Source organism: Oncorhynchus keta, chromosome 32 (genome assembly GCF_023373465.1).
Source record: "Oncorhynchus keta strain PuntledgeMale-10-30-2019 chromosome 32, Oket_V2, whole genome shotgun sequence".
Classification (NCBI taxonomy): Eukaryota; Metazoa; Chordata; class Actinopteri; order Salmoniformes; family Salmonidae; genus Oncorhynchus; species Oncorhynchus keta.
Genome location: NC_068452.1, coordinates 4,153,059 through 4,297,237, shown reverse-complemented (window position 1 = coordinate 4,297,237; position 144,179 = coordinate 4,153,059). Strand labels below are relative to the sequence as shown.

At 45.1% G+C, this 144,179-nt stretch overlaps 4 protein-coding genes and 1 non-coding gene across 17 annotated transcripts in view; 4 read left to right on the top strand and 1 right to left on the bottom strand.

Moving 5' to 3' along the window:
• Nucleotides 1-20,571, top strand: part of LOC118364842 (rhomboid-related protein 3-like) — a 53,124-nt gene extending 32,553 nt beyond the window's left edge. For all 3 annotated transcript variants that reach the window (XM_035746603.2, XM_035746600.2, XM_035746601.2), the window contains 7 exons: nt 4,971-5,129; nt 7,295-7,522; nt 7,960-8,108; nt 12,671-12,783; nt 17,302-17,402; nt 18,275-18,335; nt 18,865-20,571. In XM_035746603.2, the coding sequence (XP_035602496.1) occupies nt 7,295-7,522; nt 7,960-8,108; nt 12,671-12,783; nt 17,302-17,402; nt 18,275-18,335; nt 18,865-19,136 (924 nt within the window). In that variant the 5' untranslated portion in view covers nt 4,971-5,129 and the 3' untranslated portion in view covers nt 19,137-20,571. The remainder of the gene's footprint in view (nt 1-4,970; nt 5,130-7,294; nt 7,523-7,959; nt 8,109-12,670; nt 12,784-17,301; nt 17,403-18,274; nt 18,336-18,864) is intronic.
• Nucleotides 20,572-31,503: 10,932 nt separating this feature from the next.
• LOC118364837 (BUB3-interacting and GLEBS motif-containing protein ZNF207-like) lies at nt 31,504-37,839 on the top strand. 2 transcript variants are annotated; one of them, XM_035746590.2, is made up of 11 exons: nt 31,504-31,689; nt 32,221-32,347; nt 32,452-32,587; nt 32,708-32,899; nt 33,135-33,216; nt 33,413-33,477; nt 34,059-34,192; nt 35,403-35,501; nt 36,246-36,470; nt 36,693-36,849; nt 36,998-37,839. In XM_035746590.2, exons 1-11 carry the CDS (start codon nt 31,649-31,651, stop codon nt 37,141-37,143), a joined length of 1,404 nt encoding a protein of 467 aa, XP_035602483.1. In that variant the 5' UTR covers nt 31,504-31,648; the 3' UTR covers nt 37,144-37,839. The 2 variants fall into 2 exon arrangements, with proteins under 2 accessions (XP_035602483.1, XP_035602484.1); XM_035746591.2 differs by lacking the exon at nt 35,403-35,501 and having other exon boundaries at nt 31,505-31,689.
• Nucleotides 33,505-33,637, top strand: LOC118365823 (small nucleolar RNA SNORA49). The gene has a single exon (XR_004821819.1). It is a non-coding gene; the product is annotated as a small nucleolar RNA SNORA49 (small nucleolar RNA).
• A 4,092-nt stretch (nt 37,840-41,931) lies between the features above and the next one.
• LOC118364836 (uncharacterized) lies at nt 41,932-45,426 on the top strand. 6 transcript variants are annotated; one of them, XM_035746587.2, is made up of 5 exons: nt 41,932-42,083; nt 42,846-43,202; nt 43,472-43,834; nt 44,277-44,380; nt 44,903-45,426. In XM_035746587.2, exons 1-5 carry the CDS (start codon nt 42,029-42,031, stop codon nt 45,149-45,151), a joined length of 1,128 nt encoding a protein of 375 aa, XP_035602480.1. In that variant the 5' UTR covers nt 41,932-42,028; the 3' UTR covers nt 45,152-45,426. The 6 variants fall into 6 exon arrangements, with proteins under 6 accessions (XP_035602480.1, XP_035602479.1, XP_035602481.1 ...); XM_035746586.2 differs by having other exon boundaries at nt 43,469-43,834; XM_035746585.2 differs by lacking the exon at nt 41,932-42,083 and adding an exon at nt 42,233-42,726.
• Nucleotides 45,427-46,635: 1,209 nt separating this feature from the next.
• LOC118364834 (trinucleotide repeat-containing gene 6C protein) lies at nt 46,636-113,922 on the bottom strand. Of its 5 annotated transcripts, none has more exons than XM_035746578.2 (21): nt 113,117-113,922; nt 102,381-102,470; nt 100,388-100,409; nt 91,271-91,633; nt 77,053-79,764; nt 75,136-75,345; nt 74,360-74,637; nt 74,008-74,065; nt 73,765-73,910; nt 73,324-73,467; nt 72,200-72,340; nt 71,892-72,011; nt 71,068-71,151; nt 67,290-67,521; nt 66,931-67,095; nt 56,844-57,041; nt 56,501-56,650; nt 56,061-56,177; nt 55,207-55,428; nt 54,296-54,509; nt 46,636-53,898 (listed from the first exon to the last, which is right to left on the bottom strand). In XM_035746578.2, exons 2-21 carry the CDS (start codon nt 102,432-102,434, stop codon nt 53,523-53,525), a joined length of 6,006 nt encoding a protein of 2,001 aa, XP_035602471.2. In that variant the 5' UTR covers nt 102,435-102,470; nt 113,117-113,922; the 3' UTR covers nt 46,636-53,522. The 5 variants fall into 5 exon arrangements, with proteins under 5 accessions (XP_035602471.2, XP_035602472.2, XP_035602474.2 ...); XM_035746579.2 differs by having other exon boundaries at nt 74,360-74,607; XM_035746581.2 differs by lacking the exon at nt 91,271-91,633.
• Nucleotides 113,923-144,179: the final 30,257 nt, after the last annotated feature.

Below are 144,179 nucleotides of genomic sequence, written 5' to 3'. Positions count from 1 at the left end.
GTCTATTTCATCATCAGTGCTGTTACCGTATTCTAATGTGTCTATTTCATCATCAGTGCTGTTACCGTATTCTAATGTGTCTATTTCATCATCAGTGCTGTTACCGTATTCTAATGTGTCTATTTCATCATCAGTGCTGTTACCGTATTCTAATGTGTCTATTTCATCATCAGTGCTGTTACCGTATTCTAATGTGTCTTTCCTATGTCTTATGTGAAGCCCTCAGAAGGACGAGGGGAAACAGGGTCTTCTTGGGGGAAAGGGATTGGGTAAACCGTGCATGAAATTTCCGTTAGGCCCCCATTGTTAAGGAGGGGTTCCCCACATCACACTCGTTCCTTCATGCCAGTGAGCCTGTTGACTGCAGAGTGTGAACTGGAGTATGAAGGGCTGGATGTGGAGCTGGTGTGTGGGAATGTGTATGTGTGGGTCTTAGTGACAGTGTGTAGGCATGTGAGAGAGGGTGTGTGTTAGTATCAGTTTGAGAGAGAGTTGTAGGAGTGTGTGTCTTAGAGAGGTGGGGGTCTGAGATCTGAATGTAGGCTAAAATGGGGTATGGGGCTGGGTTGTATTGTAGGGGGTGAGAACAGGGGGGTTTAGGGGGTGGGGGTTCAGTATGGGACTGTAATCCGTCAGAGGGGTAAACAAGCTCCCATTCTGGACCAGACAGTTTGGTAGATACAGACAGAGAGCAGTAGGACTAGACACACAGACCGTAGTCTCTTATGACACTATTAACTGGCAAACACACGTGAGATATGGTTCTGGGTTCTGGGATTACACAAACCAGAGACATGACAAGATGTCCCCGGCAGAAACTGGAAGACATCCTGCAGGAGAAGGTCAGTTTGGTTCACTTTCCCTCTCAGGGAGGTTGTGTGTGTGTGTGTGTGTGTGTGTGTGTGTGTGTGTGTGTGAGAAACTTGGAGGTTGAGGTTGTATCACCTAATCCTGATGCCTGACCCCGTTTTCCCAGTATATGGATATTTTATCAAGAAAGAGTCAACGTGGTCGATTTCAATGTATTTCTTTAGCACCGACGCAGTCTTTTCTAGTTATCAATGATCATTTCACCAAAATGCTCCAAACGCATTGCTGCATCTTTTAAACGATGACTTTTGGAATCTGAGAGTCAACTGTCATCGCTGTTGTTTTACTGAAGAGCAGAATGGAACATCCCTTTACCCCCTTTACCCCCACCTGTCATTCTATTGCCATAGGAATATAATCCAATCAAATCCCTTTGTATGTATCACTTGCCCTCCGAGTACAGCTGGTATACGGTGAATTGCTTGCTTACGAAACCTTTCCCAACGATGCAGAGTTTAAACATGTAATTGTCAAATAAAATGAAGTACACAGGAATGTAGCTATATACAGGGAGTGCCAGTACCAGATCAATGTGCAGAGGTACGAGGTATTTTTAGTTAGATGTGTACATGAAGGCAGGGTAAAGTGACTGGGCATCAGGATAGATAATAATAAGGTATTTGAGGTAGATATGTACATGAAGGCAGGGTAAAGTGACTGGGCATCAGGATAGATAATAATAAGGTATTTGAGGTAGATATGTACATGAAGGCAGGGTAAAGTGACTGGGCATCAGGATAGATAATAATAAGGTATTTGAGGTAGATATGTACACGAAGGCAGGGTAAAGTGACTAGGCATCAGGATAGATAATAATAAGGTATTTGAGGTAGATATGTACATGAAGGCAGGGTAAAGTGACTGGGCATCAGGATAGATAATAATAAGGTATTTGAGGTAGATATGTACACGAAGGCAGGGTAAAGTGACTAGGCATCAGGATAGATAATAATAAGGTATTTGAGGTAGATATGTACACAAAGGCAGGGTAAAGTGACTGGGCATCAGGATAGATAATAATAAGAGTAAAACAAAGAACAGAGTGGCAGAAGCAAATTATGAGTGTAACAGTGTGTGTTAGTGTATGTACAGCATGTGTGTCGATATGGATGTGTGTGTGTGCGTATGTTGTGTTTGAATGTGTGAGGGATTTATGCGGGAGTGACAGTGTAGTGTGAGTGAGTGTGTATATAAAGTCTAGTGAGTGTGTGTATATAAAGTCTAGTGAGTGTGTATATGGCGTGTGTGTATATAAAGTCTAGTGAGTGTGTATATGGCGTGTGTATATAAAGTCTAGTGAGTGTGTATATAAAGTCTAGTGAGTGTGTATATGGCGTGTGTATATAGTCTAGTGAGTGTGTGTATATATAGTCTAGTGAGTGTGTGTATATAGTCTAGTGAGTGTGTGTATATAGTCTAGTGAGTGTGTGTATATAAAGTCTAGTGAGTGTGTGTATATAAAGTCTAGTGAGTGTGTATATGGCGTGTGTATATAAAGTCTAGTGAGTGTGTATATAAAGTCTGGTGAGTGTGTATATGGTGTGTGTATATAAAGTCTAGTGCGTGTGTATATGGTGTGTGTATATAAAGTCTAGTGAGTGTGTATATAAAGTCTAGTGCGTGTGTATATAAAGTCTAGTGCGTGTGTATATAAAGTCTAGTGCGTGTGTGTGTATATAAAGTCTAGTGAGTATGTGTGTATATGGCGCGTGTATATAAAGTCTCGTGAGTGTGTGTGTGTATATGGCGTGTGTGTATATGGCGTGTGTGTATATAAAGTCTAGTGAGTGTGTGTGTATATGGCGTGTGTGTATATAAAGTCTAGTGAGTGTGTGTATATAAAGTCTCGTGAGTGTGTGTGTATATGGCGTGTGTGTATATAAAGTCTAGTGAGTGTGTGTGTGTGTGTGTATATGGCGTGTGTATATAAAGTCTAGTGAGTGTGTGTGTGTGTATATGGCGTGTGTGTATATAAAGTCTAGTGAGTGTGTGTGTATATGGCGTGTGTGTATATAAAGTCTAGTGAGTGTGTGTGTATATGGCGTGTGTATATAAAGTCTAGTGAGTGTGTGTATATGGCGTGTGTATATAAAGTCTCGTGAGTGTGTGTATATGGCGTGTGTATATAAAGTCTAGTGAGTGTGTGTGTATATGGCGTGTGTATATAAAGTCTAGTGAGTGTGTGTGTGTATATGGCGTGTGTGTATATAAAGTCTAGTGAGTGTGTGTGTATATGGCGTGTGTGTATATAAAGTCTAGTGAGTGTGTGTGTATATGGCGTGTGTATATAAAGTCTAGTGAGTGTGTGTGTATATGGCGTGTGTGTATATAAAGTCTAGTGAGTGTGTGTGTATATGGCGTGTGTATATAAAGTCTAGTGAGTGTGTGTGTATATGGCGCGTGTGTATATAAAGTCTAGTGAGTGTGTGTGTATATGGCGTGTGTGTATATAAAGTCTAGTGAGTGTGTGTGTATATGGCGCGTGTGTATATAAAGTCTAGTGAGTGTGTGTGTATATGGCGCGTGTGTATATAAAATCTAGTGAGTGTGCGTAGGGTCAGTGCAGATAGTTCAGGTACCATTAATTGACTATCAGTCTAATGGCTTGGGGGTAGAAGCTGTCTCTTGGTCCAAGAGCCGATGTTTGCCGGACGGTAGCAGAGGGAACAGTCTATGACTTGGGTGGCTGGAGTCTCTGGCAATATGTTGAGCCTTCCTCTGACTTCGGCTGGTATAGAGGTCCTGGATGGCAGGGAGCTCGGCCTCAGTGACGTACTGGGTTGTCTAATAACTAGAAGGAGAATCCTCATTCAAGTCAATGGCCTGTGATGTTATTTCTATGTCCTCTGCCTGTCTTCCGTTGTGCTGCCTGCCAAACATGGCACATGGAGAAGGCAAACAAATTGAGGCTTTGCTCAGGGCGACGGAATTAGATTCACTGCTCATTTAGTCTGTCTGTCTCACACACACACACTATACGTGTGACAGCTGTATTCTGACCCTATTCACAAACAACCTGACATTCAAATCAAACACAAGCGCATCCAGGAATAGAAAGAGGACTCCAATCTAGGCCATTTTACAGTCCGTTGAACAGACGCGTCTGAAGTCTAAAGTGGCTCCATTCAATTCTGTTTGCGTTCCGTTGGAATCGCTGTCACTCAAAGCAGAGAGGACGGAGGTCACGCGTAAGAACGTTTGCTCAAAGAACATTTTGGCGTGAGAAAAAGCGAACACCTATTTTGAAGGAGAAGATGGAGTCTTTGACTCCGGTGTCTCTGTATTTTGACGTTATAGCTTCTATTGCGACCGTTCTCTTTGATTCACTGATGCAGACACTGTGCTGTAAACGCGCGTCGTTGGTGAGAGAAGAAAAAGCACCGAGGAGTGAGTGTGAAGAATTCCTGGTGTGGGATGTCTGGCACTTGCTTCTGCTGAATGTGGGAGACTGTCGTGTGGGTGGAGCCAAGGACTTGTGACCCTTGGAAGTGCTTCGTGGGTAGTAGGAGAAAGGCCGTGATTTAGACGACCAGGATGTAATTGGTCAAATAGTCAGACTTTATATCAAGTGCATCGAAACGTTTCAGTACACTTGACATTTAAAATGAAACGCACAACGCTAGCTGACTTCTTTAAAGTGTGGATATTGGCTCTTTCCTCAGCTACTGAACGTGATTCATGAAAATGATAATAAACGAAACAAAATGGCCGTTGGTTAGATGAGCTTTTCAGGCTCATTTAAATTCTTTACAAAGTAGCTCAAAATATGAATAAAATGTTATTTTATATATTTTTGGCTTGTTTTTTGTTGTTGTCAGTGTTGAATGTTCAGTACAAGGCTGTACTGTGAGATTATATACTGAATTAATTTATAATTCACTTGTGATAACAACCTTTGTGTGTCTCTATGCGATAAGGCTTGTGTGTATGTGCATTGTGTCTTTGTAAATGTGCTTTTTGTTTGACTACATCTGTCAAGTCTCGTGTGTGTGTGTGTGTGGTGTGTGTGTGTGTGTGACTCTGCCTGCATGTGTCTATGTCCTTGTCTCTGTGTTTATCGACAGAGCTTCTAACCATACGCCTCTCCCTGTGTGCTCCAGTTCGACTCAGAGAGTTCAGGCTTCATCAGTACAGAGCGGTTCAGAGACCTGCTGGCGGCCCACGGCTCGGAGCTGGACCCTCACAAGCTGGAGGTTCTATTGGCCCTCGCCGACGGCAACGCGGACGGAAAGATCTGCTACCAGGACTTTGTCAACCTGGTGAGAGTCCCGAGTCACTTCCGGTTACCATAGTAACTGATAATAGTGATTTGTATAAGCATAACATTGATTATACTGTACACCGATTGGTCATGTTGAGACGTACAGTGGAGAGGAAGTGGTCTTATGACCACCATCATCCTTCTACTCACCCAGGTCTCCATGGATATTCCACACTATTAGTCAAGACAACACAGCTTGTTTTAAAAGTTGCACTTTCACGCGCCGTCTAGCTCCTGTTGTGTTTCACGTGAACTCTTGACCACGGGCGGTGAAGTCATCTGGGGAAATAATCAGTTGCTTGGAAATGTGTAAAGTTGTGGTCGGTGGGTTTGTGAAGGTTCCCCAACTCTCCCCTCTCACTTTCCCGTTCTCCTATTCTCTCTTTTGTCTTCTCCGCTTCCTTCAAAGCTGTCCATTGTCTTGTACAGTGGGCTGAGAATGGGCCTGTGGGAACTTGTGAAAGGGGATCTTTGATTGGTCGGTCCAGGTCATGTGACAGGCCAAAGGTCAGGGCGAGGAACTGGAAGTGGGACAGAGAGGAATGAGGAGCATGTACTCAAGTTGTGTGTGTGTGTGTGTTAGGGGGGGCGTGGCTGCTATTGTTACCCACAAAAACCGCTCCTCACCCCCCATTGCTTTCACATTCATTGGAAACAGAGGCCAAGCAGGGTGAGGGAAGGAAGGATAGGTTGGAGAGGAGGAGTGAGAAACAGAGACAGGCTTGCTGGGGTTTATTTGCAGGTCCAACTTTACTTTGCTCAGCTGCCTCTTCCATAAAGCTGTCAGCGTGATTGGGAGGTATTGCCTAGCTCTCTCTTTTCTCTCTTTCTACTTTTCCTTCTCTCTCTCTTATCTCTCTCGACTCTTTATCTCCCTGCCCCTTCTGTCCCTCTCCCTACCCCTCTCCACTCTCTCTCTCTCTCTCTCTCCCTCTCGCTCCTCTCCCTGACAGCATCTCCCAGTACAGCAGTAGATTGTCCCTGGTCCCAGATTCATTGTTGGATGAATCCCAATCTCTCTCTACCCTGCTCTCTTCTTCGCTGTGGGTGAATAGATAGAACGTCACACCCTTTTTCTCTCTTTTGATTGAAAAGAAGAGAAATGAGGAGAAGAATCACCCTTGCACTGCAGGAAGAAAAAAGACTGTCTTTATGAGTTTGGCCATGTGGGGTAACCTAGAGAGGTGTGTGTGTGTGTGTGTGTGTGTGTGTGGCATAATGTGTGTGTTTGGTACCGTTTGATCCCACTCGCTGTTTGGCTTTGGGCTGGGAGTGGCCATGGTAACCTACAGTCATCAAGAATCCCACATGGTCTCTTGACTGCAATCAAGACTCACATAATTGGAGATCTGTTCAATTCGAATGCTCATTATAAATTGAAGAATGGTGCGATTGTCAACTACTTTTAGAATCGGAGAGACAGAGAGAGATGTGGGAATGAGAGAGAGGGGAATGAGAGGGAGAGGAATAAGAGAATGCGAGAAAGAGAGAGTGGGTGAAAGGGACAAGAATGAGGGGAAGAGAAAGAGAGAGGGGGACTTGTCCACATTCCATGTTCCATAGGAGGACTATGACAATTGCTAATCTCGGTAGAAGGGCCACGTTGTCAGGCAGCTGCCGCCAGTACTTGGGACAAGGAGAAGAGCTCAGCGGTTGCTAGGTGATAAAGGAGGCATTCTGTTGCTGGGGCGAGGTGGGAGGATATGGCAGCGTGGTTGCTGTCACAGTGAAGGATGGGGGGGCTCACGACTTAGGGGATCTATGACGACATACTGAGGTGTTGTAGGGAATCCAGCAATAGTTACAAGACCTGTAAGGTTGGAATTTCAGCTAATTGAAAATAAACACTTATTTTATGGCCGTGTTTCTATGAAATTTGTATCGCTCACATAAGATAACTAAATCACTTATTGCAATGAAAGTCTCACTGAATGGACTGACTGTCCCTGAATCTTGACCTGCTCATGGACATTGGGTAGCTGATGATGTATTTTGACTGACATCTGCACTCTCTCGCTCTCACTCTCTCTATCTCTCTCTTCCTCTCTCATCCCTCCCTCTCCATCTCTCTCTATCTCTCTCTTCCTCTCTCATCCCTCCCTCTCCATAAATCTCTCTGTACTTCTCTCTCTCTCTCCCTCCCCCCTCCCCTCTCCCTGCTAGATGTCCAACAAGCGCAGCAACAGCTTCCGGCAGGCCATCCTCCAGGGGGGTCGTCAGTTGAAGGGAGCCGGGGCCCTGGGGGAGGAGGTGGGTCTGGGTCTGTCCCAGAGGCTGGTGAGGCACATCGCCTATGAGACCCTGCCCCGGGAGATCGACAGGAAGTGGTACTTCGACAGCTACACCTGCTGCCCACCACCCTGGCTCATCCTGGCGATCACCATCGCTGAGGTAAGGTTCTGCTCATGGAGGAATAAATCCTAAATTCTACTTCAGTCAAATTTCCCTTTGTCATGCATGAATGTCAATCGGAGACTAAGTGAATATTCAAATGAAGTGTAAAGTTAGGATGTGCTTAGGTTCTTCAAACATCTCTGATGAGGGTTTGAGGCTGTAAAGCATTGGTTTTGATAACAAAGAGAACCTTATCGTTCAACTTTAGTTTGTCTTTCTTTTCTTCTAACGTGGTAGAACTGGGAGATGGCAACAGTATCGTTTATCTTTTGCCCTTGGCGTCAACTCTCCATCGAGATAAGCCTTTGAAATCAGTCTAGACTACTGTGAAACTCTACATTCTTCATGGAGACGTAAAACGTATCTCTTAGGCTCGTACCCAGGCTTGATCGTATATTCCTCTACAATAACTTCAAACCCCTCCCGTCATCTAGGTGGCAGTGTTCATGTACTATGGCCTGCAGTTGGACCGCTGGGTGCTGCAGGTGTCCAGTCCCCACTTCCTGAGGGGCCCACTGCCCTACCACCCCCAGCTACGGATTCAGGCCTGGAGATACCTCAGCTATGCCTTCATGCACGCAGGGTGGGTACCTAGCCAGATGGCCAGTCCGCCCCTGGGGAGGGCTGATCCGACTGTCCCAATATACACATTTGCATACTACTTAGTATATGGTCATGTATTGACCATGCATGCTAATGCTAAGTATGAATATTGGGACAGTCTGATCAGCCCTCCCCAGGGGCAGACTGGCCATCTGGCATTTTGGGCGAATGTCAGATGGGCTTGTCCGTTTTTAGCCCAGTGTGCCTGTCTCACTTTGGTTTTTTGCACAAAATGATCATTATCTGGACAATGATGAGGGGCCTCAAGCGAAAATAAATGTGTCCAGTGTGTTTGAAATGCTAGGGCTGATTTCTAGTCTCAGTCTGCCCCTGGCCCACCTCAAATCCTAAACTCTGTAACGTGTGTCCATAAAGTCCTGGATGTGCGTGTCACAGTCATACAGTCCTACATAGCATTCAGAAAGTATTCAGACCTCTTGACTTTTTTTGCAAATGTATTAAGCATTTAAAAAACTATCACATTTACATAAGTATTCAGACCCTTTACTCAGTACTTTGTTGAAGCATCTTTGGCAGCGATGACAGCCTCGAGTCTTCTTGGGTATGATGCTGAAAGCTTGGCACACCTGTATTTGGGGAGTTTCTCCCATTCTTCTCTGCAGATCCTCTCAAGCTCTGTCAGGTTGGATGGGGAGTGTCGCTGCCCAGCTATTTTCAGGTCTCCCCAGAAATGTTAGATCGGGTTCAAATCCGGGCTCTGGCTGGGCCACTCAAGGACATTCAGAGACTTGTCCCGAAGCCACTGCGGCGTTGTCTTGGCTGTGTGCTTAGAGCTGTTCTCCTGTTGGAAGGTGAACCTTCACCCCAGTCTGAGGTCCTGAGCTCTCTGGAGCAGGTTTTCATCAAGGGATCTCTCTGTACTTTACTCTGTTCATCTTTCCCTCGACCCTGCTCATGAAGGGGTACATCGTAAATTCTACTTCAGTCAAATTTCCCTTTGTCATGCATGAATGTCAATCGGAGACTAAGTGAATATTCAACTGAAGTGTAAAGTTAGGATGTGCTTAGGTTCTTCAAACATCTCTGAGGGTTTGAGGCTGTAAAGCATTTGGTTTTGATAACAAAGAGAACCTTATCGTTCAACTTTAGTTTGTCTTTCTTTTCTTCTAACGTGGTAGAACTGGGAGATGGCAACAGTATCGTTTATCTTTTGCCCTTGGCGTCAACTCTCCATCGAGATAAGCCTTTTAAATCAGTCTAGACTACTGTGAAACTCTACATTCTTCATTGAGACAGCCTAAATATCTCTGTGAAAACGAAAACATATCTTTTAGGCTAGTACCCAGGCTAGATCTTATATAACTCTACAATAACTTCCCCTCCCGTCTCCCAGTTTGTGCCTCTGAAAAACATTGCAGCATGATTCTGCCACCACCATGCTTCACAGTAGGGATGGTGCCAGGTTTCCTCCAGATGTGACGCTTGGCATTCAGGCCAAAAAGTTCAATCTTGGATTGATCAGACCAGAGTCTTTTTTTCCCATGGTCCGAGAGTCCTTTAGGTGCCTTTTTGGCAAACGCCTATAGGGCTGTTATGTGCCATTTACTGAGGAGTGGCTTCTGTCTGGCCACTATACCATAAAGGCCTGCTTCGTGGAGTGCTACAGAGATGGTTGTCCTTCTGGAAGGTTCTCCCATCTCCACAGAGGAACTCTGGAACTCTGTCAGTGACCATCGGGTTCTTTGTCACCTTCCTGACCAAGGCACTTCTACCCTGATTGCTCAGTTTGGCCAGGTGGCCAGCTCTAGGAAGAGTCTTGGTTTTTCCAAACTTCTTCCATTTAAGAATGCTGGAGACCACTGTGTTCTTGGGGACATCCAATGCTGCAGAAATGTTTTGGTACCCTTCCCCAGATCTGTGCCTTGACACAATCCTGTCTCAGAGCTCTATGGACAATTCCTTTGACCTCATGGCTTGGGTTTTGCTCTGACATCCACTGTCAACTGTGAGACCTTATATAGACAAGTGTGTGCCTTTCCATATCATGTCCAATCAATTGAATTTACCACAGGTGGTCTCCAATCAAATTGTAGAAACATTTCAAGGATGATCAATGGAAACAGGACACATCAGAGTTCAATTTTGAGTCTCACAGCAAATGGTCTGAATACTTTTACCTAACTTTACTTTCATTATGCGGTATTGTGTGTAGATTAACGAGGGAGGAAAAACAATTGAATCCATTTTAGAATCGGGCTGTAACGTAACAAAATGGGGAAAAAGCCAAGGGGTCTGAATACTTTCCAAACGCACTGTATACTGTATATACATTGTCATATCTACTCTATGGCTCTATAGAGCAGTGTTTCTCAATCTATTCCTGGATGTGTGTGTGTGTGTATCAGCTGTCACCTTTCCAAATGATTGTGCTCCCACACACACCACATCTGCTTCCTCGTGAGAGCACATGGTCGAGGCAAGTCATTCATCACTAAACACACACACCTCTGAGAGAGGCGGAGGCTGCTGGGAATTTAACCAACTATCTAATGTCCCAAAGCTCTTGCTCTCTATCAGCAGTGTGTGCAGGAGAGATTGTTCAGTGTTGTGACTGCTACACACACACACACAATCCACGCATGTGTCCTTCATGCCCACAGGGCCTGTACTCAGCACTGACACGTGTGGGTGCCACAGCAGAATCCAAAACACAGGAGTTCTCTGAGTTCTCTCTCTCTCTCCCAGCTTAGTGGACATACTTTAACCATCCCATTTATCCCATAGCAACGATAGCATGACAAAACCAGGCCAAAAACCCCCAGTGTGTTTCAGCCTCAGATATTATGAACACATTGGTTTACAATCCCTACAGTGGAGGTATCCCTAGACAAAAACACCCAAACCGAATCAAATCTACGAGTTGTTTTGTTGAAGCGTACAAGTGCCCTCTTGGTTTAGTGAGAGAACGAGAGAATCATTCTAGTTGACAATGAGACAAGGGCGATATTGATTGGCTTGTCCAAATTCACAAGGACTTTCCACTGGAGATTAAAAGGACTATTCATTTTCCAGTGCTAACCAGTCCCAGAGGGATGCTTCTACACACACACACACACACACACACACACACACACACACACACACACACACACACACACACACACACACACACACACAAGTTCCTATGAGAAGACATCCCGTTGTCTCTTAACAATGGCACAGACAAATACATGGATCACTGTCATTGTCTCGACGACCACAAAGGAAAACAAAGAATGCAATGCTGTTTTCACTGAGCTGCTGCACTGTACACTCGATGCCAGCTTAAAGGCGGGAAAGTAAGTCAATTCCTGCTTTTACGTTAATGAAAACATAAGGAGTTAAGCAGCCAAGACGTGATAAAACAGAGATTCGTTTCAAGTGGCTGGGAAATGTCTTTGTCTTTGGTCAAGGGTAATCTACTAAAGTTGTCCTAGACCGCCTAAAAACATAGCTGTAGGTTTAGTGGAATGTTGTCCTGTGCTGTTTGTGGGCTGATATGTGCATTCTGTTTGTGGTGTTGTCAATTGGAAGGGATCAGCAGTGTTGTTGACCCAGTGAAGGGATTACATTGTGGAGGGGTGTAATATGCCGGACTTATCACAGTCAGACAGATCACTACACAGCCGGTCAGATAGATAGATGGATAGATAGAGAGAGGGGGGACACTGTAAAAGCCTGGTAGGGATCCAGCACCATCGTTGGACTGAGAGGACAAAGCTAAAATCTCAGCCAATGATGACTCATCAAATGTGTCTACTGCCAGCACATGGCAGCAGGAGCCAAGCAAAATGCTGGATCAATACTGAGACATTGGTGTGTTCCCAGAATGTTGATGCACTAGACCCAATACCACTGCTGTAATACAGTTGGCCTAGTTCTGATGTTGTAGTAAAGCCTAGATGCTAACTCCTTTCCCTCCAGAAGCTTATTATCCACAGTCACCATTGGCCCTTAGTCATGTGTTGTTGTGGATAATGGCGGTATGAGCTGCTTCCTAGAGCTACTGTAAGTGCCCCCCCCAGGGGAGACTATTACAGTATGTTCACTGGATTATCAATATATGTTAAATGTCTTATATGCTCTGTGGGCACGATTATCTTTCAGCAACACATTGCCATCCCTCCATCCATCTTTCCATCCATCACTTTCTTACGACCATCCGGTTGGCCTAATTTAATAATGAATTTAGACTGGTGTTTAGACTGGTGTTCATTGAGAGAGAGGTTACAGGAGGTTAGAGAGTATTCTGACATAGATTCAATTACTGTATGTCACTTACTCCCCTACAAACAGATTCTGAGAGCTATGCAGGCATCCAACATATAGAGGCTTTAAAAAAGTATTCATGGAACGTCTCAGAGTAGGAGTGCTCATCTTGGATCAGGAGATTACATGAACGGGGGGCTGATCCTAGATCAGGCCTCCTACTTCCAGGTTAGAAACATTGCTCCACGGATCAAATAGATAATATGACCATGAACTGTATATGACGGTGGATGTGTCCTGTCGAACTGACGGCTGTGTGCCGTGTCCCAGCAGGATAGAACACCTGGGTCTGAACATGGCCATGCAGCTGCTGGTGGGAGTCCCTCTAGAGATGGTCCATGGAGCGCTGAGGATAGGACTGGTCTACGTGTGTGGCGTACTGGCAGGTGAGTACTGGACTAGGGTACACACACAGACTGACGGATGGACACACACACACACAGGGCGCAGGTGCACGCACTCATGCACACACGCATATTCAACCCCCTGCTGTCAGGTTTCACCCCATTGTGTTTGGAGAACAGTCATTCAGAAAACACATATGTCTGGGACAGATGGGCTTGTGTTCTGACAGGCTTTCTTGTTGTTCCCCCACCGGTCCGGAACAACAGAGAGAAGTGGAAGGGGATCATCTCAAAACACACTCCAGAGAGAGATAGAATGGGGGGTAAAGGAGAGAACGGAGGGGTAGAGGTAAAGGAGAGAACGCGAGGGAGAGGTAAAGGAGAGAACGCGAGGGAGAGGGAAAGGAGAGAACGCGAGGGAGAGGTAAAGGAGAGAACGCGAGGGAGAGGTAAAGGAGAGAACGCGAGGGAGAGGTAAAGGAGAGAACGCGAGGGAGAGGTAAAGGAGAGAACGCGAGGGAGAGGTAAAGGAGAGAACGCGAGGGAGAGGGAGAGATGGAGAGAGACTTGTTCAAGTTCAATAGGAGGCCCATGAATATTGAGAGAGCGAGCAAAGGGACCAAGCCTACTGGGATGCTATGCATCAGAGAGAGGAAGAGGACCAAGCCTACTGGGATGCTATGCATCAGAGAGAGGAAGAGGACCAAGCCTACTGGGATGCTATGCATCAGAGAGAGGAAGAGGACCAAGCCTACTAGGATGCTATGCATCAGAGAGGAAGAGGCTTTGAAGGCAAATGTCATTGCTAGCTTCCTTGTGACATTAGCTGCTAATGTCATTTGAGCGCCCAGGGCTCCCCTCTCTCCCTCTGCCTCCTCTCTCCCCTCTCTCCCCTGGCCCAGCACGACTTGGCTCAGTATAGCTCAGTGCTCACTAGATTACCATATGACCATGGGGTATGTTCTACACTGCGTGTTCATCATGCAGTGTACATGAGGAGTGGAGCGATAATCCAGCTTTAGTTTAAACTACCTCTAGAGCCAAACAAACATTATCAGGGATTTCTGCCTGCTGCCCTCTGGAAACTAAATGCTCAGGAAACGTTCGGAGTGGAAATACTTGGATGAAGATTGTTGATGTTTGGGAGACGTGTGGGGATATTTAGCAAGGACATAACAGCCCTGTGGGTGGGTGGGAAGAAGCTGTAGAAGGGCAAGTTAAGGGATTGCCAGCAGAGTGTGTAATTGTGTATCTTTTTTTAACTAGGCAAGTCAATTAAGAACAAATGGTTATTTACAATGACAGCCGGATGACGCTGGGACAATTGTGCGCCGCCCTCTGGGACTCCCGATCACGGCCGGTCGTGATACAGCCCGGGATCGAATCAGGGTCTGCAGTGACGTCTCTAGCACTGTGATGCACTGCCTTAGACCCATTCCGTGTGTGTGTGTGTTTGTTTTACATAGGCATGTGTGTTTGTGGAGATAAATACTGTATATATGTATGAGGCTTTATATCTGGTTGTGTATGGAGACTGGTGTGTACACAGAATACTTTTGGTCCCCCCCTCCCAGATAACACAGATAATGGTGGTACTGAGAGGGCCACTGTCCCCACGGGAACCTGCTGGTTCATTAGATATCGACCCACTAGAAGGAGGTGTGTGTGTGTGGGAGTTTGTCTTCTGTGTTGTTTTGTCTGGATAAATGTTGTTATGGTGGAGAGGAGTGCTCAGCTGTACCAACAGGGTCAGAGGTCAAAAGAGACTCAGGTGTCCAGTGAGAGGTCAATACTCAATATGGATTTTTAAGACTGTAATACAAATCAAATGTTATTTGTCACATGCGCCGAATACAACCGGTGTAGTAGACCTTACCGTGAAATACTTACTTACAAGCCCTTAACCAACAATGCAGTTTTAAGAAAAATACCTACAAAAATAATAAATTAAAGTAACAAATAATTAAAGAGCAGCAGTAAAATAACGATAGCGAGACAGGGGGTATACAGGGGGTGCCGGTACAGAGTCGATGTGCGGGGACACCGGTTAGTCGAGGTAATTGAGGTAATATGTATATATATGTAGGTAGAGTTATTAAAGTGACTATGCATAGATAATAACAGAGTAGCAGCAGTGTAGAAGAGGGGGGGGGGGCAATGCAAATAGTCACATAGACTCTTATTTGAACGCAGGCACAAACAACAAAAACACACACGTTTTAATATCCTTGTGGGGGCCTAAAATTGACTTCCATTCAAAATCCTATTTTCCTTAACCCCTAACCCTAGCTCCTAAACGTTACCCTAATTCCTACCCTACCCTATTTGTAATCCTAAACCTAACCCCTAAGCCTAAAATAGTTTTTGTCCCCGTGGGGCCGTCCAAATGTCCTCTTGTTTTACTACTTTTGGGGATTACACACACACACACACACACACACACACACACACACACACACACACACGAAAAGAAAGAAACACTCAATTACTACTTTCAGTATCTGTGATAATTATAAGATGACTCTGAAGTTTTAAAGGACAGTCAGTGTCTTTGAACTCTCTACCGGTCTCTGATGATGAGTAGCACTGATGCTGTGTAGTTAATGTGGCCAAACTTAGTATTCCCTCATTGGCAGCAGGATTCCTAGTTTGGTGACCTAGTTTGGAAGTTTAACCAACAAACAAGATAGATGACACGTCAGTTTCTCACCCAACAACTGACCCAGAGGGCCCCCAGAGAGACTACAAAGGGAAGGAAGTCCTTTAGTGGGTGTGGGGGTTGTCACGGTGATAAAACAATATTATCAGAGATAATAGTGGTAATAGTGGTCTTCCCATCTGTCGACACACGCACACCTTGAGCAGAGGAACCAGGGCGGTGTGTGTTGTCTAACAGGTGCGTGTGTGTGTTTCTATATTTCATGCTATGTGTGTGTGTGTGTGTGTGTGTGTGTGTGTGTGTGTCAGGAAACATGTAATCATCTGCTTAGATCTCCATTCAGTGATTGATGCTTAAATACATTTTAATTTCACACACACACCTCCTCTGCTTTGATCTAAATGACACCTGGTAACAGCCTACTTCAGGAAGAGCACTAACTACTACAGCTAGTTCAGGTATTTCAGATAATACAGTACATTCATACTTTTCTAGTTGGGCTCACCCCTGGCTGTTTTCCTTCCAGTAATAGCAGCCTGATTGTGATGACTTGTTATCGTATGGTGATTTAACCTTTTACTGCAGTGGGCTACATCGGGGTCACACAGAGTGATTCTTGGTAGTCTTAAATAAATCTACTTTGAAACAAAAGTATACACCTCACACACATAGTTATGGGTTTAAAAAACGAGGACACCTGTACCATGTCAGATATAGAGTTGATTGTATTTCATTTTGAGTTTACATCCCAGTATTACACTTTATATACATCCCAGTATTACACTTTATATACATCCCAGTATTACACTTTATATACATCCCAGTATTACACTTTATATACATCCCAGTATTACACTTTATATACATCCCAGTATTACACTTTATATACATCCCAGTATTACACTTTATATACATCCCAGTATTACACTTTATATACATCCCAGTATTACACTTTATATACATCCCAGTATTACACTTTATATACATCCCAGTATTACACTTTATATACATCCCAGTATTACACTTTATATACATCCCAGAAGACTGAAATATAACGAAACCGTTTGAAATAGAAACACCGGATGTTCGACGTGATTTTTGAAATAACGTTGATTAATTCTGAAAAATATGAATAACATTCCACCTATGAGGCCGCGAGGTAATTTGACTGCAGGAAAGGGGTCTACTATAATGAAGCTCCCACAGAGCAGACTCTTCATGACGAGCAGCCATACCTACACACGCACACACACAGTGGAGATCACAAGCAGTTCTCTGTTGCTCTGGGCGTGTCTGTTGCTCTGGGCGTGTCTGTTGCTCTGGGCGTGTCTGTTGCTCTGGGCGTGTCTGTTGCTCTGGGCGTGTCTGTTGCTCTGGGCGTGTCTGTTGCTCTGGGCGTGTCTGTTGCTCTGGGCGTGTCTGTTGCTCTGGGCGTGTCTGTTGCTCTGGGCGTGTCTGTTGCTCTGGGCGTGTCTGTTGCTCTGGGCGTGTCTGTTGCTCTGGTTGTAATTACACCAATCAATGCCTGGTTGACTCTCCTGTGAATGCGGGTGAATAGGTGCCACCATGGTACCAGTGGTAAGCTCCATTCAGTGTAACACCAAGAATCTCCTAACAGACTGTGTTGATACGTATTATTCTTAAAATGGTCAATGGGGACTCATTGACCAATGTAAGCCTCTGTTTGTGCTTCAATACAGCGACAAAAAACATCAGGAGTGACTGCGCTCATATACAGTATCTACTGTTTCTACCTGGGAATGCTATTTATTTGAAGCTGCTCTGAGATACATTATAGCGATGGATATGAATTTACATATTCAATATGAATTTGCTCTATTGATCCAGTGAATATGAAGTTGATTGATTATTTGATTGATTCTAACCTCTGACCCTGGCAGGCTCCCTGGCCGTGTCTGTCACTGATATGACTGCTCCGGTGGTGGGGTCGTCTGGAGGAGTCTACGCCCTGGTCTCAGCACACCTGGCCAACGTCGTCATGGTGTGTGTGTGTGTGTGTGTGTCAGTCAGAGCAGGAGCAGCCCTCTTGTCATGAGATGACTATCATGTTCAGACATACATCATGTGGCATCAAAGCAGGGCATTCTGGGGCCCAGCAGGTGCTCTGTCAGTCTATGGATTCCATACATTCCTGCCTTTTCATCTTTCCCATTTACAAAGAGTGGAAAGGTGTGTCGACTATCTAGTGTTGAAAGTGTGGAATGTGTGTGTGCGTGTGTATGTTGCACGTGAGTGTGTGTGCACTGTGTAGTGTTAGAGTGTAATTAGATAATTGTCATAACTTGATTTTCTCCCATTCTGAGGCTGCATGTAAATTCACCTTTGACCTTAGCTGTGCTCTGATTGATTCGATCCATGCATACTACCCGACAAAGTCATAACCTTAGAAGTAGGGGCCGATAAGGCCATACTGCTGTCTATATGATTGGATGGTCCCTGTCATCAAATATTTACACCGGTGGGCACTTTTACAATCCTCAGTGGTCCTTCCTCCTCTCAGACAAATTTGATTTACTACAACAGCAAGAAAGGGGAGAAGATCAAGGGTCATCACATGATATCTGTGTTGACTCTGAAAGCTATCATGGAAGGGGAAAGATATGTTATTGTTGTAATCTATGTGTCACTCTGAATGTTGACAGTTCTGTAAGTCGCTTTGGATGTAGGTGTCTTTGGATGTAGGTGTCTGTTACATTACTATCTTATGAAGGTAATGAAAGAGGCTTAGTGGTCAGGGACAAACCCAGGTCCATCTAACATGGGAAAACTCCTGGCCTGAATCATAAACCCTTTATCTTGCTCTCTCTCTCTCACTCCTTTTCTCATCAACTCACTCTGCTCCTCTCTCCCCAGAACTGGTCGGGTATGAAATGTCAGTTTAAGCTGTTCCGGATGGCCATGGCTCTGGTCTGCAGTAAGTCTGTCTGAACTCTGAAGTTTCTCTATATTCAAATCCTATCTGAGATACCCCAGTCAGTCCCTACACCACTGTGTGACTAGCCACAGCCTGCAGGTAACCAAAAGCAGCACACGGTTTATTTTGATCATTAAAAAACAGTCGCTAGAGGGACCTCCGGTCTTGCGTACTGTTACAATAACCTTGCTCTTGACCTAGTTAGTACCGTGGTGGATGTAGGTTAGGAGACAGGAAGGGCCCTGTGGCTAGCAATAGAAGCTTAGAAAGAACATAACGCTCACATTAATCTTACATGAGTGGGTGAGGACGGGTTTGTTGTGGTCTCAACCTTTTATAGTACATATCCAACTTCTTATTTTTCACTTTAGTATAAGCATACGCATACAATTTGGCAAGTTACCGTGATTTGTAAGAGATAAACACAGCAGTATTTACAATAAACTAAAAATAACAATATCACTTGTTCACTATGGAAACAGGACTATTGCCAGCATTTTGGTAACCCTTCTCTCTCCACCCCCGTCAGTGAGTGTGGAGTTCGGCCGTGCCGTGTGGCTGCGGTTCTACCCGCCGGCCTTCCCGCCCTGCCCCAACCCCAGCTTTGTGGCCCACCTGGGGGGTGTGATGGTGGGGCTCACCCTGGGGGTTGTAGTCCTCCAGAACTACGAGCAGCGTCTCCAAGAGCAGTCTCTATTCTGGATCTTCTTCTCCGTCTACTTCCTCTTTGTCCTCTGTGCTGTCTTCTGGAACGTCTTCGCCTACAGCCTGCTGGACGTCCGGCTCCCCCCCACGCCGTGACCTCTCCCAGCCTGTGAGGGCAAACTGAGCGGGCCAACTACGTACCTCAGATCCAATGGAACATAACTATCTAGGTCCAAGACTTCAGAATTTGTGTCTTCATTTTAGAGTACCGTATGGAACAGACTATGGCAGCATCTCCTCTTAAACCCAATGGTGCCTGTAACTGTAAGAAAGAGGTTATTATGACAGCTAGCTTCAATGAAGGACAATTTCATAGGGTTGGAGATTGTGATGATACCCATGTCTTCGATCTGTCATACTATAGTACTGTAATCTGTAAGTCTGGACTGAAGCTATGAAATGTTCCACTGTTGACATGTTACACTGTACTGAGTGCATCTGACGTGATATGGTTTTGTTCCAACTTCCTGATCTTTCTTTGGTTACCTGACTGTTTATACATTCAACGATGCTACATTGTTGCCTTTCACAATATGTCTGGCAGGACAAATGGCTAAAGCAGAAAGACATCGGTACTCAAGCTAGATATTTGCAGGGAGAATTGGCTTACGTTTTTGTTGTTGCCTTTGGTATGTGTGTGTGTGTGCGCCGTTTGCAGGAGTGGACAGTATTGGAGGAGTGCACAGTGTCATCCGGGTTACACTGACTTACATTATTTTGTCATATGGAAATGGAGGTTGAAAAAAAGATGTATGTGATGTTCAAGCCCTCTGTGTTCATGACTGTTGCCAAAACCGTCCCTTAACCAATAGCATACAAAAGACAGAGCACTACAGAGAACATGTACTGTTTTATTAATAGGGGAATATGTTGCCTTCTGCGATGAGTACTGGTTGAGTTGAACGTCAGCATTCTCCCTCTAGCACAGACTTATTGATAGGTATTCAATATTTAACTCTGTTACAGACTGTGGAAATGGTGCTACATGTGAATAGGTTCCTCCCTCCAGAGTTAGCCTTCAGTTGGTACTCTACTGTCAATGCCCTTATTAAGGAGAAAGCAAAGTCATGTTGTATTGGATGCTGTGTTTGCTTCAACAGGAGAACACGTCGCATCTCAACCAGCCATGGCTCAAATTAGCCTGGTCCCAGATCTGTTTGTGCTCTTACCAACTCCATTGCTGTCATTGTCAAGCCACAGATGTTTGGCCTGACAATGAGTGACATGGAGTTGACATGGTACCAGGAACAGACTGGTACCAAGGCTAGCTCAAGCGTGTACTTTAAATTAACCTCACGTTAATGAACAAATTAATATTAACAAATGAATATTTTAACATACAATAGCCGGTTGTTGATTCTTGAATTGGTCTACAATGTGATGTGTATTTAACATTTGTTGATTGTATATTATAAGGTCTGATACGGAACATAGTGGTAACTGACAATATTTTAACAATGCATATTTTGTAGATTTGATATGTAAATACTGAATACTGGAATAAAATCAACTGTTTTTATAATGAAACGTATTCTGACCTCTTGGCGTTATTTATGATTCAACCTGCACATGTGTTTTGAAAGACCATTATCATTCAATGCCTTTTGTTGAACTGCCCCCCCACCACCACCACCACACACACAAACACATACACACATACAATAACCCTATTGCACAACTACCCCAGCCAGACAGTTTTTTTAGCAACACATTTTAGCTGAGATGACTGTTCAGTAAACTGATTGTCTAGAGTAGACTAAGGCCTCTTTCACATAGGCAAACCATGGAGACAACAAGGGACCAATTGAGAAAAGGCCTCAGCGTTGTGAAGATATCTAAACAAACCCAATTGTGTTTTGCCTCGCTCCAAACATCATAGTGTCCAGACACACCAGTCTTTCTCTGTGGTCAGGGCTGTTGTGCGAAAAGACCTCCTTGTCAGTCACAAAACCGGATTAACTTTCCAAATAGTGGAAAAGGCTGTTGACCGACCGTCTTGAGTGGTGTTTTCTATTCAAAACTTTGTAAACATTCAACTTTCCAACGGAAATAATAAGTTTCATAAAAATATGATATAAATACCCTAAAGCAAGAATATACACAAATAATACATTATCTGAAGAAATTGCTTTAGAAAAGGTCACAAGACACGGATGTCCTCTCTCCCCCCTCCTGTTTGCACTGGCAAATGATCCGCTTGCAGAAATAATTGGACAGGACCCAAACGTAACAGGTATTGGTACACATGAATATATACTAAACTTATTTGCCGACGATCTCCTGATATACCTGAATAATATTGAGTTTGTCTCCTTTGTTAAAAATATTTTTGGGAAATACTCTTAACTGAAATAATGGCAATAGGAAAAATAAAAAGAACAACTCATGATCTACAGAAATCTGTTAAGAAAAATATGAAAAACTCAGGATGCATAGTAGGTTAAAACAAAGAAAAAATACATAAAGATAACTATCTCATTACTTAACAAGTTGAAAGCGGATCTAATTAAAATGATCAATCTCCCCATGAATGTTAAAGGTAGAATAAACCTCTAGAATGGCAAGGCTCTCAAAGTTTTTTGTTTTCGGTAACACTAATTACCCCACAGGAGACATTCTTTGTGTACTTGGCCATAACAGACTTTATATGGGCGAATAAAACTCAGAGAATAAATAGGAAAGGTTTATATTTCCCTAAGTCTAAGGGTGGTTAGAGACAAAGTAGAGTCGCAATTCAACAGCTCAAACGTGAGACGTATGTGGCAGGGTCTACTGTCAATCATGGATTACAAAAAGAAAACCAGCCCCATCGCGGACATCAACGTCCTGCTCCCAGACAAATTAAATAACTTCTTTGCTCGCTTTGAGGACAATACAGTGCCACTGATACGGCCCGCTACCAAAGCCTGTGAGCTCTCCTTCACCATGGCCAACATGAGTAAAACATTTAAACGTGTAAACCCTCGCAAGGCTGCCGGCCCAGACGGCATCCCATGCTGCGCCCTCAGGGCATGCGCAGACCAGCGCAGCCCATGTTCAATCAATCCATATCCCAGTCTGCTGTGCCCACATGTTTCAAGATGGCCACCATTGTTCCTGTTCCCAAAAAATCTAAGGTAACTGAACTAAATGACTCACTTATGTCATTATGAAGTGCTTTGAGAGATGAGTCAAGGATCATATCACCTCCACCCTACCTGATACCCTAGACCCACTCCAATTTGCTTACCGCCCCAATAGGTCCACAGACTATGCAATTGCCATCACACTGCACACTGCCCTATCCCATCTGGACAAGAGGAATACCTATGTAAGAATGCTGTTCATCGACTACAGCTCAGCATTTAACACCACAGTTCCCTCCAAACTCGACCGCGCCCTGTGCAATTGGGTCCTGGACTTTCTGACGTGCCGCCCCCAGGTGGTGAGGATAGGAAACAACATCTCCACCCGCTGATCATCAACACTGGGGCCCCACAAGGGTGCATTCTCAGCCCTCTCCAGGGAGGAGGTGAGGTCCCTCGGAGTGTGGTGTCAGGAGAATAACCTCTCACTCAACATCATTGACGGGACAGTAGTGGAGAAGGTGGAAAGTTTTAAGTTCCTCGGCGTACACATCACGGACAAACTGAAATGGTCCACCCACGCAGACAGCATGGTGAAGAAGGCGCAACAGTGCCTTTTCAACCTCAGGAGGCTGAAGAAATTTGGCTTGTCACCTAAAACACTCACAAACTTTTACAGATGCACAATCGAGAGCATCCTCTTGGGCTGTATCACCACCTGGTAGGCAACTGCTCCACCCACAACCGCAAGACTCTCCAGAGGATAGTGCGGTCTGCACAACACATCACCGGGGGCAAACTTCCTGCCCTCCAGGACACCTACACCACAGGAATGCCAAAAAGATCATCAAGAACAACAACCAACTGTCTGTTCACCCCGCCATCATCCAGAAGGCGAGGTCAGTACAGGTGCATTAAAGCTGGGATCGAGAGACTGAAAAACAGCTCCTATTTCAAGGCCAGCCGCCTGTTAAACAGCCAATACTAACATAGAGTGGCTGCTGCCAAAATACAGACTCAAATCTCTGGCCACTTTAAGAAATGTAATAAATGTATTTAATAAAGGTATCACTAGTTACTTTAAATAACGCCACTTTAATCATGTTTACATATCCTACATTACTCATCTCTTATGTATATACTGTATTCTATACCATGCACTGACTCTTGCCTATGCCGCAAGGCCATTGCTCATCCATATAATTATATGTACATATTCTTATTCGTCCCTTTACATTTATGTGTAGTCGTTGTAATTTTGTTACATTACTTTTTAGATATTACTGTCGGAACTAGAAGCACAAGCATTTCGCTGCATTCGCATTAACATCTGCTAAACATGTGTAGGTGGCCAGTAACATTTGATTTGATTTGAACTTCCAGATTTGGAATTGTATCAACTCGCCACCCGAGGCTTTTACCTGCGACATATTGCTAAATGCACTAAATGTTTATCCCCAGAATCTTTTCACGTGTCTGTTTTCAAAGGATTACGCTAAAAACGTGAACAACGTCACAGTTAAGAACACTATAACAACATGGAAGAAAATTAAACACATTCTACAAGAACCACTATCACTTCCTGAAAACACACCCGTATGGACCAATCCGTGGACAGCTTTTCAGAATTGACCGATAAATTGGCTCACATGGAAAACTGGAGACATAGAAATTGTAAATGACATGCTAATAGAAAGTGCAACTTTTTCATGGCAGAATTAGAAAGTCATTTTGGACAGAACATTGTAGACATTTTCAAATATATGCAACAAAATTTTGACCTAAGAGCTTTTGGACATCAGAGCAACGTTGAGGGAATTCTACTTGAGTCAGAAACAGATACTCATATGATAGATAGGTCCAGTAGCAATTTTAGAATGTCAATCTTGGTGGGGCAAAACAAAGCCTCTACACAACCCTAACCAATACATTAATTGCACTATAAAGGTGACAAATGGTGCCCACAAACTGTTATGGCCTACATACAGTGCATCCGGGAAGTATTCAAGCTTGGCGCACCTGTATTTGGGGAGTTTCTCCTATTCTTCTCTGCAGATCCTCTCAAGCTCTGTCAGGTTGGATGGGGAGCATCACTGCACAGCTATTTTCAGGTCTCTCCAGAGATGTTCGATCGAGTTCAAGTCCGGTCTCTGGCTGGGCCACTCAAGGACATTCAGAGACTTGCCCCAAAGCCACTCCTGCGTTGTCTTGGCTGGTTGCTTAGGGTCGTTGTCCTGTTGGAAGGTGAACCTGACTAATCTCCCAGCCCCTGCCACTGAAAAACATCCCCACAGCATGATGCTGCCACCACCATGCTTCACCCTAGGGATGGTGCCAGGTTTCTTCCAGATGTAACGCTTGGCATTCAGGCCAAAGAGTTCAATCTTGGTTTCATCACACCAGAGAATCTTGTTTCTCATGGTCTGAGAGTCTTTAGGTGCCTTTTTGCAAACTCCAAGCGGGCTGTCATGTGTCATTTACTGAGGAGTGGCTTCTGTCTGGCCACTCTACCATAAAGGTCTGATTGGTGGAGTGCTGCAGAGATGGTTGTCCTTCTGGAAGATTCTCCCATCTCTACAGAGGAACTCTGGAGCTCTGTCAGAGTGACCATTGGGTTCTTTATCACCTTCCTGACCAAGGCCCTTCTCCCCCGATTGCTAAGCTTGGCCAGGTGGCCAGATCTAGGAAGAGTCTTGGTGGTTCCAAACTTCTTCCATTTAAGAATGGTGGAGGCCACTGTGTTCTTGGCTTTTGCTCTGACATGCACTGTCAACTGTGGGACCTTAGACAGGTTTGTGCTTCTCCAAATCATGTCCAATCAATTGAATTTACCACAGGTGGACTCCAATCAATTTATTGAAACATCTCAAGGATGATCAATGGAAACATGATTGACCTAAGCCCAATTTTGAGTCTCATAGCAAAGAGTCTGAATACTTATGTAAATAAGGAATTTCAGTTGATATTTTTTAATACATTTGCAACAATTTATAAAAAACGTTTTTCACTTTGTCATTATGGGGAATTGTGTGTAGATTGATGAGGGGAAAAAATAATTTGATTAATTTTAGAGTAAGGCTGTAACGTAACAAAATGTGGAAAAAGTCAAAAGGTCTGAATACTTTCCGAATGCACTGTAAAACTGTCCCAAATGTAACAGCGTTCTTTGTTTGTAGAATGAGAGTCGGACCGAAATGCAGCGTGGTAGTTACTCATGACTTTAATGAATGAAGAGCGTAACATGAAATAACTATAACATATACAAAAACAACAAACGGAACGAGAAATCTAATTACAGCCTATCTGGTGAAACTACACAGAGACAGGAACAATCACCCACAAAATACAAAGCGAAACCAGGCTACCTAAATACGGTTCCCAATCAGAGACAACGAGAATCACCTGACTCTGATTGAGAAGCGCCTCAGGCAGCCAAGCCTATACAACACCCCTAATCAGCCGCGATCCCAAATACTACAAACCCCAATACGAAAAACAACATATAAACCCATGTCACACCCTGGCCTAACCAAACATATAACAAAAACACAAAATACAATGACCAAGGCGTGACAGAACCCCCCCCCCCCCTAAGGTGCGGACTCCCGGACGCACCTCAAAACTATAGGGAGGGTCTGGGTGGGCGTCTGTCCATGGTGGTGGCTCCGGCTCGGGACGTGGACCCCACTCCCTTAATGTCCTAGTTCCTCCCCTTCGCGTCCTGGGATAATCCACCCTCGCCGCCGACCATGGTCTAATAGTCCTCACCCAGAACCCCACAGAACTGAGGAGCAGCTCGTGACTGAGGGGCAGCTCGGGACTGAGGGGCAGCTCGGGACTGAGGGGCAGCTCGGGACTGAGGGGCAGCCCGGGACTGAGGGGCAGCTCGGGACTGAGGGGCAGCTCGGGACTGAGGGGCAGCTCGGAACTGAGGGGCAGCCCGGAACTGAGGGGAAGCCCAGTACTGAGAGAAAGCCCAGTACTGAGAGAAAGCCCAGTACTGAGAGGAAGCCCAGTACTGAGATGAAGCTCAGGTAGGTAGTAGGCTCCGGTAGATCCTGGCTGGCTGGCGGAACTGGAAGATTCTGGTTGACTAGCAGATCTGGAAGAGACTGGTTGACTGGCAGATCTGGAAGAATCTGGTTGACTGGCAGATCTAGAAGATCATGGCTGACTGGCGGATCTAGAAGATCATGGCTGACTGGCGGATCTAGCTGCTCTATGCAGACTGACAGCTCCTTGCAGACTGACAGCTCTGGCTGCTTCATGCAGACCGACAGTTCTGGCTGCTTCATGCAGGCTGACAGCTCCCTGCAGACTGACAGCTCCTTGCAGACTGACAGCTCTTTGCAGACTGACAGCTCTAGCTGCTTTATGCAGACTGACAGCTCTGACTGCTCCATGCAGGCTGACAGCACTCTGCAGACTGGCAGATCCTGGCTGACTGGCACTTCTGGCGGATCCTGGCTGACTGGCACTTCTGGCGGATCCTGGCTGACTGGCACTTCTGGTGGATCCTGGCAGACTGGTGGATCTAACTGATCCTGACAGACTGGCGACGCTGGGCAGACTGGCGGCGCTGGGCAGACTGGCGGCGCTGGGCATACTGGCGGCGCTGGGCATACTGACGGTGCTGGGCAGACTGGCGACGCTGGGCAGAAAGGCGGTGCTGGGCAGACTGGCGACGCTGGGCAGACTGGCGGCGCTGGGCAGACTGGAGACTCCGGCAGCGCAGGAGAGGAGACAGGCTCTGGCTGCCCTGAACAGGCGAGGCGCACTGGAGGCCTGGTGCGTGGTGCTGGAACTGGTGCTACAGGATCGAGGACACGCACAGGAAGCCTGGTGCGGGGAGCTGCCAACGGAGGACTGGAGTGTGGAGGTGGCACAGGATGGGCTAGACCGTGAAGGCGTACTGGAGATCTTGAGAGCAGTGTTGGCACAGGACGTGCAAGGCTAGGGATGTGCACAGGAGGCCTGGTGCGTGAGGCTGGCACCAACTTCACCAGCCGACTAACACGCACCTCAGGTTGAGTATGGAGCGCTAACTCAGGTGCTATCAAATCCCCGACACGATCAGTTGGACGAATATCGTATCTATAGCACCAAGCTAGCAACTCCCTCATTACTCTCCACTCCACTTTCCCCATTAACTCCTTCACAGTCTCTGCTTCGCTCACCTCTAACACCGGCTCTCCCGTGAGTGGTGGGTGATTCTGTAACGGCGTTCTTCGTTTGTGGAAAGAGAGTCGGACCGAAATGCAGTCGTAGTTGTTACTCATGACTTTAATAGAAAAAAGTGACGATACATGAAATTACTAAACAAATACAAAAACAACAAACGGAACGTGAAACCTAATTACAGCCTATCTGGTGAAACTACACAGAGACAGGAACAATCACCCACAAAATACAAAACGAAACCAGGCTACCTAAATACGGTTCCCAATCAGAGACAACGAGAATCACCTGACTCTGATTGAGAAGCGCCTCAGGCAGCCAAGCCTATACAACACCCCTAATCAGCCGCGATCCCAAATACTACAAACCCCAATACGAAAAACAACATATAAACCCATGTCACACCCTGGCCTAACCAAACATATAACAAAAACACAAAATACAATGACCAAGGCGTGACACCAAAAGCAAAGTCACAACAGCAGTCCCAACACTTTACCACTGCTACACCTGGCTATCAGCGGAGCCTTGTCTGGCATCCAAACCGTTAATTCAGCCTCATTTACTGTCTTTAAAAAAACATAGCTGATAGAGCTGACTTGCTTAAACAAATGTGGTTTCTACTGACAATTGAGATGTAGAAATTATGGCATAAGGGGACGACAAGCGGATAAGAGGCAATCCGTAATGTCGATTAAGACATTAATGAGCGAGCTAGGACAGACTTAGTCAATATAACTATTTGTTCAGCGCTTTTGAAATATACAAGCGACAGAATTCAGAACATGGGCCGTTCTTACAATGTTCTCCCTGTACACCAAGTCAAAACAGTAACGTTAGGTGAAATTAATTGAGGGAAAAATAGACCAAATTATTAGGGTGCGGCACATGGGCTACTAACAGCTTATTACACAACATACACTTAATATTACTTTCTTAGCTACAGTATACATATCTCCCTGGAATATTACATAATTTATGCAGCAGCATACAAGACATTTTTTGGACTCACCTTGTTGTGCTGTGCTCACTTGAACAGGAAGGTGGGGCGGCGGTCCTTTGTGGGCAGATTTTGTCATCAAAGTTAGTCATCAAAGTCTGGCATTCTCTGGATTTATGGTGCTTTCAATACAAGGTTGAATGGTTGAATGATGATGACGTCTGTGATCTTCAGGTCGTAGCTCTAGAAAAAGGCCAGAGTTTCCGATTTACAATTCCGAGTTGGATGACCGTTCAAAAAGTATATTCCCAGTCGGAGCTCGTTTTTTCCTGTTTTCCCAGTTGACTTGAACTCACTGGTGAGATTTCCCAATTACGAGTTAACAGTTGTTTTGAGCGCGACAGAAATTATGCTGGATTGACAGCATGTTGAATGTTTATAATTTTAAACTTGGAAAAAAGATCCGTAAACCCAGACTTGGGACAACACAGCCACCACTGAATAGCAGGCTAGTGATTTCTTTGCAATGCTTGCAGTTAGCCACTGATTCCTTCCAAACCACTCATTGCTGAATTTGCGATTTCCAGCTTGTTGTGTAATGTTTAGGTCCAATGGCCGATGTGCACCGATACGTTTTATCTATACTTTCTCTTCATTATTTATCTTCATATGAGAAGGATTAAAAAGGATTTGCCAGTAGATTGTGATCTTGATTCATGATGATGAAGATTATGAAGATTATGAAAGTATGATGTTGACATGATCAGTCCAATCAAATCTACTGTAGATATAACAAGTAGACAATGGACCTGATCGGACAGCTCAGAGCCTCTGCTCTTTTCTGTCCATAATAAACAAACATAAGAAACAATTGGATTAGTGGAAGAGGCAGGGCAGGCCAGGAACAAGGAAGAAGGGTGTGGTCAGCAGGGCATCCCCCGAGGCTGAATGCCCTTTTCCAGACATGAGTTCGTGGTGTTTTGTTTTAATAATAGAGGTAAAAAAAGAAAATAAAAAAAGAGGAATAAAAGAGGGATAAACGGACTTCATTAAAATTGTAGCTCACAGCTGTGCATAACGGGATTTGAGGTCATTTTATCTGTGGCCAAAGACCTTGAGTCTTCTTGGATGGGCACTTCTAATGTAACTCTATGGCAGCACCCCAAGGGGTTTGAGTTTTCGAGCTCCCCATGAGTGACAGAACACTGAGCCAATCACTGCGCAACTAGAGAACATTACAAACTCTTACGCTCTGTATTTTCCGCTGGCTGCCCCACCACCACAGAAAGTACTGAGTTAGGCGGAAACACCTGCATTTTGGAGCTGCCTTACTCAAGAAAGCAAAAAAAAGTTTGTATGTGGCTTCATTAACTCAATTATTTATTTCATTTTATTTACATTGTTTGCAAACTAATATGTGACACGTATTAATGCAAAAATAATATTAGCTGAAAATGATGGGTCGCCATTGGATAGGCCAGATGTACAAAACCTTGCAGAAAGCCTATTCAACTGACAATCTATTAAAAACATATAGAAACTATTGGAACCAAGACTTAAAAATGACTGATATTGATGGAGGGAGTGATGGAACATAATGAACGAAATTACATGCCTTATTATTTAAATATATATTTTAAAATCTGGCTACAGACAGAAACAACATAAAACAATTTGAAGTATTACAAGCATTAGAAACAACATTGGGTGTGGATATGGTGGGAACATGTGGTTCTGAGCAAGTGGGATATCATTCATATTTGTGGAAATGTATGTAGAAAGTTAAGTTGCCTATTGTTTTCGTTAATGTGTGTTTTTGTTTATTGTAAAAAATAAAATAAAAGTAAAATGAAATATATACAAATAAAATAAATGCTTGAGTACAAGAGTCGGCCCTAATTCATTCAGAGAAGGGAGGCCTGCCACTGTGGTCTCTCTTCAGTCTAGTCACTGCCTATGGGAATCAACAGCAGCTCCCAATTTATACAATTTAACATTCATTATGAGCCCTGAAATTGGCTTCTGTTGTGTTTACTCACTTGCATGAATATCCCATTTTCCAAATTAATCATTTACCTAGGAGAGAGAATGGGAGGGAGGGGAGAGAAAGAGAGAAAGGGAAGGAGGGAGGGAGGGAGGGAGGGAGGGAGGGAGGGAAGGAAGGAAGGAAGGAGGGAGGGAGGGAGGGAGGGAGGGAGGGAGGGGGAGGGAGAGAAGGGGGAGGGAGAGAAAGAGAAGGGAGGGAGGGTGAAGATGGACATTGCCTGAAGTAGATTTATTGTTTCCTTTCTGCTCAGACTGCTGAGCACAGCTTTGGGTATAGTTATTTTCAGTTATTCAAATTAGTCTGGCTTATATGCAAGGCACTGGGCTGGGGGACTCACAATATAGGCCCTATTGAGTCTATGTACTGATCTAATACATTTTTATAGAACATTTTATTTAATCAAATGAAATTGAACATCCATATCATAATGCATGGCATGCATTGCAAGTTGGTGCTGTTCAGTATTACAAACTGGGTGATTCGAGCCTGAATGCTGATTGTCTGATAGCCGTGGTATATCAGACTGTATACCACGGGTATGACAAAACATGTATTTTTACTTATCTAATTACGCTAGTAACCAGTTTATAATAGCAATAAGGCACATCGGGGGGTTGTGCTATATGGCCAACATACCACGCCAAATCGGCTGTATCAGGCACTCCGCGTAAGAAAAGTCCTTAGCGCTGGTATATTGGCCATATACCACACAAAACAAATCAAATTAATTTATATAGCCCTTCGTACATCAGCTGATATCGCAAAGTGCTGTACAGAAACCCAGCCTAAAACCCCAAACAGCACACCCCCCATGTCTTATTGCTTAATTGTTGTTGTTGTTGTTGTTGTTGTTCTATTATAAGGAGGGATAGGTCCGCAACTCAATATGTTCGTATTTATTCAAGTCACGATATCAGCCAGCAGGTCTCCGTCAATGACTACATAGATCTACATTTGAATTGATTTCAGCATTGACGCCTTTATCACCACACAATAGTGGTAGTGCAATGTCGCGCCCATGTGGACATTACAGTTATTACACCAGCACAGAATAAATTGAAATAACGCGAAATGAGCAGAAAAACATAAAATAATATGAAAATGTGGTGTGATTATTAAATTCCGATTATATCGGATCAAATCCCCCAAAATGTACAACTTCGTCAAAATGCTGGAAAGACGTATTTAAATCACTTTTGTTTAGTGCACGTGTTCCATCAGCACAGCATTGTGGGTGCAAATCATAATCCATTTCCTCCAATTGAAGAAGCGCCATTTTCGGCGTTGTCACACAGCATGTCGCTAATGTTTATGACATAATAAGAACGAATTTCAGTGTTTGTTATTCTACGTTAGCTTTCCAAGTACTATCTGAAAGATGGGGCGAAAGAAGAAGAAGCAGATGAAGCCATGGTGCTGGTATCCTTTGGTTTGGGGAATAGACCAAACGCAAATCATGAAAGGAAAGTGAGGGCTCGAGTGCTTAGCAAGGTAGCTACTAAGATACTGTAGGCCTCACCAGACCCGTTCGGACTTTTGATACTTTGTCGTATGTTTGTAATAATGTTGTGGCAATTTAAGTTTACAACATTCTCTTTTAGTTTTATATCAACAAAGTTAACCTAAATGGTGTATATTGTCGAACATTTATACCGGAAATCTAGGTATGTTCGCTAACTAGCCAGCGGGTTTATTAGTTAGCAAAGTAACTTATTGTATTCATTATGTAGCTATCTACAACTACCCAGTTTGACGCTTACTCGGAATTCTTTGTCTGTCATAGATGGTGGTCAGAAGTTGTGTTCAAAGAGTAACTAACTATACCTTACGTTCAAATAAAGGAGTAACGTTAATAGCAGGGAGCACCATCGATTGAATTAACTGAAACCAACTAGCTAGCTTGCTGACGTTAGTTTATACTCTGACATTTCCTTAGTTCACAACTTGAAGGTATTGTAATCGAGATTTCGATGATGAAAAGATCCTCATCCAACATCAAAAGGCCAAACATTTTAAGTGCCATATATGTCACAAGAAGTTGTACACTGGTCCGGGGCTGGCAATCCACTGTATGCAGGTTGGTATTCACATTAACAACATGTTGGTTATTCATTCATCTGTGTTGTCATACCTTTTATTTGTGATATGAATCATTGATGGTGTGGGTTGTGTGTGTTTCAGGTTCACAAAGAGACCATCGACGGGGTCCCCAACGCTATACCTGGAAGGGTAGACATAGAGTTGGAAATCTATGGCATGGAAGGAATTCCAGAGAAGGATATGCAGGAGAGGAGACGGACATTGGAACAAAAGCAGGGTTAGTTAGTGTTAACATTTCCTGCATCTGTAAATGGGGGGTTTAGACCATAGAAATCTACAGCCAGAACAAATCATGTTAAACAAATATTGTGTGGCTAAAATACCCCCTTGTGTTCAGAGAGCCAGAAGAAGAAGCAGAATCAGGACGACTCTGACGAGGATGACGACGATGATGATGCTCCAGGCCCTTCGTTCGTTCAGCAGCAGATGCCTGTTGCCCAGCCCCAGGCTAGCTACGTCCCTCCCATGGCCCAGCCCAGCATCCCCCCCGGGGCCAGGGCTCCAGGCATGCCACCAGGAGCTTACTCAGGTAGAACATGGGCTGAATGGCCATACGATTGCTCTGTTCTGCCAGTAAGACATTTGCATCAAGTAATGATGATTGGCAAAAATGTTCAACTGCTCTGAATTGTGAATGAATCATGCCCATTCTGAACAAACCACAAACTGGAAAAAAATACATTCCCTTCATCACCATATAATGGATGATAAGCTATACCTGGTGTGTTTAAAATCTAGTTCTTTCCCTTTTCTCCCCAATGCAGGAATGCCCCCTATGATGCCAGGTCACGGTGTCCCGCCCATGATGCATGGGATGCCCCCTGGTATGCACGGAATGCCACCAGGGTGAGTACTAACTCGTACTACTCAATGGGCGACATTTTCATCTCTCAATGTGTTTGCTCACTCTTTGCAGGAGTTAAATGTCGCCCAGAACTGGTCCATCGTTGCAGAATCTGACTTATTATTAAAGCTTCAGACAGTTAGATTTGATCATTCAGATTGTAACTCACACCTACCTGTTGGTTTGATCTCCATACAGCATGATGCACGGGATGGGAGGGATGATGCCTCCAATGATGCAAGGGATGCCCGGTATGCCGCCAGGTAAGCACTGTCCTAGGAGGTACTCCTCTTCCCCTCCCTTACTCCAGTCACTCTGTACTCGTGGGGTGGTCTGGCATTGACAGGGGATACAGCACCGCGGCCCTCTCCCCTCTGTTCTAGGACTGTTCTCCTATATGAGGCTTGTGAGTGAGCGAGTTGACAATTTCACAAGAATAGAATGGTGCATAGAGCTGGGCGACATGGACAAAAGTATTTAATGATAAGCTTGAAACATGAATGTGCACCACCGCTGTTTTAATATTACCTGTAAAAAATACTACTACTTTGAATGTTCTCGCTATCGATTGTTCGGTTATCAATCGCCTGTATGAAACAAAACAAGTTTGCTGAAACATCACATTTCTCTAGTAGGGCCCTATAGGTTATTTATTGTAATGAATGATATCAGCAAAATACCCACGATAAGTGGTCGATGTCGATCATTTTCGGTTTATCGTCCTGGCTCTAGTAGCACAAAATCATGTTCACTACATTCTATCATGACCTAGAAACCATCTGCTCCCCTAACTCCTTGAGAAAGAACTGTGATTTGATATTGAGACCTGATGTCTTGTCTATAGGAATGCCACCTCACATGGGTCACCGTCCTGGTATTCCCCACATGGCCCAGGCCCCCACCCCGGCAGGGATGCCCAGGCCCGCCGCAGCAGCCCCTGCTGCCGTCAGCAAGCCCCTGTTCCCCAGCGCAGTACAGGTGGGTCACCTTGCCTAGAGGTGAGGTGGGATGGAGCTGTAGCTTGTCATACGTGTCTCATTGGTTTACCTTCTTCATTTTAAATGGTGTCCATTGAATAATTCACCAAGAGGATTTCCTCTGTAGTAAGATGGTTATACTGGTGCGCTCATCTCAGGCACATGCATACTATCAGAGTATCATCATCATCATTAATGATGGGGAGTAGGCTTGGGCGGTATCCAGATTGTCATACCGAACATGTGCCATATCGGTATATTTGGTAATACTGGCACTGAACACAAGGGGCACTATTTTCAAACCCCAGCTGAGCTTTTGTAATTCAAAGGTTAGCAATGCTAACAAGTACATGTGCTTTTTAGCATTCTATGGGATTTTACATCGTGAACATTTAGACAGCCTCTGACCTAATCTGTTTTCAGGAGAGACATCCCAGTTCACAAAGTTATAAAAGTAACTTAGATATGCTACAGTTTGGTGCATGCACAGCACAATTATTAGACGGCAAGGCTCTTGATCCAGGAGGGGGTTTTCTGCTGTTACCGGCAGTATAATTAATTTTGTAAGAAGCTAACCACCTAGTTGGATAGCTAACTAGCTACTAAATTAGCAAACCAAATGTACAGCTACAGAGCATTTAGCACATTTTACTTAAACGTTTACTTGTGTTATGAAACATCTAGCTGGTGAACATTTAGTTGTGAATTCCATACTGTAACCTGATCACCTGGCGTGTGCTGCACAACAATGAGTGACTCACAAGGCTCTGATCCCGTTATTGTGTGCTTGCAAACAAACACCATGTGACTGGGTACTAGCGGTAAGCTTCATAATAAAAAATTCTGACAAGTGAAATTAAATACTCAATCATTGTCTCTTAATACATTGCACAAGTTGACTGTAGATATTTACTTGGAATGTAGCAACAAATATTCACATTTATGCAGTCTCCAAATAAATCATTTCAATGATATTGAAAAACCATCCTGTGGCTATTTCCAAATACCCCGGTATATGGTATACCGTCCAAGCCTAATATGGCGCCGCAATAGCAAAGTTGTATCGGTAATGCATCCATAGTACGGAACAATAGTCAACTATCAGTCATTATCAAACTGCCCTCTTCTCGATTTCTTCTCTAGAGCTGCTGGTATTCACTCTAGGTTCTGCTAGTGTTGTTCACACTCTGCCTCTCTTCTTTATGCTGCAGATGGGCTCTCATGTTCCAAACACCATCACAGCCTCTCCCAGTAGCACTGCAGACTCTCAGTCTGCTGCCTCTAAGCCTCTGTTCTCTAACACTCCACAAGTAGGCAGGACTCTTTCACTCCCATGTCCCATAGACGCTTGTGGCATGCAGCATATCCGCTTGATTTGGTTGGGAATGCTACAAAATGTCTGTATTCTGACATACACATAAGTTAACATATTCAGCTGGCTTTTTGTCATTCCTTATGCATTTTTATGAATCGCTCCACCAAAAGGATGAGCTGCCGGTCGGCTTTCCCTTAGGAGGACTTGCTGCATGCCTGTGTGTGGCCTGCCTTAGTATTCTTAGCCCTGGATTGGTGATTTAAATATGTGTTTTGTTTAGGCACAGCTTGCATTTTAGTATTTTTTTCCCTTCCCCTGACTTGTTAGCATGATTTCCTCAGATGGTATTTCGCACAATGCAATGCTCATCAGCAATATGTGATATGACAAGTTTTTCTTGCGTGTTTCAGCTGAACTGACGTTTCAATCACTTTTTCAAACTGCGATTTTATATGAATATTACCACCTGTGGAATCCTGATATTTTCCAGTCATTTAAAGTGCTAATTGGTTCAGCGTTAGATGTACAGTGCACTCTGCTTATAAAAATCTGAGGAAACAACCAATCTTGTTGTGATCAAAAATCATGGGACAAATTCTGTTTAGAACGCACTTCTAAGGAATCAATAGGTCAAATGTCTAAATAACTGATTCCTATGAGAGGAGAGCATTGTCATCTGTGTGTGATTATGAGGAGTCGCTCACCCATCTGACGGTGCCTCTTCTTTCCTGTCTCCCAGGCCCAGCAGAGTGCCTCTGGAGCTGTGCCCCACAACGCGCCCTCCACCTCCTCTGACCCTCCCAAAGCAACATTCCCCGCCTACACCCAGTCCTCTGCCTCCTCCTCCAACCCCCCTAGTAACACTGTGGCCAAGCCCCCCGCCACAGTGACCAGTAAGCCAGCCACCCTCACCACCATGAGTGCAACCAGTAAGTTGATCCACCCTGATGAGGATATCTCACTGGTAAGTTGCTCCTGCTTTGCGTTTTGCCCTTAAACAGTAAGTAATGAATGAGAAAGTACATTTATCTGTTTTGATACTTGTAATATTAGTTTAAAGCAAATTAGTTAAATCTAATATAATTGAGTTAGTTGTGTGATTTGTCCTTGCCGTTGCACTGAAAGGGATAGGCTAGTGTTGTGTCCTATCTAAGAATCCTCTCTGTGTTTGTCTGCCCGGTAACAGGAGGAGCGACGGGCTCAGTTGCCCCGGTACCAGCGTAACGTGCCCAGGCAGGGGCAGGTCCACATGTCTGCCCCTCCTGTGGCGGCCGTGGGCGGCATGATGCCCCCACAGCAGGGCATGCCCCCCCAGCAGCCTGGCATGAGGCACCCCATGCACGGTAGGAGACATTGTGGCATCACTAGACCAGAAACTTGTAGCCTTTGATGGCATGAAAGACCCAAGTATCATACCGGTCAAAACATGTTTTTTTTGCATTTGCTTGCATTGTGACTGTGATGTTTCAATATACTTCCTCCTCCCTCCAGGTCAGTATGGTGGTCCCCCCCAGGGCATGCCTGGCTACATGCAGGGCGGGATGCCTCCGTATGGGCAGGGCCCTCCGATGGGATACCAAGGAGGGCCTCCCATGGGCATGAGGCCCCCCGTCATGTCTCCTGCGGGACGATACTGAAGAAGTCGCAACGACCTGGCCCCTCACTAGGTTTGGTGGTTAAACCTTTTCTCACCTTGTGCTTTTTAAAACTAGCCCAAGCCAATGAGCTGTAAGACCAACCAGTGATGGTGAAGAAAAGTATTGATGAAAAAAAATATATATACGCAGCACATGGACATTTAACATGACATCTTTAATGGGGGAAAAAACATAGAAACAACAAAACACACAAAACAACTGGTTGATAATGACAACTTTGTCATTGTGCAGATTTGATACACGTATGGTGTTTTTCTTCTCATGTTTCACTCAGGTTTGTAGAAGTGAAGTGTGTTAAATATGGTTCATATTATTTTGACTGCTCGCTGCTGGAGTAACATGATCGTACCGCCCCCCCCCCTTACAAAAAGGCAAGTTTCCTGTAAATATATGATTTTCTGTTGTGTAGAGTAAGTCGGTGACGAGGCCCTCACAGCACACTTTGTGTTGTTGGACGCCCTGTCCCCAACCATATGGTTGGTGAGGGTCCTCCTTTATGATGATGATTCCAACTGTTTAGGAGTTTACCACCAGATCTATGGATTATTATCTATCAGTCTCTAGCTTCATTCTTATTTCAGGTTTATTCCATGATCAAAAGGGTAACTTGTGTGGATTTATTCTCTGTACTGTTTTAAACAATCTATGTTGTAATAAAACTCACTTAAAATCCAACACTGTTTTCTTCCTGACCCGTGGATGGGGATGAGGCTTCATGAAGGTTTGTACCATGAAGGTTAGTACCTTCATCATGAAGGTTTGTACATAAATGTTGTATTTATGAAATATTGCTCAAATAATTAGGATATCAACTTCCTAGGTCTCTGGTATTTTTTAAAAACTGGTTTTAATATACACATTGTATTGATGCAGATAAGTTTATAGCCTAGACCTTCTTTACCAGTAATCCAGTCATTTAATACCTGCACCCTGAATTAGTTTACCTTCCTCACTTTAGGTTCACTAACATTTGCATGCAAGTGCTCTATGCTGTGTTTGTGTGTGTGAGTAGTTGATGATAAATATACAGTTTACTTGATGTCAGGTGTATTTTTCCTAAACCACCTGCTCATGTCCTCCGGTTGTCTAGTTTTTCAAGTCAGAGGTCCTTATTTGGTGTTCGTTCACTGTGGTGCATCAGTGTTTCCCCTATATGCATTTAGCAGCAGCACAACGCCGCTGCTAAACAGTGGCCACCACTGCAAAAATATATGTTTAAATGACTAAAACCAGGAATATAGAAACAATAATGGAGCGATATGTTTTTGAACTAAAAATCGCCAAAATAACTAGACAGTATCTAAAATTCTAAAATGTCATGACATAGGTCCCCGTTTGATTTTGTTTGAGTCGTTTAGATGAATTAAGAACAATGCATAAGCCATGGCAAAATGTGTAGAATTGCAGGAAATATCTTTAAAACTGTAAAATATTCATGGCAAAATGTGTAGAATTGCAGGAAATATCTTTAAAACTGTAAAATATTCATGGCAAAATTTGTAGAATTGCAGTAAACTTGCTTTAGAACAGCTACAGTTTCTCTGGCTGAGAAGAGGGCCTCTAAAATGTGCCATTTGCCATGCCCACTACCCCCACATGCTAACTTTGCCACCGCTGTTGGAAAAAAATACTAGGGGAAACACTGCATAGCATATTAAAATCGAAAAACCATTACTTTTATACTTTTTTTTTTTTTTAAGCCCATGTCTATTTTGATGGTAATGTCCTTATCTGCTTTTCAGCCTAAAACACAGATTTCTTGCGAAACAGGTCAGTTATCTGTAAGTACCCATTCCCTTACCATAGTGTGGCTGTATCTTGCACCGGATGTACAGTTTTAGTAGTAACTAGTTATTGAATCTGAAATCATGCATTTTGGGTGTTTTCCAAGATTTGTATGTATTGTAGAGTTATCCTAAAGTACTTGCTCAAGATTTGTGACACCATTTGGTTGCATACAAATGTAATGAATGTTGAATGCTGTGGTGTGCCATTGTTGCCTCTTTCTGTCTGGTGGTGAAGGGGGCTGTTCGGTGGAAACTGGACACATTTTTATCCCACTCATTTGGTAAGTAGGATTTCACATCCGCTTTGAAAGTATTCATACCCCTTGTTACAGCCTGAATTCAAAATGGATTAAATAGATTCTCACAGATCTACCCACAATACCCCATAATGACAAAGTGAAATCACGTTTGAAAATGAAATGCATATCTCATACATAAATATTCAACCCTTGAGTCAATATGTTAGAATCACCTTTGGAAGCTATTACAACTGAGTCTTTCTGGGTAAGTCTCAGCTTTGCACAAATATAATACAATCCAGGTGTGCAATCTATAATTCTTCAAGCTCTGTCAATTTGGTTGTTGATCATTGCTAGACAGCCATTTTCAAGTCTTGCCATAGATTTTCAAACCGATTTGTAAGTCAACTCTTAACTAGGCCATTCAGGAACTTTCTATGTCTTCTTGGTAAGCAACTCCTGTGTATATTTGACCTGTGTTTTAGGTTATTGTCTTGCTGAACGGTACATTTGTCTCCCAGTGTCTTGGAAAGCAGGCTGAACCAGATTTTCCTTTAGGTGTTTTCATGTGCTTAGCTCTATTCTGTTTCTTTTTTATCCTAAACTGCCTAGCCCTTGCCGACGACTAGCATACCCATAACATGATGCAGCCACCACCACCATGCTTGAAAATATGACGAGGGGTAGTCATTGACGTGTTGTGTTGATTTGCCCCAAACATAATGCTTTGTATTCAGGACATAAAGTTGATTTCTTTGCCACATAAAAAAAAAATGCTTTACAGGCTTCCTGTTCACGCTGTCATTTAGGTAAGTATTATGGAGTAACAATGTTGATCAATCATCAGTTTTCTATCACAACCATTAAACTCAAATGTTTTATTGGCCTCGTGAAATACCTGAACGGTTTCCTCTCTGGCAACTGAGTAAGGAAGGATGCCTGTATCTTTGTAGTAATATAATAATAATAATAATAATATATGCCATTTAGCTGACGCTTTTATCCAAAGCGACTTACAGTCATGTGTGCATACATTTTACGTATGGGTGGTCCCGGGAATCGAACCCACTACCCTGGCGTTACAAGCGCCATGCTCTACCAACTGAGCCACAGAAGTGACTGGGTGTATTGATACACCATCCAAAGTATTATAACTTCACCACGCTCAAAGGGATATTCAATGTCTACTTTTGATTTTAATTTTACCCACCTACCGATAGATACCCTTTGCGAGGCATTTGAAAACCTTCACTGCTCGGCTCAGGAACCTTTTATCTGTATGTGTGGGGTACATGAATGAGGTAGTTATTCAAATCATGTTAAGCACTATTAATGCACACAGTGAGTCTATACAATTTATATTGTGACTTAAGCAAAATGTTTACTCCAGAATTTATTTAGGCTTGCCATAACAAAGGGGTTGAATACTTTGATTCAAGACGTCTCAGCTTTCCATTGAATTAATTAGTATAAAGTAAAAAAAAAAATTAAACTTTGACATTGTGCGGTATTGTGCAAGCCAGTGACAATCTCAATTGAATCCATTTTTAAATTCAAGCTGGAACACAAAGTACAGAAAGTCAAGGGGGTGAATACTTTTGGAAGGCACTTGCTGACGAAGGCAGTTATAAAATAATGATTGACAAGTTCATTTGAAAACACTCCCAAACAATATTACGGTAAAAAAAAAGTTTTCCCCAAGTTATGATGATTGTTTACAGATTAATAGATTATTAATAATTATGGATTATAGTATTTGACCTGTTAGATGTCGTTCTCAACAAGAGTCCGAACTCGTCTTCCAACTTTCGTAAACAATGCTCAACTATCTTGGATATGCTGCTGTCATTAATACTGTTACTCCACAATACTCCATAAAGCTGTTACTAGGATTAGCTTCACCATTATAATTAATCTCCCCATTTATAAAAAAAATTGTCAACATACATCCCTTTTAAAGGGAACTTTTGTTCAACCTTTGTGCCTGTTTGTTCATTAACTATACATTTCACATAAAGCAAATGGACATGTTATTTCACAAGACCATGTAGGTAGTATCACAGTTGCTCTCCCCTTGCTGATGTGCATTACATGTATCCTAATATAGGAATCCAAATGCTTTGTATCAACACTCGCTGTATAATAAATCATGTGTATATACTGTACAATTTTCAGTGTTTTTTTTTTTCAAGCCTATTGTTTTAAAAACCCATTTTATATCAGGAACAGGACACATCTGAAGCATCTTTGTAAGAGTACCACTAGATGGTCTTGTTGGGTCGTGAACTTGACTTTCTCATAACTGTTTCCAATATCTCCCACGACATTACAGTGAACAGTTAGTCTTGTAGTATGTTGTAACTTTTTAAAACATTTTAGAAACCTTCAACACATTTAGTTACTTTGAAGTTGTTTGGTTGATACCTAAATATATTCTCTTAGTAGCAGTATTTGGCCGAAATTGACTGATTTTGCAGCTTTACCAATGGCTAAGAACTCAGTATTTTTATACAGGTATAGGTCAACACACTTTGTCTGGCTTCAGTATTTTGCAGAACCATCTCATCTTTGCAGATCTATGTTGTAGTAATGGTGGGCGTGGCTATTTGCTGTGACACTAGTGATAGTCATTTAGAAACCTCTCTTCCTCTTTTGCGTTACGTTTTGGGGTGGAACATATTAGAACTTCCTGTAACTAGTCACCAATTTCCCCTCATCTGGCTGAGACCCCCCAGTCAGTGAACCACACTCAATAATTCTAGTTTACTACTCCACTTATGTCTGAGGCTCACTGCATGCTGCTCAGTGTGATAGCATCATATAAGAACAAGGGAAGTCATGACTTTTCATCTGACAGGTGTTTGGCTGCTGCTCATGACATGTACTGTGTTGGGTAAGTTGTGTTTTTGTAACTTTCGGTGTGGGTTTAGTTTATTGGGAACTGTTGGCCACAGGAGGCTGCTGAAGGGAGGACGGCTCATAACGGCTGGCGTGGATGGAATGGCATCAAACACTTGGAAACCACAGGTTTGATTTATTTGATACCATTCCACTCATTAACACGTGCCTGTCCTCCAATTAAGGTGCCATCAACCTGTGGTGTTAATTATTTTTCTGCCATTGCATGTTTTTGATGACTTTATTAGGGAGTAGTCTTAATGCCCATCAAAACAGCACTTGTTTGGTGTAGTCTAACCAGAGCCCTGCAACTGTTCCAGAATCATTACGTTGATCATTATGCAGGTGCTTTCTTGACCAGGCTAGGGAGAGCTAAACTATGCTGTCAGTACAATGGGATGATTCCCTTATGATCACCAACAAGCCATTAAAAAAAACGACCAATGACACTAACGGGGCTCCCGAGTGGCGCAGTGGTCTAAGTAAGGCACTGCATCTCAGTGGTAGAGGCGTCACTACCGACAGCATGGTTCCATTACAGGCTGTATCACAATCGGCCCTGATTGGAAGTCTCATAAGGCAGAGCACAATTGATTCTGCGTCGCCCGGGTTTGGGTTTGGCCGGGGAGGCCATCATTGTAAATAAGAATTTGTTCTTAAATACGAATTTGTTCTTAACGGACTTACCTAGTTAAATAAAAGTAAAATAAAAACGCGGAGCTAACGTTGTATTACTTTCCTATATGTTGCCTCCTAGTGTTCTGTGAAATGGAATTCCTGGAGAGAACGCAGGGTGACTCTATAGAGTTCTACTGTATCTCTGAGTTCAGTGCCTCCAAGCCCATTGGGTTCTACCTGAAACGAAAGTGGCTGCAGCCCAACAGAGAGGTCCTGTTCATATATACTGAACAAAACCCTGTGTTTCACCCTGACGTCAAAGAGCGCATCCATGTCATGGGAGACCCGAGTACTCACCGGGTCAACGTGACCCTCAGCCAGCTGAAGGGAACAGACACAGACCTCTACTACTGTGAGTTTGTCTTCCCCGATTCCTCCAGCTTAGATCAAAAGATTCCAAGCAAGATGGAGTTCTTTCTGTACGTTGTCGATGCTGGTGAGTATTCTTTATGGATTCCTCCATTGATTTAATTAATGTTTCTTGCTGCGATTGGAGTTGTTGACATCATGATGTGTCAGTCACAGTAGCCTGGCAGTTTCCCCCTTTTTTTGTTAATTACTCCAGATGCCATAGCTGAGCCACACTGTTCATGTTATGCATCCTGCCACTGCTTCCTCCTTTAGAATAGCCCTGGCTATAGCAATAGACTCTCATCTCCCACAACCTCATAGACAGTTATAGTGTTTGTTTCCCATGTGGAGAAGATGCCCCAGACAGCAAGATGGATGTAGGCCTAATAGAGACGTGCGCCGGGGGGTCAGCTGTTCTCCCCTGCCTCGCCCCCTACGGTTCCCCCTCGGCCATGGAAGGGGTATGCCTGAAGAGGCGGTGGGGCCGGGCTCCAGTGGAGGTGCTGTTCCACTCAAAGCGCCCCTTTTCCTCCGCCTCGTTCCCCCCAGAAGAAAGGCTTCACCTGGGCACGGGGCTGGGCGGCCTGGCCTACAACCTCACCCTGCTAAAGATGCAGCCGGAAGAGAGCGCCTTTTACAGCTGTGAGCTGCTGCTCCCCGGCAGGCCCGACAACAGTGCCAGGCTAGGGAGACACGTATACTTTGTATCTGTGCAAGGTGGGTCTTTATCTACTTCCCCAGAGTCAGATAAACTCATGGATATTTTTGTCTGCGTCTAGTATGAAGGGGAAGGCGGCGGTAGTTTCGCGAGACAATACTAGCTAGAGTTAGCGCAATGATTCAAACTGCACACAGACATATTAATTAATCTGCCAAAATCCCAAACTCTCCCTTTTAAACTGTAAATTCATGCCAGAAAATGTCCAGTTTATCTGTGGAAGCTGTTTCTATGACGCTGTATTGTTTAACTCTAGTAGCCAATTCAGTAACCCAGATAACAATTATCAAACAGTCAATGTTCTATTAGTAATTCATGTAATGTTCACCATACACAGTATCTGAAGGGTTGTCAATGTATTTTTAATTCCTGTAGTGAGCTGACATTCTGTGAAAGGCTTTAAAGTCTGACACCACATATTGGATTTTGTTGTTTCGCCAGATGTTAGGTGTAGCTGTGCGGGTTACGCTCCACTGCTCTATGCCCTTTCTGCTACTGTGGGACTGCTACTCATCTTCGTTATGGCCCTGGGAGTGGCTCATTATGTGAGTGGGACTGTAACCTACTCACTATGGACAAAACGATTGACACACAGAATATTATTTATAGAAATGGTAGCCACTCCAGTTTTTTGCTGCTTTCAGGTCATAATTTAAAAAGCATTACAACCTCACATTCTGCAAAATTCTCATACATTTTGTCATCACAAACCATTATTCGCTCCGAGTTTATAAAGCCACACTCTTAACCTTTTACAGCCACATCTGTAACCTCTATGATTGTAGACTGGGGAGACTTGATATTGTAATGTTTTTAGATACTTACTCATTTGGTAGCTACTGTATTCCTCAAGTGACAAATGTGGCAGTACCATAACGCTGATTTCTGACCGGTATGACAATGTATCAGTGATTTGTCAAACACATCAAAATTGAGGAAGGATGCCACTTTGAATCAAAGCATCCATCCTCTTACTATTCACAGAATTTCACACAGGAAAGATACTAGTTTCACTAGTTGTTTTCACCTGCTACCTTCTCTGATTGGCTTCTGTCCACTGTTGTCAGGGTAAGACCCGAGGCGACCGTGTCAAACCGCAGCCCCACCAGGTCTCCATCTACGAGGAGATGGTTGGGGTGCGGCCCCCCAACCGGAATGGAAAAGTGTCCCCCTCTAACCACCCGAGGTCCCCCTTTCACCTGGAGGAAAAGGATGCTTCCGCCTATGCCACCCCCCCCCTGAGGTCTCGACAGGAAAACCACTATGAGAGGCCTGAAGGGGTACCGCTAGTATCTGAAACTGTTGGGGAGATGTGAGGAACGAGGTTGGCCCAATCTCACCAACACTGTGTTTAACTATTCATTTAGAAACTGGAGTCTGAACTATAACTACAACTTACTCACACAACTTTCAATTTGGACAACCAACATCCACCTAACTTAGTTTGTTGTACTGTAAATGCTGTTGTGGAGTTTTAATCAAGGATTTTTTGAATTTTATGTAAATGCTGGCAGCTGAATGTTGTAGCTTTTGCTTTTTTAAAGGAATGGTATTCCATTTTTTTTTTTAAATAAAGAAATACTTGTCTTGATTAGTGTTGTATTTTGACATTTACATGTGTCCATGCCCAGTCCACAGGGAACTGTTATTATTGCCAATCGTGGAGATGGGCTTAATATTTCTGCTGGATCAGTGCTGGAAACAGACAAGAATCGTGGCCATCCCATTATACCAGGACTTACAAAAACAATTTCAGGGATGCAGGTGAGAAGGTGATGAAACTTACTTCAGGAGAAAGTGTGGTGGAACAAGAATTGTTAGCATTGTATCTTGCTATAGTACTTAGTGTAGCAACTGGATCGAATGATCTTTTCGCTAGCCAGATACATGTTGAGCAACATTATCCAAATTATCTGATCAAAAAAGTTGGCTAACAAAGAAAGACAGCTTGCTAACGTGAGTAACCTAACCAATTCGCTATAGTGTTATACGACTCGTTGTTGATGTGCCCCCCCTTCTCATGGACACGCGCTCAGTGCATTGCTGCGACTCGCTAAGATTTCTGCGCGCGTGCGCCATAGTGCATAAATGTTTTGTTCCCTACACCAAACGCAGGTTAAAATTTCAAAACAAACTCAACCAATTATATTAATTTGGGGACAGGTCAAAAAGCATCTAGTTTGCTAGCTCATTTGTCCTGGGATATAAACATTAGGTTGTTATTTTCCTTGAAATGCACAAGGTCCTCTACTCCACCATGTAATCCACACAAAACGGTCAACCGAATAATTTCTAGTCATCTCTCCTCCCTCCAGGCTTTTTCATCTTTGAAGATGGAAGAGACACGACTTGCAGTGTGATCTGTGCCAGAAAGTTATATTTTAGCCTTTGGCAACGCAGACGCTCATTGACGCACGCGAGCCACTCCAGTTTGAATAACAGATTTCTACATTTATTTTGCAACGCGAGCGGTGTAGTCAAGCGTATTAGTCGTAGAAATATGTTATTGCACCAATGAGCGTCTAGCTAAAATAGAAGTAAAAAAATAACTCACTTTTAAGGCGTGCTTCTCAAGTGTGAAGTTAAGTGGATTCCTCAGTGGTGTGTCTCAATAGTCTAGTGGCTTCATTGTGTGGGTGAGTTGTCTAAAGGTCGCTTCCTTATCCGTCCGCATCTAGTTACTAGCTTTCTCTGCGGGTTGTCAATGCTGTGGTTTGTCTCTAGCAGGTGCATTAATAACTAAATGTCCACATAAAATCAAACCCACATTGAAGACTACACAAGAAAATCTACAAGACAATTTTTAACAGCCAACAAAAATGTCAATTTATTAATATAGTCCGAAAGAAGCGCCATAACTTATGGAAACATGTTTTTTTCCCGGTGCATATCATTAACAATTACATTCTATGAGGAGAAAAAAAAACATTAAAAGCCATAACTTTCTCAGCACAGACACTTCGCCTTAAAGTTTTTTTAAAATAAAAAAGGCAATAGGCAGATTACCACCTCCTCCCCCTTACAAAAACCGGATTGCCTTAAGTCACGGGCTTTTTCTCAGTATAACCCACAGTGCTTTAGCAGAAGGATAAGCGCTCATTGGTTAAGGATTACACAGCATGGTGAAGCAATAAAGTTGCCATAAATCTGATGAGGGGGAAGAAAATCTAACATAGCACAACAATGACACACCCCTACATCAAACCCTGAACCCCAGAGTACCAGTCCCGGGCCCCAAGAGAAAAGCAGGCCTGGACTCTCCCTCCCACTTGTGCATAGATCATGAGCCTTTAAAAACCAGTTCCCCCCCTCCACTTCCAATCTTTCTCCTGAAACCCATCTATTAGACATTAGAATCTCTTAACTCATTGAATACCTGCCACAGGAACAGAGACATAAGAGTAATGCACAATGCTCCTGAACATTACAGGATGGAACCGCAAAGAAAATACATAAGTAAAACTAAAACCATAATTTGTTTCAATGTAAAGCAATTTCTACATCGATTTTACATGTAAAGCACTCCACTTTTTCTCTCTCAAAAAGTTCATTTTCAGTCATTTATTTGGTAAATATGTAACCACTACGGATTTTTAGAATCAATGGTATTTCATATTCTATTTAAATCCCTAACTTTCAGTGCTTGGAGTTAGATTTCTCAAAGTTATTCTAATTTAAAACTCAAATTTAAATAAAAATGGTGGAGTTTGAACTCTGGAAATCCTGGCCTTCCCGAGACAAGATCCACATCTTTACGAGTGTGCAAGATAGTAAGCAGATTGCGTTGCCTTTTTACAAGACAAAATTCAAATAAATCAATACATACGTCTGTCGACATAAAAATTTAAAAAATGAAAAATTGAAATACGACAACACTGATCAATCCCAGAGTTCTGAAAGTAGCATAAATCTTAATTTTGCAAAGTTGGTTTAATGTTCATATTCATTTGATGGAAGATGGAATTTGTCTTTTTCAACATTTTCATTATAAAATCCATTTTTCCTCAACTTCAGACAAATGAAATGTTTGTAAACGACAGGTGGCTTTGCAAAAAAAAAAGAAAAATAGAAGAAATAGGCACCTCTGAAATGAGTCCTGTAACAAACTCACATCCCCACATTATCCCTTTCCATTTCTCCATGAAGTTAACATGGGGATTACTAGTCCTACCATCTATGGCCACAAATCTTAGATTGTTCATTTTTTGTAGTCTTTTTTTCATTACATTTGTATGTAATCAGAACAAAAAATGGTGCAACACTCAATGATAATCCTTGTTTTGGATTATTCCACAATAAAAAGCCACTGTAAGGTAGATAAACATTTTACAGATAAAACAAAACCTTTTTTTCCCCCATTTAGTCCTTGAGTAAACATTTACACATGAATTATCACCCTCTCCCCTCAGTACTTAGTCTCGTTTGTCTACGATTAGCTGAGTGAGGGGTAGAAGACACTCAGTGCCATGTTAGAAGATAGACATTGTTATCAAAATATAGTTGACAAGCAAAAAAATAAACTGAATAAAAGGACAGACAACAATGTCAATACACAACATACTGAATGGAACATGACAGCAGTCCTAAGCCTGCCAAGCACACAGTCGTTTGCACACATACATTTGACTTTCAAGCACACAAAATTATTTTTGCACATTTTTTTTTCTCCAATATTTTTTAAATCATTTTTTATATATATATTTTTTAACTGATGACCTCAAAAAGCATGGAAGTGTACAAGTCAGACTTAATTTATTATTATTTTTTTAAACTTTTTTTTTTTTTTTTTTTTTTTTACAAAAGACTTCACATTACGTTATTGTCGCTCCTTGATTCAAGTATTTGTGTATTTTTATGTTGATATGTTTAATGATATTTTTCTCTGCTGGGAAAGTATACATTTAAAAAACAGGTGATTTCAGGTTGGGTTGTTTAGACAAATTCACATACAGTACAAGTACTTCAAGGTACTTACTGTAATATGTTCATAAATCCAGAACGTGCATATCCAACTCCAGGTAGGAAAGACATTACTCATGATCCATTAAGTACCAGTTTAACCCCTAACCCCATTTCATTTCCTTCAGATCACTTATTTCCGGAGGGGAATAAATATTGCTCATTTTCAGTTTGTATTGAACCCAGACCTTTTAAAAGGAATAAAAGGTTTTAGGAGGTTGAGATCCAAGGTGTCTGTTGATGTGCTACCTACCACACACCATACGTACATATCCATATGTGTATATACACACACACACAATCTATCTATAGTTAAGCTGTAGAGAGTGCACGGCGTGCCCCTCAATGCTGGTGCAGCACCACACACAGAGCAGACGTTTGGAGGCCCCCACCCGGCTAATTGGTCTCTGAGTTTGGATCAAGGCAGTTACAGAAACAGGCAATAGTGATTTTTGCTAGTGTGCTGCAGGACACCTCAGAGTCCCAAAAGGTAGCCTTATCCCATTCTAGTTTTTTTTATTTTAAGAATTTTTGTACCTTTTTGAAATGCGCCCCCTCTCGTTGCCTACCGCAGACGCAGTGAGGTGAGCGACCTGGGCTGATACAGTGGGCCCGAAGCCATCTGGGTCTGTGGAAATATACAGTTGTGGGCCCGCTTTGGGCAGAAACACTAACAAATAGGATAAAATATAGCATCCACAAAAAGGCTCCCCCAACCTGCATTTTGGAAGCTAGAGGACTGGAGACATTTCAGCTAGAAGTGCAGAGCTTTAGTTAACATATTATAGATATTTTATTGATTTTTGTACTTTAAAAAAAATATTTAAAAAAAAAGATTGTGTCAAACTTCATATTAAAAATGACATTAAAATTGAAGAACTTCATTTTTGGTTTAAAAAAAACATGTACCCGGGATTACCCGTCAAACTGACTGTGCACCGTAGCATACTTGGATCCCGCAAACTCAGTAAAGATTTTATCCTCAACAACGGGGCATTCCCCACTAAAGCAAAGACCGCCTAAATGGCGCCCTATGTCCCTATATAATGCACTACCTAGTGAACAGGGTGCCATTTGAGACACAGCCATATTATCTCAGGAGTTCTGGATGAGGTGTGTTGCCCCCACCCATCTGTTTAATCCCTCCTGCCCCCCTGCCTCCATCACAAAGATTATCAAAGATCCTCCATCACAAAGGTTATCAAAGATCCTCCATCCAGAGAGAAGAGCTCTTTCTCCAGATCATATAACATGGGCTAGTTTTATAGATCTATATATTTTTTTGGTATTGGCACATAGGATAACATTGGCCTCTACATTGTAACATTACAGTAGGCCCATATTTGGGAAGGGAATTCATTACTATTCCATTCCCCAAAAAACAATTATCCAGCCAATACAAGTCTATAGTACTACTACTGCACAGCTTGCCATTAGTTAGTGTAGAACTTGGCTCTCTTACACTACAGCAAAAGGACATACATACAGAGAGAGCTGCATCTTTTAACGTCGTCTCCTACCCTGAGATCAAGCTGAGATCAGTCTTCTTCAGCACAGTAAAGAGAGGCCTACTATACCTCCACTCCAGTGGTACTAACTCCCCATAGAGGGAGGGTGGAAGTTTGGAATACGACAGTGTTGTGGTTTAAACCCAGCTATAAGGACCAAGAGCAGACATGTTCTAAGTGCTGAAGGGTACATACATCAGGAGGTCGTTGGTTCTAGCTCCGAGTCGGTGCTCAATCTTTAGGGCAGGATTGGCACGTTGGCTGTAAAGGGTCCGCAGCCTCTAGTCTTTTGCATAGAAACAGAACTGAGTCGCTTTTTATGTCTGGTCAAGGGGAGGGCCATGGCTGCTTTGGAGGGGACTGGAGGAGGGTGTAGCGTAGCAGCTGTGTGAGGGGGCGAGGGGACAGCCCTGGCAGAACCCAGGTGGAGCAGCTAGGGTCAGGCAGGACACACTCACCCATCTGAGACACCCTATTGGTCTAACTTACACATCTTGAGATACTACCTGGAAGTACTACAGCATACTGTCCAAAACAAAGCAATGATCAATCAGTTAAGATACTAACTAATAATAGACAATCAATGACTGGCTGTAGTATTGATCCTAGTTTGCATTCAATACACAGGATGAACATACAGAGGCACCTCTGACCAAAGTGTTTCTGCATATGAACAGTGAAAAGGGCTAGTTTCAAGCAGCCACCTTGAAAAGACCACTGCACGTAGACAAAAATAAACCAAAAAATACACGTCGTCAAATGAAAACTAAATAAAATGCATCAAACACTGGCAAAATTCCAGAAATTTGACTGTCTCTTGACTTCCAGCTAAAGTGATCTTTGTGTGAAAGAAGATTAGGGGAAATGAAGAGGGTTGGTTGAGACGAGGTCGAGTGCTGCTGGCGCGGTCGTTAGCTAGCTAGCTCTGTGCTGATTGGCCAGTCTTGGAGGGAGCGTGGTTTCCTGCTGGGCTGAGGGTGTCCAATGAGAGAGCTTGGTGCAAGCCCAGGAGGAAATGCTGCTGTGGGGGGTAGCCTTGCCTAGCGACCGTCACCATGGGCGCCACAGCAGAGGCACTCAGTGGACCGTGACCATCTCCCTCCCCACTCCGACCAACCGTTGGACGGAGACAGGTAACATTGCATGTCTAGCATCTCCAGACAAGAAAAAGGCTAAACATTTTGGATTAACAGTGATATTCACTTTGATATAGTTAAAAGAAAATGTCTTTAGAAAAAAAATCAGATAAAAGTAGATTTCCATTTTTTTTCTTTTTTCTCATCCTGCTACCATTTCAAAGTTCATACAAGTCCTTGGACCAAAGAGGAACAAACAAATACCAGAAGTTATTTCCAAGTATAGATACAGTACAAAAAGAGTAAGTTCTTTTTTTCAGTTTTCAAAGTTGCTGCTTCATTTGTCTGATTTATTGGTTTGCAAGTTGAAGCGTTTAGCTTTCTTCATAAGTGCTATGATAAAACCCTTTGATATAGACAAAAGGTTAGTCTCACTTACATTTTTGTACAGTACCAAATACAAGGAACACTCGTAGTAGATCTACTGCATTAGGAGAAACCCCTCTTATTTGGTATTGTGCCCCTCCAGTGACTCCCCCATCTGGATTCACCCTGTTCGGTGTGGCAATGCAGAGAGGAAGGGCTTTCTCATGTACCCCAGTTCAATATGAGGAGTTTCAGGGCTGCAGGGACCGTTTCTGAACGCACAGTTATAATAGTAACACCATCCTCGCAAGACTTTAAACGCAACAGTTTCTTAGGGAGTGGGGCCTGGTGGGAATCAAAAATGAGAAAAGGTAACGTTTCTGTAGTTCTTTGCTTTGATCAACAACGACAATACAAATCAAGAACGAAAAATGTAAAGAAACCAGCTCCTGCTTTGACTTGAGTGTGGACCGAAGAAGGGCCTGTGGCGTATATATTGCACAATGTAACTGTCACATCAAGTTGAAGCGTTTTTTTGTTGTTGTTTCCAGAAATTGGTGGACCATAATGGGGACGAGAGGGTCAACAACGGAATCAACTAATCATGTTAATTGACAAGAAGCACCTGTAAGTCCTGTTAGGTGAATATAGCTGAAGTCGTAGTTCTGAGCAGTGGTAATCTGAACTCCCAGACGTGAATGATTAGGTTCCAGACATATACTCAAGTACAGACGCAGCTAGGTCGGTCGATGTGTAATAATCTCAGTTTATGTTGCGATAGATATGATAAAATGCGCCTAGATATACAAAAAGAACAAAAACAGCAGTGTAAATCCCTTTAAGAACAAATGAATGACGAAAAAACGGAAAAGGTTTTAACTGATGATTGGTTGGGTCAGTGTTGACAGGCCTCATACTGCCGAGTGACTTGGGGGGGGGGGTTTATTGATTAGTGCACACGTGGCAAAATGTTTTGCAACAGAATGCGAAAACAAGCTTTTCTTGTTGGACAAAGTTCAGGTAGTCCCTCAGTTTCGGTCCGCTTGCTTCCGTTTCGTTCCTAGTGAATACGACCTTGGTTGATCACACTTGTTCTGATCCATTCACTGGCTCAGAGATGGGAACTGTGCAAGCTTTTAAACTCATACAATTATCCTTCTGTTTCAAAACAATGAAAAAGGCTTGAGATTGAAGGAGGACCTGGGCCGCAGTAGAGCACTTAAGGCGAATATTAGTGCTTGGAAACAAAAAAATAACATAAGTAAAAGGTCTTTGAACCACATCATTGGCCACGGGCATGCTGGGAATGGTATTTTTTTTAAATCAATTTGGAGTTTCGTGGGTAAAGGAAAGATTCAAAATGGCAGCTTTTTCAATTGCTTCTCCTTAAAAACACTTCACACAGAATGTGCGATATTCATGGAACTTAAAAACACTTAACGGTTCTCTCTTCATTGAGTCTTTGACATTTCATTTTTGTTTGCTTCCAACAACTTATCAAATACTAAAAACAAAATCCCCTTTTAAAAAGACAACTAAAAAGAAGAAAACGTAAAAACCGAAGGGCGTAGGGGTCAGCAGTCTTGTGTCGTCGCCCCCAGCCTTCCGGTACACGATTCACAGTTCCGTTGATACTGATTATCGCCACATGATTTGCTTGGTTTTGCTCCTGTTCATTGTCATTTTTTTTGTGTATGTCTGTATTTATTATTATTTTTCCACTGTCTGTTCCAGCATTGAAACATCCATCCTCATGGTTGGTTTGTTAGTGTGTTGTCCTACATGGACTCTCCACTCAGCAGGTCGCCTGGCAACAGCGTGTTAATGGGGTTGGGGCTCCCGATGACGCCGCGACTGTCATCGCTACTAGGGGGCCCCCACAGGCTGGAGTACTGGGGCACACCCCCCCACAGGAGGTCTCCGCCTCCGCCCGTCTTGGCTCCTCCCCCCAGGCCTCCACCGCCGCTGCTCCAGTGATGGCCAATAGCGTGCTGCTGCGAACCTCCGCCTCCTCCCATGCGCGTCTGATTGGTGCCTGGGTTGGGCTGCCAGCTGGTGGTGGGCGGGAGCTGCTGCTGGCCTTGTGCAAAGTAGCGGTTCACCTCCTCCTCCCCAGCAAACTCTGCCAGGATGGTGGTGTTCCCCAGCACACACCTAAGAGGACAGGTGTCAGTTATACATCACATACTTACAAGTGTTACAGTATCAACATGGATTTTCTTACACCTGGTGAAGTACAGTACAAGTATTTCCTTATAGGCTTTGACAATTTGTCAGTGAGATGTGTATAGCCTAGAAGTTGAGACAATATTTTGTGTTTCGTTTTAGGTCAGACGGAGAAAATCACTACCCTAAACAGCATAGGGTATGGGTGAAAGAAAACCCACTCAATCTTTTGGTATTTTTTTCATTAGTCCACCGTTGATACAGTCCCACAATGCTTTTTCATGTCAGCAGTCAAGTTTTCAAGAAATTGGACTTTCAAGAAGAAAATGTGTCACCGGCCACATGGCGATGCAGGTTTTTTTCCCTTCAAGTTCGGGAGTCTTACATGTGCAGGGACTTCTGGGCCTTGGCAGCCTCCTCCTTGGAGCTGTATCGCACCACAGCGTTTCCCTGGGTCAGGAAGAGGTGGAATGTGATGAGGGGGCCGTGCTGCATGCACAGCGTCCGCAGGGTGGAGCCGTCTATCTGGGGGGTGAGGTTCCTCAGTACCAGCCAGCTACTGGTCCTGTTGGAGCTGTCTGTGCTCCAGGTGGTGCCCTCTGAGAGAAACAGAGAGGGGAACATGATCAGTCAATATTCAGGTCCTCACAAAATATAAATCAATCATTTTTGGTCAATAACTTGTCGTCTATTAATGACAACATATTTGTTTGTATGTACATAAGTTGTCCATTGTCTATGCATGTTATTTTTTTGAAAACAACATATTTGCATCGTCTCATGTAAGCACTTTTACACTTGTACTACTACCACCTCAGTGTGACCTTAAGACTCATGCCAAAATAAGGTCACACAGTTTAGGTTCTCTTTGAAGCCATGACAACAGTCCTTTAAGTCTTCTGTTGTAAGCCACAAGACTTCAGTATGACAAAGGCCTCTAACCACAGCGGGGTGTGTAATTGCTCCACCTTACTACTACAGCGAGTGACAAGGAGAGGAGCTCAAAACAAAACACGGGGGAGAATCACACTAAAACAACCACACCTAGGAACAATACATGCTTGTGGTGTCCTACACTATGCTTCTTTAGGCAAATGTGTCAAAAACATTATGTTAGGGTAGGATGTTGACACAGCACAAAGTAAGATCAGCTCAAATCCACAGTCAATGGTTTTCAAAAAACTACTGATTTTCCTCTACTAGGTATGTTACCAGGTTTAAGTCTTTCCAGTCTTGTTACAGAGGAAGTCCGCCGGTCTATATTTCAGGCTGAGGAGTTGTACTGTGGCATCTCACCTGAGGTGTACGAGCTGCTCCAGCCTTGGGCCAGGCCCAGGGAGTTTCCCCCCCAGGTGGATGAGGGCTTGGCTGGGTTGGTGAGGCCGGGAGGTGGCCTTGAAGGGGCTGTGTTGTTACGGGGCCCCTGGGGGACCTTCCACAGCTCGTGGGATAGAGAGGCCTGGGAGGGGTGGGAGATGGGCCCCGGGGACCAGGTGGACTTCATGTCAGATAGCTTACCTGAGAGAGCGAGAGAGAGAAGAGGGGAACCTATGAGATCCTGTTGTAGAGATGGAGACCCTCTATGAAGCCTATGTTCTATGACAGATTATTTGAAATCTAACTTTGGGCAGCTGCAAAGTTTTAAAAATAAGCCCCCTATTAACAGTTGTTCATCAACAAGAAACCTCAATCTTGACTTCATGGGTTTATATGAGTCATAATGGAGAACGCATTGAGGACTACAGGAAACATGAATGTAAAAAGAGAATGCAGATCACTCAGACATTTAAAGGGGGACATTTTTCAAGTATTCATAGCAATTTTCAGTGGGTTGCTTAACGGCAACAAAAATGTCACGTCAACACATACTTATTAATAGGGGTCTAGGGCCACAACATTCAAAGTATTTCTTGATTCAAACACTCAAACTTTTCATTCCATGAGGAATACAATGCAATCACATCGTGGAGCACTTGATACACCGGCACTGGGTAGTTGGTAGTAGGATTAAATTAGGCAAAGGAAGGATCTATCTACCGTAACACTCAAACACAGACCACACACAAACAATAGGATAAAGGTGTGTTGCTATGGTGGTAATTAGGGGAGGGGGGTCAAGCTTGAGGACCATGGGTCAGCATGTCCTGTACCTGCACTCTCCTCATCCGGGGAGGACAGACTGAAAGAGCTAGTGTAGCAGCCACTGACTGGCCAGTCCGTGGAGGGGGGCAGAGCACCGTTCTGAGGCGGTGAAGGAGGGGAGGAGCCTAGCCGTGGTGGCCCATTGTTATGGACAGAGGGGGTGGTGGGGAAAGAAACATGTACAACTTGATTTAAAGAACGTGTATAAATACAACAGGGCCTGTGCTACTGGATGACACGGTCACAACAAGTGAGGTAGTACTGTAACCCCTTCAGTGCCATGGAAAGGAATAGGATATAAGCTTAAAGTTGTCAATATAGTAACACAAGTCAACACCTGTTTGAGAATCAACAGCAGAGACCTGCCCTGTTAATGAGCATATACAGTCTGTGTATCTTAAAGCCAACTAACTACAGACCCCGTCTCTCTGATTGACCCCCTCCTCACCTCCGCTGCGGTCCCGGAGCAGGTAGCGGTTGACGTCCTGGATGTTGGTGTTGATGGTGGGGCCGCTGGGAACGCTTCCTGGGGTCATGTTGGGGTCGTTCTCAGGGTCAATGTTCTGCAGGCCCTTCCAGGGCACGCCTGGACAGAACTCTGAGGAGACAACATGGAGGACAAATGGTTATTTATCCTTTAAACTCAACTGATGTTGTGGGGAACAATTTAAATCAGATTTTTTCACTTTCTAAATCTTTTTCTCTCTAAAATCAAAACAGTTTAGAAGAGTTTAAATCTCACGTGTGAAATAACGTTTGATCTGATTGAAATGTCGGTCTTCTCTACCAACCTGGGGGCCAGTTGATATTCGTTCCATTGGTGATCTGATCCTTGGGGCTCTTTCCTGGTCCCTGGCCCCAGCTGTCAGGGGGAACCAGGGGGGAGGTGGGAGACTCAGACCCACCCATCATACTGTATGGGCTGTAGGAGTCATCCATGTGGGGGGGCTTTCCGGGGGGGCCCAGGTTAGAAGCAGCAGATATGGCACCTAGGACAATTAAGGAACTCATTCATTCATTCGACAGACATTTAAAATGCATACAGTACCAGTCAAAAGTTTGGACACATCAACAGATGTGCCTTATTCATTTGCGCTCTTAATGCGTTTCAGCCAATCAGTTGTGTTGTGACAAAGTAGGGGTGGTATACAGAAGGAAGACCCAGCGTGACCTCTGCTGCAAAGGATAAGTTCATTAGTTACCATCCTCAGAAATTACAGTCCACCAAGGCACTACATCACAGTGCTTGCTGTGCCACTAGAGATCCTGGTTCGAGTCCAGGCTCTGTCGCAGACGGCCACGTCCGGAAGACCCATGGGGCGGCACACAATTGGCCCAGCGTCATCTGGGTTAGGGGAGGGTTTGGCTGGCCGGGAAGTCCTTGTCCTATAACTCCTGTGGCGGGCCAGAGCATGCACGCTGACACGGTCGCCAGGTGTACGTTTTGCCACCAACACATTGGTGCGACTGGCCTCCGGGTTAAGCGGGCATTGTGTCAAGAAGCAGTGCGGCATGGCTGGGTCGTGTTTCGGAGGACGCACAGCTCTCGACCTTCGCCTCTCCCGAGTCCGTACGGGAGTTGCAGCGATAGGACAAGACTAAGCTACCAATTGGATACCAAGAAATAGGGGAGGAATAGGGACAAAAAAAAATGTACATTAAAATTGTAGCCCAAATAAATGCGTCAAAGTTCAAGTAACAGACATCAACTGTTCAGAGGAGACTGTGTGAATCAGGACTTCATGGTGGAAGTGCTGCAAAGAAACCACTACTAAAGGAAATCAATCAGAAGAAGACTTGCTTGGACGAAGAAACACGAGCAATGGTCATTAGACCGGTGGAAATGTGTCCTTTGGTCTGTTGAGTCCAAATTTTAGATTTTTGGTTCCAACCACTGTCTTTGTGAGTCGCAGATTAGCTGAACGGATGATCTCCGCAAGTGTGGTTCTCACCGTGAAGCATGGAGGTGGTGGTGTGATGGTGCTTTGCTGGCGACACTGATTTTATTTAGAATTCAATCACACTTAACCAGCATGGCTACCACCGTATTCTGCGGCGATACACCATCCCACCTGGTTTGCCCTTAGTGAGGCTATCACTTGTTTTTCAACAGGACAAATCAAAATCAAACTTTGTCACATGCGCCAAATACAACAATTATGTCAAGAAAGAGTTAAGATTTCTATCCCCCCAAAAAGTAACAACGGCTATATACAGGATGTACTGGTACTGAGTCAATGTGCAGGGTTACAGGGTCATCGAGGCAGTTTGTACATGTAGGTAAGGGTGAATTGACTAATAATAATAATAAACACAAGCAACAGTGTACTAAACAAATTGGGGGGGTCAATGTAAATAGTCTGATGGCCATGGTATAATTGTTCAGTAGTCCTATAGCTTTGGGGTAGAAGCTGTTTAAGGAGCCTTTTGGACCTAGACTTGGCACTCCAGTAACGATTGCAGAGAAAACAGTCTGACTAGGGTGGCTGGAATCTGACAATTTTGGGGGCTTTCCTCTGACATTGTCTAGTATATTGGTCCTGGATTAGAGGTCGGCCGATTAATTAGGACGATTTTCAAGTTTTCATAACAATCGGTAATCAGCATTTTTGGACACCGATCATGGCCGATTACATTGCACTCCACAAGGAGACTGCGTGGCAGGCTGACTACCTGTTATGAGAGTGCAGTAAGGAGCCAAGTTAAGGTGCTAGCTAGCAATAAACATATCTTATAAAAAACAATCACTCTTAACTTCTTCGATATAGGGGGCGCTCTTTTAATTTTTGGATAAAAAAACGTTCCCGTTTTAAACAAGATATTTTGTCACGAAAAGATGCTCGACTATGCATATAATTGACAGCTTTGGAAAGAAAACACTGACGTTTCCAAATCTGCAAAGATATCATCTGTGAGTGCCACAGAACTGATGCTACAGGCAAAACCAAGATGAAATTTCAAACAGGAAATGCCCCAGATTTTGAATGCGCTTTGTTCCAATGTCTCCTTATATGGCTGTGAATGCTCAAGGAATGAGCCTACACTTTCTGTCGTTTCCCCAAGGTGTCTGCAGCATTGTGACGTATTTGTAGGCATATCATTGGAAGATTGACCATAAGAGACTACATTAACAGGTGCCCCGCTTGGTGTACTCCGTTGCAATTATTGCGCAATCTCCAGCTGCGTGTATTTTACCATGTGGTTCAGAAGAGAAACCAAACTGCCACGAATTACTTCTCATCGAATAGACATGTGAAAAACACCTTGAGGATTGATTCTAAACAACGTTTGCCATGTTTCTGTCAATATTATGGAGTTAATTTGGAAAAAAGTTTGGCGTTGTAATGACTGAATTTTCAGGGGTTTTTCTTAGCCAAACGTGATGAACAAAACAGAGCGATTTCTCCTACACAAATAATCTTTTTGGAAAAACTGAACATTGGCTATCTAACTGAGATTCTCCTCATTGAAAACATCCGAAGTTCTTCAAAGGTAAATGATTTTATTTGAATGCTTTTCTTGTTTTTGTGAAAATGTTGCCTGCTGAATGCTAGGCTTAATGCTATGCTAGCTATCAATACTCTTACACAAATGCTTGTGTAGCTATGGTTGAAAAGCATATTTTGAAAATCTGAGATGACAGTGTTGTTAACAAAAGGCTAAGCTTGTGAGCGAATATATTTATATAATTTCATTTCATTTGCAATTTTCATGAATAGTTAACGTTGCATTATGGTAATGAGCTTGAGGCTATAATTACACTCCCGGATACGCAACAGGTTAACATAATCACTAGATAACTACACATGGTTGATGATATTACTAGTTTATCTAGCTTGTCCTCCGTTGCATATAAATCGATGCGGTGTCTGTTAATTTATCTTTGAATCACTTCACGCCTACTTTGCCAAACGGGTGATTTAACAAGCGCATTCGCGAAAAAAAAGCACTGTCGTTGCACCAATGTGTACCTAACCATAAACATCAACGCCTTTCTTAAAATCAATACACAAGTATATATTTTTTAAACCTGCATATTTAGTTAATATTGACTGCTAACATTAATTTATTTTAACTAGGGAAATTATCACTTCTCTTGAGTTATGTGCAACAGAGTCAGGGTATATGCAGCTGTTTGAGCCGCCTGGCTCGTTGCAAACTGAAGACCATTTCATCCAAACAAAGACAGACGTCGCCAAACGGGGGATGACTTAACAAAAGCGCATTTGCGAAAAAAGCACAATCGTTGCACGAATGTACCTAATCATAAACAATGCTTTTCTTAAAATCAATACACAGAAGTATATACACTGCTCAAAAAAATAAAGGGAACACTTAAACACAATGTAACTCCAAGTCAATCACACTTCTGTGAAATCAAACTGTCCACTTAGGAAGCAACATCGATTGACAATAAATTTCAAATGCTGTTGTGCAAATGGAATAGACAACAGGTGGAAATTATGGGCAATTAGCAAGACACCCCCAATAAAGGTGTGGTTCTGCAGGTGGTGACCACAGACCACTTCTCAGTTCCTATGCTTCCTGGCTGATGTTTTGGTCACTTTTGAATGCTGGCGGTGCTTTCACTCTAGTGGTAGCATGTGACGGAGTCTACAACCCACACAAGTGGCTCAGGTAGTACAGCTCATCCAGTATGGCACATCAATGCGAGCTGTGGCAAGAAGGTTTGCTGTGTTTGTCAGCGTAATGTCCAGAGAATGGAGGCGCTACCAGGAGACAGGCCAGTACATCAGGAGACGTGGGGGAGGCCGTAAGAGGGCAACAACCCAGCAGCAGGACCGCTACCTCCGCCTTTGTGCAAGGAGGAGCAGGAGGAGCACTGCCAGAGCCCTGCAAAATGACCTCCAGCAGGCCACAAATGTGCATGTGTCTGCTCAAACGGTCAGAAACAGACTCCATGAGGGTGGTATGAGGGCCCGACGTCCACAGGTTGGGGATGTGCTTACAGCCCAACACCGTGCAGGACGTTTGGCAGTTGCCAGAGAACACCAAGATTGGCAAATTCGCCACTGGCGCCCTGTGCTCTTCACAGATGAAAGCAGGTTCACACTGAGCACATGTGACAGTCTGGAGACACCGTGGAGAACGTTCTGCTGCCTGCAACATCCTTCAGCGTGACCGGTTTGGCAGTGGGTCAGTCATGGTGTGGGGTGGCATTTCTTTGGGTGGGCCGCACAGCCCTCTGTGCTTGCCAGAGGTAGCCTGACTGCCATTAGGTACCGAGATGAGATCCTCAGACCCCTTGTGAGACCATATGCTGGTGCGGTTGGCCCTGGGGTCCTCCTAATGCAAGACAATGCTAGACCTCATGTGGCTGGAGTGTGTCAGCAGTTCCTGCAAGAGGAAGGCATTGATGCTATGGACTGGCCCGCCCATTCCCCAGACCTGAATCCAATTGAGCACATCGGGGACATCACGAGATCCCTCAGGAGACCATCCACTACCTCATCAGGAGCATGCCCAGGCGTTGTAGGGAGGTCACACACTACTGAGCCTAATTTTGACTTGTTTGAAGGACATTACATCAAAGTTGGATCAGCCTGTAGTGGTTTTCCATTTTAATTTTGAGTGTGACTCCAAATCCAGACCTCCATGGGTTGATAAATTTGATTTCCATTGATCATTTTTTAAAGAAAAGTATTTAATAAGACTATTTCATTCATTCAGATCTAGGATGTGTTATTTTAGTGTTCCCTTTATTTTTTTGAGCAGTGTATATTTTCAAACCTGCATATTTAGTTGAAAGAAATTCATGTAAGCAGGCAATATTAAACTAGGGAAATTGTGTCACTTCTCTTGCGTTCATTGCACGCAGAGTCAGGGTATATTCAACAGTTTGGGCCGCCTGGCTCGTTGCGAACTAATTTGCCAGAATCTTACGTAATTATGACATAACATTGAAGGTTGTGCAATGTAACAGCAATGTTTAGACTTATGGATGCCACCTGAAAGAAAAAACGTTTTCGAAATGATAGTTTTCAGATTTGACCATATTAATGACCCATGGCTCATATTTCTGTGTGTTATAATATTATAATTAAGTCTATGATTTGATAGAGCAGTCTGAGCGATGGTAGGCAGCAGCAGACTCGTAAGCATTCATTCAAACAGCACTTTCCTGCGTTTGCCAGCAGCTCTTCGCAATGCTTCAAGCATTGCGCTGTTAATGACTTCAAGCCCATCAACTCCCGAGATTAGGCTGGCAATACTAAAGTACCTATTAGAACATCCAATAGTCAAAGGTATATGAAATACAAATGGTATAGAGAGACATAGTCCTGTAGTAACTACAACCTAAAACTTCTTACTTGGGAATATTGAACTCATGTTAAAAGGAACCACCAGCGTTCTCATGTTCTGAGCAAGGAACTTAAAACCTCTTAAGGTTACCCCTTACTTTTTCGAACATTCTGTTAAAAATCGCGCAACATTTCAGCATCCTGCTACTCATGCCAGGAATATAGTATATGCATATGATTAGTATGTGTGGATAGAAAACACTGACGTTTCTAAAACTGGTTAAATCACGGCTGTGACTATAACAGAGCGTGTGTTTCATCGAAAAGCGCAAGAGAAACTGATCACCGAAAACTGGGAAAAATATCCATGCGCCACTTGCATGTATTGTCTATGGGAAAGCAAATGACATGGGGCTGAGATTGCAAGTCCTACAGCTTCCACACGATGTCGCTAGTCTTGTCAATTGCCTGGGCTTTGTTTCTTGGTCAAACAAGTAAGCGAGAGCCCATTCCTTCCGGTCTCCGACAGGATGTTTTGGAGGAGAAATTTCCGACCATGATTTGAAGACGTGGAGCTATTGAATACACATCGCCCCGTGATCAATTTGATAGATTATTAACGTTTACTAATACCTAAAGTTGGATTACAAAAGTATTTTGTGAAAGTTTATCGTCAACTTTTTTAATTTTAAGAAATGACGTTGCGTTTTGAAACAGTTTTTTCCTGGATCACACACATTTCATAGATCGATATTTAGGGTATATATGGACCGATTTAATCGAAAAAGAAAGACCCAATAGTGATGTTTATGGGACATCTAGGAGTGCCAACAAAGAAGCTCGTCAAAGGTAATGAATGTTTTATATTTTATTTCTGCGTTTTGTGTAGCGCCGGCTATGCTAATTATTTTGTTTACGTCCCCTTCAGGTATTTCGGGGTGTTGCATGCTATCAGATAATAGCTTCTCATGCTTTCGTCAAAAAGCATTTTAAAAATCTGACTTGTTGGCTGGATTCACAACGAGTGTAGCTTTAATTCAGTACCCTGCATGTGTGTTTTAATGAACGTTTGAGTTTTAACGAGTGCTATTAGCATTTAGTGTAGCGCATGGCTAGATGGGACGCCTGCGTGTCGGGTGGGCTTAAGAGCTGAAACAGATGAAGCTTTTTTACATGGCACATATGGCACTTTTACTTTCTACTCCAACACTTTGTTTTTGCATTATTTAAACTAAATTGAACATGTTTCATTATTTATTTGAAGCTAAATGGATTTTATTGATGTATTATATTAAGTTAAAATTAAAAAAAAGTGTTCATTCAGTATTGTTGTAGTTGTCATTACAAATAAATAAATTAAAAAATATATTTAAAAAATAATAATTCAGCAGCAGCTTTTTTTGGTCCTCCAATAAATCGATATCGGTGTTGAAAAAAAAAATCATAATCGGTCTTCCTCCATCCTGGATGGCAGGAAGCTTGGCCCCAGTTATGTACTGCACCATACACACTATCCTCTGTAACGCCTTATGGTCAGATGCCGAGCAGTTGCCATACCAGGCAGTAAACGCAACCGGTCAGAATGCTCTCGATGGTGCAGCTGTAAAACTAAGGATCTGGGGACCCATGCCAAATCTTTAGGGGGAAATGTGTCCATCAGGAAGTCCAGGATCCAGTTGCAGAGGGGGGTGTTTAGTCCCAGGGTCCTTAGCTTAGTGATGAGCTTTTTGGGCACCATGGTGTTGAACGCTGAGCTGTAGTCAATTAACAGCACGCTCACATAGGTGTTCCTTTAGTCCAGGTGGGAAAGGGCAGTGTGGAGTGCAATTGAGATTGCGTCATCTGTGGATCGGTTGGGGCGGTATGTACATTGGAGTGGGTCTAGGGTATCCGGGAGGATGCTGTTGATGTGAGCCATGACCAGCCTTTCAAAGCACTTCATGGCTAACAACGTGAGTGCTACGGGGCGGTAATTATTTAGGCAGGTTACCTTCACTTCCATGGGCACAGGGACTATGGTGGTCTGCTTGAAACATGTAGGTTTTACAGACTGTCAGGGAGAGGTTGAAAATGGCAGTGAACTTGCCAGTTGGTCCACGCATGTTTTGAGTACGCGTCCTGGTAATCCGCCTGGCTCCGCGTTTTTTTTGAAAATGACCTTTTTAAAGGTCTTGCTCACATCACTACCGAGAGTGTTATCACACAGTCGTCCAGAACAGCTGGTGCTCTCATGCATACTTCAGTGTTACTTCCCTGAAAGCGAGCATAAGTAGGCATTTAGCTCATCGGTTGCCTGTAATCCATGGCTTCTGGTTGGGATGTACGTACGGTCAACTGTGGGGACGACGTCGTCAATGCACTTATTGATAAAGCCGATGACTGAGGTGGTGTACTCCTCAATGCCATTGGATGAATCCCGGAACGTATTCCAGTCGGTGCTAGCAAAACAGTCCTATAGCGTAGCATCAGCGTCATCTGACCACTTCCGTATTGAGCGAGTCACTGGTACTTCCTGCTTTAGTTTTTGTTTGTAAACCGAAGGATAGAATTATGGTCAGATTTGCCAAATGGGAGGGCGGGGTAGAGCTTTGTAGTATCCATCTCTGTGTGTGGAGTAAAGGTGGTAGAGTTTTTCCCCCTCTGGTTACACGTGACATTTAAGTTTGCCGGCATTAATGTCCCCGGCCACAAGGAGCGCCGCTTCTGGATGAGCATTTTCTTGTTTGCTTATCATTCTTATACAGTTGGTTGAGAGCGGTCTTAGTGCCAGCTTCGTTTTGTGGTGTTAAATAGACGGCTAGTAATAATATAGATGAGAACTCTTGGTAGATAGTGTTGGGAGTCTGGAGTACTTTGAAACTTGTTTGAAATTGTTATAGGAACATTATTTACACAAGAGACATGAGGTATGCCATAATAAAGCTTAGGAGGGGCTGAGTACAGGGAAAACAATCACATGTGACAGTACTGATAAGGGGAGAAACCGTTGAAGGCTCATATCATAGCTTCTTGTCCTGCCGGTGCATGCAAAATCCCGCCAGCTCTATATTATCCATGTCGTCGTTCAGCCACGACTCAATGAAACATTAGTTTTTACTGTCCCGTTGGTAGGATAATCTTGATCGTAGGTCATTGATTTTATTTTCCAATGATCACACATTGGCCAATAGAACGGGATGGCAGTGGGGGTTTGCTCACTCGCTTATGAATTCTCAGAAGGCTGCCGGAACTCCTCCCCCCCTTTCTCAGGCTTTTCTTCATGCAAATGACAGGGATTTGGGCCTGCTGCCGAGAAAGCAGTATATCCTTTGCATCGGACATGTTAAAGAATACAGCTGTTATGATGTCCAGAAGTTATTTTTCTGTCATAAGAGCAGCAACATTATGTACAAAATAGGTAAGTTAAATGCAAAAAAAAACCCAGATCAAAATAGCACAGTTGTTTTAGGAGCACGTAAAACCATCCCCCCGCCGTCATTCTACCTACTACAATGACAACACACCTCCAGGCTGTGTAAGGGCTATTTGACCAAGGAGGAGAATGATACAGTGCTGCATCAGATGACCTGACCTCAACTCAATTGAGATGGTTTGGGATGAGTTGGACCACAGAGTGAAGGAAAAGCAGCCAACAAGTGCTCAGCATATGTGGGAACTCCTTCGAGACGGTTGGAAAAGCATTCCAGGTGAAGCTGGTTGAGAGAATGCCAAGCCTGTGCAAAGTTGTCATCAAGACAAAGGGTGGGTACTCTCAACAATCTCATTTGTAACACTTTGTTGCTACATGATTCCATGTGTTATTTCATAGTTTGTCTTCACAATAATTCTACAATGTAGAAAAGAGTCAAAATAAAGAAAAACCGTTGAATGAGTAGGTGTGTCTATACTTTTGACTGGTAATGTATATAATAGATGTCTCAATCATAAAGGCTTAAAAACATGGCAAAGTAAGAGTGGTTGTCAGTGTTGCACTTAGTGGAGTATGGAGGGCAAAACACTTAACACTGGGTCGCAAGGATACATCCAGATGAATATCAACGTGAGACATCACTTGAGAAATAGAAATGGATTTAAAAAGTCATTTTAAATGTCAGACACTAAAGAGAAACCATTGATTTCATACTGAATACTTCCAGTTGAGATTTCCCACACCGTTTCATCACTGAGATATGTGGAAACATACAAAAGCCTTCGAGTAATAACAACCCCTGTTTACTGGTACAAGTTGATTACTATACGGGCAGAACAGCAGCTTGTTGCTCGCGCCACAGTGGGAGAGGTTAGGAGAGGTGGTGTTTGTGGCTCACACGTTCCATTTCCAGTGTTAACGTGTCTGTTGTGAATATGCAAAACCGTGTGAAAGAAACCCAGAGAATGTCTGTTGGCTGGTGAGAGAGTTGGTGTGAAATACGTTAATGTTATTCAGAGCGAGTCAAATAAGTCACTATGTTAGGGAAGAAAATCGACTAAGTGAGCAGAAAACCCAATTTTTCTACCGAGATGACTAATAGATTGATTTCTTGTTTGACAGCATGTATGTTTATTTATTGCCCCCACCCCCCGAGGGAACAACAGAATTTAAATGAGACTTCAAAGTTCCTAATGTTCCTCCTACCGTGTTTATTGAGGTTGGGCTCCATGTGGGAGGAGTTTCCAGAGAGGCTGTCCATGGAGTTGGAGTGGGTCCACTGGGACAGACGGGACTGGGGCTGGGGAGGCTCCTTCATGGACAGGCCCCCCACCTCCATGCAGTTTACATTCATGTTTGGATTGAGTCCAGCTAAGAGAGAGAAAACATCTAACATTGAATACACAGCTCAACACAAACCAGATAGATAAAAGACATTGCAGGGACTTATACTGACGTATTTAAGGCTTACTAGTTATACAAACAGCTTGTTTGCGAGAGATGTAGAGAGAGCGTAGGGGCTGAAGGAGTGCGTGTGTGAGTGACAGTGTGAGTGCTGGACTCACAGAGGGGGTAGGGGCTGTAGGAGTTGGGAGAAGACTGCGGCTCTTTGGTGTGCAGGTCGGAGAGGCCCGGTGCCTGGGGGTGGCCTGGGAACGAGTCCAGGGCTGATTTGCCTTGGCCGGGGTGCAGGCCGGAGTGAGAGCCGGGGGGCTGCTGCTTCATCAGCAGGGCCTGGTACAGCTGACGCTGGTGCTGTTGGATCTGCTGCTGCATGTTATTGATTGTACGTGCAACCTGGAGGGGGGGATTGAGAAAGAAACAGAACAGGAGAAAGAGGGGGACAAAGGAGAGAGAAAGAGTGAGGGCATAAGGTTACAATGACCAAGACCAACAGACCGTGGCATGACTTCTACAATCAGCACCTCATCAACAGTCACTTATCTGCTGGGAAAAGACTGCCTTTAGTGCAGGCGGTTCCCAAACTAGGGGTCTATGAAAATGGTTAACACTGAATTGATGCTATAGTTAGCAATCAAGAGGAAACTGACTGAAAGACTCAAACTCTCCACTTTATTCTCTCCAAATGGACGTTAGCTTTGAGGGCCGAGGTGCATTGACTTAGCTGAAAATAAAACATGTCTCCTTGCCTATGTAACAGACATATTTGGGAAACTGAAAGCAATCATGCAGGGCAAATAGGGGGAAAAAAAGGATACAGATGAGTGACCAAATCAGCGAAATCCGTTTGTGATCCTGGATCATTTGACGGGTCGGTAAGTGAAATGGAACAGCTGACCGAGCTGCGATGTCAAATCAAAGTTTGTTTGTCACGTGCGCTGAATACAATGCTTACTTACAGGCTCTAGCCAATAGCACAAAAAAGGTATTAGGTGAAGAATAGGTAGGTAAAGAAATAAAACAACAGTAAAAAGACAAGCTATATACAGTAGCGAGGCTACATACAGACACCGGTTAGTCAGGCTGATTGAGGGAGTATGTACCTGTAGATCTGGTTAAAGTGACTATGCATATATGATGAACAGAGAGTAGCAGCAGCGTAAAAATATGGGTTGGGGGGCACACATCCAGGTAGCCATTTGATTACCTATTCAGGAGACTTATGGCTTGGGGGTAAAAACTGTTGAAAACCTTTTTGTCATAGACTTTGCACTCCAGTACCGCTTGCCATGCGGTAAGTAGAGAGAACAGTCTATGACTGGGGTGGCTGGGGTCTTTGACAACTTTTAGGACCTTCCTCTGAGACCGCCCGGTGTAGAGGTCCTGGATGGCAGGCAGCTTAGCCCCGGCGATGTACTGGGCCGTACTCGCTACCCTCTGTAGTGCTGCTGCTCCAGTTTCAACTACCTGTCCCAGACCTGCTGTTTTCAACTCTCTAGAGACAGCAGGAGTGGTAGAGATACTCTTAATGATCAGCTATGAAAAGCCAACTGACATTTACTCCTGAGGTGCTGACTTGCTGCACCCTCGACAACTACTGTGATTATTATTATTTGACCATGCTGGTCATTTATGAACATTTGAACGTCTCTACCCGGCACAGCCAGAAGAGGACTGGCCACCCCTCATAGCCTGGTTCCTCTCTAGGTTTCTTCCTCTCTAGGTTTCTTCCTAGGTTTTGGCTTTTCTAGGGAGTTTTTCCTAGCCACCGTACTTCTACACCTGCATTGCTTACTGTTTGGGGTTTTAGGCTGAGTTTCTGTACAGCACTTTGAGATGTCAGCTGATGTACGAAGGGCTTTATAAATACATTTGATTTGATTTGTAGTGCCTTGCGGTCAGAGGCTGAGCAATTGCCATACCAGGCAGTGATGCTGTCGATGTTGCAGCTGTAGAACCTTTTTAGGATCTCAGGACCCATGCCAAATCTTTTTAGTTTCCTGAAGGGGAATAGGCTTTGTCGTGCCCTCTTCACAACTGTCTTGGTGTGTTTGGACCATGATAGATGGTTGGAACCTGAAGCGCTCAACCTGCTCCACTACAGCCCCGTCGATGAGAATGAGGGCGTGCTTGGTCCTCCTTTTCCTGTAGTCCACAATCATCTCCTTTGTCTTGATCACGTCGAGGGATGTTATTCTGGCACCACCCGGCCAGGTCTCGGACTTCCCCCCTATAGGCTGTCTCGTCATTGTCGGTGATCAGGCCTACCATTGTTGTGTCGTCTGCAAACTTAATGATGGTGTAGGAGTCGTGCCTGGCCATGCAGTCGATGTGACCGTATGTTGCAGACAACGCATACACGGGTCACTATTGAGGAGTTTCGGTTCCTGACTCAAAAGGAATACCGCGTCGTCTCCCTCCAAGAATTACAACTCATAATACGCCGATTCAGTGCGTTCGTCTGCATTAAAAACAAATATCGATCCAGGTTGGATGTGACAGGACAGATGAGGTGCGCACTGCTGACCACACCCCTCGACTTTGAGAAGCGCAGACGCGACATGCATCAAGCACACCTCATTAGTGGTGGTGACATAATTTATCTTATGTCAGACTCACTTGTAATTGACTCATAGCCCCACATTAAAAGTATGTGATGGTGAGTTGAGAATACAAAACAGAAATACTGTCAGAATGTTTTGCAATTGACTGCCATGGCCCCAATTTAGTGTCTTCAGATTATTTTACAGAAGTTCTCAATTTGCAAGAAAAAAAGAAGAAGAAAAGGATCCAACCACACAAGCAACCAACTTCTGTAACCACTTCTCCATACATTCTAGAGAAATAGCAAGTTTGAGCAACTGGAGGTGCTTTTGACAAACACATTTCCCCTGACTCACACGCAACTTTAAGTCAGCATATCCGGTCGAGTTCAACACTAATCGTAAACAATACAATATATAGCACATATCTACAGTATTATAGATTCTTTAAATCGTCATTTCTAACTTTGTCAATGATCAAAAACTGTGCACGCTGATTATTTTTGCAGATGTTGTAGCTTAGACCCGATTTTGATATTATCTTTGGTGTTTGAGTTGTGCCTGCCATTGGTTGAGACTACCAGGCTCTTCAACACAGGGTGGATGTTCTGAAATGGGAATACATTTTAAAATGTCAACTTTCAAAATGGTAGCAGGTCCACACATCAGAATGTTGACTTGAATGGGATATATCAGTTGTTTTACATTATACTTTAAGTCTTCCATAGGAAACAGATAAATGGCTGTTCTATTATTTGTTTTATGTTGACATTCAATGGTGGGTGGACCAGCAGCCATCTTTGTCAGAGCAATTGGAAGTAAACATTTCAACTCAAATGTCAATGATATACCAGCTAAATTGCACCGGTTTGAAGGGTTATATGTCCATTCTGTTTCTAGGATTGAAAAGACACACCTCGATTTCAAGAGCATGCCGTCTCAATCGATTGCGAGCACAAAAAAAAAAAAAAACTCAGATGACGTCATATCGTGTCTAAGCTACAACATATGCCCGAAATGCAAAAACAAAAACACTAATTTTTTTAAAAATATATAATCAATCGAGGTTATGAGGTTTTAGATAAACATTAGAGGATGTAATTTTTTTATACTTGACATTTTCTCTTGAAATAATGAAATAGTTTGTAAGCTTTTAAATGATATCACGCTCAACAGTTTATCTTTTCCAGTGATGAAGACATGGATGGAAGTAGGTAGGGTATGCAAAATGGGTCAACTTTGAGCACATCCATCTTCTCACTTTCTGACAACTTGTACCATGGGCAAATATGTATGGAAAGTTTAGTTCAAAATCAAAAAGTGATTGTAATCAAATGGAATGACCCAGAGGGTCACACAGTGATGAGAATGTATAGGGGTTGAAACAGGGGCCTCTTACTTGCTGCTCTTGTTGTCTGATGGGGCCCGAGACGTTGCGCTGAGCTTGCATCATCTGCTGCTGGATTTGTAAACGCTGGTACGCCTAGAAACAGAGAGAAAGAGAGAAAGAAAGACGGAAAGAGTCAATGCAAGAGAGCGAAAGGCAGAGAGAGACGAAGAGAAAGAGAGAAAGGGTCATCACCTTATCCAAAAGACTCTGGGGTACCCCTGAGGGTGTCCAAAAACAATACAATAAGAATAGCCCATCCTGCCTGGTTCGGTGAGTACGAACCCTGTTTCTAATGCAGACAGGCCCATCCTGTCTGGTTCGGTGAGTACGAACCCTGTTTCTAATGCAGACAGGCCAATCCTGTCTGGTTCGGTGAAAACGAACCCTGTTTCTAATGCAGACAGGCCAATCCTGTCTGGTTCGGTGAGTACGAACCCTGTTTCTAATGCAGACAGGCCAATCCTGTCTGGTTCGGTGAGTACGAACCCTGTTTCTAATGCAGACAGGCCCATCCTGCCTGGTTCGGTGAGTACGAACCCTGTTTCTAATGCAGACAGGCCAATCCTGTCTGGTTCGGTGAGTACGAACCCTGTTTCTAATGCAGACAGGCCCATCCTGCCTGGTTCTGGGAGTACGAACCCAGTTTCTAATGCAAACAGGCTCATCCTGCCTGGTTCTGGGAGTATGAACCCTGTTTCTAATGCAGACAGGTTCATCCGGTCTGGTTCAGTTAGAACGAACCCTGTTTCTAATGCAGACAGGCCCATCCGGTCTGGTTCAGTTAGAACGAACCATGTTTCTACGGCAGACAGGGGCCTTTGGCTTGTACTCACCATTTGCAGTTGCTGAAGTTGGTACAACAGGGTCATTTGTTGAGGGTTTATTGGTGAGGTTAAAAGTGCAGGGTTCAGACCAATGTTTTTTGCGGCAAACTGCAAGAGCTGTGCTTGAACCTGGAGGGAGGACAAGGAGACAGATGAGAGTTGTTCAGAACATCTCAAAATATCTTAAAACAATAGAGTAAAGCAGTCATGGAGAGAGCCTGGGGCTGGGGAACAGAAAACGTGGTGTGTGTGAACGGAGAGAAACTTGGCTGAGGCATAGTGTGTGTGTGTGTGTGTGTGTGTGTGTGTGTGTGTACCTGAGGGGTGAGAAACTGAGGCACTTGAGCCCGTAGATTAGGCTGGGAGGAGCCGAGAGGCGGCACTGACGGCTGAGGAGGCGGCTGCTGCATGGCCCGGGATAGTGCTGCTCCACTACTGCCCAACATTCCACTCTGCATCTAGACACACACACAAACACGAGAGAGGAAATTACTAAATGTCAATAAGAGTTGACATGGCAATCACTCAATCCACTCATTCTCTCCAGACAGTCGATGAATAGGATGTCCCTCACAATACACAACTCTGGCTCACACAGTCTCAGAGAAACCACAAATAAAGACAAGCTATTTCTCCACCACTTCCCAAATCATCCAGGGTCCATTTGAAAGAAAATAGTTGAAAACCTAAGGTCTACCGCATTGAACCACTGACCAATACTGGAGAAACTGGCACATTTGGAATGCATTCAGTTGGATTAAATGGTGATTGCGTTTAAATGATATTGCTGGGGGCATTTTTTTGCACTATGCCAATAAAGGAAAATGGGACTTATGTAGTAAAGAGAATTATGTTCAGTGTCAGACAAGAAGTTGCTCAATTCAATACTGTTATGACAGAGTTACAGTGCTTTGTTGGGCTTTCAAGGACTCTTATGTTCTATAAAGGACTCGTATTTCTACGGCAGCTCCTTTCTGTAAAGTTGATGATCCAAAAACTATGCCATTTCAATGGGCTCCGCAGGCAAGGTTACGGACGTAACGACCCTTGAGAGAATGGTGGAGAGCTGAATGGAATTCTCAACTACGTTCAAAGTGTTTTCCATTTAGTGTCGCATATCGAGGCCCCTCTATTCTCCAGCTCCTGGCAATGGGTTCATGAAGTGTGTGTGTGTGAGAGATTGTAATGTAAGCACGTGTGTGTGGTTGTGTATGTGCTACTGTATACTTATCTACACTCAATGTGTTTGTGGTTATGTATACATCTATTTGTGTGTGTGTGTGTGTGTGTGTGTGTGTGTGTGTGTGTGTGTGTCACAGACAGGACCTGAACCAACGTTTTAACCGTTAGCCATAATAGGGCAGAGGTTGACTCTAATCGCAGGAAGGGCTACCTCATTAAGAGACTGAGGTACAGCGCATGCATCCCCCCCCCCCCTTACCTGTCTGTTGTTCAAGTTCTGCATGTTGAGCCCCGGGGAGCCCAGGGCCAGCCCAGGCTGAAGGTTGTTAATCAGGGGGAGCTTCAGGCTAACGGGAGAAGGCAGAAACGGTGAGGAGGGGGCGTCGTCTGACAGACCACCGTCCTGGAGCCAGGGAGGAGGGGAGACAAGATCAGTCAGTAAATCATTTCAGTTAAATCAATCACTTTTGTTTGTGTATGGCACCGCTTTACAAAGGACACTGTCAACTTCTCGTAATCCCAATCGCAGTAATAAGAAAAGGTGGGACTGAAACAAGACCCCTGTATTTTCACCATTCATAGGCACGTGCGTTTGTGGTTTAATCCTTCGTCAATGGACATGTCTTTCACTAGCTGTCTTTCTATTGGACATGACGGCTGTTGATTCCTGGATACAATGCTAGTGGCATTCATATAGTACCTTGTCTAGGAATGGGCTGCGGTCCGAGGAGGGGTCTTTGGAGAGGGCCTGGGGACGGCAACCCAACGGCTTGTTCATCCCGTTGTTGTAGTCAGACATGCCCATGCCCCGCTTGTCCAGTTCAGTCTTCTTCTCCAACAAAGCGCCTTGGGAGAGAGGTCAGATAAATATGGAATGCGCATACACAGCAACAAGCAGAAACACGTAGATGTGCACCCACACACACACACAGGGAAAACCTACTCATGGCCTGGTCCAGGTTCATGTCGTTGCTCTTCAGAGCCTCCTCGGCAGGATCCCTCTGTAACACAATGGCAACACGAGACACCAAGTCAGTGACAACTTCAACTACACAATACACTGACTACATGCATTTAAATGTGGGGATTCTGAAACAATTTGAAATCATTTCAAATACTTCATATCTGTGCTTGACTGAAATTGCCTGGTTTAAAGGACAAAATAATTATCCCAAAACCTTACACACCACCCCCCCCGGCACTCCAGGAGGCTGGAGCAAAAGTAGTTGAAATATATCAAATAGTATTTGAACCCAGGTCTAATTCTGACATTTCAAAACTAATCACATTCATACCGGGAAGCCCATGTCCGTGAGCTGCTTGATGAGACGGTTCATGATCCAGGCTTCGTCTGGCTGGTTGCCCATCTTGCCCTTGGGCGGGCCCTTCTTGGGCGGCTGGCCCCACGAGTTACAGGAGGTGCTGCTCTCCTGGGAGGCGGGGCTGTTCCACATGTCTCCGGCGTCAGCATCCCATTGGCCAGAAGACATGCCCATCTCCTCCTCCCTCCCGCCTCCCCAGCCGTCTTGCATAGATTTGGGGGCTGGAAGAGGAGCAGTGCAGGGTAAATGTCCTGGATATGAATACCAAGTAAAAGTGATTTAGTAAGTGCCTTGTTGTAATATAGCTGGTTCATTGAAATCTGACTGTAGTGCCCAAACAGTAGTATCAAGCTAACCTTAGTATCTGTGTTTCTGCTGTACCAGTATACTGCAGTCGAGTCTAACCTTAGCACATAGACAAGCAAGCATTTCACTGTACCATGTGACTAATACACTTTGATTTGACTTTTGAATGCTTGCAAAGATCAAGGACAACCCCTTTGCATGCAATTGGAATGCAACCACTTGGTGCCAGTATTGTCACACAAGTCCCTCCTTTTCTTGTCTGCCTTCTAGTATAAAATTTCATGCAATAGCAGAAATAGCAGTGACACCGTGTTCTTCAAGACATCTAGAAAAGCAAATCTTTAACAGAAGCTTTCAGGTGCTTACAAACACAATAGAGTATTTTTTATTTACTGATGAGTGAGTGTTGACCATGTTTGTACACCATGGCGTGTGGGCCTAACCTGGCTTGCAGGGTGCAGGTCCAGAGGGTCCGTTGTTGCCCCTCCTGTAGGGTCCATTGGGCTCGTGCCCCCCATCGCCCCAGCCTCCAGGAACACCGGGGGGTTTGCCCCAGGCAGAGGTGCCGTTGTCCACTGCAGGAGAGGGGCCAGCGGGTTCCCCCCATGCCATTTCTGGCTTGGGCTGCTGGACACTGGGCAGCTCCCCCCAGCCTGGGAGAAGAGAGGGAAGGACATATTTAGAAATGTATGCTTTAAAGTGATGTTTGCGTCACTTTATTGCAAGTATATTCACTTACAAGACCAGCAAACAGTGATCAACAGACATATTGTTAGCAGTTGCAGTCTGGCAGTCTAGTTTTACTGCCAGCCAACTGGTTCCATTACTGATGAAAATGGAACCATAAAACTACTGAGGAACAGTGTGTGCTAGCTTCCATTCATTCACTTGCACTACACCCCGTTCTACTCTCAATCCTCAGGCTTTTCCTCCTTGTAAAACAGTGAGCCAAGTTGTTACATGTTAAATCAGGGGCAGTATGGCTGTGTACCAAATGGCACCCTATTCCCTATATAGTGCATTACTTTTGACCAAGGCCCTTTGGGCTCTGGCCAAAAGTAGTGCACTATATGGAATAGGGTGCCATTTTGGACGTAAGCATAGGTTGATGCGGTGCCATGATGCTGCTATATATAGTCAGAGTGCTTTCAGCCTACGACAGAAGAGTCCGGCCAAGAGAGAGGGCGAGAGGAGGCAGAGGAGGAGGAGGACGGCCGTGACTGTTTAACTCCTGGCCCAGCTCCCAGACCCTCTTGTCTGAGCTGGCTGAGTCCACGGAGGAGCACTGTGAGCAGGCAGACCAGAGCAGTGTGTGCCAAGCCTGGCTGATCAGTCTCTGGTTACTCGGGTTGTACACAGAGATAAACAGCAGGGGGCACTGGTCTCACTCTCATCCATAACCTTTCAGCGAGAACAGTGCCAGTCAGCTTTCACTGAAGCGTTTGTCTTTCACTGAAGCGTTTGTCCATGGCCTTGAAAAGCCATGGCACTGTGCATGTTCTACAATGCTGAGCGATTAGTGCTTTTTAAGGTCGGTTCGGATTCTACACATTTTCAATTCCAATAATTTAATAAATGCACTATGCATTATGTGGGTTGAATGCTGCAACATAGAATAAAACAATTAATAAAAGTCCCATGATGGTAGTGACTGCCCATTAACTGCTTATGAACCTTCATTCACATGACTTTACTCAAATATTTCACTTGTGTTAATTAAATTAGTTTTATTTGATGACAATTATTTCATTCCAAGTGATGATCTCATCTCTATAGAGCTGCTGTCTATACTGTCTGACAAACCCACTATTTTAGTAGTTCTTCAAAGTAAATAAAGGTGTACTATAATGACTTCTGAATAGCAGCTATCACTTCGATCACACATTTTCAGGTAGAGAGACCTTGCTATGCAACTCTCTCTTGATCACACATTCTTCGGTCTCTTATATAGCAGGTGTAAAAGAAACAGACAGGACAAGTAGGCACATAATGGATTATGGTCATTGTAGGTAATCACCAAACTCCCTAACACGTCGCACAGTTCGGGTGTCATCCGTTTCATATCTAAAGAAACTGTGCAATGTGCACATTGAGCTCACAGAAAACCCCAAACAAAATGGAATTTAAACAATTGAACCATGTCGCTCAATTTGTTGTTTTTAAAAAAAACGATGAAATGCACCAATATTCAATGACAAAATATATACTTGAACGTTGGATATTTCCTCAGACACAAGTCTCTCACTTGTAGTCTTTCCAGTATAGGTGAATCACAGGGCTAATACCACAATACATTACAGCGGTGCAGAATAACCTGTTTTACAGACATTTCAGAAAAGTGAATGGGGTCGGTTTCTTACCTGGGTTGGCCATAGGTGGTCTGCCCTGGGGTCCACTGCCCTGGTGCGGGGCGGCGGTGTTGGGGGATCCATTGTTGTTGCCGTGGTGCTGGCTGTGTGGCGGGGGCGGTCCGTGGTGCGGGTGGTGGTGGTTCATGTGGTGGTGATTGTTGTTGCTAGGGGGGACGGAGGAGTGGTTGTGGCTGTTGTTGACGGCCATGCTTCCGTTGTTCTTAATGGTCGGCGGCTGAGTGGGGGTGTTGCCTTGGTTACCGTTACCTCCAGTGGGGTTGTTGCGGTCCCACATATTCACGGTCTTGTTGTAGGCGCTGGGGTCTCCCCAGGTGGACGTGCCGTCATCGATCTCCATCTTGCGGCGGATGGAGGGAGGAGAGGGTTCCTCCCAGCCAGTGGGCTCCATCGCTGGGTCGGGTTTGGCTCCGGAGCTCCCCGGGCCCCAGCCGGGGTTGGAACTCTGCCTTACAGATGCAGGGCCGCCCCAGGACCCCATGCTGCCGCCTCCTGTTCCAACACCTCCACTATTTCCGTTGGGGCTTTCCTGGGGCTTGGAGCCCCATCCTGGTGCTGGGCCGTTGGTGCTTTCCTGGGGCTTGGAGCCCCATCCTTGTGCTGGGCAGTTGGGGCTTTCCTGGGGCTTGGAGCCCCATCCTTGTGGCGGGCCGTTGGGGCTTTCCTGGGGCTTGGAGCCCCATCCTGGTGCCGGGCCGTTGGGGCTTTCCTGGGGCTTGGAGCCCCATCCTGGTGCTGGGCCGTTGGGATGCTGGGTCTCCACCCAACCACCACCTCCAACAGCAGGGGCAGGCTTCGACGCCCAGCTGCCCCCATTTCCTCCTCCACCTCCTCTGGGGCTGTCCTTCCACCCTCCTCCTCGTCCATTTCCTCCTTCTCCTTCCCACATGTGGCTGGAGGATCCATTCTTCTTCACCTCGGCCGGTTCTCTCCACTCTCCTCCATTGGAGCCGTTGGAGCCATTGGAGCCACGGCTGCCACTTCCGTGGCCAGAGCCCCAGCCGTGGGAGGACTTGGGACCCTCCCCCCAGCTCTGGGACTGGTTCTGCTGGGTCTTGGTTGGCCCTTCGTCCCAGGTAGGGGAGGACTTCCCCTCAGGGACGCCCCAGGATTGAACTCCACTCTTGGGGCCATTGTTTGTGGTGTTGTGGCCTTGGGCCATGGGCTCCCCCCAACCACTGACGGAACCGTTGGGGGCCTTGTTGACAGGCTGCTCCCCCCAGCCTGAGGGTGGAGGGCCTCCCCAGCCTGAGGGGCCCTCGCTCTTGCCTCCGGAGCCCCCTGAGCCTGGCCTCTGAGATGGTCCCAGGTTGGGGTTGGCTCCCCCGTTCCGGGGGTCCGGTGGGGATCCGGAAGAGAGGCTGCTGGAGCCCTTCCAAGTGTCCCCTCCAGCACCACCCCTCATCTCGCTGGTCTTCCTCTCGTTGGCGGCACGCTGCTCCTCCATCTCCCAGGAGGTGTGCTGGCGGACGGGCGTCTGGCCCCAGCCTGTGTTGCAGAGCACCCGGGGGTCCAGGTCCTGCCGAGGCAGGGGAGGGGGGCCTCCGTCCTCACTGCCGGTCCTGTCCCTGCGGTGGGAGCGCCCCTCGCTGCCGCCGCTTCCGCTACCCTCACTAGTCGGGGCCGGGGTTGGCTGGCCCCAGGAGCTTACCTGCTGGTCCTGGGCCGGGCCATCTGAGGAATCCCAGCCTCCTTTGGCCTCGCCTCCACCGCTGGAGGGCTTCCCCCAGTCTCCTCCCCAGCCTCCTTCACCGCCACTCCCGCCTCCTCCGCTGCCAGAGTGGCCCCAGCCGGACATGCCTCCGGAGGGTGCCGAGTCCCAGCCTGAGTTTTTGGAGTCAGCGGAAGTCTTGGTGTCTCCGTTGCCCCAGACGGAGCTCCCTGCGTCTCCGTTGAGCTGGGAGGACTCTGTAGGAGACTGGCCTCCCCAGCCGGGCAGGCCGTGGATGGGGCTGAGTGGCTGCTTAGTGTGGTGGCTGTTTTGTCCGTCAGTGTTAAGGTTGGGATGTTCCATGCTGCTGAAAGATACATTCTTATTGGAGGACGGGGCGTCAGGGCTCATCATGCCTCCCCAGGTGCTGCTGCTGCTGTTCTCGTCCCCTACCAGGCTACCGTTGCCCAGGCTGCCGTTGGGAGGTAGTGAGGCGGGGTTGGGGCCACCTCCAGCCCCCTCTTGCCCCAGCACGGGCCAGGCCGAGGGGTTGGCGTTGGGGTTCAGGTTCAGGCTAAAACTGGGCTGGGAGTTCCAGCCGGATGCTCCTCCACCCCGACCCATGTTGGGTCCTAGACCGTCGGGTTTTGCTCCCTCAGTGGGGCCCATGGTGATGGGGCCTGATCCGGTGCCCCAGCCCCTGCTGCCGATGGCTCCAATTCCCTGGCCACCGCCAGGCTGCATCATGTTAGTGACGTTAGCTTTGAGAGAGGGGTAGTGGGCCTGCTGGCTAGTAGCCCCCGCGGCTATGCTCATGTTGCTGCTGGTCTCTGGGTTCGTACAGTCAGCAGCTGTGGCACATTCTGAAGGATTCGCTGGTAGGCTGTCGCTGCTGCGACTGATGGAGGGCCAGGCCTCGGTGTCGCTCCCGTCGATGATCACTTGATCCCAGCTACTACTGGTGGTGCTGCTGCTGCGGTCAGTGGCTGGTGGTAAGGCTCCCCAGTGGGGATTCTCATACTGGGCACCAGGACCACTCTGAAAGGGCAGGTCTGGAGGAGAAAAAGAGAAAGATATAAATATTATATGTGGGAGTGAGAGAATACCATGTAATAAACTCCCTCAGCTCCTAGAAGAAGTCATTGTACTGTCTCCCCTTGGTTGGTTAAACTGTTACCATCCGACATGGCAGCAGTCAGAGGAGAGCGACGGTCACGCTCTCCTGGTCTGTTCTCCAGTCAGATGTCTGCCTTAATCAGAATGTACAGCAGACCGTGCCCCATATCCTATTAGCTATGGCAAATCCATATATTCCTGCTTTGGGACAGTCAGATGTGGAGTGGCTGGGTGAGCGATAGGAGTCCTCCCTCTCCTACTCACTCCCCCTAACCCTCCTTCCGTCCTACTCTCCCTCTATGTGAGTGGGTGAAATGGAACCCTCTCCCTTTCCTCCCACCTGCTCTCACAGTCTCCTCCTGAACTGAGAGGCCCATCAGTCTCCCCTAGCTGTGGCTGTGAAAGGAAGCCCAAGTGGAAAGCTGCTCACTTATTGGAATGAAACCAAGATAGCTCCCTCCTCCATCACTCCCTACGCTCCAGCAGGTCCCCAAAAAGCACTAGACCCAGCGACACTGACACTGTGGAGACTGCAGAGTAGAGGTCGACCGATTAATTAGGGTCGATTTCAAGTTTTCATAACAATCGTAAATCTGTATTTTTGGGCACCGATTTGGCCATTTTTCTTTTTTTACACCTTTATGTAATCTTTATTTAACTAGGCAAGTCAGTTAAGAACACATTCTTAGTTTCAATGACGGCCTAGGAATGGTGGGTAAACGACACATTTTCACTTTGTCAGCTCGGGGGATCCAATCTTGCAATCTTACAGTTAACTAGTCCAACGCTATACGACCTGCCTCTCTCTTGTTGCACCCCACAAGGAGACTGCCTGTTACGCAAATGCAGTAAGCCAAGTGAAGTTGCTAGCTAGCATTAAACTTCATAATAATATGAAAACAATCATAATCACTAGTTAACTACACATGGTTGATGATATTACTAGATATTATCTAGCGTGTCCTGCGTTGCATAATCTGACTGAGCATACACGCATACAAGTATCTGACTGAGCGGTGGTTGGCGGCAGAAGCAGGCGCGTAAACATTCTTTCAAACAGCACTTTCGTGCGTTTTGCCAGCAGCTCTTCGTTGTGCGTCAAGCAGGAGAGGGACGGAAGCTATATTGTTACACTTGCGATACTAAAGTGCCTATAAGAACATACAATAGTCAAAGGGAAATAGTCCTATAATTCCTATAATAAGTACAACATAAAACTTCTTACCTGGGAATATTGAAGACTCGTGTTAAAAGGAACCACCAGCTTTCATATGTTCTCATGTTCTGAGCAAGGAACTTCAACATTAGCTTTCTTACATGGCACATATTGCACTTTTACTTTCTTCCTCAACACTTTGTTTTTGCATTATGTAAACCAAATTGAACAGGTTTCATTACTTATTTGAAGCTAAATTGATTTTATTGATGTATTATATTAAGTTAAAATAAGTGTTCATTCAGTATTGTTGTAAATCAGAGTTGTTCAAATCCCCGAGCTGTCGTTCTGCCCCTGAACAGGCAGTTAACCCACTGTTCCTAGGCCGTCATTGACTTGCCTAGTTAAACGGCCGATTAGTCGGTATCGGCTTTTTGGTCATCCAATAAATCGGTCGACCTCTACTGCAGAGTACAGACATTACTCTGCTTTCTTCAATTGTATCTTTCAAATGCTTATTTTAATATATTTCCTCATACTAAAAGCAGGAGAAAAACAAGATAAGTCTAGCCCACACTGTGGAACATCGCCTCAGCCTACAGACAAACACTCATTAACGCCGATGAGAAAAACAAGTCCCGGTAACAACTATTAATAGGCAGGTAATCAATGGCCTTATTAATGCTGCTGGAGAGAAGAGAGGAGGTATTGATCCACCAACCACCATGCAAAGCCAACCACTAAACTGGTCTTATCTACAGAGAGGACCTAAGAACACGGTTGTTCCCACTCGTCTTCATGACTTTAGCGCGGGGTCGGGGCCAATTGCATTTCAATCCGAGTGAATTCAGATTGAATAGAAATGAGATTGACCTCAACCTTGCTTACGTTATGAAACTGCACATTGTTGAAGGCTGTATTCTTATAATCTATTTATTTTTGTAATTCACAAATCCAATAAGCTCATCAATTGCTTTATCAAAAATAAATGGTATCCCATTGCTAGCTATATTATCTATGAAACAAAAGCATTTACAATGTCAAAGTCGTCTTAGACATATAGAAAACATACAGCCTCCGGCTTTCCTTAGTGTGAAACAGTGGGGTGGGTCATATTTGGTCATCACCCCATTTCAAATGGAGATTCTTACCTTCTCAATTAGCTCGCTATTGGAGTCCACGGGATTCTATCAGACCGTTCCGTGATTTGCATGATTGCCTGGAGTTTATCCATCACAGATAAAGCTTGGGTCAAAACAATCCTGTCAAATAGTGGGTGGGGTACTAGCTTCCGTTTGAGAGACACACTGACTGACAGATGTGTGGTTAGGTTTAAGATACAGCGCAACGCGCCTCCGAGTCCCTCCAAATGCAATTTTCCCCTCAACATACTTATCTCCTCTTCTCAGACTGCCTTATCACACAGGGTCGTCAGTGTGTGTAGAAAGGCCACACACACACACACACAGAGAGAGTCTGCGATCAGCTCTACACTTCCTAGAAAGTGTAACCAGAGGTACCACAAAATTCCCATCTCAAATCCTAACTTCAACTTGAAAAAGATTTCCCATTAAAAGTTTCTCCTATAACATTTGAGAAAAAAAAACAAGTTCGCCGGCTGTTAGGTTCCGCCCCTCGCACCGCCGGCTGTTAGGTTCCGCCCCTCGCACCGCCGGCTGTTAGGTTCCGCCCCTCGCACCGCCGGCTGTTAGGTTCCGCCCCTCGCACCGCCGGCTGTTAGGTTCCGCCCCTCGCACCGCCGGCTGTTAGGTTCCGCCCCTCGCACCGCCGGCTGTTAGGTTCCGCCCCTCGCACCGCCGGCTGTTAGGTTCCGCCCCTCGCTGTTAGGTTCCGCCCCTCGCACCGCCGGCTGTTAGGTTCCGCCCCTCGCACCGCCGGCTGTTAGGTTCCGCCCCTCGCACCGCCGGCTGTTAGGTTCCGCCCCTCGCACCGCCGGCTGTTAGGTTCCGCCCCTCGCACCGCCGGCTGTTAGGTTCCGCCCCTCGCACCGCCGGCTGTTAGGTTCCGCCCCTCGCACCGCCGGCTGTTAGGTTCCGCCCCTCGCACCGCCGGCTGTTAGGTTCCGCCCCTCGCACCGCCGGCTGTTAGGTTCCGCCCCTCGCACCGCCGGCTGTTAGGTTCCGCCCCTCGCACCGCCGGCTGTTAGGTTCCGCCCCTCGCACCGCCGGCTGTTAGGTTCCGCCCCTCGCACCGCCGGCTGTTAGGTTCCGCCCCTCGCACCGCCGGCTGTTAGGTTCCGCCCCTCGCACCGCCGGCTGTTAGGTTCCGCCCCTCGCACCGCCGGCTGTTAGGTTCCGCCCCTCGCACCGCCGGCTGTTAGGTTCCCCCCTCCCTCCTTCAAAACTAAAAATAGAAAATAACATCTGGGGCATCTAGGGTCAAGCTGAGCTGCACGTCCAAGACACATCCCACAAAGCACAGTGACAGACCAGCCATATAACAAAAGAGTGCATTAGGCTGAGTGATCCTTATGTAAGCACACCATGGATCCTTATGTAAGCAACCTACATGCTCTGTTCAAAAGTAGTGCACTATAAAAAGGGAATAGGGTGCCATTTGGGACAACTTTTCTATGGCTTTGTTCACTTAGGAATACATATATCCATACCACATCGATCATAACTCTCCATTGATTTAAATAGTCCCGGTATGTAACATCTTAAACCCACAATTGAACCACAACCTCTTCCTCATGGCCTTCGAGAACAAACACATCAAAGTCAGTACACAACATGTAATGTCAGTGGCCAGCGCCCACAACAACCAATGAGGTTTTGCATGACGTGCATATTTTAGGAGTCGTTCCAACAGAGAGCCCTGTGTGGGTGAGAGAGATTCAGTGTCTCTGGCAGGATTTTGCTTTGGTAGGTTTGGCACCGTTTCAATGCCATTGTTTTGGTGCCGTACACCTGCCTGCCTTTTCAGTCAAATCGCAGAGATAGCTAACCGCTAACCTAACATACAAAAGCTCATTGTTTCGCTGACACCCACAATGTCAATCCATGTACCTGCAAGGCTGCTAGGTGTGTGTGTGTGTGTGTGTGTGTGTGTGTGTGGTGTGTGTATACATGCATACATATACACTGCTCAAAAAAATAAAGGGAACACTAAAATAACATCCTAGATCTGAATGAATTAAATATTCCTATTAAATACGTTCTTTACATAGTTGAATGTGCTGACAAAAAAAAAAAAAAATCACAAAAATTATCAATGGAAATCAAATTTATCAACCCATAAAGTGGAAAACCACACTACAGGCTGATCCAACTTTGATGTAATGTCCTTAAAACAAGTCAAAATGAGGCTCAGTAGTGTGTGTGGCCTCCACGTGACTGTATGACCTCCCTACAACGCCTGGACATGCTCTTGATGAGGTGGCGAATGGTCTCTTGAGTGATCTCCTCCCAGACCTGGACTAAAGCATCTGCCAACTCCTGGACAATCTGTGGTGCAACGTGGCGTTTGTAGATGGAGCGAGACATGATGTCCCAGATGTGCTCAATTGGATTCAGGTCTGGGGAATGGGCGGGCCAGTCCATAGCATCAATGCCTTCCTCCTGCAGGAACTGCTGACACACTCTAGCCACATGAGGTCTAGCATTGTCTTGCATTAGGAGGAACCCAGGGCCAACAGCACCAGCATATGGTCTCACAAGGGGTCTGAGGATTTCACCTCAGTACCTAATGGCAGTCAGGCTACCTCTGGCGAGCACATGGAGGGCTGTGCGGCCCCCCAAAGAAATGCCACCCCAAACCATGACTGACCCACCGCCAAACCGGTCATGCTGGAGGATGTTGCAGGCAGCAGAATGTTCTCCACAGCATCTCCAGATTCTGTCACGTGTGCTCAGTGTGAACCTGCTTTCATCTGTGAAGAGCACAGGGCGCCAGTGGCGAATTTGCCAATCTTTGTGTTCTCTGGCAAATGCCAAACGTCCTGCACAGTGTTGGGCTGTAAGCACAACCCCCACCTGTGGACGTCAGGCCCTCCATACCACCCTCATGGAGTCCGTTTCTGACCGTTTGAGCAGACACATGTACATTTGTGGCCTGTTGGAGGTCATTTTGCAGGGCTCTGGCAGTGCTCCTCCTGCTCCTCCTTGCACAAAGGCGGAGGTAGCGGTCCTGCTGCTGGGTTGTTGCCCTCCTACTGCCTCCTCCACGTCTCCTGATGTACTGGCCTGTCTCCTGGTAGCGCCTCCATGCTCTGGACACTACGCTGACTGCCACAGCTCGCATTGATGTGCCATCCTGGATGAGCTGCACTACCTGAGCCACTTGTGTGGGTTGTAGACTCAGTTTCATGCTACCACTAGAGTGAAAGCACTGCCAGCATTCAAAAGTGACCAAAACATCAGCCAGGAAGCATAGGAACTGAGAAGTGGTCTGTGGTCACCACCTGCAGAACTACTCCTTTATTGGGGGTGTCTTGCTATTTGCCTATAATTTCCACCTGTTGTCTATTCCATTTGCACAACAGCATGTGAAATGTATTGTCAATCAGTGTTGCTTCCTAAGTGGACAGTTTGATTTCACGGAAGTGTGATTGACTTGGAGTTACATTGTGTTGTTTAAGTGTTCCCTTTATTTTTTTGAGCAGTATATATATATATATATATATATATATGTGTGTGGGGAGAGTAGAACGACAACACCAGCGGTTCTAACGCACACAAGTGTCGCTCCCCCTCTCCGTCTGTCTTCAAGCACGCTGAGCAGCAAGGAACGCCATTTTATCGGGCAGACCTGAAACTCAGCCAAGAGCTCAGAGGCTGCCGCCTGCAGCAAGAAAGTCTCGCTCTGCCCTATGCTTTCTCCCTTTCATTTATTTGCCCCCCCCCCTCACACATTTTCTCTGAAGGGGCATAATAGGTTGCATGTTAATTCAATCATATACTATACAGAAAAGCGTGCAGTTCAGCCCTATTTTTTTCTTCTGTCACAGATACTACAACTCCACGAGCGAAACAAAATAACCCCAGAGTAGAGAGAGAAAGAAAGAAGAGATAAGAGCTGATGGCAGCTGTAAAGAAGGAGTTCAGGGGTAGAGTGGAAAAATACCTGAAGAGAGTTGGTGCTGCTGCAACACCATGCTGTGAGGCGCTACAGCCATCGCCATCCTCCATTCAATATGTCTGCTACTGTTCGCTGCAAAGCATTGCAACTGCTTCCTTGACATGATGCCAAGAAATTGAGGCTGGCTGGCTGCGTAATGTGTATGTCTACTCAACCTTGCCCACTCTTTTCCTTACAACTCTGTACAACCTTATTTCTGGTAGGCATTCCAATAGATTAGTGAGAAATCTTCCTGCGTCGGGGAAAAAGGTGTGCGTGTGCGAGAGAAACGGGGGACAAAACCAAAGCTAAGGCAACAAGGGAATAAAAGGGGACAATTCTATTCCGTCTCTGTTCAGCCGTCAGTAATGTCTCGCTGCTTCCATTCTGGTCCCAATTAGGAGGGCAGTGGGTAACGATGGTGCTCGCGGAATGAATAGCGGCGACAGAAATAAAAACAATACGGCTTCTGTTCTTTGGTTCTGATGCAGCTCCCTGGTACCAAAGATGCAGTGCTGTGACAGCACGCACACACACGCATCTACAAAATCACTTCATATAGCAGCTCAGCTTCCTATCATAGAGCACTAGTCTACTACTCAGAAGAAGACGAGGCGACAGTGATGCCAGTAGCCCTGCCGGGGAAACAACTACCAGGAGATCAGGCTGCTGCTGATAATGAGGATGCTACTAGCAGGCAGCCAAAGGTTAGACACTGCCTTTCTCTCCCTATGAAAGCCAGGGTGACGGGGAGAAGGGGGGAGGGGTTGACAGTGGCAAAGGGAGAGACACAGAGAGACATGCCGTATGAAGAAAAAGAAAGACACGGTGCACCAAAAAGGATTAAGTGCCTGTAATCAACATCTTGTGCAATAGCGTAGCCTTGGAGCTAGCTGTGAAATGCAGCCAGGAGCCACACGAATGGGACCGAACCGGATGCCATTATTCTCCCATTCATTCAACACTGCCAATTCACCACATTATCTCTAGCCAAACCTCACCGTGACGCACCACAAGCAATAAATGCACCATTTAATCCCATTTGTTCTCAAAATAGACCCTCTTTCCCCTTTCAGGAACTTCTGAGTTCCGGTCTCTGGGATCAAAAGAATCTGGTTTGTTTTCCAGAAATGGAGAGACAAAGAGAGAGAAAAGGAGTGAGAGTGGGCACAGGAGGGTTTAAAACCGGAGAGGTAGTTTCCTCTTGGTTCCCTGGCAGAGTCTGGGCTAATGAGGCCACTAGGGGCTGGAGGAGGGGGGAAAGAGAGAGCGGGGCTGGCGTTCTCTCTAGCCTGGTCTGGCTTTCGAACGGCATGTGCTTTAGCCAACTCCATTGACTAGTGGAATCAGTGTCATTCATATAGTGCTGTGAAAAGGTATTTGCCCACTTCCTGATTTCTGATTTTTTTTGCACATTTGTCACACTTAAATGTTTCAGGTCAAACAAATGTAAATATTACACAAAGATAACTGCAATTTGTGTGTACTTGGGTTAAGTGATGATTTTATTTATTAAGGTAAAAAAAGCTATCCGAACCTTCATGGTCCTATGTGACAAAGTAATTGCCTCCTAAACCTAATAACTGTTTGTGCCACCCTCGGCAACTGCAATCAAGCGTTTGCGATAACTGGCAATGAGTCTTTCACATCGCTGTGGAGGAATTTTGGCCCACTCTTCTTTGCAGAATTGTTTTCATTCAGCCACATTGGAGGGTTCTTGAGCCACAGCATCTCAGTCGAATTCAAGTCCAGACTAGGCCACTCCAAAACCTTTTTGTTATTGTTAAGCCATTCAGGAGTTGAACTTGGTGGTGTGTTTTGGATCATTGTCCTGCTGCAGAACCCAAGTGTGCTTCAGCTTGAGGTCACGAACTGATGGCCGGAATATTCTCCTTCAGGATTTTTTGGTAGAGAGCAGAATTCATGGTTCCATCAATCACAGCAAGTCGTCCAGGTCCTGAAGCAGCAAAGCAGCCAACAGACCATCACACTACCACCACCATATTTGACTGTTGGTATGATGTTTTCTGAAATGCTGTGTTACTTTTACACCAGATGTAACAGGACACACACCTTCCAAAAAGGTTCAACTTTTGTCTTGCCAATCCACAGAATATTTTCCCAAAAGCCTTGGGGATCATCAAGATTTTTTTTTGTTGCCAAAAGTGAGAAGCGATTGTTGTTTCTGGTCAGCAGTGGTTTTCACCTTGGAACTCTGCCATGGATGCCATTTTTGCCCGGTCTCTTTCTTATGGTTGGGTCATGAACACTGACCTCAACTGAGGCAAGCGAGGCCTGCGGCATGATGTCTTGCTTTTTGAGATCTTTTGGCCTACTTCACTTTGTCAGACAGGTTCTATTTAAGTGATTTCTTGATTCAACAGGTCTGGCAGTAATCAGGCCTGGGTGTGGATTGTGAAATTGAAAACTCAGCTTTCCAGAAAATGTGATTAACCACAGTAAATTCATGATTTTAACAAGGGGGGATTTCTTTGTCACATAGGACCACGAAGGTTCAGATAGCTTTTTTCCCTTAAATAAATGTATTGCTTAAAATCTGCATTGTGTCATCTTTGTGTAATATTAAAATTGGTTTGATGAACTGAAACATTGAAGTGTGACAAATGGAAGAAAACAAAGAAATCAGGAAGGGGGCAAATACTTTCACAGCACTGCACCTCAACATTCTTCACTTACGTGGCCCTGACAACGATGGTCAAAGGAATAGCCTTACGGCTAAAGCACATCAGGCAGTGATCACTGATGGGAATACCTGGCTGAACAGTTGTCAATGGGACGTGTTAAATACTGGTCTTTATCCGCAGACAAAACAATAGCGTCTGCAACTGGAATCAAAAGAACAAATATGCCACCTCATCCAGGCGTTTGAAGACAAAGCCAAGGGCCCAGGGCCAACGCATGTTAACATCTAGCCAACAGTATTCCTTCTGGCCACATGCTACGTCACCCAGGGTCTTATAGGAGACAGAGAACCATGAATGAACCAGCTGTTGTAGAGGACTGAGTGCGTTTCCCACAGCATGGCTTGCATCTCAGACCCCCCACTACAGCACCTGCTATGCTACGAGAGGCCATACAGGCTGCAGCACTCACTGGGCTGTAATGCCATCAGCTGTTGTATTGGAGAGGGGGGAGGGGGTTGTGTCTAATGAGGACCACAATGGAAATAGGCCTATGACTCGTGTTTGCGTTCACTATGATTTTTAATGCATTGTTGTTCTCTCACTCGAGTCTTGTGCATTTTTTAAATGGTCAGATAAAATTAATTCATTATTGAATTGGTTGATTGTGTTGGGACCATCCAGTCCTAGTGTGTTGCCAGCTGGGCCTGTGGGCAGACAGATGTGAGAGGACTTAACTGGGTCAAGGCAGTAACAGTGGACCTCCTCACTGACTCTTGTCCAGCCACAGCAGGCCTCTTGGGGCTGGAAGCGCCTGTGTCCTCTCTGTACTGTGAATCATGATGACTTCACTAGCAGGGAGGTCAAAGGGAAGCTGACCACAAAAGCAGAGCTCATCTACATACATAGTGTCGCACATTCAGCCTGGGGACAAATTAGATTGGCCCCACGTTTGCATGAATTCTGTACAGTGCTGGCAGGAAAAAAAAGTTTCCTCGTAAACTTGAGTGATGCTCGATACCGAAATCAAATGCATGCTTCTCAAAACTGCATCCATCCCAAATCTGTATTCCTGACTGTCAATGCCAAAACTAATGCTGTATCTCTTTCTGTAATTGGCAGTAGAGTACATCTGTAGGGAAAAAAATAAGCTATTTACGACAAGGCAGACAGACAGAGAGAAGGACAGTTGATCAGAAGCCCCCAGGGACTTAAAGCCTTCCCCAGCTCGGGCCTCTCCTGCCTGGGGTGGTGTTGCGCAGAGGGCCCCTGGGAGAGCTGTCCAGCCAGTCAGTAAAAAGAAAAAAAAGGTTATCAGACCATCAGTGTGTGCGCTTGAGTGCGTATACACACACTGCATGTGTGTGTGTGGCAACATTTGTAATGCCCTGTGCTGCCCAGGGCTCTGCAGAGAAATTGTGTTTACAGTGATGCTGCAGGCAGCCCCCTCAGAGTAAACACGGGAGTCAGTAATGGAAGACAGCACCACAGAGGAGGGAGGGGTAGAGAGGAGTAAAATAAAACAGTATGTGAACAGACACCCGCAGCAAACTCTTCGTCTCCCTCCGCCTCGTCCTCTAAGTGCCGTACAACCATTCACGGTGCGGTTATCTGCATGTTCTGCATTTAACACAGGGTCAAGGCACAGAAAGGAAGACTGTAGGCTAACACAGTGGTTCCCCAGACAGCTTGCAGTGACAGCACGCCTCCACTGCCTCACTGGAGGAGAAACGATGCTGGAGACATATCTACTCAAGGCTCATATTGTTTGTCCACCCACTCTCTCTTTCGCCCTAAATCAAAGCCCACTGGCAGGTTTCTCCGCAGTCCACAGACCCGGTCGCTGGGGAGTTATTATTTGTATTAAAGGTGACCGCGGGCGGTAAAGGTCCCGAGCGCTCTCCAATCGCCACAGCACCTACTCAGTGGCTCAACACCATCACGGCCATATTTCAATAGGGTCAAGCGAACGCCTCTCTGCAGTGCACAGAGCCCATGTAGAACCAATGGGTCAGAGTGGAGGAGATTCTCAGAGTAACACACCATCATCAATTCCCTAATGTCAGTGCTCGAGTATAGAGAGAACAGGGGCAGTAACAAAAAGGCTTTTTGGACTGACCCACAGATGGACCAATCATACGGATTTGCGATTCGCTCCATTCTTCCCCAACCTGTTGCAGGGCTCCAACACCGCAAACATTTCTCGCATATGGGCATAAATATTTGCTGTCGACCTGGAATTTGAATTTCAGCGCACCTAGAACATTTTGGGATTATAGTTTTAATATTTCAAATATTATTCGTAGCGCTCCTAAATGTATTTGTGTGCGCCTACATTTCTTTCAAGTTAAGCGCACACGTGTGCCTTGTAAAGGTCAGCGTAGAGCCCCGTGTTGAACAGCCTCGCCCATCTCCCACGATGACCTGTGACACTTCATTTCATGGGACCAATTTAGTAACATCAGCTTCTCTATCAAGTTACACGGAGAAACAGGACACATTCCTACTGGGGAACCAGATCTAGCCAAGGAGCCACGGGTAAGACGCAATAAGCAGGGAACTGACCTGTGTGGCGCTTGCCTGCGGAGGAAGAAGAAGCGGGGACACTGGGGGTGAGCGGGTCGGCGGCAGGGGTCACGGTGAGGCTACTCAGGGCTCCGGCGGGCAGTGGCTGGCCCCTCTTCAGTAGCTGCTTGTGCTCCTGCTGGCGGAAACGTGGGGGCACCTCACGGGGCGGGTAGCGGGGGCCTGAGGACGACGACTGCGGCGGAGGAGGGGTCTGCTGCTGTGGTGTTTGCTGGGTGCTAGGATGGGCGCGCTTCCCATTGGTTCTGACTGAAGAGGACGAGGAGGGGGGGTGTGAGGCCTGGGGCAGGGTCACACAGGTGGTGGGGTGGTGGAGGGGACCGGGGCTGGGCTTAGCTGGCTCTGGAGGAGGACGCAAACAACACAGGAAGCAAGGTATTAGCTAATGCTGCACAGCACACATCACTAATCCACTGTACTTTACAAGACAACATTGTTGGTTGAATGAGGTTAGTGTATATCCCTGATTGAGTGCGACATGAACACACTGATCATTTGAAACCGATGTTCACAGGTTTAAACATTAAATTACCTCTAACCTTATAATACATATGGCAAGGTTTTAGTCTCAAAAATGTTACACCCCAAATATCTGACACCCGTATAACATGGATTGAAAACATTTCCCTTATTTACTAAGGAGAAATCAAAGCGAAACGTGGTTAGTAATAACCTTCCCAATGAGCCGGCCTGTGCTTGAACACCACCGACAGACAGCCCAGACAACATGAAAGGGCAAGTTCTCTCTCTCTCACACACACACACTCACCTCTGCCTGGCCCTGTGCATTCTTTGGTCTATTAGTTCCCCAGAGAGAACAGCCCTCTAATCAAGCCTTGCCCAGACTGAGCGGCATTAGCAGTCGGTACTAGCAGGACCTACTGGGTCAGCCTACTGTAGCTAAAAGGAGCTTAGCCGAGCCCTCTGGGTGGACAGGCTAAGAGCTAACCGCGAGGGCTGGAGTGGAAAAGGCACAGAGGCTTACGGAAGCACAGGTGTGTGTGTGTGTGTCCGCACCAGGGCTTATGGAGCACAAGCGTGTGTGAGCATTAAGCAACTGCATTGGAAAGAGGTTAACACCCTACATATCTGATATGGTATGCTCCCTGTCCATGCTGAGCAGAAGGTCACGGCAGCCATATTGTCTCTCAACACTTCCTGACCTCAGTGTTGCGCTGAGCTGCTACATCAGTTTGGTGACTGTGAATACTGTTTGTTGTGGTTCTATACTCCCTAGGCGGCTGCAGAGGACAATTCATAGGCCGGTTTTAAAAACAACTGGCTGGCAGCTATGCCTCAGGGGAGGAGAAAGAAAAGAGAGCAGACAATCACAGACAGCCAAGAGAAGAGTGGGAGCGCGAGAGAGAAAGCGAAGGGATTGGCACAGGAGAGATGCAGATTAGCAGGCAACAGATTAGCAGGGAACAGATGTCACTCTCCTGGGAACACGGGAGCCACTGTCAGGACTCGTGCCAAGACACGCATACAAATGCACACAATGACATTCGAGGTCATATCAGTCTGACCAATTAGGACAACTGCAGCTTTTCTGTCATTGGTTCATGTTGACCAAGTTGTGGCTCCAGAGATATCTAACAGGGTGGGACTGTGTAGAATCCCACACAAAAGAACAGTAGAGGACTGATGTGGCTGACTAGCTGTCCTGCGCTACAGCAGCGTTGGGTTAAAGCAAACACTGCAGGCAGGCCCACGTATTCCCTCTGCCTGCCAAGGGCCTGTCCCACTGCCAACACCGTTTCTATAAACAGAGCACCCTCTGCACATGAGCTGTGCAACCCTGTGCCTCTGACACACACACACACTCAATATTCTTCAAATACGCGCAGACACAACCAGGTTCTCGCGCTCACACAAACTGCATACTGATCAACCTCCCTCTCTGGTCAGAGCTGGACCCTCCAGCAGCAGGAGCTAGCTAGCTGGGAGCTGAGGCAGGCAGTGGGTGACGCACACAACTGATTCAATTCAGCTCCCGCCCGCCTGACGCAGTCACAGCCAATCAGCAGGCAGGGTGCTGCGTCCTCACAACCCACCCCATCCCTCGGCTCTCTCCCTCTCCTTCATCCTACTCTCTCTTGCCTTTCACATTGCCCACCCTCTCCTGTTCCGCTTCTACCTCCGCTCAGCCATTGCATTCTCTCCCTTCAACCTGTCCCTCGCCCTCCCTCCCTTTCGCTGGTGCTCCCCCCGTTCATACAATTCAGCCTCTCTCATTGTTCACTGCTGCTCTGAATCCATTAGAGGAAGCAGATGGACTGCTGGGCTGTTACTGCTCACACAGAGGCCAGCAGCCTCGCTCTCACACTATGAATCACAGCTTCTATGACGTAGGGGGTGTGTGGGTGTACGTTGTGAGTGTGGATATCCCACATTATGAGAGTGTGTCGGGGGTTCGGTGTGTGTTCCATTCTCTTCTCCAGTAGCCTCTGTTTATGACAACACGGGTGCTTTTACAACACAATGAAATAGCTATTAAAGCACTATGTGGTGTGTGTAAATGATCACAGTTCATCTAGTCTATGTGAAATTGCTGTTATTCCAGCCAACTGGGTAATGTGTAGCCATTTTTGGAATAATCTCGGGAGAGAGTAGGTGTGTGTGTGTGTGTGTGTGTGTGTGTGTGTGTGTGTGTGTGTGTGTGTGTGTGTGTGTGTGTGTGTGTGTGTGTGTGTGTGCACGAGAGAGTGTGTGTGAGCATGAGTGGCGGTTACGATGCGATAGGACGTCTCAGCTCAAAACAAAGAGATTGAGCAAAACATTAGTCTTTTCGGGGAAGAGTTCCTTTTTAATCCATAACGGACGCTAAAGTGCTTTGTGGGAGATTTCCGAGGCGAGGGGAAACCAAATCCCTTCACCAGGATGAGAGAAAGCCATATTAAAATGCCATCTAGTCAAGTACCCTAGCACCATAATTTGTGAGATAATTCTTTTTTTTTTTTTTTTTTTTTTAATATATGGGAGATTCACCTGCATATCTGATGGGAGAGATAGCAGGTGATACGTGTGACACTGTCATACACCAAAGACTTGGAGGGGAGATTGAGAGATAGTAGGAACACACAGAAAGCGAGAGGCACAGTAAAAGGTAGAGAATGAAAGAATGAGCGAGTCAGAGAATGGTACACAGAATTAGAGAGCGCAAATGAGTGTGAGGGAGATGGGGAGCAAACAAACTGCAATACTAGACCCTTTGGGGTCGCTAAAGCCTTAAAAACACTATTTGATGTTCAAAGGAGAGTCAATTAAATAAACCATTATAATGAGACGCACTGTAAATTCCATTAAACCCTCAATGGAGAATCACTCCTAGCCAAAGGTGTAATTATGGCCTCCTGTCCCCCACTCTCAATGGTTAATTACACCGAAAGAGAAGAAAAAGCCTGAACGAAAAGGATGATGGTCAAGAGGGCAGGCCCTGTTGCATAAGGAGCCATTGTGATTGGCTCGGTTATGGAGTGAGCGCGCCTGGCTTTGAAGGGTTCTGGGAATCGCCCAGGTCAGAGGTTAGCTACGTGCTGCCACTGTGTGAGGACACATTTTAATACGCGACCGTGTTTACAGCGGGGGAGGGCTGTGTGTGGAACACACAAGTGGACTACAGAAGAGGTTTTTCAACCTCCTGTAATTGAGTTTACACGACTCTCATTGAAAATCAAACATTATGAGACTTCATGAAAAAGACACATCCAAGAAACACGTTGGAAAGACGTGATGTGGCGGAGATTTAACTAAACCATTTGACTGTTGAGGTGTGTGTGTTTAGTGTCCTTGTCTAATGTGCATATAGTTGAGAGAACTGACCGTACTAAAGGTTAAGAGGGGCTATAGATTTTAATGGTACTGAAGGAGCAGTAGCTTTGAGTTGGGATGGTTGCTTGTTAAGATACACCCAGACAGTGTCTTGTGAGAGTGCGTACCATTGGGGGGGTGTCTGAGGTTCCATCTGTCAGTAGTAAACCCTGTAGCGGGTCAGAGACCCCCCCCACACAGACTAAAAAGGCACAGCTTTCCACCCCTCACCCTTCTCTGGGTACTAGGCCATCACCATGGAGATAAGCACTGTTCCCATGCCTAATGCACCTCTGCTCTGTGGGCCTCCTGTGACCACCCCCCCCCCCCCACACGCTAATGAGCAGAGGGCTCATCTCGGCAGTGTCGACCCATCCTCTCCACACTTTCTACGTGTTTTTGGAGTCTGGTTGATCCATAGAGACTATTCATAGAGATGGCTTGTTAGAATTCACTATGGGTAGATAACACTAAGTCCCACACTTAGATACGATTCAGTCAGTCTTCCCTTATCCATACAGTTTATCCAAAGTAGAAGGTTGCCCAAAGACTGATCTAAGGTCAGATGTGTATTTTCTACACCTTATGGTGAGGAGAAGGTAAGCTGATCCTAGATATGCACACAAGGACAGCTTCTATCCACGTGCCTTAGGAGTCGGGTGTATACCACCAAGCCAATGCTTCCCACGTAGATATGATGAGTCAGTAAATCCTCGTCAACACACAAAAAAAAAAAATGGCTGAATGGTGGTTTGGACATGAAGAGGCAGAACCTGAAGCAAAAGACTGCCTCTTCCAGACACACCAGGAAGTCCCTGCACAGCAACACACACCCTCTCCACCATACAAAGAAGCCTCTTCGTTAAACACCATTAACATCAGCAAATACACTTCACTATTAATCTGCCTTTAAATGTGACATGAGCCCTCTCAGCTGTGGTATAACTGGGGGGGGTATTGAATTGCCTCTTCTGTCTGCAGCGTGTGAGTGATAATCCAACATGAATACATGCAGAAAATCCCCCCTCCCATCTCTTTGTCCCCTCCCTTCACCCCCCCCCCTCTCCAACCCTAATCAACCCCCTCGACTTGACATGCAAGCCAAGAGAAAACAATTATCCTTCGCATCCATAAATCCACGGGACGTAAACCAGGACCCAGTCACTCACTATTAATTTACAGAGTATTTATTAAATGTTGCAGTTCGACACAGGAAGGCGACGGCGCCCCTCCCTCCCGCGGGAAAGTCAATTACCCCCCAATTAGATTGCGATTCAAGAAATACGACTAAAAAAAAGTGTTGACACAATTAATTGAATGTGAAATTGCAAATGAATCCAATATGCATATGACGATGCGATGTCGTCCGGTTTCCCGTGTGGAGATAATGCAGTTCTCCTGTGGCCGCGGTGACGGCGTGTAAATATGTCAGTCGCCGTGGAAATTGGTGGGTCGCCATGGTAGCAGGGCAGGGGGTCTCCCGGGAAGGGGAGAAAACAGCATGGGTAAAGGTGTCCTCATGCTTCCCACCCGAAAACAGTTCGGAAGAGTACGTGCATATAATAAATAATACGACATTGATGTTTTTGTTCATTGTTTTTATTTGGTATTTGGTTATTTTGGGGCAGTTCGATGCACAGAATTTTTTTTTTCTTCTAGAGGCAAGCCAAAGTCAGTAGCCGATGTCCACGCCCCTTCGTCGGTGATTGGTCAACAGTAGGGATTCAACGAGAGACAACTCTTTTTCCTGCACATTTCCTCATTGAGAAATACTGCACCAAACATCATGCTTAGATGTAAAAATTGCACAACTAAGAGCTCTCAGATTAATTGTGGCTATTTTAAGGAAGTGTATACTGGCGACAGCGTCTCAAAATGGACAATGCGTACTACTATTGCCGCTTTTTTCTCTTTTTCAAGCGAATGTCTTAAGGGAGTATGCAAGCACATTTGCTCGGGTCGCCTAGCCGACTTCGGCTAGCAGCCAGCCGAACTGAAGCATGCCGACGCCTTAATGGGAAATGTAGATGGGAATTTGACACGCATTACATTTAGTTCCTCAACACTTTACAAAGGCAGGCGCTGTTGTTCTGATCACACCAGGGCTGGGTAGAGAATGCGTCACGTGTACCCGGGTATTACTGATGGCTTTCGCTCACAAACTCGGAAGCCGCCACCTGTTTTCATGAATTGCATTTGCATCACTCTGGGCCAGTTCCGTGTATTCTCATAACTTTTTGAATGAGTGTGTTTACGTGTGCATACAGAAAGTTACGTGTGGCAATGGCTTTAAAAGCATATCCTTGCCTGGGAAGTTCCCCACGAAGCATTTTCTCCAATTACAGGGAGAACTGGATTGAGAGTCTCCCGGTCCCTGTAGGGATGGGGGAGCTAGGTGTGTGTGGGGGGGGCTTGTGCATTATTGTGTGTGTGCGCAGCACGATGGGGTTTGATTGTGGGGAATAATCAGCGTTCACCTGCCCTCCATACTAATAGAGGGCTGAGGCGCTCTCATTCTACCCCAACAGGGACTGCCTGGATGGGGGAAGTCTGGTCAGCTCCATGGCTAATGGGGGGGCACAGGAGTTAATTCCGCAGCGCCTTATCTAATTTTCATACATATGGACACGCCAGGCAAGATCGATTACCACAAACAAATTGAAATGTGAGAGGAAGGGAGGAGGGAGAGGTGATGAGGCTGGGGGGTGTACAAACTTTTTGTTCCACGTTATGTTTGAGTGATCATTAATATGGATGAAGAGACATCACAGCTGCATACTGATTTGCCCTCACACACTTAGTGACATGGATGCTAACTGAAGTAAAACAGTCATATGCTACTTAGTGGGCCCTGCAGCAGATTGAGCGGAGAACATTTTCTCTCTTGCTTACTTTGAAAGTAGGCTGTACGGTGTCCATTTATTCGTTTCAGCTCTACAAGTTCCTTTTTGATCATATTCTCTGTAGGCTGACGCTTGAACACACTCACCCCACTTCCTTTCTCACTCACCCCACTTCCTTCCTTCCTTGCTCACTCACTAACTCCCCTTCCTCCCTTTCTCCCTCTCAGATTTTACACCTCTGTCATTTGACTTCAAACTAACCTTCTCAGTCTGTTGAAAGACACCCTCCGTCACCCCTCGGCTTAAAATGGTCCCTTCACACTGGGTGACTCACCAACACCAGACAGAGCAGTCTACCCTCCCCCCACAGAGATAATGAGACAGACCTAAATGAGGTCAGAGGTCAAGAAAGGGCCATTGACCTCTACACAACGCCAACGGACCAATCCCCAATGGCTATTGGCGAGGGCTGTTAGTTAGCGGTTAGACCGCCTGGTGTGTGTTGGGGCCAATCCCTGGTAACACAAACACACACCTTTTAGAGGGCGAGGTGCTGACCAATGCAACCTGAACAGATGCTCTAATTGGCTTTAGAGTGGACCAAAGCCCTGGCCCCCATCTGTCTAATGCCTGCCTGCAGGGGTTTAACACCTACACGCACTAACAACGACCCCCTGGCTTCTTCACACGCAATGACACAGATTGTTCACACACGCTAGACTCATTCGTTGGCTAAATACAATAGGAAACGTTTGACATGGGGGACCAAGTGGAGCAGCAGTCTAAGGCACTGCATCACCACAGATCCTGGTTCGATCCCGGGCTGTATCACAACCGGCCGCGATTGGGAGTCCAATAGGGCGGCGCACAATTGGCCCAGCGTCGTCCGGGTTAGTGGAGGGTTTGGCCGCCATTGTAAATACGATTTTGATCTTAATCGACTTGCTTAGTTAAATGGTTAAATTAAATAAAGTTAAAAAACACGCCAAATGGAAACGGACGCAGAAATAGCAAACATACTTCACATACTACCGATGTGAGCACACATGCTGCTGGGACAGCGTGGAACAAGGTACCGTGAGGCAAGATGCCCCTTAAAGACTGTTGCTCCTGGAACTGACTGAACTCCTTACCCCCCATTCATCCCCAAACCACCTTCTCCCCACTGTTAGGAGCTCTCACCTGGGTGCCGCCTCACAAATCATTGGCCAGCACTGCTGATCTCAGAGGAGTAGTCACTGTGCAGTGTGTGTTCGAGGACGCTGGACTGACTCGATAGCTGTAGGTTACAGGGGCCCTGCTACTACACAGCCCTTGTCTGTATATATACACACACCTTTATGGCTGGGGGGGCGCTATTTCATTGGATAAAAAAATGTGTCCGTTTTAAGCGCAATATTTTGTCACAAAAAGATGCTTGACTATGCATATAATGGCCAGCTTTAGAAAGAAAACACTGACGTTTTCAAAGCTGCAAAGATATTATCTTTGAGTGCCCCAGAACTGATCTTACAGGCGAAACCAAGATGCAACTTCAACCAGGAAATGAGCAGGATTTTTGATGCTCTGTTTTCCATTGTCTCCTTATATGGCTGTGAATATGCTGTGAACGAGCTTATGCGCTCTGCCGTTCCACCAAGATGTCTGCAGCATTGTGACGTATTTGTAGGCATATCATTGGAAGATTGGCCATAAGAGACTACATTTGCCAGGGGCCCGTCCAGTGTCCTTTGTCTACGTTGGTGCGTAACTCTCAGTGGCAAAAATTTTACCATGCGATACAGACAGCGAAGTATCGTTCCTGGAAGTGTGTATCATTGAAGAGATATGTGAAAAACACCTTGAGGATTGCCATGTTTCAGTCGATATTATGGAGTTAATTTGGGAAAAAAATTGGCGTTTGGATAACTGAATTTTCGTTTTTTTTTTTGGTAGCCAAACGTGACGCACCAAACGGACCGATTTCTCCTGCACAAAAAATCTTTCAGGAAAAACTGAACATTGCTATCTAACTGAGAGTCTCCTCATTGAAAACATCCGAAGTTCTTCAAAGGTAAAAGATTTGAATGTTTTTGCGAAAATGTTTCCTGCTGATGCTAATACTAAATGCTACGCTAGTTATCAGTACTGTTACAAATTCTAGTTTGCTATGCTTGAGAAGCATATTTTTGAAAAACTGAGATGACAGTGTTGTTAACAAAAGGCTAAGCTTGAGAGTTAGCATATTCATTTCATTTCATTTGCGATTTTCATGAATAGTTAACGTTGCGTTATGGTATTGAGCTTGAGGCTATGATTACGCTACCGGATCCAGCATGGCTCCACGCAAGAAGTTAATCAGAGCTGATTAGGGCCGTGTGGGTCAATAATTTAAGTATTTCCACCCCCCAAAAAAAGAAGAAAAGCTGTGCGGCTATGAGTGGCAGTTAGTCATTCCACTCACCTTTGGTTTTCAGGTCAGCAGCCTAGAAGACACACAGGGAGAGAGAGAGAAGTCAACAGCTGTAAACGTGTTGCTTTTGTTCAATGATTAATGTGGAGCTAGCAAAAAGGCACGTCATAAAAGTTTGTCATTAACTAAAACATTAGCGCATTACAGGAAGCGACGTGTGTACTTTTACACAACAGGAAAAGAAACTGTTAAACTCATAATCAAAGTAAACATGAGAAATTATGTTCCCAGTAGATCATTACAATTGCAGGCTGACAAATTGGATGCAGCCCACAAATCACATAGTCATACAACGAATGGCTAAACATCTCAAATGAAAATCCGATTGAAATGAGTTGAAAATGTAGGGATCTGAGACATTGAGACATACAACTGGCAGTAGGCTGTGTGGGCCTGACGAGACATGCAAGGTAAAACACCTCCGTCTTCAAGAGCAAAACAACCCCACCTGGGAAGACTGCTAGAAAGTGCCTTGGCATGGCTGCTGGCTAGTGGAAGTGATAACTACAGACTGTCTAATCTGTCTTGAGTGCAAATGTGTATGTTAGCAACTCGATCAATATGGGATTTTTGGGTCCGATTCTAGGGAGGCAAAGGTCACCGATTACCGATATACGTTTCAATGTTTTTTTGTGTTTTTTCAGGAGGTGGAATGAAAAACTTTTTTTACAGATACTCTAAATTATTATTTATTAACTAAATATTAAAATTAACATTATTAAAATAACATTTTATTTGTGGTTTATATAACCACCAAAAAGCCACTATATCCTCTATGAATACAAAAGTAAATACAAAAACACTTGTTCAGTTGACCGTAGGTACAACTTAAGCACCATAAGCACATTAATAAAAAAGGCTGAAAGTTCCTAATGTCGCCACTAGATGTCAGCATTAGAATTGAGTTGATTCCCTACAGTGCTTTTACAACAGGTAAGTAAAGAAACACTATGGCAACCTCGCAAAGCACACGCTAGCTGTACATTATAAAAATGTTTTCTTACTGAAACCATAATGTGAATTATACTGTTATTCAATACAATAATGTATGTATTTGGCTATATATTTCAACAGCAAATGGCATGCGCTGATGACTGAAAACACTCATGCAGGAAAATGCTTGCCGCACTGGTTTTAGTCACATGTTCACAGATATCTCACGCATTAGTCAGTGTTCACTCCGGCGTCAGTCCAGTGTTTTGCGCATATGTAGCACAGATTGCTAGCTAGAAGAACTACATAAGTAGCGCAGACTGCTAGCTAGCTAGGCTAACTACCGTGCTGGCAAGCTAGCTAAGTGAGCATACGATGAGGACAGGGCTCCTTGCTTGGTAAAGGGTACTTTGATTATTTACTCATTTAAATACACCGTCGCTGGCTGTGGAAAGCCATCATGCCCACTCTCTCGCGTCCTGGCGGGCTGAAGGATGTTCAAGGAGCAGCTCTTAGAGCGCCCTCTTCGGGCAAACATTGAAAACGTTCCTTCTACGTATATAATATCAGCGCATTTGTCCGATAATAATCGGTCAACCGATTTATCTGTCGGGCTCTAGTGTATGTTTGTGCATATCATTGTGTTTTTATATGCCTGTGTGTACAATTGTATGAATGTGCGTGAATGGCGTGTGTCTATGTGCGACAGCAACATCTCCTTGGTTACCAGAGCCAGGCTAGTGTTTCCAACAGAGCAGTGTGTGTAACAACCGTGCCAGCTCTAATCGGTCTTTAAATAGAGTCTATACACCTGGCAGTGAGCTGCCTACAGGGTTACGGGCTCTAGGATAATCCACGAGGATAAACTAGCGAGGTACTCCCACACTCAGTCATATAGGGACTATACTGAACACACCTACCTGGGGAATAGAGGTGAATGAAGGAGAGGGGGAGGGAGAAGGTGTAGACTGATGGAGACATTTTTCAGAAGGAGGTACTCGGTTTGAGGAGAGCACGAGACAGAGAGACAGACTTAACACACACAACTCACCTGTTTCTGAGCAGCTTCCTTCTTGGTCTTTTCTTGCTTTTTATTTTCTTCCATCAAATGGTTCTCTCTCGTGTTGTTAACGTCTCTCAGCTGCAAACAGAAAGGGAGAGGTTTTCAGAACAGGGCAGAGAGGAGCAGCAGGCTTTACGTTCAGAAACCTAGCGCTACAATTTCCCTTTCATCTGCTTAGAGGTCAATGTCAGAGCTAGCAAACATTTTCCAGAGAAGACCTTCAGACGCCAAGCACATTCAGCATTGCAGAAGTAACACATTGATTTGCTTCTTAAATGCAATTTCCTTCATGGCTAGAGAGAGATTGGGGGTGGGGGGAGATCGAGAGACACCCGGAAACTGACAGAGGGAGAAATGGGGGGGATAGAAAAAATAGGAAAGAATGAGAGAAGAACAAACTCAAAGCCTTTCCCGAAGTCTGTCTCCAGTGGTCTGCCAGGCAGCCAAAGGAGAGACCAGATAGCTGGAGAGACAGCGAGAGAAAGTGGTTTATTTAAGCCTTAATTTGTTTTGGCTGAAGTTTGGTGACGGTTCCTGGAAACTATTAAAGGTATGAAGAGAGGACTGGGGGGAGCCTGTGTGTGTGTGTGTCTAAAGCCTGCTAATGCAGGTTAGCTATTCCAATCTGGTCAGTGTTGCCAGCTAAGTAAGTGCCACTCACTGTAGACATAATAACATGGTTATTATCTGGTCAATGGGGAAACTCAAGTGTGGGCAATACTAGACAGCTTCCAACTGCCTGGTTGTTCCTCTCACTGCAAATCCAGCATACTATCGTGGGACTCTGGGATCTCACTGTACTCTTCAACTCCCTCCACACACACACACACAAAATCGGCCATTGTGCTCTGTCCTCAGGAATACGAAGAGCATAAACAAACATTTTTTATCAGTGCCTGAGTGACTGACACACACAGGAGCTGACCGGAGTTCCTCCAGCCTCAGTCAAAGTGTCTGCAGACAGTGTCCATAGGGGCCTGCATATGAATACGTTGATGAATTATCATAATAATGAACGGAGAGTAATGACAGGCCCGTCTCCCGGTGTGTTGCCTGTTGGTAGGGGAAAGGAACTGTCAATCAAAGTGACAGGCAGAGGCAGGCTAAGAGTGAGTGATGGTGGGGAGGAATGTCCACAGGGACAGCCATGTTCTGACAGAGAGAGTGAGGGGCCTGTTGCCTCAAGTTAAGGACAACCAGTGAACAAACACCATTGTAAATACAACTTGTTTATTTATTTTCCCTTTTGTACATCATTACAACGCTGTATATAGACATCTGAAATGTCTATTCTTTTGGAACTGTAATGTGTAATGTTTACAGTAATGTTTACTGTAAATATGTTATTGTTTATTTCACTTTTGTTTATTATCTATTTCACTTGCTTTGGCAACGTACACATGTTTCCCCATGCCAATAAAGCCCCTTAAATGAAATGGAGAGAGTGCAAGAGAGGGAGACAGACAAGAGATTGTGAGAGAAAGAAATTGGCAGGCATGGCCATTAACAACTGTCAATCTACAGTACAGCTAGTGTACTGCTTAACAGTAGGGAATACTGAAAGAGGACGAATACAGCTGTAATGACTGAGGGAGGACAGTACAACTCACTATCAAACACATTCATTTTTAGGGGGAACTGTGTATGTGGTGCACTAGTATCTAATCAGGCAGAAAGGCAGGTTGGTTCTCTGCCTGGTAATAAGTAGAAGCTCAATAGTGTCTCCTCTCTCAGATCTGCCTATTAACCAGACCAGCGCTCCTGCAGGGCGCTAACAATCCAACAACACCATAGGCTACCACTCCCCCTTCACCCGTCCCCTACTACCCCCTCAACCAATCACAATGCCCCGTCAGTCTAACTGGCATCTCACCCCACCATCCCCCCTGCTCTGATATTCCTTGGCACCGGTCCAACAAGTAGGAAGGGAGGGGGGCAGGCTAGCTGGCACTGTTCTGAATGTTGAAATCACCCTCGGAATAGAAAGGGGTGGAAGGAGGGGGAAGGGGACATTGGATCGGGACATAAAAATATCCGGCGGAACCCTTTGTGTGCTGGAATTTTCAGAAAGAGAGCCTCCGACTCAGTCCATCTACTGCTTCGTGACTACTAGCCTACCGCCGTCCTGGCTGTTGTTAACATGGGATCTCCCATACAGCTCCATCTGGTGGACCAGCTCATGACGGAGGAGACGGAAGCGGGGGAAGGGTTATGACAATAATAGTACACCGCTCGTATTTATTTATTTATTGACCTCATAATCCTAGATAATACACGGTTAAGGAAACTGATAAAGGATGATGGTCGGTGTATTTTGGTAGCAGGCTAGTAGAGGTTGACCTAACACACCACGCGGTACAGTACAACCACCTGGCTGGTCCTGTATCCAAGATCATAACAAGCTATTGTTCACTGCTGTGCCCCACTCATCCATAGGAGCATCATTGGAAATCGAAACCTAATTTATTGATATGCAGCCTATATTTTGGGTAATTACAGGACTCGTCTGTAAAAGAGACCGTGGTCTCAGCATGACTTCCGGTCAAACTAATAGGTGAAATAAAACATTTAGCTTATGTCGGCTATTCCCAAATATCATGCCACAGATATCACCTTCTGCACCGCAGCACAGACCAAATGAAAATCATTTATTGTTATTGTGCCGAATGTCCACTAATGTCCGTCATAGAAATAGATTCAATAGAACAGGCATCCCCATTCAAGTCAATGTTCTACTCGTCTGGTCTGAGCCAGAGATTTAACATGACAGCACAGTGCCAGTGCACTGTCCCTAACAGAGTCTTAGTGTTGTAACTGTCTCACACTAAACCCAAAGTAGTTGCCATTCAATCTAAATCCTAGAAAGCACAGTACAATTTGAAGACTTAACTAGCAGCTGGGCCTAATCCGAAAAGAGCCAAAAAAGCAGCATAATTGTGCCGACTAAGACAGAGACAGCACTGTCTTCAGCTACGACGCTGAAGCAACTGCTCTGGCTGCCCCAGGAGTTCCTCCTCACAGGAGTTCCCTCCAGAGACAGGACAGAGTCACAAGGGGTGGTGGTGAGCATGGTGCCCTGCTTCTCACTTCTAATTACCCACAAGGGAGCCAGGTGAGAGGAAGAAAACGAGAATAGCAAAAGGGGATGAGAGAATGAAAAGCGAGAAAGAGAAATGTACAGTATAGATGATGAAATAGCATTGTTGTCCAATGACAGAACAAGATAGAGAGATAGCAATGCAGACAGAGGGGGCACCAGTTCAGGGGAAATGACAAGGGCAGTGTGACTGAGCCCTTGTGTCCCCACTGAGCTGCTGACACTGTCACCCCCAGAGTCAGGCTGACACGTAACTTGATCCCCAGCCATCCCAACACCTGCCTGGCAGAGGCACCTCACACAGCGAGCGACAAGCTGACATACTCTGGTGAAGCAGCGCTCTCTGAACCTGCCTGGCACTCCAGTCTAGTAAGTCTATAGTGTCATATGCCTGTGTTGGATACTGTGGAAGACCTATAGCCTAGATACATGTATATCGCCCTTCCCCATGTTTTTGGATCACACTCTTCACATATACAGATGGATTTGTTGTGCCGCTTTATAGCACACGTCTAACAATTGTGTATGGATAAAAATAGTAGCCGAGTTGAGCATTCAAGGGCGTCGCATTGCAAAGGTCTCCTTCCATCTGTGTGCCGCATATAAACTCTGCATGACCAGAATCAAAGCAGACAGAAAGCATAACAGGGAGGAAAGACTTATATGGTCTGTGAGGATCCTGCTACACAAAAATAGCAGCGCTTGTTAAGAGGGATTAACTGGTGTGCGCGTGTGTGTGTGTGTGTGTGTGTGTGTGTGTGTGTGTGAGAGAGAGAGAGAGAGAGAGACGCACAGCGGCACAGGGAGTCTGAGACATGTTCACAGAGAGATGCGGGAGCTGCTGCTCACACCGGGGAGGAAGAGGGGAAAACCGGAGGATGAAAAGACAGGCAGAGCAACACCAATTAAGAAAGAGAGCAGAGGGAGAGGGTCGATAGGAGAAGAGAGCAGAGGGAGAGGGTCGATAGGAGAAGAGAGCAGAGGGAGAGGGCGATAGGAGAAGAGAGCAGAGGGAGAGGGCGATAGGAGAAGAGAGCAGAGGGAGAGGGCGATAGGAGAAGAGAGCAGAGGGAGAGGGCGATAGGAGAAGAGAGCAGAGGGAGAGGGCGAAAGGAGAAGAGAGCAGAGGGAGAGGGCGAAAGGAGAAGAGAGCAGAGGGAGAGGGCGAAAGGAGAAGAGAGCAGAGGGAGAGGAGAGCGTCTGAAGGGAGAGCGAAAGCTCACTGTGGAGCAGAGGAAAAACACAGCAAGATAGAGGAAGGCGAGAAAGAGAGATATGGAGAAAAGAGAAGCTTAATTATATCCACGCACCTTGGGTGAGCAAGCAAGGAGGAGAGCCTGAGGAGAAGAGGGGGCGAGAGAGTGCGTGCGAGAGAGAGCGTGCGAGAGAGTGCCCGGCTCAGGCTGTAGGGCAGTGTGCAGAGCAGAACTAGACGTCCCTGACACAGAGACAAGGTTGCCACGATGGCCGCAAGGCAAACAGTGCTGCGGCGTGCTCCGGAGCCCTTCCGGCTAACACTGCCACTGCACGAACAACGGAGCAAAGCCATGGAGGATGAGGAAGGGAAGACAGGGGGGTGAAGCCACCAAAGTCTCCATCCCCCTTCCTTTTGCTTTCCTGCAGCCAGGCATTAGGAAAGCCACAGCTCTCCTGAGCCCTTTCACATGGCCATTATCCAGGGCGGCTACCCACAACCTGGGTGGAGAGTAATAAATAAACAGCCACTATTAAAGAATGAGGAGACTAACATGGTCTTAGGCTGTGTCCAAATTGGCACCCCATTCCCTATATAGTGCACTGCTTTTGGCAAGAGCCCCTACTCCCTATGAAGTGCACAGCTTTTGACCAGCTCTGGCACGAGCCTTCGTTTAGTCCGGCTTACACTTCTAAATGAATGATATGTACCCATTGATTCTTGAGAAATATACTTATAAATGCCTCATGCCCGTAGTTTAACTGTCGTACCACATCAGAACCAAAAATAAGCTTGTTTTAATTCAATGTTTGTAAACAAGTAAATGTCATGGGTGGTCAGTCCTTGCATCCATAGCTCTGTCTATGAATTTGAAGGTGGTTACATTTCTCCAGCCCCATCCCTCAGATTTTTACAGAAACCAGGGTGGGGAGTTGAATTTGTTATTGTTTCACCGGGCTCATTGCGGCGTTAATGCTGATGGACGGGAAAACACGCCTGTAAATTCCAACTGAAGTAATAAAAACAGTGTGTCAATCTCAGTTTTGGAGCATTCCGCTCATTCCAGGCACCAGTGGCCTGCTGCTTTAAAGCCAGGTGGAGATCAGCATATGGAAATATGCCGCCTGCCCTTATGAGTGGGAACAAACAGCTATCTCAACTATGCTGCTGGGCTGACTCAATGAATGGAAAAGAGGGGGGTGGTTTTCATACTCTTGGTTGCTGGCTGCCGGCGAGAGCCCAACGGAAAGCTAAGAATAAAATTCCTTTGAAGTTTTCTTTTAGAAATTATTAGACGTCAATGTCTTCGCTAGATGCATCCTCGCCAAGTCAACAGGGAACTTGTGTTCTGGCAGTTCATTAGGTAAAGAACTCCAACTTTAAGTTGATAAAAAAGCTTCTGTTGTGCCGAAGGCATATAGACTAGACTATCGGGGATACTGCAGTGTATAGAGAAGGCATGGGGAGTCCGTCAGTTTCTAGAATTTTATTATTTTATTTATTTAACTAGACAAGTCTTAAGAATAAATTATTATTTACGATGACGGCCTACTCGGGCCAGGCCCTCCCCTAACCCGCACGACGCTGGGCCAATTATGTGCCACCCTATGGGGACTCTCTGGATCACGGCCGGTTGTGATACAGCCTGGGATCGAACCAGGATCTGCGGTGACGCCTGCGCCACTCGGGAGCCTAAAGGACAAGGCTGTCAATGGCTGTGTTAAGACAGGCAGGCCAATTCTAATATTTTTCCCCACTAATTGGTCTTTTCACATCAGATCTTTTTCGAAGCTGATCCGATTGGTCAGAAGGAGAGAAAAAATATCAGAATTGGGCTGCCTGTCAAAAAGCAGCAAGAGAAATGTGGATTGTGGACCGTGACGCCGACAATAAGGAAAAGTAACCTAGTCATTTTTTCTTAGGCTGAGAAGAGATACATGACCATAACGGTAATTGAGAAAAGCTCTTAGTAGAGCACTGTACTCTGATAACCTGTACTTCAGCTGGGTTGACAAGCCACATAGGCCACTGGAGAGGTGAGAGAAAAGTGGGTCTATTTGGGAGACGGTCATTCTACTGCAACTCAAGATAGAGTGGAACATTGGCTGGTTGACAACAGTGCTGGAGCAACCTTAACCTCAACAACTTCAGCTTTTGTTAATGATATGCTGTTTTTATTACTTCATCAAGAAAACTATACAGATCAAGATGTTTATCAGGAGCAAGACGAATGTAAACTAAAGCTGCAAAGCGAAAGACTAGTATCTACTATTTAGGCATTGGACTGCCTTGTTCCAGTACTACTATAGTCTAATAAAACTGTCAAAGCGTCGAGGACTCAACGAAATGAAACCGACAGAAGAAAAAGGCAAACAGTTGGTCTCCTGAATGGAGCCAGTTGACTACATTCCCTCAAGGTTGCTCTGACATTGACTGTCTGCCTTTCATTGCTGCCAACCACAGCAGAGAGAGACAGGATCTGTCGAAATAAAATAACAGTCTGAGAAAGAGGAAAAATAATATAGCTCAGATCTGATGTGTTTGAAAGATGCTGCGAGGAGACAGACGGGGGGGTCTGTTAAACTTACTAATGCCTTCATGGCTGACAAGATGGATGGGAATTTAGCTAATGTGCAATAGGACAAAGAGTCCTTATCAAGGTACTGAAGTTACCCAATAAGTAGCTTATTGCAAAAGCTGTTTGTCATTTTGTGCCGTGTTCTACTCATGGAAATCCATGAAGTATTGGAAGAGGCTGAGAAAGACAGCTGAGGTGCATGTAGGCTAAAAACAAACATGGACTCCAACTGGAAATGCAAGCCAATGTTGAAATATTTTGCCATTCAAAAGTGAAGTGAACAAACAAGACTCAACTGCCATGTACGCTAAAGCACTCAACACTATGCAGTCAAACTATGCCAAGTATGAATGCCATTCATGTCACTGGGCTGATTCAGACAAGCATCAATGAAGATGCAGGTGGGGATTTGACAGGTATGTTCAAAATAAACAAAGACTCAACCTAACCTGGAAAAGCCTTAGCACACACACAAGACTTATCCCACAGCATGTAGCCTAATATAACTTAAGTTATCCACATAACTGCAAACAAACATGGGCTATCCCAAATGTAAGTTGTCATTACATTGTCTAATAGTCTGACAGAAACAGTACGCTCAGTCCAGCTTCTCTCTGCCCTCTACATGTGATGATGGCCCTCTGCCTCACGTCTCTCCAATTAGCCAACATAACAGGGAGGAGGAGAGGGAGGCCCCCACCAGCCCCGGCCTTGAAACTGACTGGACATTCCCCTAGATCGCTGCCAGACACAGTTCCTGCCTGGGCTCCCCACCCCGACCCCCATTCTTGTGCCCTTGCCAGGCCCTCCCCTCTCACATGGACCAGACGAGCACAGGCAGGCTGCACCATGGTTAGTAAGTTACAGCCTTCTACATTAGGGGTCCTGGCCGATCGACCTCACCCACCCCATCCACATAAGCAACGGTTATGGCACTGGGGTCCTTGGGGGAAGGGTTTCCATTTCCCACTTTCAACCTCTCCTGGCCTCACACACAAGAGGCCGACTCCCCTTGAAGTAATGACATATTGATTTTGTTTACTTTCGAGGAAGACTGGCTTTGTAGGAACTTACAAGTGTTGGCAGGAAAGGAACAAAACTAGCCACCACCGCCCACCCCATTGAAAGATCTTCAATTCATTCCAATTTTGATTACATTACACCAGTCAGACAACAGCTGTTTGGCTCAAGCTTTACCCCGGGACTTATAAAGAACACCTGTGTGCTATAGGATAATGGGTTTGGCAGAAGCCTTCTTTGAATTAAGTTGATTTCACTGTTGACGCCCCTCTTACCGCCAGCCCCCGCCCGACCAGCCTCAGCCATGACGACGACCCCTTGGCACAGAGAGAGAGCATGTTATCCATCAGGCCTGTGTGTTTTTTTTTTAAAGGCTCATAATCGCCAGGCTTAGTATTGCAGCGGTGCGCGAAGCCTGGGCGAGACTGAGATCAGTGTGGGATCTGGATGGATAGACTGAGGCAAATGGCACCCCGTGGGTTTGCCTACTCTGCTCATGACGTTTTGTCTGCAAGGCTGTCGAGGACGTCGACGGAGAATCCAAAGCGGCTTGTGTTTTTACATCCGCCTCAGGCAGCCTTCACTCTAATTTCAAACAAATGATCCTTCTGAACAGGAGATAAGGTTTTTGCTGTAGTGTTGCTAGGCAGCCATCCCTCGGCTCCTTTACAAGACTCTAATCAAAACAAACATGTCGTAATCAGTCTGGTAATGAAACAGCTCCCTCTCCAGTTCCATGCACATTTCATTCCCCAAGCACAGCTCTACACTGTTTTATAACATCTACCAGAATAGTCAAATCAATTAAGTTTAATAAAATAATGCTTTTTTCCTGGAAAAATAATAACATTGTAACTGAAGGTCGAAATAACACATGTAGGTTACAGGAACGTCATAAGTAGCCAACATCCTCATTATGTTAAGACAACATGCCCAGTCAGTCCCTAGACTGCCCCTTCCTTCCCATTGCCCTATCACCTGCTGTTGTCTGGAGAGGGTAATGGTGTCCACATGCTTCCAATCACAAACAGTTTGTGCATACATGATGACAATTGAGACTTTTTTTTCTCGTTTTGGTCTTCTGCAAGGGTTTTCCCCTGCTGTTCGCAGAGCTGAAGTCTACGCCCCTTCGCCGGTCAACAGTAGGGATTCTTCAATTAAGTGTTTGTTGTCCATAAATGATGTGTGGTGCAGTATTTTCTCAAAAACACACTTGAGAAATACTGCACCAAACATCTTAGATAGATGTCAAATTGCGTGACTAAGATCTCCTTGGCAAAAACATCAACATTTGTTGAGTTATCCTAGATTCATTCAGACTATTTTGAGGAATGTATACTGTTACGGCGTCTCCAGAGGGACAAAGTACCATTTCAGCCTTTTTAAAATGTTCAAGTGAAGGTCATTTAAGAGAGTATGCGAGCACACTCATTCGGCCAGCTGAACCAAAGCATGCAGAAACCTTAAGCCACCAAACAGTATGGCAACTGACATAACGCCCCTTCACCCCCCCCCACAGACCCTTTTCACTTCCACTGAGTGCTTACAGACCCCTAAAACGTCTTGACAATTTTCCCATCCCCTCCCCCATGAATGCCCAGGGGGGTTGAACAGGGGTGGTGAGGGAGGGGGGCCCTGTCCCCCTGACACAGGGAGAGAAAGGTTGCTGGGGTGTAGGGTTCGGTTTGGGGGCTGTCAGTTGGGCTAGGGCGTCGCAGGGCGGAATCTTCACAAACTGATTAAGAACTGCAGCACGTTAACCAATTGGCAGCCAGAGCCTTCAGATTGACATGAAATGGTCACACTCCTCCCGGTAAGCGCGTTAAGCATTCTATATACCCACCATGTCCCCCACTCCCCGGTCGCTATGCATTTCATTATTGCCCCACTGGTGCGTGAAGATTGAGATAAGATGGGTGGTGGAGGCTATAGGATTTACTCCAGCACCTTGGGATGGGTGGATGCATAGGGATAGTAGGGGAAAGCGATCAATCACAACTCATATCTTCCTCTACTGTATGAAAAGGGGGTAGTGATGTCTAACAAATACACAAACACTGCACAGTGCAGTGCAGTCCACATTATTGTAGCAATTTGATGGAATGGAATCAGAGGAATAATGAACGTCTCAAATATGACGGTGTGTGGGGGTATGCCTTTTGCCTATATTCCAGGATGAATAGGACAGTCAACTGACTTATTTGACATGGAAAGTATTCACAAAATCTGCGCTTTTCCTACAACAATTGTATTCGCTCGAATGAGGACAGCCAGTCCATTCCAGTGCCATTTCAACCCGCGCTAAACTGACCGTTAATTAGATGATATAACCTGCCTCTGGTGCTCCTGGTTTGCGATTCTGAAAACAAAACTCTCGTGCATTTCCATCCAAACCAATGGATAAATCATGGTGTGTTTTAGAGAAGGCAACCCCTGTCAATAACAGCTAACGTTACTAACGAGTTCTCATCCAATTCTTTATAACCGTGGAGCTAAGCCGATCAGCAATGCACGCTACCCTTGTAGTTATATTTAAAGCTTCAGCTTGTTGGCATCAAGTCTTATCAGCCTAGCTACTATCATTGACATTGGCTCGTTGAATTCTAACGCAAAATAATATAGCTGACGTTACCCTCTCCCATAAAGTATTAAATTGCTACAAGTCATCAGTTAATATAAGTTAGTAAATAAAAGCAACGTAACTATGAAAACTGGAAGAGTAGAACAACACTAACGGCAGTGTTAGTCCTCGAGTCACATAATAATAGAACACAATGTATGTGGCCGCTTGTCAAACAAGCTGTGGTTTTGGATATCAATAAAGTATTCATTACCTTGCGTAATCACACGTTGAGCTTTGGCAGCTTTCAATACAAAGTCGGTGCATGGCAGAAGATGATGCAGAAAAGCATTCTGCTGTGCCTTTTCCCGAAAAATAAATACCCGTAAATGACAAATCAGGAATTCAGTCTTCGCAGTTATCCAGCTAGCTAGCATTAGCCACCGTCAGCTCTCCCGCTGCATGGGGCTTACTGACTGACTGGATAACAGTTAGAGCAGCTTCATAACAAAAAATACCGAGATCGATACTTGACAAACACACAGCAAGAACTTTGTATTTTAGCGCAACGATGCACTAAAAGGACAATTTTCGCAACACAAAACAATGCTAAACGTCCAAAATATCACGTTATAGAAAAAAAAGATCGAAAAAAGCAGCTAAACGAAAAAGCAACAAACAATTCGACTCAAAAAGTAGCGGAGTTAATGTTAGCTAGTTGGCATTAGTCATCGACTGTTGTAAGGAGTCATTTGCAAATGAAAGAAAACAGGCAGATTTCAGTAAATTGTCGACGAAAATTGCTAGCTAGCTATCCAACTTGGGTTAAAGTGCAAAATGAAATAAGTTGTGTTTAGGCCGCTAGCTGAGGAGCTAGCAGGTTAGCAACAACATCTGACCGACGACCTTGCTACTACGAATGCAAATTGAAAAACGAATCCAAGAAAATACATTCTCGAAAAATCCAAATGTAGGAGTGGACAGTCATAATGCGTTCAGTGAGCTCTCGTTGACAGCGTTCTTGCAGCCATTTTGTTCAAACTAAGACCGCTCGCTCTTCTCCTCTGAGCAGAAATAATGTAGGAAGTGGCCCCCATGCCCAAGCAGCCAATCCACGCGATCTCCCACTAACAACACAGCATGATCCCGCCCCGTCGTACCCTTGACAATGGCAGTCTGATTTGCTCACTAGAATAAATGATGGACAGGGACAGATAAAGGATGATAAAATAGTGCATGTTTTATTTGCAGCCTACCTTGGACACTATTCAGTTGCATATGTGTGTTAAATATGTGGCAATGACTACCATATAGGTTATTTCTGTTATTGGTGATTTACAGCAATGCAAAACAAATTTAGTAATGTGAACAAAAGGCTAAATGCTTTCAATAATGTATCAAAATAGTATGTGATTAGTTTGCAAATTAGAAGTTTATGCTAGAAGAATAAATCATTTTACAAGGGCCCTTGATTCTATCATATTACCTTCCTCAAAATCTTGAAGTCACATGAAGTCCACCAAGAAGGAGCATATTTCAATTCCAGACTAATTGACAATTGATTGATGAAGGACGACTATTCCCCTTGTTCTGCTTCTCAGATTCAAGAAAGGATTGTGGCCCCAACTCATTCTTGATGCCTCTTTTCTTATGGAAATGACCATGCATCGTGCAGTATGCACACAGTGGGAATAGGTCAAAGTTGTGGTCCACAAAGGGGAGAATTGACCAGTGAGAACAGCCTAGACTAGACTGCACAGCCCCATAGATCACAGCAGAGACTGTCAATGAGAAAGCCAGAACCCAGACAAAGTTTCTTCCTATTGGAGGCAAGCTGCCCAAAGCTATTGCGAAAGCCAAATCTAGCTGAATGGGAAAAACAGCTGTTTAATCTTGGGGGTTAAGGGAGGTGAGCAGAGAAGGCTGCATTCCTTGGAGTTTTCATGTGATAACAAACTTGTAATACTGCCACACATACAGTGAGCTCCAAAAGTAAAACTATGAGGTTAAAGTGCAGACTGCTAACTTTCATTTGAGTGTATGTTCATCCATATTGGGTGAACAGTTCAGAAATTACAACCCTTTTTATACATAGTCCCCCCCATTTTTTGGGATAAAAAGTATTTGGACAAATGCACTTATGTGTATTAAAGTAGTAAAAAATTAAGTCCAATATTCAGAGGGCAATGACTACATCAAACTTGTGACTACACATTTGTTGGATGCATTTGCTGTTTGTTTTGGTTAAGTTTCTGATTATCTTGTGCCCAGTAGAAATTAATTGTAAATAATGTATTGTCATTTTAGACTCAATTTTATTGTAAATAAGAATATATGTTTCTAAACACTTCTACTTTAATGTGGATGCTACCATGAATCCTGAATTAATTGTGAATAATGATGAGTGAGAAAAGTTGATGCACAAATATCCTACCCCCAAGACATGCTAACCTCTCACCATTACAATAACAGGGGAGGTTAGCATTTTGGAGGGGTATGTGCCACTGTCCCAATACTTTGAGGTCACTGTATATACTGTAGGTAGGTGTGAGGTTATTCACATTACAATACTGCACTTTTGTAGAGTGCATTTTGCAAGCACCTGCCAGCATCAGAGCAAGCCTGCCATCCAGGCAGGCTAATGCATAACTAACATCCACATTTGCAGAACTCTCACCACAAAGTCATTAGTGCACTTTAAAAAGAGAGATGAGATCTATGCCCCCACGTAGGACACCATCACACCTCCCACTTTAATAGTGAGTGGCAAGTAGCTGGACATGAATGCAGAGAAGAACAAAAGGGTAAACAACTGACATCTATTCTGAGTTTAGATCCTAAATGGCACCGTTTTCCCCTACATAGTGCACTACTTTTGACCAGAGCCAGTCAAAAGTAGTGCACTACATAGGGAATAGGGTGCCATTCGGGACAATACTTAATCAGTGCTGCAATTCTTTTTTTTTAGGTGTCTCGGATGATTCTTTGACTAGGGCCAATTTCCCTAATTGCTTTCACATTTAAGCTAGCCGTCTGATGGAGGGGTGGCAATGAGAAAGGTCTGGTTGATATTCTGTTAAGAGGAAATCCAGACATGAGGTGAGGCGGATGGACTGCGGCGCTGGCAATCACTCACTTTCTCCTCTCTTCTGCTCTCCTGGGATACTCCTCTCCTCAGTCTTTCTTCCCCATTCTTTTTTTTCTTCATTTAAGCACCCTGTGATCATGTCTTTTGTTTTAATTCCAGTTCAATCACGTGTGTTCCACAGAAGGTTTTCATTTCTTGCCTGCCGTGAGATCTTGCTAGCAGAGACACTCCCACACACAAGTTACTGTATATCTGCGCACACACACTATTGTGGCTACATGTATATTTGATGCATGTGCTTTGGCTACTTCTGAAACATTTCTAGACAGTCAAAACTGAGAGACAGACACAATCAGGAACCAATTGTCCAATGCAAATCTCAATACGTTTGGCGTTTCTTTAAGAAACAGACAGAGATATTCCATGTGTTATGATGATGAAGAATACTAGCCTGGTCCCAGATCTGTTTGTGCTGTCTTGCCATCTCCTATGGTCATTGGAGAGCTAAACATTCAAGCTGTCAAGACTGCAGAAACAGATCTTGAACCAGGTCAGAAGAAAAGTACATATAAATGACAATCCAGCTTTTCCAAAAAGTCTACAATTTATCAGTTCTCACGACACGAAAACCCCTCTCCCAATTTTCAGTTAATTGCCTTATCTTGTGGAATTAGGAATTAACAAAATAAAAATGACCGGGTGAAAAGCCAAACAATTCACTGAACGACGAGCCAAAAAGTGAATCTTTGTTTACACTCCCTCCCTTGTCATTACGTCTGAAAATGGCACCCTATTCCCTTAGTGCACTACTTTTGACACGAAATGGCTCCCTATCCCCTATATAGTGCACTACTTTTGACCCCAAATGGCACACTATTCCCTATATAGTGCACTACTTAGTATTTTGGGTCGGCAGGTAGCGGTAGTGGTTAGAGCATTGGGCCAGTAACCGAAAGGTTGCTAGATCGAATCCCCGAGCTTACAAGGTAAAAATCTGTCGTTCTGCCCCTGAACCCACCGTTCCTAGGCCGTCATTGTAAATAAGAACGTGTTCTTAACTGACTTGCCTAGTTAAATAAAGGTTAAATAAAATAAAAAATAATGTAAAGAAAATTGTAACTAATGCACTATATGCAATAGACAAGGAACCCATCACTGGTTCCCTGTCTGGTGCAGGATGATAGATGATAGGCCAGGTTTTTGGTATTGATCATGAATCCTGAATCCTCCAGTCTGGAGATTAGGCCTAGGAGTAATCAAAATGCAGACGGTGGCTGCCGCTCCGTTCAAAGTGACATTTCCAAAGGCATGACTTGACGTATGCTAAATGCTACAGCGATGATCAGTCTGACATGGGAGTACCAAGAGACAACAACCAAACTAGAGCCTGAGTGTCCCCAACTCTGCGCTTTTCACCCTACTGAATAGAGAGGTGACGATCAAAGTTCCACGCACCAATAATACAAATCATAACATCATTCCATGCTGCTACAGGTATAAGATTAATTTAGCAATCCAAATAAAATGTATTTATATAGCCCTTCATACATCAGCTGATATCTCAAAGTGCTGTACAGAAACCCAGCCTAAAACCCCAAACAGCAAGCAATGCAGGTGTAGAAGCACGGTGGCTAGGAAAAACTCCCTAGAAAGGCCAAAACCTAGGAAGAAACCTAGAGAGGAACCAGGCTATGTGGGGTGGCCAGTCCTCTTCTGGCTGTGCCAGGTGGAGATTATAACAGAACATGGTCCAAGTTGTTCAAATGTTCATAAATGACCAGCATGGTAAAATAATAATAATCACAGGCAGAACAGTTGAAACTGGAGCAGCAGCACAGCCAGGTGGACTGGGGACAACAAGGAGTCATCATGTCAGGTAGTCTTGAGGCATGGTCCTAGGGCTCAGGTCCTCCGAGAGAGAGAAAGAAAGAGAGAAAAGAGAGAATTAGAGAGGGCATACTTAAATTCCCACAGGACACCGGATAGGACAGGAGAAGTACTCCAGATATAACAAACTGACCCTAGCCCCCCGACACATAAACTACTGCAGCATAAATACTGGAGGCTGAGACAGGAGGGGTCAGGAGACACTGTGGCCCCATCCGAGGACACCCCCGGACAGGGCCAAACAGGAAGGATATAACACCACCCACTTTGCCAAAGCACAGCCCCCACACCACTAGAGGGATATCTTCAACCACCAACTTACCATCCTGAGACAAGGCCGAGTATAGCTCACAAAGATCTCTGCCACGGCACAACCCAAGGGGGGGCGCCAACCCAGACAGGACGATCACATCAGTGACTCAACCCACTCAAGTGACGCACCCCTCCTAGGGACGGTATGAAAGAGCCCTAGTAAGCCAGTGACTCAGCCCCTGTAATAGGGTTAGAGGCAGAGAATCCCAGTGGAAAGAGGGGAACCGGCCAGGCAGAGACAGTAAGTGCGGTTCGTTGCTCCAGAGCCTTTCCGTTCACCTTCCCACTCCTGGGCCAGACTACACTCAATCATATGACCCACTGAAGAGATCAGTAAAGACTTAAAGGTTGAGACCGAGTTTGCGTCTCTCACATAGGTAGGCAGACCATCCCATAAAAATGGAGCTCTATAGGAGAAAGACCTGCCTCCAGATGTTTGCTTAGATATTCTAGGGACAATTAGGAGGCCTGCGTCTTGTGACCGTAGCGTACGTGTAGGTATGTACGGCAGGACCAAATCAGAGAGATAGGTAGGAGCAAGCCCATGTAATGCTTTGTAGAAACTGTGAAACTAGTCATTTACTGTAGTAGTGGTAGGGCTGTCATATAACCTATACTGTCATCTTCTCTGAGGGCCATACCATTGTAATGTGAGAAGAGGGACTTTAGAAAGCATATTGCCATACCCATCAGGTGGACAGAGCCTTTTTTTTATTATAGGCCTTGTAAAGATTACAGTGAATTACCCAGAGAACAGAGGGCAAGGCCAATAAAATATGTGAAAGAGAGTGAGAGGAATAGAATCTGGAATAGAGAGCGAGAGAGAGAGAGAGAGAGAGAGAGAGAGAGAGGCAGAGCCTGTTCACCTGTGCAGTGCATAGTGGACCTTGGCCACAGGGTGACTGATTCAATTTCTATACAGGGGACAACAACAAGCAGAGCTTCTACAGAATAGCCGGTTACAGCAGCAGGCCTAGGGGACTGTATCGACTGAGGGAGGGGTGTGTGTGTGTATTGTAGTGCTGGTGGTGTGTTATATGGGCCGAGGGGAGAGTGGAGCAGTGTGGTGCAGTAGGACAGCGTTTCTGAGCTGTGGTAATTTCCCCAGAGAGTACTGGCCAGGTAGAGGGAGGAGAAGGAAGGAGGAGTGGAAGAGGAAAGGAGGGAGGAAGAGAGAGGGAGTGTGTTCATAAATAATGATGGATCATACAAACAGCATAGACGGGAGTAATGGAAAGAGTGGCAAAAGAGAGGAAAGGAAGGCTCATCCAACGCACCATTAAAAACTCTTTTCAAGCTTTATTTTTGGGACAACTGCTGTCAACACATTTAATAAGCCCATTTCTATTCTCCTTTCCAACGTGTCATTTTTATCAATGAGCAGTTGAAGTGCCCTATTGTTTTCGTTGCTAATTCCATCTATTAATTGCACTTCAGGTTTACTGATGACCTTGCATATTTTGTTGTTCGTGGTGCCCCTTAATATTAGCATACATTAATCCCAGCTTATCTTTCATCCCCAATGAATAGCTCTTTGCATATTGTGTGCGTGTGTGTGTACATGTGAGTGTGTATGTGTGTACATGTGAGTGTGTGTATAACGTTCTGTTTGTGTGTGTGAGAGTGTGTGTGTGTGTACAGTGCTTGACTTGGGTAGGAGCTCACTGGAGCAGAGTACTGCTAGAGCTCTTGTTCCTGTTATAGAATATTATTGTGGAGCACCTGTACCTAAATATAAACTGTACCGGCACCCAAAATGAGTACTGGGACCTATTTCAGTCATAGTCAAGCACTGTGTGTGTGTTTGTGTGCATACATTAACGTATGCATGGGTATTTGCCCCCGCCCTCTCCACAAATTAATTAAAGGGAATAAGACCTGTGTGGATTTTATGGTGTTCTGGGAACCGACTGGCTAATCAGATTTATTGCACACTTAAGCTTAATTAATTGCATTTATGGATTCAAATGAATAATGAAGTACTCACAAGCGTTGTTTCTGTTTCATCAACCTGCAGAGGCAAACCACTGGAACAATGATAATGACCTGGAGATGGGACAGGAGAGCTGTCAATCAACTAAGGTTCAACTCAACAATATCTACTCTTATAGAATACCATGTTCCTCTAACTACCAATGAAATTAGCCAAATGTAGCCTATTAGATGTATTTCAAATGGGATTGGATTCATTTGTTTTGTATGCAAATATTGCTTCTGGTTTAGAAATCTATGATTATAGGAATATACAACTGATTCAACCACTAACAGATTTACAACAGAAGGGAAAAATAAGTGTGTGTGTCTGCACGCACGCGCTATGTCCTCATTTGGACTCCCCAAAACGCTCCAAGCTTTCCATTAGAAAAGGTGGCACTTATCCAATGAAAGCCAATGTGTATTACTACCTGGGCCTCCACAAACAGACAACATATCCTGACCTTCATATGATCTACCACCAGATCAATAGCATCATCATTGCAGAGGACTGTCCACATATTAACCCAGCCAGGGCTCCTGCACGCACACACACCTTCCCCCAGCAGGGCCCCATCGTTATCGATCAGCCTGTATTGACTGACACAGAGCCACAGAACTGCCGTGTGTATTGTACACACACACACACACACACACACACACACACACACACACACACACACACACACACACACACACACACACACACACACACACACACACACACACACACACACACACACACAGCTGTTGACTTTAATTTTCACTGGCTGCCTGGCTGGTGTGGAGATTACTGGGGGGGAGGGAGAGTGTGGGTGTTTTGGAATAGGAGCGATGGCGGTGGAGGGAGGAGAGATGAATTTTTTTTGTGGGCTTAGTGGCTTGACCTTTGACTTGAGGGCACATACTGTACACAATGTTGGTGGGACGTGCTGTGGTTTCACATTAGCTGGCAGAGTTACAATGTTATGGCTATGGATGGAAATCATATTACGCACACACACACACAAAGACAAACCACATCTCCATAAACATGCACCCACACACAAACAAAACAACAATGCGAGGGACAAGCAAATCAATAACAACACGGCTTTTATCCGCCAAAAGGCAGCCAAGTCATTCCATCTCCCATATAAATGTAGGTGGCATATCCAAAGGCTAGGGCTGATATTTAGGAGTCCATTAACAGAGGTCTGAGATGGGTTAATTCACTGTTTGCAGCACCAGGAACCCCAGGGCTTCAGGGCACAGAGAGAGAAGGGAGGGATGCAGAGAAGATGGAAAGGGAGAGGGGTTTGTGGTGAGCAATATCATCCCTTTCCCCTCTTTCTCTCTTTTCCTCTCTGCCCACCACCGTGTCATTTTGATTAATGCTGCTTTCCTTTGCGGTCACAGGAATAGTGGGACGCTCTCTCCCCCCCCTCCCCCACACACACGAACTGAAGGAGGGTAACGGCGGCATAATTCACTCCCTGGTGAAAGCTGTGCTCTCTCCGCGGCGGCTGTGGCTCTAATCTGAAATGTAATCAAAACTGTCCGTAATACAATTGTGTTTCAAGAGGCTAGAGAGAGAAGCCTAATGATATATTTTATATTTGAGATTCTTCAAAGTAGCCACCCTTTGCCTTGATGACTGCTTCGCACACTCTCAATTAACAGGTGTACCTTTGTGGAATTTCTTTCCTTCTTAATTCGTTTGAGCCAATCAGTTGGGATGTGACAAGGTAGGGGTGGTAAACAGAAGATCGCCCTATAAGTCCATATTATGGCAAGAAAAAGCTCAAATAAGCAAAGAGAAACGACAGTCCATCATTACTTTAAGACATGAAGGTCAGTCAATGCGGAAAATGTCAAGAACTTTGAATCCAGCGCTATGATGAGACTGGCTCTCATGAGGACCGCCACAGGAAAGAAAGACCCAGAGTTGCATAACCCCAGTATGTCGTGGACAGAGAGGAGGTTGTTGGGATGGTCGCAGGAGTGTCATGGGTGGTGTCTCTCTGTGTCAATATGTGCTACCTCCGTGGAAAGTCTGGACCAGGCCACCCACGTCCCTATCCTACAGCCCTGCAGATCGCCGAGGCTCTCTTCTCTCACGACTTCCGGCACTACGGGATCCCGGAGGATCCTCAGTTCACCTCCCGTGTCTGGAAGGCCTTCATAGAACGACTGGGGATCACGGTCAGCCTCACCTCCGGGTACCGTCCCCAATCTAATGGGCAGGTGGAAAGGGTAAATCAGAAACTGGGTAGGTACCTTCGTAGTTACTGTCAGGACCAGCCCGGGGGAGTGGGTTGCGTTTCTTCCTTGGGAAGAATTGTGCACAAAACTCTCTCTGTCCCTCCTCCACTAACCTCACACCCTTTCAGTGTGTTCTACGCTATCAGCCGGCCCAGGCACCGGAGTCAGATAGAGGCTTCTGCGGTGGACGATTGGTTCTGGCGCCGAGGTGGTATGGAACACCGCGCACACCCGTCACACCAGCCTTCGCTTGGTCTCCCCCTCCTATCCAGCTCAGGAGTTTGGCGTCGCCAGCCTACTGCTGGCAAACGCCCTTCACTCATCAAACCCGGACTTGTCTCTTCATCAATACACACACCTGGTTCCAATCCCACTCTATCACTGTATATATACTCCCTCTGCCATTTGTCTTTGTCGGTCATCGTAAATGTTACTTGTTTTCCTGAGAGGAATCTCTCCTACTATTTCCTGAGCACTTTATATTTTGCACTTTGGGTTCACCCTGTCCCTTTTTGTTTATGAAGATATATTTTGAGCACAACAACGTTTGGGTTTTGTTCCACTTTGGTCTATGGTGCTTAAATAAATTCAGTAGTTCTAAACCTGCGACTGCCTACTCCTCTCTACACTAGTGACAAATAGACTCCCGAAGACACATACTGGCACACACAAATACAAACACACATACAGCCTGCTTACAACCACACAAGAATACAAGCACATCCTAAATGGACACCGACACATCAACATTCTATGTTTGCTTCAAAGACACAACTCCTCCTCCTCCTCCTCCTTTCTCATACCCATTCCCAGATGACTACCAGAGTGATGTCACAATCTTATGAATAGAGTTGTGTTGGCTTGGCTCTGTCACCATGCATTCTTTGGCTATGGCAGCTCTTAGCAACCAATGCCCCAGTCACCCCCCCACCCCCCCCCCCCCAGTCTCAGTCTGCCCCGGCTTGGCACAGACCTCATAGGATGCGTCCCAAATGGCAACCTATTCCCTATATAGTCCTTCAAAGGTAGTGCACTATAAAGGGAATAGGGTGCAATTTGGGACGCACCATGGACCAGACTGGCGCACGGGCACAGAGAGTGTGCCAGCCTGATTAACGCCATCATTATCACAGCACATGTTAGTACAGCAGACGCCCTCTGCTCTCTCTGTCTGCTCTGAATTCAATACTGGTCCATCAGAGAAGCATGGAGTTCTATGGCCTACGGTCTATTTGAAAGCCCATTAGAGACAATGCTTCAGTAACAATAGCTGACAGAAAGAGGGCATATAGGTTATGTGAGTCAGTAGTGTGCGTGTGCGACCCTTACATGTGTTTGATGTCTACGTGTGTTTTTTGTGTGTGTGAGGGGGTCAGTGGCCAGTGCAGTGAACCGCAGGCCTGTCCAACCAAGATGGCCACCTCCAACCGTGGTCAAAGGAGAAGCCTGTAATCTCAGCCTGGAAGCCAGTCCTGCTGTGCACCATCAATTTGTCTCTCACTTCTCTCCCCCTCCCCCTCTCGCCTTTCTTCTCTCCCTGCTCCCTGCTCTCTTTTTCCAGTCGGCGCACACACACACACTCCGGATCGTCATGAATCTTTCATGGCATCACTCTGTATAATCCCTGAGGCGTGCTCCCCCGAGACCCACACACACACCCCGCCTCCATCACCTTATGCCAGGCGAAGAAAGAGGGAGGGAGGGATGGCGAGGGAGAGAGAGAGATGGGGAAAAGGCGAGAGGGAGAGAAGGGCGGGAGAGCAAGAGTGATAGAAAGGGGAAGGGAAGATAGATGAGAGGGGGAGATGGAGAGGGAAGAGAGAGAGAGAGAGAGAGAGAGAGAGAGAGAGAGAGAGAGAGAGAGAGAGAAGAGAGAGAGAGAGAGAGTCAAAGACAAATTGTAGGTTTGCAGAAGTACGGGCTTCACAGGGGTCTGAATCCACCACACCTTGGACCAAAGAAAACAACTGAGGAAGAGAGTAGGAGATAACAAAAGAAAAAGGTTTGTTCTTCTCTTTCGCGCTCCAGGCATCAATGCAAAGTCAATTGGCTGGGGCATGGTCTGAGCGAAACACTGCTGAACATATCGATCCCTATGATAATAAAAGGAGCTGTGTGTGTGTGGTGTGATTAAACACGTACTTAATATGTATTGTGTAATAAATGTGTAACTTACACGTGATAAATGCTACGTAACTAAATTCTTAATAAATGCTGAATATTTTTAACCCTGTGATGTCACATAATTCACGTCATATAATACATGCATAGTATGCTTAAATGCTTAACCGTAGATTCATTCCGGTTCACTGGGTTTTTGAGAGAGAAAATATCTTGGGAACATAAGTCAACGTGGGAGCTGCAATGCACCCTGGGAGAGCTGAGGTCTGGTGTGTGCATGATGTACTCATGGTAGGAGGAGGGATGGATTAGATGTGTTAATTATGAGGAAAAACACACGGGAGGCGTCAAGGCATGGAGAATATCTCACCTCACAGCCCAGATGAGCTTATTACACCGCCGCTCCTGATTTACACTGACTCTGATTAAGAAGGCTGTCCAGAAGTCAAAGTATGTGTGATAAAACGATAGAAAGAGGTCACTGAGGTTGCAAGGTCCCCATACATGCAGAGAAAAAGAAAGAGAGAAAGAAAGAAAGAAAGAAAGGGAAAAAGAGAGAAAGAAAGAGAAATAATGACATTACGCTGCTTTTACACGGTCCTGATATACAGTATGTGCCATATATACTCAAGACACAAGGCACCACTCTCGCCCTAGAGGAGGGTACACTTCAAGGTCTTTGGCAAACAGGTTAGATAAAGGGTTATGTGTGTGTGTCATAAATACCAGTGCATTTGGAGGGTCCAAAGTAGTGCACTATATAGGGAATAGGGTGCCCTTTGGGATGCAACCCTAAAAGGTCAGTAATGTGTCCCTGCTGGACCTCTGCCCTTCTTTCCATTACGGCTCCCACAAATCCTGCTGTATTAAACGTAGCAGAGGCTCTTTGCACATCACACACACTGCTCTGCCATGCGCACTGTGTTTGAGCACCACCTACGAAATGCAATTAGGGTGAGTTATTGCCAGGCTGTAGTGGTGGGGGAAGGGGGTGAGAGGGGGATGCATCCCATCAGCAGCACAGCAACAACCTCACCGATGCAGCCCAGCCCAGCCAGCCAGTAAGCCAGCCAGTAAGCCAGCCATCTACGGTCCTTCCAGTCAGTCAGACCTCCAGTCAGTCAGCAGCTCCTTGGCAAGCGGAGAGAGAGGGGGCAAATGGAGGGGGCAGTGCCAATTTCACGCCTCTGCTCCTGCCTCTTCCAGCTGCACGTTTCCTGCCTAGCTCTCTTCAAAACCCCCCTATCCTATCGCCCTTCCTCCACTGACTACACCCTCTCTCTCCCTCCCTCCCTCCCTCCATCCCCTCCTCCCCCGGTCAGAGAGTGACAGCGCGGTGGCATGGGCATCCATCTCCAGATAATAACCCAGCTGCATAATAAACCGCCGCCCGCCACATCTGAGCTGCCGAGGAGGAATAAAAAAAGAAACATTTAGCATCAGCCAGCAGCAGCATGACAAGCCACGTCCCCTTTAGCAGCTCTGCAGCGATGCCTCGCTACAAGGAGACAAATGCCTCGCTGTGGTCTCTAATACATACCCAGTACAAGGGCAAGAGGAGGGCATAAAAACACCTTTATTTGCATGCGTAAAGGTAACATTCGTTTACCATTTGCGCAACACGACGCCTCTTAACGACCCTCCCTCTTCCCCTGATTGAAGCGCCTGCTAATTTGCCGTAATTGCACAACAATAGAATAAGCAATTCATGTGAGATGCAGATGTACGTTGACATATTCCCACCTGTGCAAATGTAAAAAATGCATTACTAAATGCCTGTTGTGGCTACGGCTATCTAAGCAGTCATAAACATTAGTTGTGAAGGTGTGTATCTTGTAGCACTACAGGACTACAATACATTCTCTTCTTCCCAGTAACATGGCAAGCAACACCCCTGATAGGTTTGTCCGCCGCTAATTGTTGGCAGCAGTTGGATTTTCAAAGACAGGAGCCGGTGAGGGTTTCCATTTTTAGTGGCACACTGTTTACAGCCTCCACTGCAGAGCAGAGATGTCGGCTGAGTCCGAAATGGCACCCTATTCCCTTTTGAGGGGACTAATATTGACCAGGGCCCTGGTCAAAAGTTGTGCCCTAAATAGGGAATAGGTTACCATTTGCGAGTCAAACAGAGCCAGGGCCGCATGGCTACCTTTGTTTGTACAGCAGCTCCTCCACGCAGTAACAGAGATAATCTCCACTGCTTCTCAGAACGATGGGATGGAGAGGTGTGAATGTCTGGGTGGGAGGATGGAGGTAAGCGTGATGAGGAGAGGTGTGGGGTAGACTGAGCTGCGTGGTTGTCTGGGTGGGGTGGGGTGGGTTGGATAGAAAGCTTATGAGGAGAGATGTGGGAGTAGAGTAGCATGAGGCAGCATGGATGTCTGGGGTGGGTCGGCTGGGTGGTGGATGCATGGAGGTGTGGAATGGTATCAAATACATAAAACATGCCATTTCCAACCACTCCGTTCCAGCCATTATGATGAGCCATCCTCCCCTCAGCAGCCTCCTGTGGAGAGGGGATACTGTACAGGGAGGGAGTTTGGGGGGGGGTTTGACAACTTAGAAACCGAGAGCGTCCCTCCCAAGGCCATCAATGGGATTAAGCAGTGCTACCAAGATACTTTTATTGAACCAGGGGGACCAGTTGAATCCGGGGACTATTTTTATCCATATTTTCTCACCATTATATCTATATGGTGCCTTTTCCCCATTATTTAAGGGAAAGAGACAGCCAGTTTGTGATCTACAAATGAATGTAATCGCCAACATGGATTGCCATGACCACCTCAGAACTCACGACACCTGAAAATTCCATGATTCCCTGGAATATCCCTGGAGATTTACGCCAGAAATGACGCCAAGAAAAGGATTTCACACATACGTGAACTGTGAGACTCTTTTCCTTAAGGCGTCTATCAGAGCGTTGAGAAAATCCTGCCTTCTCTGGTCAATCTTTCCTTATTCCCTGGCACGTTGCCCCAATTACACATTTGTCTGGGATTTCCCAGAAAAACGTGAATAGTCTACATGAATGGTCTAGGAGGGGTTCTTTTGCAAATTACACATTATCCATGCGCAGGAAGTGGAGGCCTATTAAAGTTGAATCAGACATTGATGCTGCGCGTATCAGGAGAACAATCCCCCGGTTACATTAATAACTGACAATTAATCACCGGTCACTTAGCAGACGGATAACGACATGCTGTTAAAGACGTCCTAATCTGTCCGTCCGCCGAGGGAAGGATGGAAGCAGAGAGTAGGATGAGGAAATTGGCACAGTGTAATCTGTCCGTCTGCCGAGGGAAGGATGGAAGCAGAGAGTAGGATGAGGAAATTGGCACAGTGTAATCTGTCCGTCTGCCGAGGGAAGGATGGAAGCAGAGAGTAGGATGAGGAAATTGGCACAGTGTAATCTGTCCGTCAACGGAGAGAGAGGAGAGAAGGGTGGGGGAAATTATCACAAATTGTAATCTGTCCGTCAACGGAGAGAGAGGAGAGAAGGGTGGGGGAAATTATCACAAATTGTAATCTGTCCGTCAACGGAGAGAGAGGAGAGAAGGGTGGGGGAAATTATCACAAATTGTAATCTGTCCGTCAACGGAGAGAGAGGAGAGAAGGGTGGGGGAAATTATCACAAATTGTAATCTGTCGTCAACGGAGAGAGGAGGGGGGGGGAAATTATCACAAATTGTAATCTGTCCGTCAACGGAGAGAGAGGAGAGGTGGGGGAAATTATCACAAATTGTAATCTGTCCGTCAACGGAGAGAGAGGAGAGAAGGGTGGGGGAAATTATCACAAATTGTAATCTGTCCGTCAACGGAGAGAGAGGAGAGAAGGTTGGGGGAAATTATCACAAATTGTAATCTGTCTGTCCGTCGACAGAGGAAAGAGGTAGAGACAGATGGAGGGAAATTGGCAAAGTGTAAAATCGAAGAAGAGAGCTGGGTGTTTCTCCTTGACAGCCTGCCAAAGTGAGGGGGTTATAGCCTGGTCCCAGATCTGTTTGTGCCTTCTTGCCAACTTGGCTAGCAATAACAGATAGCATAGCAATAACAGATCAGGGACCAGACCATGAGGGGGTAGCTGGCTGCTGAGATCCCTTGCCATGCCCAGTTTCTGGGCACTGATCTGGGCAAGGGATGAAAGCTGGAAGGGGGATTAGATATGGGCAGTAGCACTGGAAATGCTCACTACATGTCTCTATTGCTAAGAGTTCTGAGGATGGACCTGCAACAGAAAACCACCATTGTTCTGTCAGAAAACAGAGAAGAGACGAGGGAGTAGGCATGGAGAGAGGAAGGGACAGAGGTGAGGGGAGACAAGCAGGGGGGAAATTTCACTTCCACAGTTGGCTAGTAGAGGAAATCCTGCAATTTCTCCGCAGTGAGAAACCAGTGGCGTAAAACATTTTGCTTCAGAGCTGCATCCCTTCATCACCCCCTTTCTTTAACCCCTTTAACCCCCCCCCCCCCACCCCTCCATGGTGGTCTACGCCAGTGACACTTCCCTATAGAGTTCTCACTGTACAACAACAAAATCACCCTGTCCCTGAACCCGTGAAGTCTACCCCGCTCTCCAAACAAAACAATGACTACATTTCCACCTACGGATCCTACTACAATACCTGATAGATGGGAGGGGTCAACAGAGGTTAAAACAGAGCATTGAATATTAGAGTGGGTGAATGGCACACAACAAAGGACATAATTGAGACGCTCCAACAAAGCAATTACATCCTTTAATAAAGCCATAATTGTGTTTCATTACGACGCACGCAGCAGCGACATCTATTTGCGGCCTCCTTTTATTCTCTCCACTTCAAGTGTTGTGTGGGCCGCTAACCTCCGAGTGCCTCAAACAATGCATACTATTCTTTTGCTGGTGATCAGAGCACACACGTACACAAAGTGCACACACACACACACACACACACACACACACACACACACACACACACACACACACACACACACACACACACACACACACACACACACACACACACACACACACAAGCGAGACACTGCTCACAGCGACACCGTGGAAATCTCTCCATTGAGAACCTGTAATTATAGACTCAAGATAAATCAATTAACAAGAACATATAGCCTTTAATTTAATCCACGGCTAATTAAAGAGGGATACGAGGGTGGGGGGAGGAGAGGGAGAGGGAAGGAGTTATGGGTGGTGTGTGTATCCAATGTTGTGAGTGAACGAGGCTGGGGGATTGTTAGGGTATAGAGAGAGTATAATGGCATCACAAATGGTACCCTATTCCCTTTGTAGTGCACTACTTTTGAGCAGGGCCCATAGTGGCTCTGGTCAAAAGATGTGCACCATATAAGGAAAAGGGTCCCATTTGGAACATACTATATGAATAGCCTGATTGAAGCCAAATCCGTTGGTAGTTAAATCTCCACTGTTAGTTCAACCAACCTAAATATCACCTGGGGGTAGAGACTGACAGGTGGCACTTTTAATTGAACTGAATGAGAAGTTGATTAGAGAAATGGTAGGTCTGATGGGAGTGTGAGGTAAGAGGGGTAGAAACGAACGCTGGAGACCGACACAAACCTCGCTGAACGAATTATCGGGAGCTCGATTCCTTGACTCCCCGTGGTCAGAAAAACATGCAATCCTTAATCCTGCAGAACGAATCTCTTTGCGCAAATAAACATTCATTCTCACCTTCACTTTACGATACCAGCAGTCTATTCGCAAGATGGTACGTGTCTCTTGCAGTGGTAGTCAATGGGAAGCTTTTATAACAGGATATGACAAGTGTGTGTGTGTGTGCATATTGGAGAAACTCACTCCGCACATATCCCCCAACCGGGGATGGGAATCTGCATCAGCTGGTTGTATGTATGCGGCCCTGCTCTGCGCTGATGGCAATCTCCCAGTTTCAATTTAGCCGAGCGGCACGGAGATGTCGTCGTGTTCCGGTCCCGCTGACTATCTCCTTTTTCAATCCCCCTTACCTCCACATCTTGCCGTGTCCGCCTCTCACACCAGCAAATTGAACAGAGGGGAACCGGAAGGAGGTGACAGACATCAAATTGTCCCGGTTAGGATAGGTTTGGACAGTTGAGTCCCTGGGATGGAGGGATATCTGGGGTGGGGGGAAGTGGGTCTAGTCTTGTGATAAGGCTAGACCCAAAGTTTTCAGTGTGATACCAAGGTGCAAGGCAAGGGTTACAGTATAAATCCCTACCGTTACACTATTTTGACCTGATAAAACTTAATATATGATAGCGACTGTATTTTTACAGAATTTAGAAAGGTAACGTTAGCTGGGATTAATCTGACGGTACACTATGCTGAGAAAAATTATATTGGATGATAATCCAAGTTAACATATAATCGATAATCACTGTAGTAGAAAGTGTATTACTATCATGAAACTATATCAAACTCAGAGGGACTTACAGGAATCTCTTTGATCGATAAGAAAATGAGGGGGAAAGAGAGAAAGGGATAGAACAAATGAAAGAGAAACCTCGACTGTGTCAGTGTGAAATGTGATGGACTCCTCCCACTTACGGTCATTTCTCTTCCTGGCGTGGCGTGCTGAGCGTGATGTCACTCCAATACTACCACTACTGTTTATGACACAGGGAGTGTCTCTGGTCCGCCCCACACTGGGCACCAGTGGTGTAAAGTACTGAAGTAAAAATACTTAGGTAGTTTTTGGGGGTATTTGTACTTTACTATTTATATTTTTGACAACTTTTCTTCACTACATTTCTAAAGAAAATAATGTACTTTTTAATCCATAGATTCTCCCTGACACCCAAACGTACTCTAATGGTCTAATTCACACACTTATCAAGAGAACGTCCTAAACACATGCTTAGTTTGTAAATGATGTCCGAGTGTTGGAGAGTTCCCCTGGCTATCCATAAATTTAAAAAACAAGAAAATTGTGCCATCTGGTTTGATTAATATAAAGAATTTTAAATTATTTATACTTTTACTTTTGATACTTAAGTATATTTGAGCAATTACATGTATTTTTTTATAATTAAGTATATTTAAAACAAAATACTTAAACTTTTACTCAAGCAGGATTTTACTGGGTGACTTTCACTTTTACTTGAGTCATTTTATTTTAAGGGTATCTTTACTTTTACTCAAGTATGACAATTGGGTACTTTTTCTACCACTGCTGGGTACATTAATCTTCATTTGGAACTAATGCCTTTAGTCAGGAGGATTTGGGAGACCTGAGAGTCTGTGTCTATCTGACAAAATCCACAAAATAATACCATACCACTTAGAATGAGACACTGTATAGGGCATACATTGGCGTAGTCGGCAGGATTAATTACTCAGATCTATCAGTAAATCCTCCTAAGCGGTGTTCTTAGTGTTATGCTAGTGTGGACATTGGTACGAAGTCTGTAACTGGAAGGAAGCACAGCATGGTTGAGGCTGGCTAGCTGGCTATGGAATGACTGACTGGCTGGCTGAGCTGCCATTCATTGGTATTAGTGTAATTACAGCCACAGATGAGCTCTGTGATGCTATTGATTTTCTCTGTTCCAAACACTGGGGATGGAGAGAGCGAGAGAGAGGGAGTGAGAAACTGAGGGGATATGGAGATTACAATTATGGACAACCTTGAACCAAGATAAGGACAAAAGACAACCAGTGTAAGAGAAACAATATAGGCATCTGAGCTGTATCTAAATGTATATGCATCCTAAAGCTACCTTCAAGCTAACAAAGACAGACTTAGCCAGGACATTCCAACCAACTGCACTCCATCTAAGGTCATTTATAGGCTATTGAGTGCATATAGATGGATTATATGCTAACATTCCGCACTGCACACACACTCTCCCCCTGTGCCCTCTGGGCTCATAGAGAGCTCATTATTTCCTTGAATTAGCTTATATTAAGGTGACCAGATTTCTGAAATTAAAACCGGGGACATTTCCAGTTCGGCGGTCAATATATAATTAAAATATCCAATGCTATTATCCATGATAAAAAAACAGGGGGACAATTCCAGTTTTGTGTATTTAGTCTAACAGGCACACTGTGACAGAGAAAACAACTGTATTACAGAAACACTACAGACAAGACAGAACTGTCCATCTGAACAGCCATTCAGTGGTCCTGCTAGTCTGGGTAGAATTGATCTGAACAGCCATTCAGTGGTCCTGCTAGTCTGGGTAGAACTGATCTGAACAGCCATTCAGTGGTCCTGCTAGTCTGGGTAGAACTGATCTGAACAGCCATTCAGTGGTCCTGCTAGTCTGGGTAGAACTGATCTGAACAGCCATTCAGTGGTCCTGCTAGTCTGGGTAGAACTGATCTGAACAGCCATTCAGTGGTCCTGCTAGTCTGGGTAGAACTGATCTGAACAGCCATTCAGTGGTCCTGCTAGTCTGGGTAGAACTGATCTGAACAGCCATTCAGTGGTCCTGCTAGTCTGGGTAGAACTGATCTGAACAGCCATTCAGTGGTCCTGCTAGTCTGGGTAGAACTGATCTGAACAGCCATTCAGTGGTCCTGCTAGTCTGGGTAGAACTGATCTGAACAGCCATTCAGTGGTCCTGCTAGTCTGGGTAGAACTGATCTGAACAGCCATTCAGTGGTCCTGCTAGTCTGGGTAGAACTGATCTGAACAGCCATTCAGTGGTCCTGCTAGTCTGGGTAGAACTGATCTGAACAGCCATTCAGTGGTCCTGCTGGTCTGGGTAGAATGAGAGCAGAAGAGAACATGAAAAAAAAAACAGACAATAGTCTATGTGAAATACTTAACATAATAACAAAATAAGACGATGATGAGATTATATTATGTAGTTACCACTTATACCAACCTAATCTGTATATTTCTCAGAAGAATGTATCTTATTCAGGATTGCTGTGTGTTTGGCCAGCTTCTCCATGAACTCCTGGCAGGGGAGGTTGAAGTTTGTCTTCACAATAAGCGTGGCCTTGATGGTAGGGACAGTGAACCTATTTCTCGCTGCTGTCCATAGATCATTCATTTGGGAGAACACTCTCTCGACTGGTGCATTACCTCCAGGTAAGCACATGACAACAGACGCTAATCTAGCCAGGTTAGTGTGTGGGATGTCGTTCTCTTTGAAGTGGGTAACCACCGTGCTCCATCTCTAACTAAGCGGTGTCCCCGATGTGGATCTCTTCATGCTGAGGTTACCTTTTTAAAAGGAGACCATGTAAATCTTTTAGATTATCTGTGTGCTTTCCACAATGCCTGCAAGTAGTTCACAGCCATAGTGAAGAATGATTGGGATGTTTTCAGAAAGCTCTCTTTAGACATGGCACCATTTCCCTCTAGCTCTCTCAGAAGTCCTCTGACCAAAACTGGAGTGAAGTTGTCATCACATCTTTGCAGTCAATTTTGCCTCAACGTTTCTCAGAATTGTAGCTGACTCCACAGCACAGCGGTCCTGGCCTCCAAGCATCTTGATCGTGTCACTGAATACGGTCAAGTTTCCATGGACAAAGTCCAGCCAAAGTTCAGTCAGTGGATCTTCGAACATTGTTCGCAGGACAACAGGGCATTTCTCTTCAGAAAGAAAAATGGCACATACCTTTTCAGCACTCTTTCTAGAGCAGGGAGCATGGACAGCCTGCGAACATTGCTGTGTCCTAAAATGTTATGGTACTCCTGGCCAACAAACTCACAAAAGCTCTTCAGTCTTTCTACTCTGACGGTGAAAATATCTTTGTGAGCAGGTACTCAACATCAAGGGGAATCATATCCAAAGCTGTTCTGGCCGTGTTATGAATGATGTGGGCAGGACAACCTAAGCCAATCACCTCCCCCTGCAGAGCATTTTAACTTTGGTATGGACATTGACCCTCCCCAGCCTATTCAGTCCTCCAAAGTTGGTATGTGTGTTGTCGGCAGAGAATGCCACAACTTTGTTTTGCTGGTTACATTTTTGGATGACCACCAGGACCTCAGTTGCAATCTCCTCTGCTGTTTCTCCTTTCAATTCAACAAAATCAAGCATGTTTCCACAGATGTGTTGCCACCATATACAGTGCCTTGCGAAAGTATTCAGCCCCCTTGAACTTTGCGACCTTTTGCCACATTTCAGGCTTCAAACATAAAGATATAAAACTGTATTTTTTTGTGAAGAATCAACAACAAGTGGGACACAATCATGAAGTGGAACGACATTTATTGGATATTTCAAACTTTTTTATCAAATCAAAAACTGAAAAATTGGGCGTGCAAAATTATTCAGCCCCTTTACTTTCAGTGCAGCAAACTCTCTCCAGAAGTTCAGTGAGGATCTCTGAATGATCCAATGTTGACCTAAATGACGATAAATACAATCCACCTGTGTGTAATCAAGTCTCCGTATAAATGCACCTGAACTGTGATAGTCTCAGAGGTCCGTTAAAAGTGCAGAGAGCATCATGAAGAACAAGGAACACACCAGGCAGGTCCGAGATACTGTTGTGAAGAAGTTTAAAGCCGGATTTGGATACAAAAAGATTTTCCAAGCTTTAAACATCCCAAGGAGCACTGTGCAAGCGATAATATTGAAATGGATGGAGTATCAGACCACTGCAAATCTACCAAGACCTGGCCGTCCCTCTAAACTTTCAGCTCATACAAGGAGAAGACTGATCAGAGATGCAGCCAAGAGGCCCATGATCACTCTGGATGAACTGCAGAGATCTACAGCTGAGGTGGGAGACTCTGTCCAAAGGACAACAATCAGTCGTATATTGCACAAATCTGGCCTTTATGGAAGAGTGGCAAGAAGAAAGCCATTTCTTAAAGATATCCATAAAAAGTGTCGTTTAAAGTTTGCCACAAGCCACCTGGAAGACACACCAAACATGTGGAAGAAGGTGCTCTGGTCAGATGAAACCAAAATTGAACTTTTTGGCAACAATGCAAAACGTTATGTTTGGCGTAAAAGCAACACAGCTCATCACCCTGAACACACCATCCCCACTGTCAAACATGGTGGTGGCAGCATCATAGTTTGGGCCTGCTTTTCTTCAGCAGGGACAGGGAAGATGGTTAAAATTGATGGGAAGATGGATGGAGCCAAATACAGGACCATTCTGGAAGAAAACCTGATGGAGTCTGCAAAAGACCTGAGACTGGGACGGAGATTTGTCTTCCAACAAGACCATGATCCAAAACATAAAGCAAAATCTATAATGGAATGGTTAAAAAATAAACATATCCAGGTGTTAGAATGGCCAAGTCAAAGTCCAGACCTGAATCCAATCGAGAATCTGTGGAAAGAACTGAAAACTGCTGTTCACAAATGCTCTCCATCCAACCTCACTGAGCTCGAGCTGTTTTGCAAGGAGGAATGGGAAAACATTTGAAAGGTTTGAAATATCCAATAAATGTCGTTCCACTTCATGATTGTGTCCCACTTGTTGTTGATTCTTCACAAAAAAAATACAGTTTTATATCTTTATGTTTGAAGCCTGAAATGTGACAAAAGGTCGCAAAGTTCAAGGGGGCCGAATACTTTCGCAAGGCACTGTATCTGACTACTATTGGCAGCAGCTTTACATGTCCAAGATTGGACGCATCAATGGACAGGGACACACATTCAACCTGGTCTAGGTCCTGTGTTACCAAAGTAGTTGCCCATGGTGCTAACACGTTACTCACTGTGGCGTCACATTTTGTCCTAGCACATGCCAACTTCGGCTCATAAAGCTTTTGTGTCAGTTGTGCTGTGCAGTCCATAGAACTGTAACTATGATTGTGTTGCATAGTGTGGTATGCAAAGACACCCTCCTGCACAGCTAAACCATATTCTTCTTGGGAAGGCTCTACCTTTTTGAAGAATGTGGTGACAGAGGGCAAACCAACACGGCCAATCAGAGAGGCTTTATGCTTTTTTGTCTGCTGATGTTCTACCACTGCCGTTCTTCCCCGGCTGCCAATTGAAAAAGAGGAATTACAAAGGGTGCAGTTCACCATTCTATCGTCTTGACCTGAGCGTATAAATGGAAATTCTCTCATCATGTTGTCATTAAAATGCCATTTCCGTTTCTCGGAAAGAGTCATTGTACTTCCTCTGTCTGCTCTTCTTCACTCTCCTTGTGTCACTCTTCTTACTCTCAACTTTTTCATTCTCCTCCAATCGTCTTCCTGATCTTTCTTCCTTTCCACCTCACTCTTCCACACTCTCCTCGCTTCACTCTTTTCAGTCCCTTAATTTTTCCTTCTTCTTCTCCAATCCTTAATAATAAATAGTACACTATTAGATAACCAAAGTATTTTAACAGATTCCCATTGCTTGCCTCATGTTTGTATTTTATCTCAAAAACATTGTTTGGAATAATAAATTGGCAGGCTCTGTAATCATATCTTTATCTTTCCTCCTCTCTCTTTTACTCTTCTTCCTATCCAGTCTTCCTCCTCTCCTTCCTCCACTCTAACAGAAAACATTATGCTAATGTTATCCATGAAAATGTCAAAACATATTTTCACACTACTTATGCCAAACCATTAAAATTGTAATCTACAAATAAATATAAATCACATAATTGTGCATTAATTTAATATAATCATATTTTCAAAATAGCCCGTCCACTGCATGTTTACATGTGAACATTTTTTAACCTCGCTACCATGACAGTAGCTAGCTAACCTAGCTAGATAACTTAGTCGACATAGCTAATGTTAGCTAGCATAACCTATTTAAAACCTTATAAAGCAGAGCATCTATCTATATAATAACATCATTAGCTAGTATCTCAAACGAGTGTCATTTATCTGGCTTGAAAAAAACGTTTGTGGTGATGTTGTCGATTCACTTGACAGCTTCTGGCCGAGTTTTCCACAGCAGTTTTTTCTAAAACTATCGCGAGCAAGTAGTTAGTAGAAGAAGAAGAGTGAATTAAGCTGCTATAGCGAGCAGCCCCCTCTGCTGGACAAAATAAGCACAACGTGATTGAGACGTCAACTGGTTGACTCTGCTGCCCTGTCTTTCTTGCCACGTAAAATATTATTTCACTTTGCAGTCTGTTTTTAACGCAGTTAATGATATCTTTAATGATATCTTTAACGCAGTTAAAAACGGGGACATTTCCGGGGACAGCTCCAGCCGGGGACAGGCCACTAAAAACGGGGACTGTCTCCGGAAAATGGGGACGTCTGGTCACCCTAGCTTATATGCCCTTATTTGATAATACCTTTCATGATTATTTGGAACTTAAGTATTCCCTAAGTGGGCCGCCGCCTGCGTGCCTCTGGTTCTGACAGGTTAAGGAAGGGGCTGTGTCCCAAATGGAACCTCATTCCCTATAGAGCTCTGGTCAAAAGTAGTGCACTACATAGGGAGGCAGGGCAGCTAGACCTCTCTTGCCAAGCACCGAGGGTCTTCACTAGCACGGTTACCAAGGCAACGGGCATTTCACGGCTGGCAGCCGATATAGAAGCTGCCAAATGGAAAATGTCAATTACAGGAGAATATGTAGATCTAGAGGAGAGAGGCAGTGGTGGAGGGAGGCAGGCTGGTGCAGTGGAGGGGGAAGAGGTAGACAACAGGCAGAGAAAGGCAGGGAGGATGGCGAGAGGGATGGGGAGGCAGGGAGGGGTGTTACATGCAGAGATGAGAGGCTGGCTGGATTCGGAGAGAGAGCACAACGCTGACAGGGAACGTCTGTCTACATCCATTATAACACCTTTCCCTCTGGAGAAGAGAGCCTGCTGTCTGTGTGGAAGTCTCACCTAACTCTCTCTCCCTTTCTTTCTCTCTCCCACTCTCTGCCTCCCACATCTCGCTCTCTCGCTGCTTTCCCCACCACCGCCTGCCACCTCGACTGGCAATTTTATTATGCTTGTGAGATAAGGTCGGAGGGAGTAGCGGGGGATAGCGAGAGTGAGAGAGAACAGGATAGAGGGAGGAATCGAGAGAGAGAGAACCATTCTGTGGGTAATCAAAACATTGATCTCCTACCATGTGGCAAGTGCTGATTGTGGAAGAGAGTTTGGTCCATCATGGGGTGACTATAAAATGTAGAGACCATGGGGAGGGGAGTGTGTGTGTTCTACTGATCTATACAGCAGGAGTGATGAGATAATACTGAATTAATGTCTCCCAAAACCCCCTCACCCCTACCACCATCTGATGTTCCTTGACCCGAGCACTCACTGGAATACACAATGATTCATTCGAGGTTTGGAGGAGACCATCGCTGGAGAAAACAGGGACTAGGCATGTCAGTTAAGAACAAATTCTTATTTTCAATGACGGCCTAGGATCAGTTGGTTAACTGCCTTGATCAGGGGCAGAACATCAGATTTTTACCTTGTCGGCTCTCGCAACCGTTCAGTTACTAGTTCAATGGTCTAACCACTAGGCTACGTGCCGCTCCTTTGTGTCTGGGTGGTCACATGTGGGATCTCTACTGGGGACTACACAGCACACATGATAGATAACAGAAAAGGATCACAACGAAGAAGACAAATAGATGTTAGAAAGGCAGACATATTTAAGCAATAAGACCCGAGGGGGTGTGGTATATTGCCAATATACCACAGTTAAGGGCTTTTCTTAGGCACGACGTAACACAATTTAATATTGTCTCATAGTCGACATGCTCTCCCTCTCTGCTTAACTGGTTCGCAATGATATCTTCAAAGAACAAGGAAAAGGATAAGTGAGAAGAAAAATAAATTAAAAAGGCAATTTCAGTTTGTATAAGATCTGAGTTTGTCTGAGCTGCTGGTAGCCTGGAGGCAGGAAGTCTCTCCGTTCATTTTTTTCCCATGGCTTTTTGAAGTGGGATTCACCTGGGTTTGTGACAGATGGCTATTTCATCACACACAAGGGAGAATAATGTTGATGAAGGGAGAGCGAGCTCATGATGTTGTTGTGGGGGATGTGGTGGTGTGAGTGAGTGAGTGAGTGAGTGAGTGAGTGAGTGAGAGGGATCCCTACATAATTTTGCCACTGGATCAATCACTAATTGAAGTTTATACATGTGTTCCCTCCATAGGGCTTTTGGGTATTGTGGCGTTCTTTAGGCAGATACGTAATGCTAACTCCCAAATGTACTATGCACTTGTCTATGTACTTGTCTATGAAGGTACTCAGGTGTATTAGAATGAGGAAAAGTAAAGTTAGAAGTGCAGCTGGTATGAGACATGCTGCCATCTACAGCGAACTCGCTAAGCCTGCACTGACTAAGGACTCACAATGCTAACAAGAGCCTTTAGCACATGCAAAAAGACTCCTCATCTTCTTCAACATCAACAACACAAATAAAGCGTGGCAATTCCTCAACATACCGTGGACATGAGTGAAAATGGAGTAGCAGTAATCCAATGGAGTCATTTGAAATGGCCTGCTGCTCTGGGCCACCTGTCACGGCAGACCTCTGACAACGTCATTACGTGACATTAACCTGTCCCCTTATATCCTACTCCACGTCTTTCCCCCTCGCTCAATCCCTGCTCATTTACTCCTGGCCATGCTGACTAATGATGGGGAATGGGGGTGAGCGGTAGGCAGGGGAGAGTGAGGGGGAGGCAGGGTGGGAGAGGGGAGACGGGCTGGGAGAGGGGAGGGTTGGAGGCCAGACAGACTCGCAACATTCAGAAGACCCAGCCTGGACCCCTCCAAATGACCTGGAGCCAGTGTCTGAAACACTCGTGTGTGTGTATGTGTGTGTGTGTGTGTGTGTGTGTGCATAGCCAGACTGAGGCACTGGATACTCTAGACTGAGGGAAAATGTGTGTGTGTAATGTGTGTGTGTGCTTGAATGCCTCTATGCAAGTGTGCCCTTGAGAAAGAGTGTGTGCGCGCGCACGTCACATGTATGTGTGTGTAAGAGGCACATACATGAATCATAAATAAATCACCCAGCCAGAACGTGAGATATTACCTTGAGCCGAAACTAAAGGTAAAGGACAAGCAACCAAGGTGACCAGAAAATGTCAAGGAGAAAGAAGTGAAGGATATGGAGAGAAAAAGGTTGACAAGTGTATAAAACAATTATATTATGGATGGAGAGAATGGAAGTGAAAGCAGAATTGGGGAAACCTGGTTCTGTCTGTTGACAAGGCTGGGCTCTGGGAACACCACTCTGAATAGGAATGTCTGTTCTGTCTGTTGACAAGGCTGGGCTCTGGGAACACCACTCTGAATAGGAACGTTTGCTGCGAGAGAAGGATAATGAAATGGGCCTGCACATTGGATAGGTATGAAAACAGTGGGTGTCACGCCTTGGTCTTAGTATTTTGTGTTTTCTTTAATTATTTGGTCAGGCCAGGGTGTGACATGGGTTTATGTTGTTGTATTTCGTATTGGGGTTTTTGTATTATTGGGATTGCGGCTGAGTAGGGGTGTTGTATGGGCTTGGCTGCCTGAGGCGGTTCTCAATCAGAGTCAGGTGATTCTCGTTGTCTCTGATTGGGAACCGTATTTAGGTAGCCTGGTTTCGCTTTGTATTTGGTGGGTGATTGTTCCTGTCTCTGTGTAGTTTCACCAGATAGGCTGTATTTAGGTTTCACGTTCCGTTTGTTGTTTTGTATTGTATAGTTATTTCATGTATCGTCATTTCATTCATTGAAGAACATGAGTAACAACCACGCTGCATTTCGGTCCGACTCTCTTTCGACAAACGAAGAACGCCGTTACAGTGAGAGAGCAGTGAGAGACAGGAGTGACAGTGAGCAAGAGAGTCACAGACCGAAAGAGAATGAAAGCCAGAGAGAGACTGAGCCAAACAATCCCACGGCAGGAGTCAATCTCAACCAAACATTCGCTTTACATGAACGACAATCAAAACTAACACATGGCGCGATAATGACATTGAATCACATTAAACCATAAACGCGTTCAAACATACGCAAATATATCATCTCAGAATGAAATCACATGCACAGTACACACGATTTGATTAGGCTACGACGCTAACGTGATTGATATAATCCTGATTATCATTGTCATAATCACAAGCGTCACACACGCACACGCACACACACACACACACACACACACACACACACACACACACACACAGTCCGTTTCTCAAGGTGAGAAAGCCCTCTCGTCACACAGGGGGTCTTAGCTAGATTGACTTAATTCATCCACTCATAATATCTATTAATCTGTCTTTCACAAATTGGGCTAATTTACCCTCTCTCCCGCACAGTTTATTAGCGAGTTTGCGCTAAGGCCCAGCAGTGCATTACTATCGCCGCTAATCCAATTAGCGCAATGTATTGGTGGATGCCTACAGGGGAGGGGGTAGGCAAGGCATGCAGCCGAGGCAGCTCCCTGCTGGGGGGGAAAGCGCATTAGGGAGACCCCCTCCGTGCTCCCGGTGCCTTTTGATCGCTGTTGTCGTGATAATGGCCTGAGAACCCATGTGTGATTGTGTTGGGACTAGGGGAGGAAAGGTAGTGTGTTCTGTGTGTGTTTACACAACTAAGGCTGGGTGATCACGGAGGCCTCATGGGGCAGCCCCATTTCACAGCTAGCGCACACACCTGTAACATCCTCCTCTCTATCCCCCCTAACTCAACTGGGCACCCTGAACAGGGGCTCTGGTGTATTTGGGGAGTTTCTCCCATTCTTCTCTGTAGATCCTCTCAAACTCTGTCAGGTTGGATGGGGAACATCAATGCACAGCTATTTTCAGGTCTCTCCAGAGATGTTTGATCAGGGACAAGTCTGGGCTCTGGCTGGGCCACTCAAGGACATCCAGAGACTTGTCCTGAAGCCACTCCTGCATTGTCTGGCTGTGTGCTTGGGGTTGTTGTCCTGTTGAAAGGTGAACCTTTGCCCCAGTCTGAGGTCCTGGGCACTGTGGAGCAAGTTATCATAAAGGATCTCTCTGTACTTTGCTCTGTTCATCTTTGCCTTGATCCTGACTAGTCTCCCAGTCCCTGCCACTGAAAAACATCCCCACAGCATGATGATGCCACCACCATGCTTCACGGTAGAGATGGTGCCAGGTTTCTTCCAGACGTGACGCTTAGCATTTAGGCCAAAGAGTTCAATCTTGGTTTCATCAGACAAGATAATATTGTTTCTCATGGTCTGAGAGTCTTGTGTGCATGTTACTGAGGAGTGGCTTCTGTCTGACCACTACCATAAAGGCCTGATTGGTGGAGAGCTGCAGAGATAATTGTCCTGGAAGGTTCTCCCATCTCCACAGAGGTACTCTAGAGCTCTGTCAGAGTGACCATCGGGTTCTTGTTCACCTCCCTGACCAAGGCCCTTCTCCCCCGTTTGGCTGGGTGGCCAGCTCTAGGAAGAGTCTTGGTGGTTCCAAACTTATTCCATTTAAGAATGATGGAGGCCACTGTGTTCTTGGGGACCTTCAATGCTGTACCTTTATCCAGATCTGTGCCTCGACACAATCCTGTTTCAGAGTTCTACCGACAATTCCTTCGACCTCATGACTTGGTTTATGCTCTGACATGCACTGTCAACTGTGGGACCTTCTATAGACTAGAGGTCGACCGATTAATCGGAATGGCCGATTAATTAGGGCCGATTTAAAGTTTTCAGAACAATCGTAAATCGGTATTTTTAGACACCGTTTTGGCCCCCAATTTTTTTACACCTTTATTTAATCTTTATTTAACGGCAAGTCAGTTAAGAACACATTCTTATTTTCAACGACGGCCTAGGAAAGGTGGGTTACCTGCCTTGTTCAGGGGCAGAACGACAGATTTTTACCTTGTCAGCTCGGGGATTCAATCTTGCAACCTTACAGTTAACTAGTCCAACGCTCTAACCACCTGCCTCATTGCACTCCACAAGGAGCCTGCCTGTTACGCGAATGCAGTAAGCCAAGGTAGGTTGCTAGATTGGTTGTTTTTTATAAGATAGCATTAAACCTATCAATCATAATCACTAGTTAAAACCTCTTGATGCACCCATCCCTTTAGCGGGATCATTTTCGTCAACATCCTCTGAATTGCAGCGCGCCTAATTCAAATTAAATTACGAAAAATATGACATTTTCATGAAATCACAAGTGCAATATAGCAAAACACAATTTAGCTTATTGTTAGCTAATCCACCTGGCGTGTCAGATTTCAATAAAGCTTTTCGGCGAAAGCATACCAAGCGTTTATGTAAGGACATCTCTCTCAGTAGAAAAAATATTACAAACAGCTAGCAGCCAAGTAGATTGGTCACGAAAGTCAGAAAAGCAATAAAATGAATCGCTTACCTTTGATGATCTTCGGATGTTTGCACTCACAAGACTCCCAGTTACACAATAAATGTTCCTTTTGTTCCATAAAGATGATTTTTTATATCCAAAATACCTCCATTTGGTTGGCGCGTTATGTGCAGAAATCCACAGGCTCGAGCGGTCACGACATCGCACACGAAAATTCCAAATAGTATCCGTAATGTTCGTAGAAACATGTCAAATGTTTTTTATAATCAATCCTCAGGTTGTTTTTACAATATATAATCGATAATATATCAACCGGGGCTGTAGCTTCTTCAATAGGAGAGAGAGAGAAATGTCTGCTCCAAGCTGTTGCGCATGCAAAACGCTGCTGGAACCCAGCCATACAATGACGCGATGTGATCTTTCTCGCTCATTTTTTCAAAAGAAAGCCTGAAACTATGCCTGAAGACTGTTCACACCATGGGGAAGCCATAGGAAAAGGAATCTGGTTGATATCCCTTTAAATGGAGCGAAGGCAGGCAATGGAACAGAGAGCTTTCAGGAAAAACAACACTTCTGGGTTGGATT

What these genes read in the sequence shown, in the direction of transcription:
- LOC118364834 (XM_035746578.2), bottom strand. Translation starts at nt 102,434, where the DNA reads ATGGAAGAAAATAAAAAGCAAGAAAAGACCAAGAAGGAAGCTGCTCAG. An exon ending in AACTTCAGCAACTGCAAATG is followed by an intron (nt 71,152 to 71,891) that starts GTGAGTACAAGC and finishes CTCTGTTTCTAG; the next exon opens with GCGTACCAGCGTTTACAAAT. An exon ending in GCCCAGAAGTCCCTGCACAT is followed by an intron (nt 53,899 to 54,295) that starts GTAAGACTCCCG and finishes CTGTCCTCTTAG; the next exon opens with GTGTGTGCTGGGGAACACCA.
- LOC118364836 (XM_035746584.2), top strand. Translation starts at nt 42,468, where the DNA reads ATGCTGTCAGTACAATGGGATGATTCCCTTATGATCACCAACAAGCCA. An exon ending in TGGCCGGGGAGGCCATCATT is followed by an intron (nt 42,727 to 42,845) that starts GTAAATAAGAAT and finishes GTTGCCTCCTAG; the next exon opens with TGTTCTGTGAAATGGAATTC. An exon ending in ATACTTTGTATCTGTGCAAG is followed by an intron (nt 43,835 to 44,276) that starts GTGGGTCTTTAT and finishes TTGTTTCGCCAG; the next exon opens with ATGTTAGGTGTAGCTGTGCG.
- LOC118364837 (XM_035746590.2), top strand. Translation starts at nt 31,649, where the DNA reads ATGGGGCGAAAGAAGAAGAAGCAGATGAAGCCATGGTGCTG. An exon ending in CTGATGAGGATATCTCACTG is followed by an intron (nt 36,471 to 36,692) that starts GTAAGTTGCTCC and finishes GCCCGGTAACAG; the next exon opens with GAGGAGCGACGGGCTCAGTT. An exon ending in CATGAGGCACCCCATGCACG is followed by an intron (nt 36,850 to 36,997) that starts GTAGGAGACATT and finishes TCCTCCCTCCAG; the next exon opens with GTCAGTATGGTGGTCCCCCC.